This window comes from Malus domestica, chromosome 16 (assembly GCF_042453785.1).
Source record: "Malus domestica chromosome 16, GDT2T_hap1".
NCBI classification, from domain to species: Eukaryota; Viridiplantae; Streptophyta; class Magnoliopsida; order Rosales; family Rosaceae; genus Malus; species Malus domestica.
This window is the reverse complement of record NC_091676.1, coordinates 21,879,362-22,023,540: the sequence shown is the minus strand read 5'-3', so window position 1 is coordinate 22,023,540 and position 144,179 is coordinate 21,879,362. Positions and strand designations below refer to the sequence as shown.

At 38.0% G+C, this 144,179-nt stretch overlaps 7 protein-coding genes across 8 annotated transcripts; 3 read left to right on the top strand and 4 right to left on the bottom strand.

The window, feature by feature from the left end:
* Positions 1-12,601: 12,601 nt before the first annotated feature.
* LOC139193058 (uncharacterized) lies at positions 12,602-15,512 on the bottom strand. Its single transcript, XM_070816015.1, has 6 exons — positions 15,132-15,512; positions 14,628-14,696; positions 14,388-14,534; positions 13,962-14,273; positions 13,503-13,637; positions 12,602-12,913 (listed from the first exon to the last, which is right to left on the bottom strand). The coding sequence occupies exons 1-6, from the start codon at positions 15,510-15,512 to the stop codon at positions 12,602-12,604; spliced, it is 1,356 nt and encodes a 451-aa protein (XP_070672116.1).
* Positions 15,513-29,906: 14,394 nt separating this feature from the next.
* LOC103403594 (plasmodesmata-located protein 2) lies at positions 29,907-31,746 on the top strand. Its single transcript, XM_008342443.4, has 3 exons — positions 29,907-30,929; positions 31,225-31,335; positions 31,470-31,746. The coding sequence occupies exons 1-3, from the start codon at positions 30,146-30,148 to the stop codon at positions 31,475-31,477; spliced, it is 903 nt and encodes a 300-aa protein (XP_008340665.1). The 5' UTR covers positions 29,907-30,145; the 3' UTR covers positions 31,478-31,746.
* Positions 31,747-40,018: 8,272 nt separating this feature from the next.
* Positions 40,019-41,070, top strand: LOC139193057 (uncharacterized). The gene is made up of 2 exons (XM_070816014.1): positions 40,019-40,221; positions 40,374-41,070. The coding sequence occupies exons 1-2, from the start codon at positions 40,019-40,021 to the stop codon at positions 41,068-41,070; spliced, it is 900 nt and encodes a 299-aa protein (XP_070672115.1).
* Positions 41,071-57,708: 16,638 nt separating this feature from the next.
* LOC103403593 (uncharacterized) lies at positions 57,709-59,583 on the bottom strand. Its single transcript, XM_008342442.4, has 3 exons — positions 59,048-59,583; positions 58,624-58,776; positions 57,709-58,413 (listed from the first exon to the last, which is right to left on the bottom strand). Exons 1-3 carry the CDS (start codon positions 59,478-59,480, stop codon positions 57,731-57,733), a joined length of 1,269 nt encoding a protein of 422 aa, XP_008340664.1. The 5' UTR covers positions 59,481-59,583; the 3' UTR covers positions 57,709-57,730.
* Positions 59,584-94,100: 34,517 nt separating this feature from the next.
* LOC103403592 (uncharacterized) lies at positions 94,101-96,901 on the top strand. Of its 2 annotated transcripts, none has more exons than XM_008342440.4 (8): positions 94,101-94,327; positions 94,860-95,260; positions 95,357-95,429; positions 95,525-95,605; positions 95,773-95,836; positions 96,270-96,357; positions 96,461-96,545; positions 96,648-96,901. In XM_008342440.4, exons 1-8 carry the CDS (start codon positions 94,208-94,210, stop codon positions 96,684-96,686), a joined length of 951 nt encoding a protein of 316 aa, XP_008340662.1. In that variant the 5' UTR covers positions 94,101-94,207; the 3' UTR covers positions 96,687-96,901. The 2 variants fall into 2 exon arrangements, with proteins under 2 accessions (XP_008340662.1, XP_008340663.1); XM_008342441.4 differs by having other exon boundaries at positions 94,117-94,327; positions 94,865-95,260.
* Positions 96,902-97,738: 837 nt separating this feature from the next.
* Positions 97,739-111,079, bottom strand: LOC103403591 (pre-mRNA-processing factor 19). Its single transcript, XM_008342438.4, has 18 exons — positions 110,805-111,079; positions 110,589-110,674; positions 110,365-110,436; positions 110,082-110,144; positions 109,441-109,527; positions 106,478-106,622; positions 106,270-106,388; positions 105,953-106,069; positions 105,364-105,459; positions 105,217-105,276; positions 104,671-104,745; positions 100,230-100,334; positions 99,651-99,767; positions 99,501-99,578; positions 99,319-99,412; positions 98,949-99,000; positions 98,327-98,397; positions 97,739-98,228 (listed from the first exon to the last, which is right to left on the bottom strand). Exons 1-18 carry the CDS (start codon positions 110,815-110,817, stop codon positions 98,113-98,115), a joined length of 1,566 nt encoding a protein of 521 aa, XP_008340660.3. The 5' UTR covers positions 110,818-111,079; the 3' UTR covers positions 97,739-98,112.
* Positions 111,080-133,992: 22,913 nt separating this feature from the next.
* Positions 133,993-142,650, bottom strand: LOC114822277 (uncharacterized). The gene is made up of 3 exons (XM_029096604.2): positions 142,149-142,650; positions 141,473-142,036; positions 133,993-134,207 (listed from the first exon to the last, which is right to left on the bottom strand). The coding sequence occupies exons 1-3, from the start codon at positions 142,648-142,650 to the stop codon at positions 133,993-133,995; spliced, it is 1,281 nt and encodes a 426-aa protein (XP_028952437.2).
* Between the last annotated feature and the right edge of the window lie 1,529 nt (positions 142,651-144,179).

Below are 144,179 nucleotides of genomic sequence, written 5' to 3'. Positions count from 1 at the left end.
TGAATAATGAAATTCTGGGGATGGGATTTCACATAGTAGCTTGACTCAATGGTTTTGTATGGCGTGTTGGCTTGGCATGTTGCATTAGCATGGAACCATTGAGCAGCTTTCATGGCATTGATAGGCTTGACATGTTGCATAAGTATAGCTTTAGGAAAAGCTTAAGTTGCTTGACTCAATGCTTTTACATGGCGTGTTGGCTTGGCAAGTTGCATAAGCATTGAAAGATTGAGCATTTTACATGGCATTGATAGGCTTAGCATGTTGCATAAGTATAACTTTAGGAAAAGCTTAAGTTGCTTCACTCAATGGTTTTGCGTGATGTGTTGGCTTGGCATGTTGCATAAGCATTGAACCATTGAGCAGCTTGCATGGCATTGATAGGCTTGGCGTGGGCTTTTATTATAGCCTTGGCATGATTACTACTATAGCTTGTTTAGAAGAAATTCTTCTAGTTACCCTTGCTAATGTAAAAAAATGAATGTACCAAAGATTTTGACAAAATGCTTCTTCATTTCATTAAAATTTGGGGTACATCAATCGTTCCATGGCTTTACAAGGCCTCATAGAGTAAGCAAAATGATCATTGCATAGAAGGCGCTTGTTTCTAAAATAGGCATGAGCTTTTTAGCAGTAATACGGCTTTAGCCATTTTGCATTGACAAGTTCCGTTAGCATACCTTCCTTGACAAAAGTCAAGTAGTAGTAACCACTTCGATAGGCTTCCTTGACCACAAAGATCTTTCCCAATGTGGGGTGAACTTTGAAGCTTTCGAGATTTGCCTCCTTATGTGCTTGGCTATCCTGAAGACGAGATCTCCATCCTTGAAGTTGCATGGCTTGACTGTGCAGTTATAGGCTCTGGTAACGTGTTGGTGATATATGGTTGCTTTCCTAGCTACTTCCACTATTCTTTCCTTGAGTGACTCGAGATCTTTCCACCTCCATTTTACATGAGCTGTGGTACTCCTTGGAGACTTATAATAAACCCACAGAACATCTGGGAGATGCGTGCTCTAACCCGCTAGAGTAATTGTGCACAGTATCGCTTATGATCCTTAGTATTGCCCTACTTGTGGCTTTGGCCTGACCATTTTCCTGGGGTAGTACGACATAAAGTGGCGGTGCTTAATCCTGCAACATTAAGTGTGATACTTACCTATTTGTTTTCCCTGATGAAGTTGGGTACTGCAGCTTCCGTTGCTTTCCTGAGAGGGATTGTTTTCACCTACTTTGTGAAGTACTTAGTGGCTACTAGGATCCATATATGGCATTCGAAAGCTGGATTGATTGTTCCTATCAAATCAAATCCCCAAGTATGAAATGGTCATGGGGTACGTATGTCTTGCAGTAGCGTTGGAGGCTTATGGATTAAGTTTCCATGGACTTGGCATGCATGACATCACTTGACCATGTTGTGTGCGTCTTCCCTCATGGTTGGCCAATAATATCCTAGGCTCATTAGATGCTTGTGTAGATTCTTTCTTCCTTGGTGCTCACTGCATTCTCTAGCATATATTTCTTGTTGCCATTGCTTGACAGTGTTCCGTTGATGGAGAAGGTCAGGTATGGAGATCTCCAGTCATCCGTGATGGAAACTGCAAATACCTTTCTAGGGAAAATGTTTTGCTGCATTTTGGACATTCGATTTGGATGCATGTGGTTACTGTTTCATCTCTAGCCAGTAATACCCTTTCCTTTGTAGTCGACGACAAAGATTTACTACTTGGTTGACTCCGCATGTGGCTTTATGGATTTCATGCAACCGCATTTGTGCTTCTTTTGGTCCAAGGCATCGGGTTAGCACCCATCCGGGTAGGCGCTTGTAGAGTGTCCCAACAACATTGATGTGCTCCTTAAGGTATTTAATGTTAAGCTATTTGCTTGGCTTAAAGTTCTATTTTGACAATTTCCTTCTAGTGTCATCCTCTGACACTTCCTTCGGGAAGACTGCATCAATGGTTGGGGCCTCCCTTCTAATCACAACAATGTTGGGTTATTCTTCAACAAAGGTAAGCTTGAAGCCAAGTATGGCTAGGGCATCTGCATATCTGTTGATTGTGATAGGAATGTGCTCCAACACCACATGCTTGAAGCTTGCTATGATTTTCTAAGCCATAGTGTGGTATAGTGCCAAGGTTATTTCCTTCACTGCGAAGCTTCGCTGGACCTGGCTCAAGACCAAATTCGAGTCCCCTACGACTCGTATCTTCCTTGCACCTATCTCCCTGGCTGTGGAAAGGCCCATGATGAAAGCTTCATACTCGGCTACATTATTTGTGCATGGAAAGCTTAGCTTGAATGATAAGGCAGTAGCTTGGCCCCCTGGATTGACAAGTACAACACCAGCTCTTCCCTTTGTGGTTGTGGAAGAACATCAAAATACATGACCCATGGCTTTTCTTCCACAGCAGTGGCATCTATCTCTGGCAGCTCACCACGGACTTCACTGGAAATAGTGGCCTTCTCTTTTTCGAGAAACAATGCTATTATGTCTATCATAGCTTAGCTTTTGATAGCCTTATGGGTCACACATATAATATCGAATTCGGAAAGTTTAAGCAACCAACAAGCTAAACGGCCATATAGTATAGGTCTAGTGAGTAAGTACTTTACAAGGTCAGATTTTACCATGAAGTGCAACTTGTGGGCTAGGAAATAGTGGCACAACCACTACAATGCTCAAACAAGAGTAGGCAAAGGCGTTCCGTCTTCTCCTTTAGCAGGTTGACCAGTTCTTTCTTTTCCTTGACAGTTAGATAAACTCTAATAGAAATCAATTTTTTGCACAGAGGAATCATCACTTAGGTTTACCTCTTCAAGCTTTTCTACCATTGCAGTGGATCCATCTTACATGTATTTTGGCGCAAACATGATCTTCTGCAGGGATCCATCATCGGCAATAGCTGCAGGCGTGTCTTTAGTTTCTTTGGGAACTTCACTTGCTTGGTGTGCAGTGTCTCTATACTCAGGGCTTTCCCATACAATATGGTTAGACCACCCAACCGGTCATAAACGGTAAACTATGGTATCAACCAAGGCTCACCTAGTGAATACGTTGTTGATTTGTCATTTCAGGTACAATGGTCTTTGATGATTAAGGAAAACCACTTTCGTGCCTTCGTTAGAAAAAATGATGGTATTGTCGTTCTCAAATAAAACCTTATACGATTAGGCAACATAGCTTTGAGGGCCATAGTCCTCGGAAACATGCATGAGAGCTTCAGCAACAGCAATCCTTGCTTCTGGGCCATATACAAGCTGGTCAAAAAGGGATTTGAACTTTAGGTTTTCCTTAGCGCTGTAGTAGACCCTTGCCCTTGGGAAAGGTAATGCTCAGCTGCTTTGGCTTCCATGTCGGGAAGGTTGTGCAAAGTCACAACCATCATTTACTGGTTGAACAATTACCCTTCTAGGGTTATCAAGCTGTATCTTTCCGACATCTCGACGGTGAATACCTCATCATTATGGTTTGGGGAGATATCTATGATGTCTTCACTCCCTTCTTCCCATCATTCAGCTTGGGACCATGGCGTGTCACAACTTTGTGGTTTTGAGTATTTGCACCAAAAAGTCTCTTCCATGCTTCTAAAAGGTTTTTAAATGGCTTATGGTGGCTTGGGATCCTTGATCCACGGGTGGTCAAGGTTCTAAAAGACATTAGTCGGACGGTGGGTTGGGGCCTAGCACCTAGGCAGAGCCTAGGCAGGCGCCTAGATGGATTTAAGTAAATTTATTATATTTTGTGTAAATAAGTGTGTTTATACTTAATATATATATATATATATATATATATAAAGTAAAAAATAGAATGACATATATATATATATATATATATATATTATGAAGTATTGGAACATAATGAAAATATGGGGAACAAACTGAAAATATGGGGAACAAACATATAATGTGTGTTCATTTAAGTATTCAACGAGTCTCTTAACATTTATTGAAAAAAAAGAAATATGCAAAATGAAATTTATCTATTGTCTGTCTATGTGGGTCACAACCTAGATGGGTGCCTATGCGGGTCTGGATGGGTACCTAGGTGGGTGCCTAGGTGGGTCTGGACCTAGGCAGCGCTAGGCGGAGATTTTTAGAACAGTACGGGTGGTAGGCTTCGTCTAGCAATAACATCTTCTTGAGTGACAAAATGGGACATCTTTTCAGAACCCTTGCCTACAGCTGCATTGCAGCTACAGCTAAATCTTCCTGGGAAGTCTTTTCCTTGGGTGTGCAGTCTTTGTCATTGGCTTTCTCCCTTGGCTTTGGGGTTGAGTTTTTCCAACTCATTCACAGATGCAGCAATTTCCTTTTTAGGGTTCACCCAAAGCATGGAAGGCTGCGATGATGTCTGGTACGACATATTCGTCTAGGTTTTCTTGACTTTCCTGGTGATAACCTTCACGTTGAGACTCATCGAGTTGGGAAGCAGCCTCGCCTACATCTGAGGCGTTGCCACTCCTAGTAGTTTTTCTTTTAGATCTAGGAGTCATTGAATGAAGATTGCGACATGTACTGAGCAAAGTACTTTTAGGTCGAAGCAGACTTGGGCTTTGAGAACGTCATTTTGTCTCCATTGGTGTGGATTTGTGATAAGTCCTGGGATATCTCGAAGGAGATAGCTTGTCTTAGGAAATACCCCGGTAACATCAACAGCTCGAAGATCGCATGATTGATCAAGATAATGACTTGCTCAAGTGAAGCGTCATGTGGAAGATAGAAGATTATCAGTTTACATGAAAGAGAAAGGATTTGCATGGTTGCATGGCATTCTGGGTTGCATGATTTGGGCTTTCCTAGGATGATAGCAAGGCTTCTAATGGCTAGAATGTTTAATGGAATGTTGTGGGATTACTAAGGATGCATGAATGGTGATGCTTGAGGCTTGGAGTATGCTTTTGGACTAAATGGAACTCTCTATGTTTATTTCCTGGGAGGTTCTCTCTTCCTGCGTTTCTTCTCTATCTTTTTATGTATTCCTTTCCGCGTTCTAACTTCTTCTGTTAATCTGAATCCCTCTCTATAATGCTTCTCCCTCTTTATGTAAGTGAAGGGTTCTCCTCTAGGCTTCAAAGAAATCTCCCTTTGTGGCTTGGTCTTCCCCTCCTTTCTCATTAAGCCTCATATTATTCATTTTTTAGTGTAAGATAGTTGCATTGTTGAGACTTGCAATTTGCTTATTCCCGAACGCACTTTTACCATGGTGACCTTCCGCTGGCGTTAATTCTGGTAGGGAGCCGCACAGCTTTCGCGTGTTGGTTGTCTGTGGAGGCTGGGAAGGGAAAGTCAGCATTAAATGCCTGACTTGATGGGCTTAACATACATTTAATGAAATAATTTAGTTTAGTTGTAACTAAGGGAGTTGGCTTGTTAGGGAAATGGGTAAACTAGGCTAATTTTCTCTCAATGACTTGATGGGCTTGGATTTTTGGGCCACCAAGCAGCCCAAAGTCTTTTATAACCCTGATTCCACATAGGCCTGATAATCTTCCATAACCATCCACACCACAATTCACTTGACAAGCTCCGAATATGTGACTTAAGCTTAGCATGAATAGTGGCTAAGGAAGCATGGCATGATGAATAGGCATGAGCATGGCGTGAATATCCGGCTTAATCACCGTGGCATGGCATGTTTGTAAATATATTCCTCGTCGATCCCGCACCTTGACATGTGTTTGGGCTTGAATGTAGGCTTTGCATGTTAATTGGGCCTTAAGACTTGGTTGGATTGGTGTATGACATTTTTGGGCCCCAACAATAACTCATAAGCACTTTTAAGATTTTCTTTAAAACACGAATGAAAATACTTTTGTTTGTGAGAAAATGATATCAAAAAAAGATTTTTGAACAAACGGTATTATCTACATTAAGGGGATGAGGGAGTGGACTAAGCCTCATAATGGGCTAGCAATAATGTGGTTCAAATTCATTTTTGGGGAGAATTAATTGTACGACCGTTCACTTACAAGTGAAAAAAAATACCACTAGACTGTAATATGTAGTTACGAAAACGATTTTAGCCTTCCCCAAGTAGGCCCAAAAAAGCCATAAATTTAGTTGGTGGATCGGATGATTTACTTGTAACAAAGGAACCGGAGCATTCTATGATAGAATGTCTATCCTTTTGCATCATAAATTGTCTCCTCCGTATAAGATTCAATACTCACTCAGTTCTCGTCTCCTTCAATGCAAGCATTAAATAGGAGCATTAAATAGGAGCGCGAGTGTTTTGCCATCAAGCAATCAAAGTGCTGATTTTCTTACCCAGCATTCCCGACAATTAATGTTTGCACCATTTTTTCTCAAGGATGATAAACTTTTTGTTTTTATTTATTTTTTGTTTTTTGTCCTATTACAAATCTCGCGCGAGACAATATTGTGGAATCGAGCAAAATCTATCCAAATCAATTGTCGGACAAAAAAAAAATTTAAAAATTTGTGTAATTGAGCAAAGATTAATTTTTTATAGGAACTGGGAATACTAGTTACTATTCTACGTGTTATGATAAGGCTGAACAACATGAATCATTTATTTAACTTCTACGGAAATTAAGGAAAACTAAATTCACAAGTTATACTTTGAGAGTAATAATAATGTCTTGTTACAGGATTTCATATACATAAAAAAAACTACTCACAAGTAAAATGTGTACATGGGGCTCACATTTCACTATAAAACTAATTGGTGATGGAGGATGACACAACTCATTATAAGTTGAACTTTCTGATGTGGAACATTTTCTTCACACACACCTCTCGTGTGATGACATTCACGCTAGAACATGTATAACATATATTAAGTAACTTGGAACACATGTGATTGTTAAGTTTCACACGTGAACTAATATACTCTAACACTATAAAGAGGTTTATATTCTATCATAAAACAAAGGGTAAATTACATAGTAACCCCTCAGGTTTGAGGTCTATTACAACCTCATACAACAACTTTAAAAAATTTCACTTTCATACATCCAATATCATTTTATTTCAAAATAACACCTCCGTTAGATTTTTCATCCATTAGTCTGTTAAATGCTGACGTGGCTGCCACATTTGTGCTGATGTGGCTGCCACGTGGAAAAAATAATAATTTTTTAATTTTTTTAAAAAAAAAAACTAAATCTTCTAAATATTAAAATTAATAAAAAAAATTAAAAAAAAAACTGAAACCTTCCCTCATCCTCCTCTCTTCTCCCCGCAACCCCACATCCCACCCCCACCCCCACCCCCTCACCTCTCTGCAACCCACATGAAAACCCACACCCCACCTTCACCCCCTCACCTCCCCGTAACCCAGATCCCCTTCTTTGTACGACCTACCTGAAAACCCACACGACCTACTACCTCCCCCCCCCCGCGACGACCCACATCAGATCGAGGTCCCCATCCAAACAACAATCCCGACCTTAACCCTAAACTCAAATCGAGGTCCAAACCCTCCATACCTACATCGCAATTCGACTCAATAACCCCAAAACTACGATCCTCGTCGTCAATATCTTTATAAACCAAAAGAGATTGAGGATGAGGGGTTGGGTCGGAATGGGCTCAACGTTCTGGTCGTCTCCGTGGCGGTGAATTTGGGTCCTGCGCTGCATCGCGGCCTGTACCGCATAGCTCTCTCTCTGATCCCTCTGCTCCTCATGGAGGTCCTTCGTCACCACCTGATCTCGCCGTTGACCGGGATTTCTCATCGTCGCCCTGCTGCTCCTGCTCGTTGTCGTCTTCGATGATGAAGATGATGCGGGTGAGGATGACGTCCTTGCAGTTCGGGGGGGGGGGGGATATGGGTTTCACGCCGGAGGGGTGGTAATGGGATATGGGTTAGGTTTCGCGCCCGGGGGGGGCGTGGTAATAGGATCTGGGTTGGGGGGTGGTCGTATGGGGTATGGGTTTCGCGGGGATATGGGATCTGGGTTGTTCTCTGGTACAGGTATGGGGTGTGGGAAGATGGGAGCAGGGAAGAAGAAGGCTGAGGGGGGTTCACGGGGGTGGGGTTTTGTTCAGCTTCTGGGTTTTTATTTTTTTATTTTTTATTTTTTTTTAAATTTAGAAGATTTAGGTTTTTTTTAAAAAAATTAAAAAATTATTATTTTTGTCACGTGGCACACATTTGGCAGCCACATCAGCACAAATGTGGCAGCCACGTCAGCATTTAACAGATTAATGGACGGAAAATCTAACGGATATATTATTTTGAAATAAAATGGTACATGATGTATGAAAGTGAAATGTTTTAAAGACGTTGTATGAGATTGTAATAGACCTCAAACCTGAGGGGTTACTATGTAATTTACCCTAAAACAAATTCCCAATATGATTAAGTGTCTAAACTTGTAATATGCCATTACAAGATATTATCCGATGTGGGGGATTATCTTCGCATCTTCACACCATCTAGATATCAAACTAATTACAATATATATCGTCTCTTCATCCATTTGAGTAAAATCTAATTTTTTTAATCAAATAAAAATAAATATCCTTAAATACATGCCAGTTAAGAACTTTTTCACTTTACTCAATCAATACTCTAAATATATTCCAAAAGAAATTTGAATCGTAAGTGGACCTTTACCATATTGGTCGAAAGGTGTTGAACTCTTTCATGACAGTATGAGTTCAAACTCCATCAGTGGCTAATCTAATATCTAATATAACAAAACCTATCATTTAGCAAAAAAAAAAAAAATTCTGAATTTTTTTTAAAAAAAATTCCTTTTTATGAAAAAGGTATTTGGATGTGTAGCCCCTCCTTCATTTTTTTTTTTAACAAACAAAATTATCTACACTAAGGAAGAGGGAGTAGGTTTGGCCTCACAATGGGTTAGAAATTATCTACACTAAGGAAGAGGGAGTAGGTTTGGCCTCACAATGGGTTAGCAATAATGTGGTTCAAATTCGTTTTTGACGAGAATCGAACCTAAGACCTCTCACTTACAAGTGAAGAGAAATACCACTAGAAAATTGAAAAAAAGGTGAGGGGATGCAACACAAGGACATCTAACATTCAATATAACAAAATCTACCATTTAGCAAAAAAAAAAAATTTCTGACTTTTTTTTTTAAAATTTCCTTTTTATGAAAAAGGTATTTGGATGTGTAGCCCCTCCTTCACTTTTTTTTTTTTGAACAAACGATATTATCTACACTAAGGGAGAGGGAGTAGGCTTAACCTCACAATGAGCTAACAATAATGTGGTTCAAATTTGCTTTTGACGAGAATCGAACCTAAGACCTCTCCCTTACAAGTGAAGAGAAATACCACTAGAAAAATGAAAAAAAATGAGGGGATGCAACACAAGGACATCTAACATCTAATCTAAAAAAATCTATCATTTAGCAAAAAAAATTCCGAATTTAAAAAAAAAATTCCTTTTTATGAAAAAGGTATTTGGATGTGTAGCCCCTCCTTCACTTTTTTTTTTTTTTGAACAAACGATATTATCTATACTGAGGGAGAGGGAGCAGGCTTAGCCTCACAATGAGCTAACAATAATGTGGTTCAAATTCGCTTTTGATGAGAATCGAACCTAAGACCTCTCACTTACAAGTGAAGATAAATACCACTAGAAAAATGAAAAAAAGTGAGGGGATGCAACACAAAGACTTCCCAGAAGGTCACTTTTAAACTCAGATCTTCACTTTATTACTAGATGGACGGTACATAGAACAACAAATATTAATAAGAAAAGTATATAAAGGACTCCACCTTATATGAAAAGAAATTGTGAATCTAATGTCGTTTTTTACTTTTGTTCCAATCTAATCTAGTTTGGAGTGTGATATTCACATACATCTTTTTGCTTCTCATACACTCCTTTTTAATTTCTCTCATTTGATCTTCTTCAATTCATTCGATCCGACGACTGAAAATTAAAAGAATATGTGAGAAGTAAAAAGAGATATGTGAATAACACATCCCATCACGTTTCTCATATAGCCAATTGTATCCAATTTGACCCTCGCATCATTATTGCCTGAAAAAGTATTTTATTTTCAATGGAAATATACTATACCTATTGTGCAATCCAACTTTTTTTTTATTATTATATAAGTAACATTAATGAAAGAGTCAAAACGCATGATTGTTGACACACCCCAACCGAGATCAAGGCATGATGGCCGTCATGTGAGAGTGACGTAGCCATGTGCACAGTGCGGAAGCAATAAATATAAGAAATATACGAATAATTAAAAACCAAATTACTAAAGTGCACTACTAAACAAGAAGTGATAAGAGTTAGTTATAACAGTGAACACTCTTAATCAGAGCATAAAGTCTAGGTGCAGTCCAGTAGGACAAGTACTAGTTATACAGTACCAGGAATGTCCTACTATTATTTAGATAAGTCAGAACTGCCGACGTCCTCAAGCCACAAACAGCAAGCTTACTTAAAACCTGGAGGGGCGCAAAACAGAAAACGTGAGTGGGCAAAAATAAATGTTTTACAAAACTATTTCATTTATCAACATACTAACCCCTCGCTGTAAAACATGTATAATTTTCTCAGAATCAAGATATAAGCATATACATATATACACACACACACACACACACACACACACACACACACACACACACACACATATATATATATATATATATATATATATATATATATATATCTGAAATCATAACAATTCAATTCATGCTTCGCATAATCATATTCATATGTATGCCATGCCAAATTATAACAAAGTAAACAATCCAGGTAAGAATGATTTCATAGAAATATGATATGTTAGCCGGAATCCCTGATATGGTCTGTACGGCTGAATTCATAGCTTAAAAGTCGATTTAGCCAGAGTCACTACAATGACCTATACGGCAATATACTGCACATAAGTCGGAACCACTAAAAAGGGTCTGTACGACAAGATTGGGTGAAATATAATTATGCTCAATTCTATTCTCTCATAATAGCCGGGCGATAAATCGCTAGTCACCTACGAGTCGGAACCATGAATAAGGTCTATACAACAAGACTGTGCACTTAAGTTGGATCCAATATAAGCATATAGTGCGGGAGATGACGTAAATAAATAGGCCTGTACTTTATATCTCTGGCTAAATCACAATCACCCTAGGTGTAGTTTTATGAGCTCAACATTATTCAATCACATATCACATCATCGATGATTCACATAATCAAACATAACTTACCTGAACTTACATGTGCCTCCACAGCACCACATTTATATATATATATATATATATATATATGCAACCATGGAATGCATATTCAGAATATAAAGCATTTGGCATATTATTTCAAAGCATACTTTCCTAAAAATGCATTTCTAGGAAATAAATCGAGTATATAAATATATACTGAAAACAAAAGCCCACTCACTGGTATGTCGAAGGGTCATAGCCCCTGAGTCGCCCGTGGATACGCTCATCCTCGGGATAAGTCTCACCTATATACGAATTAACTATAAAAACGTTATTTTAAAGCACATAGGAAAAACTAGCTAGTAACTTCTCATACATTGCTCAAATTTGGTACATGAATATACCACAATGATCTACACAATCTCAGGATCATCCCCAAATTTTTAGATAAATTTTTCGAGCTCCCACATGCCGGCAAGGGCACGGCAAAATGTGCCCCCACGCGCGGCCCAAACCTAACGGATTCCCTAACCACCATTAGGGAATATTCTATTAAACCTAACAGATTCCGCTAAAATTGACTGACGGCGTCAGCATATTCTGTCCAAACTGACGGAATATGCCGTCATCTTCTCCGGCGAGTCGCCGGTCGCCGGAAAACTGGGTAAAACTTTAAACCCACTATTCTCACTCATTTTCAACCATTTTTCATGAAATTGGTACCAAAATGAAGCTAATAACATGTAGAATCACGTTATACAAGTTTCAAGGCTTAAATTCTACTAGATTTTTCTTGAGAAGGGTCGATAGCTCGGCTTACCTAGAAACATGTCGATCTCAGTCCTCCGACGTCCAAATCCTTCCAACGAAGTACCCCTAGATTCGTGAGGACTTCCTTAAGCTTCCTATGCTCTTGAAATTCCATAAAAATCAACATTTTACGTGAGCATGAATAGTACCTTAAATCGGGGTTATGGTTTCGACATGAAAATGATGGAGTTATTAGTGGGAACGTGTACCCCAAGACTCGTATGGTCCTCACGAACACAATGGTGGTCTTAGAATCCTCGATTCGTCAGGATTCAAAAGGTTTTGGGTTTGAGTCCGTACATGAGGGAAGAGAGAGAGAGTCTGAGAGATAGAGATAGGACACAGGAAGGAAGAGAGAGAAAGTTATGGGTGTGTGTGTGTGGTCCAAAGTCACTTATCATAACTAATAATTTTCTTACTTCCAATTGGATCCAAAATAATAGGGACTTAACACATTGGTCCTCAACCACACATAGCCCCACTGTGACAAACGCTCAAGGGTAAATCTGTCTTTTCACAACCATGATAAATAATTCTCGGGACGGGCTGTGACAATCTCCCTACCTTATAAAATTTCGTCCTCGAAATTACATACAACCAATACATCCATTAATAATCATAAAACAAGCGTGGATGCATTTCTCTTATCCGATCCTCTATCTCTCAAGTAGCTTCTTCCACTGAGTGATTTTTCCATAACACTTTCACCAAACGCACGGTCTTGTTCCTTAGTTCCTTATCCTTCCAATCTAAAAGAGTTACTGGTTCCTTATCATAAGTCAAATCCGGGTTAATTTCCGAAGGTTGAGGAGGAATCACATGTGAAGGATCTGAAACATAATGTCGAAGCATCGAAACATGAAATACATCGTGCACCTTGGACAACTCTGGAGGCAACTCAAGTCTGTAAACAACCTCACCGACTCGCTCGGTGATCATATATGGTCCAATGTACCTAGGACTCAACTTTCCTTTCTTTCCAAATCATTCAATCACCTACATCATACTTCCGATCAGTGGCATGTTTGTCTGCTAAGCTCTTTTGTCGATCTTGGGCCGCTTTCAGGTTAGACTTAATTACCTGAACATTTTGAGTAGTCACATCCACAATCTCAATGCCCACTAAAACTCTTTCGCCAACCTCTGATCAACATAGAGGCGTACGACAAGATTTCCCATAAAGTGCCTCAAAAGGTGCCATACCAATGCTTGAATGATAACTGTTGTTGTAGGCGAACTCCATCAAATCCAAACAATCATGCCAACTATCTCCAAACTGCAGCACTGAAGATCTCAACATATCCTCTAATGTTTGAATGGTCCTATCAGATTGTCCATCTGTCTGAGGATGATATGCCGTACTATAAAGTAATCTCGTACCAAGAGCTTCCTGGAATGCTATCCAGAACTTGGAAGTAAATCTAAGATCCCGATCCGAGATAATATTAACTGGCACACCATGATACTTCACAATCTGTGATATAAATAACTTAGCTAATCGGCTTAGCGAATACTTCTCCCTCACTGGAATAAAATGTGCTGACTTCGTAAGCCAATCAACTACCACCCAAATGCCGTCATATCCATTATGTGTATATGGAAGCTTGTACACAAAATCCATAGTAATATTTTCCCATTTCCACTGTGGAACGGGAAATGGCTGCATTAACCCAAACGGCTTATTCCTTTCAGCTTTAACCTGTTGGCAAATGGCACACCTACTCACATATTCGGCAATTTCTCTTTTCATACCTGGCCAATAATAAAATGGTCTAATGGTATGATACATCTTAGTGCCTCCTGGATGCATTGCATATGCCGAAATATGTGCTTCATCCAAAATTTCTTTCTTTAACTCTGCATTATTCGGCACATACATCTTGCTTTCCTGCATAAGCATGCCATCAGTTTCTCGAATCTCGAAATCTTTCTTTTTGCCTTGGTTCTTTGCTTGAATTATTTCCTGGGTCTCCTCATCAATCATTTGAGCCTCAAGCACACGATTAATTAAAATTGGCCTAACCTGAAAATTAGCAAGCAAGGCTTCTTCTCGATCTTCCACTCCTAACTCCGCTCCAGTGGACCTCAAATCTGCTAAGAGAGGAACATGACAATCATAGATGGCATTAAGTCTGGCTGGAGTTTTTTTACTAAGTGTATCCGCCACTGCATTTGCACAACCAGGATGATACTCAATCGTGCAATCATAGTCACTAAGTAACTTAATCCACCTCTGCTGACGAAGATTAAGATCTCTTTGAGTAAACAGATACTGGATACTCTTATGATCTGTGAAGATCTTACATTTCTCACCATAAAGATAATGTCCCCAAATCTTCAAGGCAAAGATGATAACTGCTAACTCCAAATCATGTGTAGGGTAATTCTTCTCATGAGGTTTCAACTATCTCGAAGCATAAGCAATTACTCTACCATGTTGCATCAATACGCAACCCAAACCATTCAAAGAAGCATCACTATAAACCTCATAATTACCGCTATCATCTGGAAGTGCTAGAACATGAGCATAAGCGAGATAGTACTTCAATTGCTGAAAGCTTTGCTCACATTTATTATCCCACTCAAACTTAACATCCTTTCACGTCAACCTCGTCAATGGCAAAGCAATCACTGAAAAATCCTTAACGAACTGTCTATAATAGCCTGCTAAGCCAAGAAAACTCCGTACCTCGGTGACGGTTCGAGGTTGCTCCCAATTCTCCACGGCTGCCACTTTCTTAGAATCCACTTGAATGCCCTGAGAAGAAACGACATGTCCCAAAAATGCCACTTGATTCAACCAAAATTTACATTTGCTAAACTTAGCATATAGTTGGTGTTCCCTCAAATTGCTCAACACCAACTTCAAATGTCTAGCATGCTCAGCCTTAGACTTAGAGTATACCAGAATATCATCAATGAAGATAATAACAAACCTGTCCAAATATGGCTGGAATACTCGATTCATCAAATCCATAAAAGCTGCTGGTGCATTAGTTAACCCGAATGGCATCACAAGAAACTCATAATGACCATATCGAGTCCTGAATGCGATTTTAGGGACATCTTCGTTTTTAATCTTCAACTGATAGTATCCCGACCTCAAGTCAATCTTAGAAAATACACAGGCACCTCTGAGTTGATCAAATAAATCATCTATACGAGGCAATGGATAACGGTTTTTAATGGTTACCCGATTCAATTGCCTGTAATCGATACACAGCCTCAAAGTTCCATCTTTCTTCCTCACAAATAAAACTAGAGCTCCCCAAGATGAAGTACTTGGCTGAATATAACCTTTATCCACTAACTCTTGCAACTGGATTTTCAATTCCCTTAATTCAACAGGAGCCATTCTATAAGGAGTTAAGGATATGGGATTCACACCTGGAAGCAGATCAATAACAAACTCCACCTCTCTATATGGCGGAAATCCAGGCAAATCCTCAGGAAATACATCCGGATAATATCTAACCACACAAACATCCTCCACACTACTAAGAGCATCATCATTTAACACCACATGAGCCAAATATCCCTGACAGCCTTTTGACAACAATCTCTTTGTTTTCATGGCTGAAATAATACCATGCCTCACCCCACTAGGCTCTCCTACAAATGTAACTTTAGGTAATCCAGGACAATGAAATGTGACTGTCTTCCCATAACAATCTATCTTGGCACGATTATAGCACAACCAATCAGTGCCCAAAATCACATCAAAATCCATAATATCCAACGGCATTAGATTAGCCGGCATAATAATATCCTCTACTATCACTATACATCCTGGATATACCCGATCCACAAAACAGCTATCCCCTCTAGGCATAGAAAATTCTAAATTATATCCTAGAGGTGTAGGATGAGGTTATGTCACTTGAGCAAATGCATGAGAAATAACAGAATGTGTAGCACCACAATCAATCAATACTCTAACAAAATGACCAAGAATATTTAACGTACCCATGATTAAATCTGGATTATTCTGGGCATCTTGCAGTGACATGTTGTGGATATGGCCCTGATTCTGTTGTCGTCCACCACGACCTCTGTTGGCATGAATACCACGTCCCTGTCTCTGCTGACCTAACTGCCTCGAAGATCCTGCACTACTAGCAACAATCTCTCCCTGCTGGGGCTGTCCCCCTTGGTACCACTGAGATCCTCCGGTTGAATATGGCTGATAAGACATAGATCCTTCTTGATACTGAGGGTACCCACTCTGGTACTGAGGATCCTGAGAGTACTACTGCTGTCCTGAGATGTAGGGAGCGGCGTCGCCCTGATAGTGGTAAGCACCTCATCGTCCAGTCTGAGTGTAACCACCAGATTCTGAAGCTTGCTGGGTCGGTGCATGTGGTGGGAAGGAAGACTGCTGAGGTCTCTGCTGACTCTGAGGCCATTGGGCAGCCTGATGACCCATCTGACCATAAGTAAAACATTCATTGCTGCCTCTCCTACACTCCCCAAAATGTCTATTATTACACCTACGACATAAGGGAGCACCGGATCCACCAGAACCACCAAAATCTCTCTGCCTCTGGAACCTCGGACCTTCAGTGAATCTACCACCTCTCCTCTACATATTAGTACTAAATCCTCCGCTAGAAGAGCTGGAATTGCCACCACTCCTCTTAAAGTTCTGGGTCTTGCAGGGTCCCTAAAATGCTTGCCCTTTTCCTTTGTCATCTTTTCTCTGGCCCCCATTCTTTCCTTCCTCATTTTCACTTTCACTAGGCATGTTCTCTGAGGCCTCAATCCTCAGTAGAATCTCATAGAACTCCTGGTAAGAGGCACAGTGAGTCGATATCGCTATAGAATGCCATTTCTTCTTAGTACCCAAACTGAAACGGCGAAGCATCTCTACTGGGTTAGCAGTAACCTCCAGATCATATCTCGACAGATCAATAAACATCTTGTAATACTCATTAGTGGACATCTTTCCTTGCCTCAGGTGAGTAAACTTATGTTTCTTAAGATCGATATATGCAGGAGGAATGAACCTTTTCCGAAACCGTTCCTTAAACACTCCCTAGTCTACAATCTCTTTTGGGGCATCTGGTAAGACTCCTATCTCCACCAGGATGCAGGTTGTTCTCCAAAAAACGAGGTAGTCGTCTCGACCCATCTATCAGAAGAAAGATTCCCCTGACTCTGCATTACCTGAAAGGTCTTCTTCACATGGTTCAACCATTTTTCTACCCCCTCATGACCTTCATTACCCATGAAGTGAGTCAACTTCAGATTATGAACTGTCTTGAGAGGTGTCCTCTAGGGAGTACTGAATGCTGTCTGAATGGCAGAAACAATAGCTTCCCCTAATTGAGCAATATCTGGGAAACTAGACTCTGTTGGTTGACGGGGCTCTCTACGAGGCGACATAGTTCTGCCATAAGACATCATAAGGATTAGAATACTCAAGAATTATACAGGACTGCTAAACCTAGGCTCTGATACCAAACTGACACACCCCGACCAAGATCAAGGCATGCTGGACGTCACGTGAAAGTGACGTAGCCATGTGCATAGTGCAGAAGTAATAAAGATAAGAAATATATGAATAATTAAAAACCAAATTACTAGAGTGCACTACTAAACAGGAAGTGATAGGAGTTAGTTACAACAGTGAACACTCCTAATCAGAGCATAAAGTTTAGGTGTAGTCTAGTAGGACAAGTACTAGTTATACAGTACCAGGAATGTCCTACTATTATTTAGATAAGTTAGAACTACCGACGTCCTCAAGCCACCAACAACAAGCTTACTTAAAACCTGGAGGGGCGCAAAATAGAAAACGTGAGTGGGCAAAAACAAATGTTTTACAAAACCATTTCATTTATCAACATACTAACCCTTTGATGTAAAACATGTATAATTTTCCCAGAATCAAGATATAAGCATATACATATAAATATATATATATATATATATATATATCTGAAATCATAAAAATTCAATTCATACTTCACATAATCATATTCATATGTATGGCATGCCAAATTATAACAAAGTCAACAATCCAGGTAAGAATGATTTCATAGAAATATGATATGTTAGCCGGAACCCCTTATGTGGTTTGTACGGCTGAATTCATAGCTCAAAAGTTGATTTAGCCAGAGTCACTACAATGACCTATACGACAATATACTGCACATAAGTCGAAACCACTAAAAAGGGTCTGTACGACAAGATTGGGTGAAATATAATTATGCTCAATTTTATTCTCTCATAATAGCTGGGCGATAAATCGCTAGTCACCTACGAGTCGGAACCATGAATAAGGTCTGTACAACAAGACTGTGCACTTAAGTTGGATCCAATATGAGCATATAGTGTGGGAAGTGACGTAAATAAATAGGCTTGTACTTTATATCTCTGGCTAAATCACAATCACCCTAGGTGCAGTATTATGAGTTCAACATTATTTAATCACATATCACATCATCGATGATTCACATAATCAAACATAACTTACCTGAACTTATTTGTGCATCCACAGCACCACATTTATATATATATATATATATATATATATATATATATATATATATATATATATATATATATATATATGCAACCATGGAATGCATATTCAGAATATAAAAACATTTGGCATATTCTTTCAAAGCATACTTTCCTAAAAATGCATTTCTGGGAAATAAATCAAGTATATAAATATGTTGATGCACAAAACCGGAGGGGTCTTGGAACAACGTAAATCCGACCGTGAATATGCAAGAAAGTAAAGAACAGAAGATGTATCGTGGTTCACCTCAATGTTTGGGCTACATCCACACTGATGTTGATATTGTTTCTCTGTATGGATGTATGGATTACAAGTGTGAGGGAGTCCTCCAGAGAAAGAGAGACTTTGAGAGTGTTTCTCTGTTTGTGAGGATGAGAGCTTGAGGATTGTGAGGGTGAGGAGGCCCTTTTATAGAATAAGGGCTTCTCACTTATTACATATTTGCCCCTCCATTTATTACATAATTACATTTGAGTCCCTGAGTATTTATACGAGGTCTAAATACGGAGGCCCTAAGTATGGTATAAACAGTAGTCTCCCAAGTCTTCAGTCAAAAGAGTCTTTTGGCTGGAGACTTGAAATTCAGTCCATGTGTAGGCTGAAGTAACTAGATGTCGTCTAGAACTGAATACTCGATATAAGGCGATGCTCAATGTGAAATGATGCTCAACTAGAAGTAGCACATGTTGCGAGGCTGCTCAGCTTGTGGTTTATGTTGCCTTGGTTGGCTCGGCTTGTGGCGTTGAAGGTGAGGGAGTCCCTTTTATAGAATAAGGGCTCGCTCCTCAATACATAAATTATGGGCTAGAGTTGATGCTCACGGCGAAGTGGTTGCTCAGCTGGCAGGGATGCTCTCTAATGAAGGTGAGGAAGTCCCTTTTATAAAATAAGGGCTCGCTCTTCAGTACATGAATAATGGGTTAGGAGTGATGCTCACGGCGATGCAATTGCTCAGCTGGCAGCGATTCTCTCTAATGAAGGTGAGGGGATCCCTTTTATAAAATAAGGGCTTGCTCCTCAATACATAAGTGATGGGATAGAGTCGCCCCGATATTTTTCATGAGGCCCAGTTGTGGAAGCCCAATATATGGTACATAGTGTAGTCCCCCAAGTTTTCAGTCAATAGAGGTTGTTGGCTGGAGACTTCAAATTCAATCCATGTATGGGCCAAAGTGGCGGTTGTTCGGAGGTGGTCTTTGTAGACCATGCACTGAAGCTTTGTAGGTGTAGCTTTTGAAAGCTTTTGAAAGTGAAGCTTTGAAGCTGGAGCTTTTGTAAATGAAGCTTTGAAGTCAGAGCTTCGTAAATGAAGTTTTGGAAGCTGGAGCTTTCGAAGTTGGAGCTCTGTAAATGAAGCTTTCAAAGCTGATTGACATGAATGATGCTCATGAATGTTTATATGAGTGATGCTCATGAATGTTAACATGAGTGATGCTCATGAATGTTGACATGAGTGATGCTCATGAATGTTAACATGAATGATGGTCATGAATATTTATGTATGATTGACATGAGTGATGCTCATGAATGTTTATGTATGGTTGACATGAGTGATGCTCATATATAATTTTGGAGTACTGGACGTACTTTTGATTACCTAGTTGGTGATAATAGCGGCAGGCTGCCGAATAATTTTGGAGTACTGGGCGTACTTTTGATCACCTGGTTGGTGATAAGAGTGGCAGGCTGCCGAATAATTTTTTGTAGTACTGGACGTACTTTTGATCACCTGGTTGGTGATAATAGCGGCAGGCTGCTGAATAATTTTGGAGTACTGGATGTACTTTTGATCACCTAGTGGGTGATAATAGCGGCAGGTTGCCGAATAATTTTGGAGTACTGGGCATACTTTTGATCACCTGGTTGGTGATAAGAGCGGCAGGCTGCCGAATAATTTTTTGTAGTACTGGGCGTACTTTTGATCACTTGGTTGGTGATAATAGCGGCAGGCTGCTAAATAATTTTGGAGTACTAGACTTACTTTTGATCACCTGGTTGGTGATAATAGAGGGTGAACCTTTAAATGGAGGGATGGAGTTTGGAGTTTGAAGCCATATGGCCTGGCTCTTTTGGGCATATGGGCCTTTGACCTCCACATAACATTCCAGCCCATTATTTTGGGGCTCGCGGTTTTTTTTTATTATTATCCTCTGATTGGGTTATACAGATGTCTCCGAAAGATAAGAAAAATAAATTACATCATTTAAAGTAAGGAACCCTTATCTTCCTCCTGGTTCTTCCTGTAGCTTTCTCAAAGAATGGGCGGGGAACATGCATTCCCTTTCATGATGAAAGTTTCATTGTTGGTGGGCATCTTTTTTGGTGGTCGACAAAATGTTGATGCACTGATAATAAAGATAATAAAGTTAACTAGTGACTGGACGTAATTTCTGTTGCTAGTTGCCCACTTGTATACAACCTTATGCCAGAAATCTCATCACGTGTGATCAGACATAAAGTGACTTGTGAATGCCTATTTCAAGAATAATGGGTCCATTTTTCAGAACAATCTCCTTTGCAGATTTGCATGCCTGCTTTATAGCAAACACATATAGCTTTTCCATGTGGGTGGTCGACAAAAGCCATCCAGACTCATCATTTCCGATGGCATCACCGACAGAAACGATTCGAGCGTCATGCAAAAACCTCATCTACAAAATTACAAATAGGTCGCATGGCTTCAAACCCGGTTAGCCTCCATAGATTCCGGCCATGTATTCAAATTCCTCGACTTCCCCACTACGTTAAGCCCACTCTCCACTTCCCAAACCACCCCCGCCGATTTCCGACCGTTTTTGGCCAGCCTTATTCTATAAAAGATTCCACCTGGGTTTTTTACGAGAGGCGAATGAGTGGTCTGATGGGCTTGCTCTGTTTCAGAAAATACACTAAATTCAAGAACTAAAAATTCTCACTGCTTCTCCTTGGCCTAAGGAAACAAGGTTCAAGCTTGTGGAGAAAGACATTTTCTTCGCCGACCCACTTCTTTTCTGCCGCCATCCTCGAACTCGGACTTGACAGGGTCCTTATGACTCGGTCACTAACTTACTGAATCAACCCTCCCGAGTTACCCTTGCACTCAAAGTTTGTTGCTTTCTAGATTTCCAGAGTGAGAAAGAGAGAGAAAGATGAGTGATGGCGTAGACGAAGCGACGTCACGGAATGAGCGTGCCCCTTCCGAGTGAGATGGTGGTGGCATCACCTGCACCGACGATGATGATGTCGATGTCGCCGTCAATGGATCTGCATTCTCCATTGGAGACCATCACGCTCTTCACGCACTTGCTTCCTTTGGAGGCCATTTGATAGCTTTTGGAGAAGTTCCGAGCTCCGATCAACTTCTTGTTGCAGAGAGTAGCAACAAAATCGGGGGTAGATTCGCACCGGCCTAGCCACTTGGTCGGGATCTCGGGCATTCCAGTGTCTTTTGAAGCTTTTGGACTCAGGCCAGATACCGGTGTCGAGAACTCTGATGATAATGTCATTGGATGCTTGGTTCAAATTCTAGGTCACTGACCCGCCCCAATCCCCAAATTGGTATTAAAACCCAGGAACTTGGGGGTACGAGTGGTGTGAAGGTTGTAAACCGTGTCTTTGTAGACGCCAATGGCAGAGTCGGACTGGTGGAGCAGCTCGACGTGGTCAGGATCTAAGGAGGCGGTGAAACCATGGTAGGCATCGATGCAGGTGTAAACGAGGGAATCTGAGTCGGATGAGGGAGACTGGAGGCTTCTTTTCTTTTTTTATTTTGTTAAGTGGCTGATCATATTGATGAGGAAAAATATTGGTGGGAAGGAGAAAAGGGTTTAAGGCAGCAGCAAAGTCTAAAGAAACATTATTACCTTCCTCAGACAAAGAAGTTGAATTGGACTCGGAAATTGGAAACATGGTTAACATCCAAGTTTCTTTGGACTAGGGAAAACTCCGAAGAGAGAAAAAAAAACAAATTCAAGCTAGCTGGATAAGTTGAGAGATGAGACTGAGACTGAGAGAGAGAGAGAGAGAGAGAGATTTCCTGGTTTCTGCAGATCCACGGTGGACAGTGGTGAGGTTTCACGGTGGTGAGATGAAAAAATGAAAGAGAACCGACGTAGCTTTTCGTGTCATTTCCCACAGACGGGGCCAAATGTTGATGCACAAAACCGGAGGGGTCTTGGAACAACTTAAATTCGACCGTGAATTTGCAAGAAAGTAACAAACACAAGATGTATCGTGGTTCACCCCAATGTTTGGGCTACGTCTACACTGATGTTGATATTGTTTCTTTGTATGGATGTATGGATTACAAGTGTAAGGGAGTCCCCCAGAGAAAGAGAGACTTTGAGAGTGTTTCTCTATTTGTGAGGATGAGAGCTTGAGGATTGTGAGGGTGAGGAGGCCCTTTTATAGAATAAGGGCTCCTCACTTACTACATATTTGCCCTTCCATTTATTACATAATTACATAATTACATTTGAGTCCACCGAGTATTTATACAAGGTCTAAATACGGAGGCCCTAAGTATGGTACAAACAAAATATATACTGAAAACAAAAGCCCACTCACTAGTATGTCGAAGGGTCGTAGCCCCCGAGTCGCCTGTGGATACGCTCGTCCTTGGGATAAGTCTCACCTATATGCGAATTAACTATAAAAACGTTATTTTAAAGCACATAGGCAAAACTAGCTAATAACTTCTCATACATTGCTCAAATTGGGTATATGAATATACCACAGTGATCTACACAACCTTAGGATCATCGCTAAATTTTTAGATAAATTTTTCGAGCTTCCACGCGCTGCCACGAGCCGGTAAGGGCACAGCAAAACACGCCCCAACGCGCGGCCCAAACCTGACAGATTCCCTAACCACCGTTAGGGAATATTCCGTTAAACCTAATAGATTCTGCTATTCCGTCCAAACTGACGGAATATGCAGTCATTTTCTCCGGCGAGTCGCCGGTCGCCGGAAAACTGGGTAAAACTTTAAACCCACTATTCTCACTCATTTTCAACCATTTTTCATGAAATTGGTACCAAAATGAAGCTAATAACATGTAGAATCACGTTATACAAGTTTCAAGGCTTAAATTCTACTAGATTTTTCTTGAGAAGGGTCGATAGCTCGACTTACCTAGAAACACGTCGATCTCAGTCCTCCAATGTCCAAATCCTTCCAACGAAGTACCCCTAGATTCGTGAGAACCTCCTTAAGCTTCCTATGCTCTTGAAATTCCATAAAAATCAACATTTTACGTGAGCATGAATAGTACCTCAAATCGGGGTTATGGTTTTAACATGAAAACGATGGAGTTCTTACCTGGAACGTGTACCCCAAGACTCGTATGGTCCTCACAAACACAATGGTGGTCTTAGAATCCTCGATCCATCACGATTCAAAGGGTTTTGGGTTTGAGTCCGTACAGGAGGGAAGAGAGAGAGAGTCTGAGAGATAGAGAAAGGACACGGGAAGGAATAGAGAGAATGTTATGGGTGTGTGTGTGTGGTCCAAAGTCACCAATCACAACTAATAATTTTCTTACTTCCAATTGGGTCCAAAATAATAGGGACTTAACACATTGGTCCTCAACCACACATAGCCCCACGATGTGACAAACGCTCAAGGGTAAATCTGTCTTTTCACAACCATGATAAATAATTCTCGAGACGGGCTGTGACAATTGTGAGTAATGAATGAATGTTCTTAATCAACATAACTATAAAAGCTTTGCATAGCCCACGCCGGCTTGATTGTTGGTCGAGTAGTTTGACGCTCACAATTTCATGCATTTTTTAAAAGTAAAAAAGATAGTGCTAGGGAGATCAAAATTTTTCAATCAAATTTGCAAACCAAATAATGTGGTTGTTGATGATTGAATTATTACTTAAATGTTGATTAACGTGCTTATTTTCTATTGGTGACACATCAATTGGTTTGCAAATTTGGTTTAAAATTATGATCTTTCTAGCATTACTTTTTTTTATTTATTTTAAATATGTACTTAGGCTTGATTTTTAATTTATAAGTGTTGGAAAATTAAGGTCTTATTGCTATATTAATCATATATAAAATTCATAAATTATCATCTAAGTGAATACACAATTTAAAGCATGCATATGATCAACCAAATGTTAAATGAATGTGACATAATGAATTAGAAAAACTTGAAATCGGTTGAGCCAAATGTTAGACATTCAATGTTTAAAACAAGTTTACTTTTCACTATGGTGCTCATGGTTAATCAACGTTTGTCTCCCAAGATTGTAATAGTAGCACTTCAACTCACATGACTCCAATGAACCACGATTGTGTTGAAAACTCTCTCGTATAGGCTCAATGACTCTCTCATATGGACTTAACAACTATGTATTATTATGTGAATAATGAAAAAGTGATTCATGACTACAAGAGGATTTACCTATTTACAAAAGTATATGTCTCTTTTGAAAACATGTGACTATTCTTGAGAGTCAAAAATTAAAACTCTTCATTTGAATTTCATGTCTGGAGAGACATTTTCACTAAAATGCACCACTTTTAATTTTCATTCAATTAATAAATTTAATATAATAGTACTAAAATTAAATTTTAAAACCAAAAAGCACCACTTCTAATTTTCATACTATATGCAGTAATTGTCCTACAGTATAGTTGTCTTTAGCTTTGAACTCGCCTCCTGAAAGGAAGGTGAAACTTATGGCGCGTTTACGTAACCGTAATGAAAATATGAGGAATTGAATTGAGGAGGAGTTGGAATGAGGATAAGTCAGAATCAGATTCCTGTTGAAGCTGTTTACTTAGAGTTCTAGAATCGGAATAGAAATGACACTGATTTCATAAAGTTGTTTACTAATTCAGCAAATCAGAATATAAACCAGTATGATTACTAAAATGCCCTTATCCCAAATCAAATATTTTATATACTTTTTTTTTAATAAAATTTGATATAATATATAATAGTAAGAAAAAAAATTAAATTGCTTTTTTTATTTCATAGACACACAAAAATGCTTTTGTTTATTTATTTTTATATATTTAAGTATTTACTTTAATATTTAAATTTTCTAGCTCAAATTGTAGTTTCTTCTCTTTGGCATATGCATGGAGTTGTGCATAATGTGAATGAGGGCATGATAGAAAGAAAAAATACATTCATGATTCCCTCACCCTCCTAGAATTCAAAATACCTCATCTATTTAGGGAATCCCACTCCTCCAATTTCAGGAATTGCATTCCTTGTTTCGGGTGGGGTCCAATACACTATTGATTCCCCGGTATTTAATAAACACCAGAGTAATCCATAATCAGAATTCAATTCCCATTACCCTTTATGTAAACACGCTCTTAATGTGAATGGCTCTCGGCTCAACACTTTTGGAAGTATAGGTGTTGGGGGAGAATTACGAGATAATAGTGGTGATTGGCTTGGTGGGTTTTCGTTCAAGTTGGGCAAATGGCCAGGTGGTTGTTGCTAAAATTTGGGGGCTTTATTTTGATCTATAGTTTGCAATAACCAAAAGTATTTCAAGCCTTTGTGTGAAGATGGACTCGGTTATAGTAGTTAATTTAATTAATACTGTAACTAATACCAGCTTTCATTCTCTTACCAACATCATTGATAAATGCAGACAATTTATGATACGCATAGCAGATTGCAAGTTGGTTTATGTCAACCGGGAGAGAACGTTGCGGCGGATGACCTTGCTAATTGAGGTTATAATATAAATCTTGAATAGCACTATTTTGAAAATTCATCTGAATGGATTGGAGCTCATGTATATGATTATATAATTAGAGTCTCTAGGACTTGAACTGTTTGTAATAATTTATTAAGTTAGTTTTGTGGTTATCTACCCCCTTAAGTAAAAAAAAAAAAAAAAAAAAAAATTCAACCGTAAGTTGGGTATTCCTTGTTAATTTGACTGGATCCAACATAAAAACAGCAATGCCATAGTGCATGAAATCTTCTTCCATCTTGCAGCTTCAAAAACTAAAAGAGGCCTACAATTCTTTTCATTTGGCAGCTAAATTCCTTTCTTTTAATAAAAAGCCAACTTGTACAGCTATGCGCTCCCCTTGCATGCAATTTTAAATTTCATAAAATCTGCTACAAGACACAGGATAATGTGAACAGCATAAAGAAATTCAAATGTGAGCATGAAAACAATAATATTTCTTATAATAATGTAGATGGGAGCGATCGCATTACTTTAATTACATAATCACCTTTTTGGTATAGCAAAAGATCCATCTTACTTTTTTAACCCGGCTTGAGATAAGTCAAGGTGTGAATTGAAGTATATACTTTTAAGAAAATTGCGGGAGATATCATATTTTTATATCATGTTAGTGTACTATTTTATATAACAAGTGATATATAAGTGTCATATCAACTAATGATTTTATCTCATTAAACATTGGCTGTATGCATCACTTGCTACATGAGATAGTATATCAATTAGTATAAAAATGCGATATCTTTAGCATTTGTCTAATTATATACATACTAAGAAATGGTTAATATTTTAATGTACACTATTTTTTAATTAAATAGTGTCATTTTAGTGGTTTATTAAAATGCCTTGTTTGTCTATTTTTTTTTTTACTAAAATTGGATGTCTTGCTTATTTTGGATTTGACCAATTTTTTAAAGGATAATTTTTCAACAACGAATAAAATAACTAGACAATTCAGCTCATTAAAATCAAACTCAAATCATGCTCGCAAAGTGTATTTCAAATAACGTAATTTCACTATAACACCCTAGGTTTTCATCTAATGATTTAAAATAATGAAAACTAATAAAAATGACTTGAAAACTTTGAATTTTAACGATAATGACAAAATAAAAAGTAAAATGAGTAGTACCATGATTGACTTTTTAGTGTAAAAATATGATTTTTAATTAAAGTGAACAGTACGGGAAGCTTTTCGTTAAAGTTCCCTTTAAAATATGCATGTAAAATACTTGACATGAAAGTTGGAACATTCTTGTGTTATGTTATATTGTTTGGTGTATATTTACGCGTTACATTCAACTTTCAAACAAGTAAAAATTGAGGCAATAGTCATCCTTCAATTATAATAATTTGATATCAAACGCACTATTCACGAAAGTCGAACATATCATATTGACTACTATGTTTTATAATTGTGAATTAGGGATGGACAAAATCGATACTCATTATCACAAAGTACCTATTAAGCAAGAGATTTCCAAGTAAATTGGTTAGAAATATTAATTCTTACCCTCAAAGTCCAGAGTTTGATTCTCTAATTTTGTTAATAGTCCTTGTACAATAATAAAAATTAAACAATTTTTTTTAACAAAAGATATTATTTACACTAAGAGGGTGGGGGAGTGGACTAAACCTGACAATAAGTTAGCAATAATGTGATTCAAATTCGCTTTTGTCATTAATCATATCTAAGATATCTCATTATCACAAAGTACCTATTAAGCAAGAGATTTCCAAGTAAATTGGTTAGAAATATTAATTCTTACCCTCAAAGTCCAGAGTTTGATTCTCTAATTTTGTTAATAGTCCTTGTACAATAATAAAAATTAAACAATTTTTTTTAAACAAAAGATATTATTTACACTAAGAGGGTGGGGGAGTGAATTAAACCTGACAATAAGTTAGCAATAATGTGATTCAAATTCGCTTTTAACAATAATCATATCTAAGATATCTCAATTACAAATGAAGAAAAATACCATATATCTCTTGTTAGATCTAATTATCAAATTCAATAAATCAAACGTAAACCAACAATCATAATTAAACAAGAGTGAAAAATGAGAAAGTACGCATTTATCATTTCTCATGATTTAATACTTTTTGGTAAGTTGTTTCCAAGAGACTTGCCTCCAAATTAACAGAGTCATTTTCCAGATATCATATCGTAGGCAAAACATTAAATAAGAACCATCGATTTCTTGGACCCCACGATCTACTTTATACAAAAAGCCGATGGAAAATTTTTGTTGGATTTTATTTTTGTTATTAAATTCGAAGGATATGTACAAAAAGCAGATGACAATGTTATTAAATTCGAATGTAATCCTACTTCTGCAGTTACTCAAAGGATATGCACTCCTCAGTCAAAGTTGATAGCTTTCTTCCCCCAAAAACCCAAAACCCTCTCTTTAAACAGAACAGGGGATATTTATTCTTCTCTTAGAGATTTTTTTTTTAAATAAACGATATTATCTTTTATATTAAGAGAAGATAATTAGTTTAGTTTCATAATGAACTAGTAATAATATGGTTTAAATTCATATTTGGCTAGAATCGAACCTAAGACCTCTTGCTTATAAATTAGGGAGTTTTAATGAAAAGCCTACGGTACTGTTCACTTTAACGAAAAAACACATTTTTACACTAAAAAGTCAAACATGATACTATTCACTTTACTCTTTATTTTGTCCTTATCATTAAAACTCAAAGTTTTCAAGTTCTTTTTATTAGTTTTCCTTATAAATTAAGAGGAATTTTACTAGAACGTGATATTAAGTGGCGAAGTTATTATTTTAATTTAACCATTTTGTTCTTATTCTCTTCACAAATTTAAATATTCCTTTAAAATAAAGCTAACAAATGTATCATTTCCATAATTTTAATTTAAGATTACTTTTAGTTACGACTCATGAAACTCAAATTTTATTTTACTTTGTCCTCTGTAATAAAAAGTTATCATTTTACTCTCTGAAATTCAAAATTTGCTCCACTTTACTATGTTTTCGTTTCTTATGTCAAATTCGCTCAATTTTTTTTATCATACTTTGTTACCTAAAACTCAAAAGTTGTCATTTTAATTCTTTTAAATTTATACAAAAACCGTCAAATATTATGACATGGATTAAAAATACATATATGAAGAAAAAAAAGCTATTATATTATTATTTTTACCCCTCCACGTCAACAATTTTAACAACCATTTGACAAAAGAAACGAAAATATAGTAGAGTTAAAAAAAATTTAAGTTTCAAAAAATAAAATTGTGACTTTTGAAATAAGTGGTACAGTTTAATTTAGGGAACTTTAACGAAAAGCACCCCGGTACTGTTCACTTTAACGAAAAACCACATTTTTACACTAAAAAGTCAATTCTGGTACTATTCACTTTACCCTTTATTTTGTCCTTATTATTAAAACTCAAAGTTTTCAAGCCCTTGTCATTAGTTTTCCTTTTAATTTAAGGATAACTAATGAAAATTGATTGAAAACTTTGAGTTTTAATGATAAGGACAAAATAAAGGATAAAATAAATAATACCATGATTAACTTTTTAATTTAAAAATATAATTTTTCGTTAAAGTGAACAATTCTAGATGTTTTTCATTAAAGTTTTCTTTAATTTATTTATCTATCAATTATACAATTGTACCTCCTGCACCCTGGTGTAAAAAAAAAAAAAAGTAAAAAATGATGCCCCTGGCCCCTGCCCCCTGCCATGTACTCAGAAGTAGGCCAGCCAAGTAAAACACCACTGCTTCCAATCCAAAAACCAGAAACCCAAAAACCAAACCCCAAAAAAATAAAAACCCAAATTTGTTCTGCAGAATAATCTCAGTTTCAATCACAAAAGCTTCAATCTTTACTCTACCCAGCTGGGTATTTTCCAAAATTATCGAAAACCCATCTCAGAACTCCCAAGAACTGACATGATTTGATCCAAAAAGTGAAAACAGCAAATGGGTTTTCTTTCAAAACCTGTTTCCAATCTCTCCCTCTATCTGCTTCTATTCTTCCTCTTCAGTTTTGAGCTCATCCCAGCTGCTGAATCTGCCACTGACATCACCTCCTTGGTCTACAAGGGCTGTGCAAAGCAGACATTCTCAGATCCAACAGGGGTCTACTCCCAAGCCCTCTCAGCCCTTTTTGGGTCCCTGGTGCAGCAGTCCTCCAAGGCCAAGTTCTTCAAAACCAACACAGGCAGTGGCCAAACCACCATCTCAGGGCTCTTCCAATGCAGAGGTGACCTCAGCAACTCTGACTGCTACACCTGCGTGAGCAAATTGCCCCAGATGTCTGACAACCTCTGTGGGAAAACCATTGCTGCTAGGGTTCAGCTTATTGGATGCTACATGCTCTATGAAATCTCTGGTTTTGCACAAATTTCAGGCATGGAAATGCTGTACAAAACCTGTGGGGGCACAAATGTGGCAGGGTCGGGGTTTGACGAAAGGAGGGACACTGCCTTCAGTGTTTTGGAGAATGGGGTTGTGAGTGGCCATGGATTTTACACCACAAACTATCAGCAGGTTTATGTTTTGGGGCAGTGCCAGGGTGATGTGGGGGACTCAGATTGTGGGGAGTGTATGAAGAGTGGGGTGCAGAGAGCTCAGGTTGAATGTGGGAGTGCAATTTCTGGCCAAATCTATCTACACAAGTGCTTTCTTAGCTATAGTTATTATCCTAATGGGGTTCCCAGGAGATCATCCTCTTCTTCCTCATCATCCTCCTCATCTTCGTCAGGTAAAACGCTAGTAACATCCTGAAATTTCGGTTTTTGGGTCTAAATTTGCTTTCTTTTTTTACAAACTTGTCCAATTTCTTATTAAGTTGTCACAAAGAGCGGCTTCTTTTGTTTTTGTTTGACAGGACGATGTTCTGAAATAGTCTAATTTCGAACTCGATGCAATGAAATAGCTTTTGCTTAAGTTGGATAACTTTGATTTAGTGTTTCCATCTCCAAGAATGGTTTGATTTCTGTATGTGTAATGTATTGGTATTTAATCTGATTTTTTGGAATGTGGTTGATTGATCTTAGGGTCAGGGAATACAGGGAAGACAGTGGCTATAATTTTAGGAGGAGCAGCAGGAGTTGGATTTATAGTCATATTTTTGTTGTTTGCCAGAAATTTGTTGAAGAAGCATGATGGTATGCATTGTATATTACACATCCAAGAACATGGAGATATGCATCTTCTTTCCGCTTTTTTATTTTTTTCAAATCTTAAACTTTCTGATTCCAAATTCTAATCTGCCATTGTTGGATTATGTTATTCTGTGCAGATTACTGATAGAGAGGGACATATGGGTTCTCAGGATTGCAAGCTTGTTTCAAGGTGGAGATACTTAAGGAACAATTTTTTTGTTATTTTTTATCCTTTTTGTTTTTGTTAAATCTTATTTCTACTTTCAATAGAACACAATAGGGTTTTGTGGTGGATAGATTTGTCAAACACAAAGTGAGGAAGGAGGATTAATGTGAGGATGATCCTTTTTTTTTTGTTGGAAAAAAGAAGACAATACTTTGGTATCTTATACACCATAAAATTTGGCCATTAAATATTTTGATTAAAACTTAGTAATTAAGAGTTGACGATTAAAAATTTAAGATATATACGATATACTTGGAGCACAATAAATTCTTCGAGAATGACAAATCACAGAAGAAATAGACAATGGGGGAGTAACAGATTTTGGATTCTTGCTTTATTTATTTATTTTTACATGCTTGTTTGTCCCTGATGGGTCATGTGGGTATGTTCGTCTCTTTATTCTCACTTCTCCGGCAGACCAATGCTTCCTCCAATTTCTTCACCAACTTTTAAGCTTTTTAGAAAAGTATGCTACTTGCATCTTCTCTCTCTATCTTTTATGTCCCTCACAGAGTACAGAGGATTTATTTATTTATTTTCTCAAAATTGTTTTATTCAATTCGACTAGTATATGCTCAGTGCTCACACACCAATTGTGTGTAAATTTTTGTTTTGTTTTAGTTTTAAAATTGAAGGAGAGAGGAAGAGGGTGAGAGGGAACGTGAGAGTGGAATGAGAGGGATAGAGGTTTATTTTTTATAATTTTTTTTTTTTTAAATTAGAGATGTTAAAATCACATGTATGTAAGTTTTAAGCAACAAAAAAACAAAATTTTATTTTGTGAAATTAAGTTATTGCCTTTTAAATTTTTATTACATTATAAAGCTAAATAGTGTTTTCATCCTCATTTGGTTGACAAAGAAGATTATATTAATATGTAGTTTAGATTCAAATTTCATTTTTCATGTTTGTTCTACTGTAATGATATACAACACACACAAAACAGACTACTTACAAATTTCATTTTCCATGTTTGTTTCAAATTTCATTTTTCATGTTTGTTTTAAGAGAGCTGCTAGACCCATCCTACAATCCTATTTCCCCACCCCACCTTATATTCCCACCCCACTCAAAAGGTAAAAAAGAAAAACACTCCTTTTCCAGATATTCCTAAACTATCCCTTACAAAGAAAATTAGCCACCACAACACATCCACCCACTCGCCGGCAAGCAACCCCTTTCTAGATGTTAGCCAACTCTGTCTCTAATTTAATCAAGACTACGAGGATGAGCAACATCCTCAATCGATCTCGTAGTCGCTCTCTGCAATTACAACTCAAGTAGAGGACTAATCGTAGAAGAGGGGTATCAAAACCACGTCAATTAGATGAATTGAGCACAGTTCCACACAGATTGCCGAAACTATAAATGGGTATGAGAGAAAAAGAAAAAGAGTAACGTTTCTTAAGGTAATTGTAATGGGTCTATGGTGTTTGATGAAGATTTTGAATGGATGGGAAGGAATTGACATGAGAGATGAGGAAAACGGTGGTTTCAACTTGCTGGGCTCATCTTTTGTTCCTTCTATTTTCAGAATTTAATACAAAAACAAAAGAATAAAATAGTTAAAGATGGCCTTATAAGTCATTTTGCAAAAGGTTAGAGTTGTCATTAAAAGTATCATTAAAAAGTGGGTGGAGAAATAGTGTTGGTGGGTGGGTATATCATCTCCCTTGTTTTAAATGGGAGAATTTTAACGCAAAATACAGTGGGGGCCGACGATAAGTCTTATCCACTATTTTTTTTATGGAAAATAAAATTAATTAAAGAGAGAAACTTCTAGTACAACTATTTCCAGTACAATCAAATAGAAAAATATTTCTAGCAATAGTGAGTAATGAACTATTCCAACTATAAGTGTCATGTATCGAGTGGCCAACACAAGCAATGACATCGGCAAGAAAATTCGCCTCACAAAAGACATGCGACCACGAGATAAAAGAAAAGGAACTGGCAAGAGATTTGATGTCATCAATGGTTGTCCTCAACCTCCAAGGTGTACTACATTTGTCCAAAATGGCATCAATGATAAGCTTGGAATCTCCTTCAAAACACACATCCTTAAAACCTTTGACCTTTGCAAATCTCAAAGCATCGCGAAGAACAAGAGCTTCAGTAACAGAAACTTATGCTTTCTCCAAGATTGCAGGTGCCAGCCACAATAGGTGAACCGTTAGCATCTCTAATGACAAAACCAGCAGCAGCCTTATGACCCACCACCAAGCCATCAAGACTGATTTTGAGTTTAGGTGAATGAGGTGGCCTCCACTTGATAGTTTGAGATGAATTATGAACATGAGTTACATTCCGGGTACGAAATGATCTTAAGTTTTTATTGGCAAGGTAATATTGTTTGCCAACTGTAGCAGCAACGATAGGGACCCTAGCAGGATGGGCCTTGTAATCACGGAAAATAAGATTATTTATATCATTCCACACTTGCCAACAAATTAGAAGAGCCTTACTTAGATCGAAAAGTTCAATTCATCATTCGCACTTAGCTGGGATAGCCAAGAAATCAAATCTGAACTCGCATTCATGGGGGTTTGGCCAATTGGAGATCCTCCAAACATCCTAAGAGAGCAGCAATTAATAAAAAAAGATGTTAATCTTCTTCAACCCATTACAGAATGGACAAACAAGATTAGTATTCGGAAAGAATCTACACAATCTCTTTCTTGTTTTTAATCTGCCTCGAATGAGAAGCCAACTAAACATTTTTGTCTCTTGTGGTGCGATCTTTGATCCTCAATTTGCAACCAGGTGGCCGATTTAACAGAGAACTCGCCATTAGCAGTAGGACCTCATATAACTTCATCCCGCCTTTCCTACAACAGTAACGAGATACTACAAATTTTTCTTACAGTACCAATATCCAAACAACTCATTAATAAGGTTTTGTTCCAACCATTGTTCTCAATAACATCACTAACCCTCATATTCCATCAAGCCTCAATCTACGTGATTCAAGTAAGAGATAAAATAGAGGGAAAGGAAAACCCAAATTATGGATCCAAAACTGAATGTCCTTGTCATTTCCCACTATCCATCTCATACCTTTTAGAAGAACATCTCTAGAACTCGGCACATCCTTCCAAGCCAGAGACTGGTGTTGCTTTATTTTCGCAGTAAATAGGTTTTCATGTGTTAAATACTTTTGTTTTACAATTTGAACCCACTAATTATCTGTATCGGTGATAATCTTCCATGCTAGCTTTGCCAAGGAGGTATTATTAAAGTGATCAGCTCTACATATCCTACGGCCCCACATTGACTTAGGAGTACAAACATCTTTTCACGCAACATGGGCCAATTTAGTTTCTTTACCCCCAAGAAAAGTTCTACATTCCTTATTCACCGCATCAGTTATGTTATTAGGTATTTAAAACAAGCCATGACATGATTAGGCATATAAGATAAGTTGGACTTAATTAGGGTTAGTCTAACAGTTCTTGAGAGGGTATTTACCTTCCAACATGCAAGCTTCAATTTAACTTTGAGAATAAGCTCTTTGGCGTTAGTGGGTTCATTACAAAAAATTATATTATGGATTCCTAAAAACTTATCAATAGTTGTTTTATGCTGAATTTGTATGATATGAACAATATCATTTCTCAAATTGTTTGTAGCATTCCTAGAAAAATAGAGAGATGATTTATGGAAGTTAACCCTTTTTCCAGAGGCTGAGGAAAACTTATTGAGAGTATCCATGATGCTCCTAGCTGCCTTATATGAAGCTTTGCTAAAATTAGACAATCATCTACATAAACAAGATTAGAAATTCTAAACCCAAAGGGGAAAGAGAGAATACCAAGCTGATTTTTAGCATTACTAGCTAACAGATTGAGTTGTCTAATCATCGGTTCCACGTATAAAATAAAAAAGTAAGGGGACAAAGGATCACCCTGTCTAATTCTACATCACTGATAAAAATAACTATTAGCTTCACCGTTAACAAGTACTGCAAAAGAGGAAGAAGTGATGCACTCTTGATCAGATTGATCCATCTAGAGTGAAAACCAAACTTACTAACCGACTAGATTGAGTTGTCTTATCATACGCTTTTTCAAGGTCCAATTTAGTTTCCATGGAGCCTAACCAACCTTTTTTTATTCTTAAAACCAATGAAAAGTTCATGAGCAATAAGGATATTATCATGAATTGATTTTCCTGTGGCAAAAGCCCCTTGGTTTTTAGAAATGCACTGCTCAAGAAGAGGTTTCAACCTCATAGTCATAATTTTAGTGATAATTCTCGCATTGCATAAACTAATAGGTCTATAATGGTTAACAGTCTCAGAGTTATCTACTTTAGGGATTGAAACAATATTGGTATGATTAATCAGTTTAAGACTCGAACAATCTTCAAAAAAATCTTGAACCAGTTTAAAAACAGAATGTTTAACAGTGTTCCAAAAATTTTGATATAAAAAAAAAATGGCATGCAAACCATCTGGACCAGGAGCTTAAGGCTGCCAATGCTATTAACAGCCGTCCAAACCTCATGTTCAGATACTTCCTTTAACAAATCATTGTTTTTTGAATCAATGTCACAAGGGATTAACAGTATCAAGAAAACTATTTACTTCACTAAGATTGAGAGTATGGGAGGAGGAAAATCTCAATTTAAAATCTTGGACAAAAACCTCTTCCATACCCTCACCCCTATTCCACCAAATAACATTTGCATCTCTTACTCTTTTGCATTTCATTTATTTTCCTTCTAATAGTAGCATGAGTTTGAAATTTTATTTTTATTTTTATCCCCTAACTGTAACCAATTGGCTCTAGCCTTTTGGGCCATATAGTTTCTTCATCCCTTAGATTTTGAATAAGTGTTCTGATATATTCTTTTCCGCCTGAAGAAGTCGAGGGTCAGGGTTATCAACTATTGTTTTAGGTTGAATATCAACGAGGAAATCATATAAGTCTCTTATTTTCATAGTATTGTTTCCAAACACTTGTTTGTTCCAAGCACTAACAATGTGTTTAAAAGTGACAGCACAAGTTCTAAATTGGTCATTAGGGTTGCCATCAAACTGACAAACCCAAGCCCTTTTAACAATCTCTTGAAATTCATGAGGGGTTTATACAACGTCAAACAAATAGGATTGTGATCAGATCCAAAAATAGAGAAATTATGCAAATTAAATTCATGAAATAAATTCAACCACATAGTATTAGCTAGGGCTCCATCCGGCCTTTGAAAGATAATTGTTTGATCCTTACGACAATTAGACCAGGTATACGAGACAGCAGAAACATGTAAAGAAACTAACTTAGCTTAAAATGTCATTTTTATTTACATTGAAGGTTCTCGAATTCTAAACTAACTTTGCTTAAAATGCCATCTTTCTAAAGAGAACATTGCACAAGTGCTATAGGAACTTTTGGGATGTGCTTAAATACCACCCAAAAAAAGAAAATCTTGGTCATTTACCACCTTAACTATTATGTAATTTATGTTAACGATTGCGAAGCTTATTAAGGGTCAGAGGGGGCACATGCCCTCTCAAGTTTGTGGATTAATTAGGAATTAGTCCATTTAAATCGTAGTCGGCTTGATACAATGTGGAATTGGACTACGGAGAATAATAATACACCTACAAACACCACCACAAACTTTATCACTCGCTTCTCATTGAAAACCACCAGGAGACATATATAACACAATAAGATTTAGTTGCAGAGTTGGTTATGGCAACTCATGATGACGAAGAAGAAACAAGGAAACAATCTATATGTTTTAAAGGCAACGACACCGTTTTGAAAAGAAAAAAAAGAGTTTAAAGTTAATCAATGTTTTTTAAATAATAAAAAGACCATTAATCCACCCTACTCCTATACGTTTTATAAATTTGACCTATCAGTTCTATAAATATATGATTTATTTCTTTGTTCACTAGAACAATCTTAACTTAAAGCTACAAGTTAAATATGACACAAATGGTGGGAATGTACGCTAAGCACACAATGTGTGTGTGTTTGTCAAGTGTTTGACAAAATGCCTCACTTAAAAAATAAAATAAAAAATTGACGCTATGCGCCTTTTTTTGTGACACCACAAGGACTTATAATCTCCACTACTTAATTGTGCCCCTAAGTGTGAATGTACTATTTTGTCAAATTTTTTTCAGACAAAATGCCTCACTTAAAAAATAAAATAAAAAACTGACGCTATGCACCTTTTTTTGTGACACCACAAGGACTTATAATCTCCACTGCTTAATTGTGCCCCTAAGTGTGAATATACTATTTTGTCAAATTTTGAAAAAAAATTCATGTAAAAGCCGAAAAACATATCACGTGCAACGCATGTAAGCCAATCTTCAAAATATTTTTGCTCTTCAAGACACATTTAGAGCAACTCCAGCGGGATGAATTGCTGGAGGGACCGTGGGTGGAACAAGGCCGGATCACCCGAGGGAGCAAGGCCAGCGTTGGTTGGAGAGGGAGCCCGAGCAGGCCCGAGCGCCAGGGCTATGAATTCGTGCTAGCCCGAGAGCCTGGGATGGATCTGACGTCAGACGCCTTTTTGGATAATGATGCTTGAAATCTGCCTAGAAGATCACGGGTCCCCTCGCAGAAAAACTGTGGAAATGTTTCCCGAGTCGCATCTGCACCAAAACTCTACCAAATCATGCATGCAGATTCAGGAATCGTATCAGGTCACTAAAAGGAAGAGAAATAAGGTATCCCCAAGACTTACCTTGGCTGTGAACGGTAGAATTTTGCCGGAGTTTTCCCTTGAGTTTGCACCGAATTTCGTGGCATGTCGGTCTCTGTTTGAGTCCATTGTCTGAAATTCTAAGACTCGAGGAGGGGTGAGAGGAAGAAAGGTGGATGTTTGGGTGGCTTAGGTTTCGACAGAAAACAGCGTCGGGGCGCCGTTTGTGTTTTCTGTCCATGTGCTGTTGATCAAGAGAGAGGTGAGGGAAGTAGAGAGAGTGCAAGAGAAAGATGGTAGCTCAGAAACTGGCCGGATTTGGCGAGATGTGATAGTGGTGTGCCTCCGGGGTTTCTGTGCAAAACAGAGAGGGGATAGTTACAGAGGTTAGAGGAGTGAGAGAAGGGAGAGAGTTAGTGAGAGAGATAATAACAAATAAAATTATTTTGTATTATTTTATAAATAAATAAATACTATTATTTTATAGCCAATTGACAGGGCTATTCAATGTAGGGGTGGAAATGCAAATAGCGATTACTATTCATTAAAAGCCATTACTGTTCACTGAGTGGATAACATAGTGGATAGCCCTAGGGGGCCTCCACCATGTTGGAACTGCTTTTAGAGTAAGAATTTCATCGACTACAACCTCATGGGCAAATATCTTTACTTCGTCGAAGATGTTGAAAATGCTGGTGGGTAGAGAATGCCCACAATACTTTGGCAGAAGTTTTCAATGTCCATGCAAAGTGAAATGGAATTTGGAGATGCAGGAGATGGTATTATCAAAATGGGTGATGTAAATTTCAAAGTGCAGTTAATGCATTAGTTCGGAGTTGCTCTATAAATAAAGCACTCCGTATGCTTTCAAAAGATATAGAGAGAATATACAGAAGGAAAGAAAGATCAATAATATCATCTCTTCCTCCATCTTTTATTTGTTATCCTCTTGTGCTATCGTTTCAGTGTGACATTTTACACCTACCTCGCTCCATTCACTAAAAGGTTATCTTTCTAACTTTGACATAAATATAACACGTTATCAGCACGACTCTCTAAATATAACTATTCCTCATTTCTCTTCGCCAAAAGAAATCATTTCTCTTCACTGAACGAAAAAAAAAAAATGTTTCCTCTAAGGTTTTTACTGTTCATCTTCTTCATCTGCCTCAACTGCGCGATATACCCTAGCGACGAACTGTTTGCTCCATGCCTGCTTCTAGTTCTCAACCTAATGGTTACATACATCTTTGATTTCTTGTTTGATATAGATATTGATTACTAACTCAGTATTTATTTTTATTGCAATCTAAGATGGTGCGGTACAATCGCCCATCTTGAACTGCAAATTTCATCTTACTGCGATCCAAGATGGTGCGGTATCATCGCCTATCTTGGATTACAGATTTAATTTTACTGCAAATTTTAGGTGGAGCGGTATAATCGCCCGCCCTACCCTGCATATTTAATTTGCCTGCAGTTTAATTTCATTGTAATTTTAGGTGGTGCGGTATAATCGCCCACACTGCTATGCGTATTTAAATTTTCCTGCTACTTGAGTGGTGCAGAATAATCGCCCATTCTATATTACATTATTTCAATGAGAATGGTGCGGTACAATTGCCCTCCTCATTCATCATGAAAATCTCGAGCCTAAAGTTTTGAGTACTTATCATTTTGGCCTGAAGATCAAAATGAAAAATTTGTAAGAACCAGAAGTTCTAACACTATATTCCTTCAAGAATACATATTATTGCAAGTTCTTACATATCTCATTTTCTTTCAGAAAAGAAAATGACGAACTTGGCAAAGCTTGATTATGCTGCCCTGGACATTACCGAGAAGAATTATCTTACCTGGGTACTGGATACCAAGATTCATCTGGAAGTAGGGAATCTTGGAGATACCATCAGGGAAGAGAGCAACTCATCCTCTCAAGAGCAGGCGAAGGCTATGATTTTTATTCGTCGCCATCTTGATGAGGCACTAAAGAGCGAGTACTTAACGGTTGAAGAACTTTTTGGAATGCATTGAGAAGCATATACAATTACCAAACAACGGTGATTCTTCCAAGAGCTCGCTATGAATGGACTCACCTAAGGATCCAGGATTTCAAGTCAGTGGCAGAGTATAATTTTGCGTTGTTCAGAATTACCTCTCAGCTGAAGCTCTGTGGGGATACTATTACTGAGGAAAGTTTGATGAAAAAGACTTTCAGCACATTTCATGCCTCTAACGTGCTCCTACAGCAGCAATATAGAGCACGAGGCTTCACTGAATACAACCAGCTGATATCTGTGCTTATGGTAGCTGAACAGAACAATGAGCTCCTGATGAAAAACCATCATTCCCAACCTACTGGATCTGCACCATTCCCAGAAGTGAATGCTGCTTCCCTCGAAGTGAACGCCACATCCTCTGGTAGCGATAATCATAAACGAGGACGTAGCCACAAGCGAGGTGGGTGGAACAAGAAAGGCAAGAACCATGGCGGTCAGTTTCACAACCAGGTTCCAAGGCATAATTCAGGCCCAAGCTTTAAACATATGAATCGCCACAAAGGTAAAGCTCACATGAACAATGCTCCTAGGAACTCTGAAGGAGCCTGCCATAGGTGTGGTGGCAATGGGCATTGGGCGCGTACTTTTCGTACCCCAAAACATCTGGTGGATCTGTATCAAGCCTCCCTCAAAGAGAAGGGTGTCGAGACCAATTTTCTCGACCAGGCTAAACCAATGGATATACCTGATCAAGTGTATAACTTATCAGGACAGTTGAACACAACCCACCTAGATGTTTCAGACTTCATTATGGAAAAGGGGAATGAAGTATACCGGTCAGACTGAATCGTTTATGTTTGATGTACTTTTATTATGTTGAACTTGTAGTTTAAAACTGGCATTTCAGATTCAATAAAAATGGCATGTAAATTTCCTGTTATAACTTGCTTCTAGCTCTGATTCCCTTACTCAGAGAGCATGGATAAAAACTATGGTCATTCTCAAAACATGAGAAATGGCGGAGACATTTGTCTTGTAGACTGCGCAACAACGCATACAATACTTCGAGATCGAAAGTATTTCTCAAGCTTGATGCTTACAAAAGTAAAGGTAACAACAATATCAGGCCAATTAGATGTGATTGAAGGCTCAGGGAAAGCCCAGATTATGTTACCAAATGGAACAATATTGTCCATACAGAATGTGTTGTACGCTACTTGATCTACTCGAAACTTTTTGAGTTTCAAAGACATACGTTTAAATGGATACCACATTGAAACGAAAAGTGTAGAAAATGTGGAGTATCTATGCATTACCTCCAATGATACCCAGAAACGTATATTGGAGAAATTGCGTGGTTTGTCGAGTGGATTGTATTATACATACATAAAGACAGTTGAATCACATACTGTCATGAACCAGAAGTTCATTGATTCAAAAGTTTACATGCTTTGGCATGACCGTCTAGATCACCCAGGATCTACCATGATACGTAGGATTATTACCAACTCTAATGGACATCCATTATTGAGCAGACATATTGCTATTTCAAATGATAACCCTTGCAATGCTTGTTCTCAAGGGAAGTTGGTAATCAGACCATCACAACTAAAGGTTGATGTTGAATCCCCATCACTTCTACAAAGAATTCAAGGGGATATTTGTGGACCTATTCAACCATCTTGTGGACCATTTTGATATTTTATGGTTTTGGTTGATGCATCTACCCGATGGTCACATGTTTGTCTCTTGTCTACTCGGAATGTAGCTTTTGCAAGACTTCTTGCTTGGATAACTAAGTTAAGAGCACAGTTCCTAGATTATCCTATTAAGTCAATCCGACTTGATAACGCTGATGAATTTACGTCTCAAACCTTATGATTATTGCATGACATTGGGCATCGATGTTGAACACCCCGTTCCTCATGTCCATACTCAAAATGGTCTAGTAGAAGCATTGATCAAACAACTTCAGTTAATAGCTCGCACTCTGCTTATGAAAACAAAATTGCCAGTTTCTACATGGGGACATGCCATCTTACATACTGCATCATTTGTTTGATTGAGACCTATAGCCAACCACCAATACTCCTCAGTACAACTTGTGTTTGGGCATCAACCAAACATTTCACATTTACGAGTTTTTTGTTGTGCTGTTTATGTGCCTATTGCACCCTCGCAACGCACTAAAATGGGACTTCAGCGTAGACTGGGAATTTATGTGGGTTTTGATTCACCATCTATCATTAGATATTTAGAACCCTTGACATGTGATATGTTTACAGCTCGTTTTGCTGATTGTCACTTTGATGATTGTCACTTTGATGAGACAGTCTTCCCGTCATTAGGGGAAGAAAATACCGTTCCAAAAGAATGGAAAGAGCTGACATGGGTTGTTCCCACATTGTCTCATTTTGATCCACATAGCACTCATTGTGAAAATGAAGTGAAAAAAATCGTTCATCTTCAAAACATTGCCAATCAAATGCCAGATGCATTTAATGATGTTATGAAAGTGACAAAATCACATATACTAGCTGCAAATGCACTTGCAAAGATTGATGTCCCTGTTGGACAAAATAAAATGGCAGCGAATGTTTCATCTGGTGCACGCCTGAAGCGTGGTAGACCACCAGGTTTAAAAGATTCAACCATTCGAAAAAGAAAGACAATGGCATAACTGAATCCAAATGAAATCATTCAGGAAGAGAGAATGAATAACAAATCCACAATTCATGATTCTGGACTTCCAGAAGAAGAAAATGTCCTTGATGAGACACATGTCCCTGAAGAGACAGCAGTACATAAGAGCAAAGAAATCTACATAAATTATGCATGTACTAATGAATTGTGGGGATCTGAATGAAATAATCATTGACGATATGTTTGCATTCGCAGTAGCCACTGAAATCATATTAAGTGATGATATTAAGCCCCGCTCTGTTGATGAATGTAAACAGAGACAAGATTGGCCTAAGTGGAAAGATGCAATCCAGGCATAATTAAATTCCTTGGAAAGGCGAAATGTTTTTGGACCAGTAGTCCAAACCCCGCCTGGTGTAAACCCCGTGGGTTACAAATGGGTATTCACAAGGAAACGCAATGAGAAAAACGAGATTGCAAGATATAAAGCACGACTTGTTGCACAAGGTTTTTCACAAAGACCTGGAATTGATTGTGAAGAGACATACTCTTCTATAATGGACACAATTACGTTCCGTTACTTAATAAGTTTAGTGGTTTCAGAAAAACTTGGCATGCGACTTATGGATGTCATCATTGCGTATCTATATGGAAAATTAGATATTGACATATATATGAAAGTCCCAGAAGGACTTAAGTCGCCTGAAACAACTAACAAATCACGAGGTATGCTCTCGATCAAATTAAGGCGATCATTGTATGGGCTAAAACAATTTGGACGAATGTGGTATAATCGTCTTAGTGAGTATTTGATCAAAGAAGGGTATATCAACAATGTCATTTACCCTTGTGTGTTCATTAAGAAATCCAACTCTAGATTTGCTATAGTGGTATTATATGTCGATGATATGAACCTAGTTGGAACTCCTGAAGAGTTACATAAAATTGCTAAATATCTAAAAAGCGAATTTGAAATGAAAGACATTGGAGAAACAAAATTTTGTCTCAGCCTGCAGATCGAGAATTGTGCTAGTGGAATTTTGGTCCACCAATCAGCTTATATTGAAAAAATCCTGAAGCGATTTGGCATGGACAAAGCTTATCCACTCAGCACGCCAATCGTCGTTTGTTCTCGGACATTAAGAAAGGTCCATTCCTTCCAAAAGAAGATGATGAAATGGTCCCTGGTCCAGAAGTACCGTATCTGAGTACAGTAGGTGTTTTGTTGTATTTAGCACAATGTACTAGACCAGATATAGCCTTTTCAGTCAACTTGTTAGCAAGGTATAGCTCTGCTCCAACAATTCGTCATTGGAAGGGTGTCAAAGATGTATTGCGATAACTTCGTGGGACAACAGACATGGGTATCTTCTACTCAAAGAACTCCACAAATGACCAGGTCCTTGTTGGATATGCAGATACTGGTTTTCTCTTTGATCCGCATAAAGCCCGCTCACAAACTGGATATGTGTTCAAGAATGGAGATACAACAATCTCATGGCGCTCAATAAAGCAAACATTAGTTGCTACATCTTCAAATCATACAAAAATACTTGCTTTATATGAAGCAAGTCGTGAATGTTCTTGGTTAAGATCAATGATTCATTATATTCGGAATTCATGTGGTCTACCTTCAAAGACAGACATTCCAACTGTCATTCATGAAGATAATGCAGCCTGTGTTGCCCAAATGAAGGAAGAATTCATTAAGGGCAATAAGATTAAACACATATCTCCAAAGTTTTTCAATGCACATGAGCTCTAGAAGGCTAAAGTTATAGAAGTCAGACAAATTTGTTCTAATGAAAATCTAGCATATTTGTTCACCAAATCTCTACCAAAATGCACATTTCAGAAGTTAGTGCAAATTATCGGATTACGTCGACTTAGCAAACAACTAAATTTGGAGAATGCGGAATTAGGGGGAGATACATATCAGGGGGAGCATCCATAATACATGCATGTTGTACTCTTTTTCCTTCGATTAGGATTTTTCCCATTGGGTTTTTCCTATTAAGGTTTTGACGAGGCAACATAAGCATACTTAACACTATATCAACAATCCAGGTAAAGTTGTACTCTTTTTTCTTTGCTATGGTTTTTTCCCATTAGGTTTTTCCAAGCAAGGTTTTAATAAGGCAACTGATGTTAATATGTGGGCATCCAAGGGGGATTGTTGAAAATGCTGGTGGGTAGTGAATGCCCACAGTACTTTGGCATAAGTTTTCAATGTCCATGCAAAGTGAAATGGAATTTGGAGATGCAGGATATGGTATTGTCAAAATGGGTGATGTAAATTTCAAAGTGCAGTTAATGCATTAGTTCGGAGTTGCTCTATAAATAGAGCACTCTATATGCTTTCAAAAGATATAGAGAGAATATATAGAAGGAAAGAAAGATCAATAATATCATCTCTTCCTCCATATTTTATTTGTTATCCTCTTGTGCTATCATTTCAGTGTGACATTTTACACCTGCCTCTCTCCATTCACTAAAAGGTTATCTCTCTAACTTTGATATAAATATAACAGAAGAAAAGTTGTAGTGAACATAATATTCACAAACAATCAAGCCCTTGAAATGATTTGGATCTCTATTTCTCTTGAATGGTTCGGATTCTTCGGACACAAAAATTTGATAAGGATCTCAACTAGTGGAGAGTAACTTATATGACATAGGTTTACTGTCACAGTGACATCTCGTGCTAATAATACAAAGATATGTGGAAAAAAATAAAACTAATACATATTTTGTATCATTAGTATGGGACGACATGTGATGATGTACATGTGTCAAGCAAGTTCTTGTAGTGAAGGGGCGCTTAAAGCATTGTCTCGTAGAAAAAGGAAGTGTTCTACCTCCTAGCTATATATAAACCATAAAAAATACTGATTTTTCTCTTTGGATGACACATGAAAGCATCGCAATCCTAGCAATCTACCATTGACACTTGGTAGACACTCATACGGAAAGTAAATATGAAGCTATACATATGTTATTGATTTTTGACAAGCAAAGAGAGGGCAGAAAAGGAGAAAAATCCAAAGACCCACATGACATAGTACTAAAATTCGCAGAAGATTGCGATCAAGGATGACGTTTACATGTGAAGATACTTTAGTGAGGAAGAGGATTCTCCGGATTTACTTTGTGGGGATCATAAGGATTCCCACATTCTAGTCGTTTATCGTATATTATGCGGTCAGTTTTCGTTATGTATTATTTGTCTTTAATTTTAAATAAATAAAAGTTAAATGATTTCTGACCGTACAATGCATGATGAATGGTTAAGATGTGAGGATCTCTAAGATCCCCACAATTTGAATCCATATGAGATCCAAATCCCTTTGGTGAAGGCAAAAGGGCCCCAACGAGAAGGCGGATTGGATTTCAGATGGGAAATCTTGGATGCATGACTCATCTTGTTTTGGATTTCAGATGCTAATAGTAATAGTACAGTATGGTAAAAGCTTGGCTAGTGGGATTGTGGGAGTGACCATGAAAGAACGGGTGGTAATTTTCGACACGACACAGAAATAAAATTTTGAATTCAAAATGAAGTTAATAGATAAAGCTAGGTCAACACAAATAATAAACAAGTCGAGTCCATATCAAGAAAAATAACTCGACTTTAATGTACAAAATTAAAGTGATTGGACTTGCATTTCACAGAGAAAGTGATTTATCTTTGATTTTCTTGGTAAGACATTATATGAAAACCTTACTGAATTATATCAACCTTTTCTTTCTTTGTTTTGTGAGAAGAAGCTTCGTACACTCCTCATAAAATAAAAGCTACTTGATCATGATTTTAACAAGGTGAGTCTGTGTAATGTCATCTAAAACGATGAATTAACCATATTGATAGTTAGGAATTAATCCCAACTCAATTGCCATGATCCTATATGAAAGTTTGCACCTAAATTTGCATGACTAGTGACTAAAGATTATGAATATGATTAAACAAATGAATTAAACTCTAAACAAGTAGCTGTTGAGCTTAATTTTCTGCTTAAATACTTATTTAGTTTTATGTCAAATACTCAACACACGGCATTCACACATGTAGGTCAAATGGGAGGCTTCTACCTGGGTGGTGACTGGTTAAGATGAATTTCTATCCCCTAATATATCATTGATATTATGATCACCAACAAACTATATAGACATGTTATAGATACATTATCCACATAATCTCCTTTCACATAAGAGTCCTGAATACATATGAATGTCTCCCGAATGTTTGAATAAGCCCCCCACCCCACTCCCCTAAAAAATAAAATAAAATAAAAACCCTTCAGCCCACTCGAGGGCATTTTTAGTTTAGGGGTGGAGTTCACTTGGGGGTGGGGGGGGGGGGGTCTTTTTAGGAGTGCAAGTGATCTCAAGTGTTTGATATAATACATGCTAGGCATATTTTGATAAGTTGCGTCTACAACATCAACAAATTCTATCGAGATTACTCATCAGATTGTTTCGATTTATGTTGATATATGTTGACATTTACGCAACATGTTTTCGCTGACGACAACAAACCCACCAAATGTTGTAGAAATGTCTCAGTGAATCTCTTCGTGTTCTATTTCTATCTAAAAAACTTACACCTTTAACACAAAGGCCACCCAAAGTTCAAATCTAAATCTGTCACTGCCTAAATGTGCATAAGCGCTCAAGAAAATAAAAGGCAAAAAGACGAAAAAACAAAAGCCAATAATCTATGGACACTCAAAGTCACACTCCACGCTGTCAGACAAGTCATGAAGTATTTAATGATGGGAAGAGATCTGGTCTGGATCCTCCCCCTCCTCCTTTCAAAATTACGAAAACAATTTGAGAACTTGCAGGAGTGTGAAATGGGAAGTTTAATTAGGGTTAATGAGTTTGTCCAGGACTCAGGAAAGCAAGCAAAGTTACCAAATTCTGAAACATGTAATTACTAATTATTCATTTATCTACACCTTGGAGTACTTCTGTAGAGATTGATTTTACTTGGTAATTCTTATGTTTTAAGCACATAAATTTCGTGCTTGTTTCACTAGAAAGCACAAAAAAGTGCTTCTACAATCTCAATACACAATTTAAATTATTGCTTTTCTTCTTTTTTTCGGTAACAAGTTCTTGCTTTTCAAACTTTCTAAAACACTCCTAAAACGAAGAACCCTATATCATAAGAGCAACTCTACCCATGGAGCCCTCTCCCTGGCAATCCACTATTGAATTCACCCTATTGAACAGTAACTGCCTTTAATGAATAGTAACTACCCTTAATGAACAGTAATTGTCATTTGCATCTCCACCCTTGGAGTCCTCCCCCTGACAATAGGCAATAAAATATTAGTTTTTTTGTTTGTTTAAATAATACAAAATAAAATTATTTGTAATTTTGGATAAGATTTTTTAAATCGTTCTCGTTGCGCCACGTGTCATTTTATAAAAAAAACAATTATTTAGCGATGGATTTCGATAAGATTTTTATCCAATGTTATCGTGCCACGTGTCGTTATCTGTTGAGAATCTTTGACGATAGATTTCGATCAAATTTTAACTCGTTCAAAATTGCGCGACATATCATTATCCGAAAAGATAATTATTGTAGATCGATTTCGATAAGATTTTTATCCAATACGATCGTGCCACGTGTCATTATCCTTTCAGAATCTTTGAGGATAGATTTCGATCAGATTTTTAACGAATGACGACATGCCACGTGGCCTTATCTAAAATCCAATCCTTTCTGAATCATTCATATAATCCACCATCCATCCTCACAAATCTCACACCAATTTTCTCAACATCTCTATCTCATTATTCATAGTTTCTGCTTCTTCTTCACCATCCATCCTTACAATGTCTTCTTCTTCATCAAGGATGATGTGGGAAATCGATCAGTAAGAGGAAGAATTGTTTAACAAATCTGAAGGAATGTTCAACCTTCAGATAGCCGAAAATGAGATGGAAGAGGATGAGGAGCGTACAAGGAGAGATGACGAAACAAGAATGGCCAGAGCCTCACATTCCCGTCGAGTCATCCAGACTGTTGCTTAGATATGCATGCCCAGCCGTTCAAGAAACCTTGATAGAAGCAGGCAACGACGGGGTGAAGAGCTGTTGGACGATTACTTTGTCCATAATAGTGCATTTCCTGATACGTACTTCAGACGCCGTTTTAGAATGGAACGACATTTGTTCAACAAAATCATGACTGATGTTTGCAACCATAATTCTTACTTTGTGCAAAAGAAGGATGCTTGTGGTGTTATGGGTCTCCTGCCTGAGCAAAAAATCACTATTGCGTTGTGGATGCTTGCGTATAGAGCATCTGCAGACCAAGTGGATGAGATAACGAGGATGGGAAAATCAACCATTCTTGAGGCCCTGATGAGGTTTTGCGGAGCAGTCGAATCTTTGTACACCGCAGAGTACCTCCGAAAACCTACTCACATGGACTTGCAAAAGCTTCTGAAGAAGGGCAAGATGCGAGGTTTTCCTGGGATGATAAGAAGCATCGATTGTATGCACTGGACGTGGAAAAATTGTCCAAGTGCATGGCAAGGCGCATATGGAGACAGAAAATGAGCAAAATCTATCATTTTGGAGGCAGTGGCATCTTTTGATACATGGATATGGCACGCCTTTTTCAGGGTTCTGGGGGCTCAAAATGATCTCAACGTCCTTGCCTAATCCCCAGTGTTCAACGACGTCTTGCAAGGAAAGGCACCAAAAGTCACGTACATCGTTGACGGACGTAGGTACGACGGGCCATACTACCTAACTGACGGCATTTACCCACGGTGGGAAAAATTTGTCAAAACAGTGCCACGTCCGCGAAGTGCAAAGGAAAAACACTTTGCAAGCTGTCAAGAATGGTGCAGGAAGGATGTGGAGCGTTGTTTTGGTATCCTTCAAGCTCGTTGGGCGATCGTCAGGGGTGCTGCCAGAATGTTCGATGTAGAGTCACTTCGATCCATCATGATGACGTGCGTCATTCTTCACAACATGATTGTGGAAGATGAGTTCGATTATGATGCGATTGATGAATATGAGCCAGAGCCAGACATGATGAACAATTCAAGAACACGGATATATTGTGCGCATGATGCCACCGAAGAACCCGTGCAACACGAGCCATTAGAAAGGGATGGACGTTACAATGAAAGGGTCATTCAATGATATACTGCACTTTAAAGGTCATCTATGCACAATGATCGGAAAATTGACTTGATAGAGCACCAGTGGGCATTGAAACAAGCTGAAGATACTTAAGTTTATTTAGTATGTTTGTTTGTATTTGGTGTGTTTATTTAATTTTATTTGGTGTGTTTTTTGTAGTGAGTTTGTTATTATTTGGTATGTTTATGTAATTTTATTTGATTATGTAATTCCATTTGGTGAGTTTTTTAGTTTTATTTGGTGTGTTTTATAATTTCATTATACGTGAACAATTTGATGAATAAAGATTCTATTATTAGGATAAATATATTACGAAATTAAATAAATGTACTCTCACTTTAAATAAAGTACTAACTTCAATAAATTGGAAACAACATAAATAATAAAGTACAACCCAAAGTGATTGGAAAACTATGGGCTCCGATTACAAAAAGTACCCTATTCATCATCACTTAACCAATCTGTGGTGCTAGGATCATCTTGTCTTGTTGTGCTAGGACCATCTTGTCTTGATCTCGCTTCTCTTGCACGCCTCCTTTGCACCACATCCGCCTTCTCCGACTGCCAAAAATATTTAGAATTTTGAGACATCCCTTCTAAACGCGTGTTCATAATGTCACGATCTCGTTGCGCAATTCTTTCTTCTCTAAGCAACTCCATTTCTTGCCTAAGTAGCTCTCTTTCCCTCTGTTCAGCTTGAAATGCTTGTTGAATAGCTGCAGCTTTTGCCTCATCTCTATCCTTTTCAACCTCATATATCGCCAATTCCCGCGCCAACGTCAATTCACCTTGACGAGCAAGTTCTTGCATGTACTTTCCATAATCATTCTTGGAAGCACTCCCTTTCCTCTTTGAAGCCTTCTTACCTTGAGACCTAATTGGATAACGGGTCGACCCCGACGCTTGTTCAGGAATGGGCGTTTCAGTCACTTCTTCTCCATCTTCTTCATCAACATGGGAGCCATGATCGGGTGTAGAGTGTGGAGGGGTGCTGTGTAGAGGGGTGTTGTTCATGCATACTTCTGGACCAACAGGCACAACTTTGAATTTAGGACAATCTTTAACAATATTCCAACATTCCCACCGGTTGAATGATTAGTTTCTTGATTTGATTTTGGCAGCATACCATGCTTGTGCTTGAAGTTGCTACAAATGAATAATAATGAAATTATTAGGTAACAAATAAATAATACAAACAAATAATAATAATGAAATTATTAGGTAACAAATAAATAATACAAACAAATAATAATAATGAAATTAGGTCACAAATAAATAATACAAACAAATAATAATAATGAAATTATTAGGTAACAAATAAATAATAAAAACAAATAATAATAATGAAATTAGGTCACAAATAAATAATACAAACAAATAATAATAATGAAATTATTAGGTAACAAATAAATAATACAAACAAATAATAATAATGAAATTATTAGGTAACAAATAAATAATACAAACAAATAATAATAATGAAATTAGGTCACAAATAAATAATACAAACAAATAATAATAATGAAATTAGGTAACAAATAAATAATACAAACAAATAATTATAATCAAATTAGGTAACAAAATAATAATACAAACAAATAATTATAATATATTCTTACCTCATCCGCATAATTTGCCCCACTTCGAACATTACTACTAGCTTGTGTCAAGGCATCTCTCCACATACTAAAGGAATGGCTAAGTATTTTCCAACGACTGGACATCGATTCTTTGGTTCTTTTCCCACCCATTTGCTCAAGAAATTTGGTATGAATTAAACTCCACATTTCTCACAACTGCATCTCATTACCCGTAAGGGAATTATGAGTAACTTCAACCCAGCTAGTGCACAACGCAACATCTTTCAGAAGCCACCAATTCGTACCTGCAGCAATAGTCATTTTGTGGAAAAAAAATTAGATTGAAACTTTGAGAGAAAGATAGGAATTTGATTGAAAGTAGTTGAGAAAATATGAAATTGTGGTGTAAGGTAGATGGAGAAGAAGTGGTATTTATAGAAAAGTAAAAACAATTTTTTACAAATTTTTTTCAGATTTTTTACAATTTTTTTTTAAATTTTTATTCAAATAATTAATCCCTGCCGTTAGATTTTAAAAAATTTGAATTCAATACTCCAGATTGTGCCATGTGTCACAACGGTAATTTTTCTTAATTTTAAAACTATTTTTTTTAATTTATAAAGCAGATTAATATCAACTGTTGATCTCAGATCGAACGGTTGATATAAAATCAGCTTTTTTTTTTATTACCGTTGCACATCAGACGACTCGTATTAAAGAGCCGTTGGGATCGAACGGACCGTGGGAAGCCACGTGGCTTCCCAACGGTCATTGGGTTTTCTGAGGCGCGCGGGCCCGTGCCCTGAAATCCAGTCGAGCGACGCGCCCCCACTCGCGAGTGAGGGGCACGCGCCTAACATAAAAAATAAAAAATAAAAAGGCCGGACCCAGGCCTTACGTCAGCCTGACGTCACAGGCCTCAAGCAGCAGGCCTGTCAATTTTCCACGGGCCTGCAACTCGGGCTCCCACCCTCACTCGAGTCCTCCAACGCTGGACCTCCTCCCACCGGCCCTCGGGCCCTTTCCTGGAGCCTGTCCCCCAAGCAACCACCATGGGTGGAGTTGCTCTAAGACAGAGCTTCCTATATATGAAGAAATAGGTGAAAAGATTACGAATTTGATACAAAAGTACCAGATAAAAGTATCACGACTTACCATGCAACAAATTAAGGGAGGTTAATTATTTTAATATTCCTTTACCCTTGCTATATTTTTGGTCCCTCTCGACTCTTTCATGGTGAATATTTTAGCTGCCAGTTCCGCTACTGTAATGTGTTATAGGCTTCTTAAACGTCGTCGTTCTGATATACAAGACGAAGCCTGCACTTTGAACCCTCAATCCTCGATTCCTCGGTGGTCTCTTCCCATTGAAGCCTACGACACCCAACTAATACAACCACGAAGAGGCTATCGCAGACTACCTCTTTCTGTTTCCAAATGACATGTCAAGTAGATCACGAAAGAATCTAGGAGTACCACATTATCAGGGTTGGCATTTCTCTGCACGTTGAGAACTGAAATGTAGGCACATAAAGCATACTGGTTCTTGCACCAGCTACCATAGTCTTTACACTTTTAGAGGAAGAGGAGTAACACTAACAAAAGAGCTTCATGTGTTTCCTCAACAGACAATCCCCGCATTTAAAACTCCTATACTTGATGGAAGTTTTGGCAGTAATTGAAGCTTGCCACAATTAATCAATTGAGAAAGTTGATAGATGCTTTCCGATATGCTCAGAAAACAATTTCCACTTAAATCTAAATGCTGCAGTGAGCATAAGCAGCCAAGATCATCAGGTATTGCAGACAGATTGCAATCACTTAGATTTAATATCCCCCAAAGAGCATACTGATGGAAACAAGCAACAACTGAAGAGCAAGCACCGCTAATCAGGCTACTTATAGCCTCATACCGTGACTTCGGGCGAGATTGAGCCGTCTACAATCATCAATTATGGCTATGCATCATTGCTTAAGACACCCTTCTTTTGAATATCTTAGGCATTTATTTCCTTCTTTATGTTGTTCATATGATGAGACTTGTTTTAAGTGTGAAATATGTGTATTAGCCAAAAGCCATTGTACTGTTTTTCCCTTGAGTGATAATAAGGCTATTCAGCCATTTGATTTGGTACATGGTCCTGCTAAGATTACTTCAAATGGGTTTCGTTGGTTTATCACATTTTTTACGATTGCACATGTTTAACTTGGGTCTTTCTGATGAAGCATAGAAGTGATATGACATCTATTGTACAAGAATTTATTGCAATGGTATCTAGCTACTTAGTTTTAGACCAAAGTCAAAGTGCTCCAGTCTGATAACGGAGAGAGATATTTGAATACTACCCTGAGCTTTTTCTTTCATGAACAATGTATTATTCATTAGACGACTACTCCGTTTACAAACCAACAAAATGGTGCGTTTGAGTGGAAAAATCTTCATTTACTTGAAGTTGCTCGCGCTTTGCTCTTGGGAATGTCGGTGCCTAATTACCTTTGGGGACATGCAGTTTTAGCTGTGTGTTATTTGACCAACCGGACTCCCAGCCAAGTCCATGATTTCCGTACTCCTTTTGAAGTTTTACAAGAACACATCTCACCAGTTGCTGTCTCCAAACTTCCTCTCATGGTGTTTGGATGTGTTTTATATGTATATATTTATTCCCATCGATGGAGTAAGCTTGATCCATGTGCTATTCGATGTGTGTTTATTGGTTATTCGAATACCCAAAAAGGTTACAAGTGCTATCATTCTCCTACTCAAAAGATTTATGTTTCCATGGATGTCACGTTCTATGAAGAGGTCCTGTATTTTGCCTCCTCTTCTCTTGTCTTTCCACTTACTTTAGGGGGAGAGGGTGAGAGGTTGAGTGAAGTGTTAAGTCAAAGAGAATAAGAGTACAGTAAATTATAGTGATATTGTAAGTCTGCTCGAGCCGACTGGTCACTCTTCTTCCACCGACCAGTCGCCATGTACCGGTGAAGAAGTAACATGCTCTGATAATGAAATTGTGCCTGACAATGTTGACGGAGACTTAAGCAGTAGTATTCCAACCCCCCCTCTCCCCTACCCATTGTCTCAATCAACTAGTGAAGAAGAAAGTGAAACAAATGAGGTAGTTTATACTAATTTTTTTATATCTACTTATGAGTTGCCCTCACGAGTTAATCGTGGCAAACCTAAAGTACATTATTCTCCTGATATACATGCAAAGTCCAAATATCTCATTAGTAATCATGTATCAACTCATCATCTTTCTCACATTAGTCATATGTATATCAATTACTATTGTATTTGTACTGACTAAGTTACAAGATGCCTTATCTGACACTAAATGGGTGGAAGCCATGGACATTGAGATGAAGGCTCTAAACAAGAATTCCACCTAGAATTTGGTGCCCTTGCCAAGTGGAAGGAAGACGGTTGGTATCGATGGGTGCTTACCTTAAAGCATAAAGCACATGGTTCAATCGATCGCTACAAAGCTCGATTAGTAGCGAAGGGTTATACACAAACGCATGGAGTGGACTACCAAGAGACCATTGGTCCAATTGCTAAGCTTAATACTGTTCATGTCCTTTTATATCTTGATGCTAACTGGATTGGCCCTTGTGGTAGTTTGATGTTAAAAATACTTTCTGCATGGTGATCTCAAAGAAGAAGTGTATATAGATTTACCCCTTGGTACTTCTATTGGTTCTCATAAGGGTGTTGTTGTGTGCAAGTTACGAACAGTTTTGTATGGTTTGAAGCAACCTCCTAGAGCATGGTTTGGGAGGTTTACTGCGTCCATGAGAAAGTTTTATTAAAGTCACTTGGATCATACCTTATTTTTGAAACACCAGAAAGGTAAAGTGATGATATTGATCATATATGTTGATGACATGATAGTGACAGGTGATGGTCATGAAGAGATTAGTTCTTTACAGGAATATCTTGTTTCTGAGTTTAAGATGAAAGAGTTGGAAAGTTGTATTTTCTGGGGATTGAAGTTGCTTGATCCAACCATAGTATATGTCTCTCACAACGAAAGTATGTTTTGGACCTGTTAGCCGAAACTGGTATGGTAGACTATAAACTTCTTGACACTTCTATGTAACAAAATCATAAATTGGGATTAGATTCTGATTAGGTTCCTAAAGGAGCGTTATCGGCGACTTGTAGGAAGATTAATCTATTTATCTCATACGCGTCCAAATATAGCCTATGTTGTAAGTGTTGTGAGTTGGTTTATGCATTTGCCTAGTGAGACTCATATGGATGTTGTTGTCCATATTCTCAGGTATCTTAAATCGGCTCTTGGTAGAGGTTTAATGTTTGCCAAGAATGGTCATTTGAATGTTGAAGGATACATAGATGCGGATTGTGCTGGTTCAGTGACAAATCAACGCTCTACTTTTGGCTACTTTACTTTTGTTGGTGGTGATCTCATCACTTGAAAAAGTAAGAAACAAAAGGTTGGCTGAATTCCGTGGAATGGTGCATGAGGTATGTGAGTTACTTTGGTTATGTAAATTATTGAATGGAATGGGATTCAAATCCAAGAAGGCCATGGGTTTACACTGTGATAATAAATCTGCAATTGAAATTGCTCAGAATCATGTGCAACATAACAATACAAAACATGTGGAGGTTGATAATGCTAGAGTTATTGCTTTTCCTTTTGTATCGTCTGAAGAACAGTTAGCCGACATGCTCACTACAACTGCCTCTATTAGTGCTTTCTCCAACTCATTCGACAAATTGAGTATGCGAGATATCTTTGCTCCAACTTGAGGGGGACTGTAGCGATTGTTCTACATAGAGATAGCGATTTTATTTGATTAGCATGATATTAGGGATTGTATTTGTTTCCTTGTGTAGTTGATTTACTTGTATAAGACCCCTTGTAAACCTATATATACATTCATTTCCGAGAGGAATAATACACAATATTTGCCCATATACAATTTGACTCGAACATTGTCATATCAAACTCTATAATATCAATCCTTAAACATACATGTTTGGTTGGTGCCACGGGACGGGCTGGTCAACTGGAAGAGGCAGAAAGTGCTGCACTCACAGTCTGACAATGCCGTAAGGATTGTGAAGAACCGGGAAAGCCAATAAGGATTGTGAAGAATTTGAGGATCTGCAGGGATTGCCATGAGGCCCTTAAGGTTTTTTTCTGGAGAGTGTTGGAGAGGGAGATTATTGTGAGGGATTTAAACAGATACCATAGATTTGTAAATGGTAGTTGTACTTGTGGCGATATATGGTAGCCTGGTTAGGCATTTTATGTAACTATTTGAACATGAAACACGGATCACAATGTCTGAACTGCCTCCTTTTACTTCTGTGCATCCTTGTCAATTTTCATACCCAAAAAATCCAATTATACTGGAAACTAAGTATATCATGACAATTCAAGAACCGCACTTGACAAAATTACCATTCATAAACTAGAATTTAACAACAACAAAAAGAAGTGGAGGCAAGGGGACCAACGGAGAAGAGCAAGAGCCTCCGTGAGCGGCTGAACCAGGGCGGAAGTTAGGGTTTTTGTTTTTACTTGAAGGCGGGGGGAGGGGGAGGGGAACCGAGGATGCTGGCCTGCTGCAACTCCAACTCGTTCAACTGCTGCTCCCGATCCATGGCTATGATGCTGCAACTCCAACTCGTTCAACCGAAGATCCTTCCCCGTGCTCTTCGCCAGGACAAAAACACCACCCCCTATCCCATCACCCCTGATTTGTTATGCTAACCTCCATTTTTCTACGGACCAAGACACAAAAACACCCCATACCCCACCATCCCCATCTCACATGTTCCTAATCCGACTTCCCCACACAAGACCCTCTCCCTTCAAAGTCATCCCCAATAGGCTTGCGTACAACCCAAGAAATCTTTTAGCCATTTTTGAAGTTCATACACAATATTTACAGAGTGGGGTGCAAACTCAAATCCTGCATATTTTCTCTTCGTCATGGCATTTTTGAATCCATACATTGAATCTGGTGAGTTATCCCATGTTTAACACCAGGCAAGGCCAAAGTAACGACAAACTGATGAATTGAATCCGGAGGTAAAACTGTGAAGAAATTTAGGTAGGTATAAACTTGTCATGAAATTAATCAACAAGTATAAAACCTCTCTTTATATATTCAAAACAGGAGAATGGTAAGTTTAGTACATTTTCCAATTCAAATGATTTGGATATCAGAGTCTCCATGATCACATCCCTGTTGCAATCCCCACCCGTAACCACAAAACCTCTGCACACGACCAGAGAAGAATTGCACACCCACGGAACTGAAACTGTAAAACCCAAGCCAGAATCTTTCCCTCCCACTACCACGTCCTTGTATGCCTGGCAAACCCTCGAGACGTACTTTCCCATTGGCAAAGTTTGCTGCAGAACGGATGGTGCAGAACCATCAGGGTTCAAGATATCAGAATCTGAATGAAGGTTCACCACAACTGTGCCATGATCCGGGTGAAGCCGGCTGCTGAGGGCTTTTAGAAATGGGGAATGTGGATCCCATAACTTGCGTGGGAATATGTCTTCCCCATCATAAGCATCAATGAAGACCATATCATACTGAATGGTGGTGTTGAGAATGAAATCCTCGGCATCGGATTCATGGAGGAACAGCCTCTCGTGGATGCCTTTCCACATAACGGTATCCATGGTATTGGGTGGCACGGCACGCTTGCCTGATGGAGTCATAATTGAGAAAGCCGGAAATCCCATGGCTCGAACTGAGGCTGAGATGACGAGAGGGTCGATTTCAACAACATCAACAATAGCACCTGAAAAGGAGCAGAACATTCTAGGTTAGGTTCAATACCCAATTATTCAGCTCAGGACTTCTGATAGGATGGCCAAAAACAGATTGGATTCGGAGATCACCAAGAATCAGTATTTGTAAAACAATTTACAAAAAAGGCACATCCTTCATTCCTTCAATTTCCCACAACCATTCACGCTGCCATTAACAGAGAACTAGCAATGCAACCTACCTTGAATTTTACTAGCCAAAAACAACGGTAAGCTTCCGCCACCCTGACCAATGCACAATATACGAATATTTTCGGTCCCAGTCACCGCGTTCATGAGATTGTAATTACAAGATGCTATAGTGGCCAACCCAGCTGCTATCATACTCTTAAGATCTGAAAAAGCAGAATCCATCACACAACAGCTTTAATCTTTTAGAAAAATGAAAGTAACCAAATGTAATGCAATCACTAGTCATACACTCAGAAACACTAGATATAGAAGTTCAATCACCAAACACCATGATTCAAATTTGATTCAACAGTATGCAAATGCTAATTAGAAATTCAATTGGGCATTAAATTAACACAGAACCCACATCAAATTTGATAAAATTTGTAATTAAATGTTGATAGAAATTGAATTGGGAAAAAGGTTTTTGCTTACAAGGAACAGCCAAGCAATGAGGCTGCTGCATTAAGGCGATCGATTCTGGTTCCGATCGCCGATAAGCAGCCAAAACCTTAACGGTGCTCTGGCGGGTGTCATCGTTAAAGCGGAGAGCGCGCCATTGATATCCGAACACTCTGAATCTCTCGTTGTTCTGACGGCACTCCTGTATCTCTTCGTACCTTTGCTGCAGCCATCTCTCTGTCGACGCCCAATGGAGCTCACTGGGTTTTGAGGAAGGATAGGCGATGACTGAGACAACGCCATTGCCTTTGTCGGATGTGGAGCGGAGGACGGTGTGGCCTTCGGATTCTTCCCCCCACCACTCCGAGGCGTAAGACCAGTCGCCTTCGTCCTCGATACGACGTCGTACTGCGGTTGAGAGCTTCCGGAGGTTCAGTCCCCAGCTCAATCCAGGTCTGCGCCACATGGCCGTACCCCGCAGGACGTGAAAAACCCTAACCGGGCCTTTTGCTGGTTTTCTAACGACTCGGGGCTTTAGAGAATCGATGACTAATCTAAACAAATGACAAAATAATATTTCGTTTTTTTAAATTAAAATCTTGTTAGATAACTAAAAAATAAAAATTCAAACTAAATTTTGAAAAGTCAAAGAATTTTTTTTTAATTTTTTTAAAGCTTAAAAATAAAAGTAGTTATCAAACAAGATTTCATAAAAAAAAAAGCAAAAATCAAAATGATGATCAAATGTCATCTAAATTTAAAATAAAAAAATTGATCTAAATGCACCATATGTAGGGAGAGGATCCTCCTCCTTCCTCTTCTTTCTCTGCACTTTTTTGCCCTCCGGAGTCGGCGTCGTGGGCTCCCCGAAGTTAGTTATCGGCAACGTCATAGTAGTCGTCATCGATTGTGTGGTTTTGAAGTTTTCCGATAACTATTTTTACAGAATCAGTTCAATCAATCTTTGACCATTTTTGCTGAATCAGTTCAACCTGTCTTTGACTATTTTTGCAGAATCAGTTATATCAGTCATCAGCCATTTTTGTAAAATCAGTTCAACCTGTTCTCGACCATTTTTGTAGAATCAGTTCAATCAGTCCTCGATCATTTTTGCAAAATCAGTTCAACCAGTCATCAACCATTTTTGTAGAATCAGTTCAATCCGTCGTTGACTATTTTTGCAGAATCAGTTCAATTAGTCCTTGGCCATTTTTTGCAAAATCAGTTCAACCCGTTCTCGACCATTTTTGCAGAATCAGTTCAATCAGTCTTCGACTATTTTTGCATAATCAATTCAACCCATTCTCGACTATTTTTTGAATCTAAGTAATAATGCCAATTAGCAGAGTCCTGATGCTTCCTTGTACATCTTTGATTTTTCAATTATTATAATTTCAATCAGAGCAATAAAGATGCTCAAGTTTATCTAGTGCATATTTGTTTTGGTACACGTTTGTCTTGGTGGTCTAGATTCTGGATCGGGAGGCTAAAGTTTACCTAGTCGATTGATGCTTGCATAATTAGTGCTTAGTTAAGTTTACTTTGTCGCTGGTTGGTCCTTGGATAAGTTGGTCTTTGTTTTTAGTACTAGCTTGGTTCGTTTTATTTCTAGACATCTTAATTTGATCTTAGTTGTACTCTATCAATGAACGTGTTGGCGATTATTAAGTAATATCAATTTTCTTTCACAATATGCGTATTAAGGGCTTAACAAACTACACTGGTAAGCTAAAACTTTTAAGCAATGCAAGATTCATCATATTTTTCATAAAATATATCTCATTTCATTACACAAAACTCAGATTCATAATACTTACATGCAATTAAAGGATTCGATTCAAAACTGATATTTGACTAGAGTCACCATTCAATAAGAAAACCTCCAACTGGACATGAGGAGAGGTCGGTGATGAACATTTTGCTACCTTGGGCACACTGAAATGCTTGAAGCCTTGGTTGGCTCCCATACGTCAAATATGCGTGACATTGCCACGAATATGATTAGAAATTAAATGTGGGTTTGATCTTAATCACTTGATTCACTTCAAGTACCATCTCATTATTGTAAATATAAAAACTATTAAAAAAAGTGTGGATGTCAGACAAAAGGAGATATAGCTCCTGCTAGAAAATGGTTAAAAACCTGCCTCAACAATTCCTTTTCAAAAAAGTGAGGGACGAGCTCTCTCTCTCTCTCTCTCTCTCTCTCTCTCTCTCTCTCTCTCTCTCTCTCTCTCTCTCTCTCTCTCTCTCTCTCTCTCTCTCTCTCTCTCTCTCTCTCTCTCTCTATAGAACCTTTCCTCTTTGGCCTTCAGGGAAAAAAAAAATCCTAGCCGCCGTTTCTTGCTAGGGTTTGGAGTTGGCGCCAACCCGACTCCCACCTCTTTCTAACCTTCCTTCCCTCTTTCTCTTCCTTCTCCATTCTCTGCATATTCTATTTTCTCCCCATCTTTCCCCATCTTTCCCCCTCCTTCCTTTCCCATCCATCTACACTCTTTGCATTTTCTCTCTTCCTCCTCATTTCTTTCATCCTTCCCCATCCTTCCACTTCAAAAGTTTTTTAATTTCTACACTTTTTCTTTTTTGGTCTTTGTTTTGGCTTCCCTTGAGCTTTATTCTTTGAACTTTGTCTCAATTCCCATGAGCTGGTCTCAGATCTGAACCTTCATGTCCCTCTCTTGCTCTGATGCTACTGTACGTCGCCCATCCTCTACTACCAGCCTCTACTACTTGGTCCGTGTGCTTCTTCTCGGGTGTTGGGTGGTTGTTAAAGTACTTTTAGCACTGTTGGGTAGGATTATGGAAGCGCTAACTGCACGGGTGGCTCGCTCACCCCCATTTTCCGTTGATCATGTTGTTCCATTGGTTTGTTCTCTTGGTGGTGATGGTGGCCTTGCGATGGAGGCGTGTAATACCCCGTATTTAAAAAAAAGTTGGTTATATATAAATATATATATATATATATATATATGGGTGTATGTTGGGTAATTATTTTTACGTAATAATTTTATTTGATTTATTTTTATGCAAGAACCTATTCTCGGTATGTAAAATAGTTTCAATGTAAAATCCTTTTTTCCTACAAATTATTTAAAAAACTAGCTATTTCATGTTCATAGGTAATTAGGAATATTTTTAGTTTGAATTGGAGAAGGGGATTATGATGAGTTTGGCTAGATTTTTCTCACAAAGGCTAAGTGGCGTTTTGGCAACCATTAGAGAATAAAGGGGAGGGGTTAGTCACTACTCTAAATAGGTTGAGGTGAAGAGTTTGTAGCATTAGGAGTTAATGATTTGGTGATTACTCACCACTCTAAATGTGAAGGTGGAAGTCTACTTAAGGGTGAGTTGGCAAGTTTGTATTCATTAGGAATCTAATAGCTAAATGTTTGGTGATGATTCATCCCTCCAAAGTTCGAAGAGGTGGGATTCATATTCCTTAGAGATGAACGTGGCCTTGGATGCTTGTATCCACCTTGCATGATATTGATTAACTTCACACATGTCTCTTTGCCATTTGAACATATATTAGAGCTAAGGTTTTGCTTAATATTTGTTGTTTGTCTATTGGGCCACATTTCATTGTTAATGATGAGAATAACATTTGTTGCCTTGTGATTGGAACACATTTCATGGTGATGATTAGGTTAACATTTGGTGTGTTTCTATTGGAACACATTTCATGTTTAATGATTAGCACAACACTTGCTTTCTTTCCATTGGCACACTTGTGGAAATTCTTTGGAGAAGAAGATGTCATGCAATCTACATAAAGGAAGGAGAAAAGAAACAACGGAAGGACATAGAGGAAAGAGGAAGAAGAAACGAGAGAGGAAGAAGAAGAAGAAAAAAGAAAAGAAAAAGAACAACTCCAATAAAAAGCCATCCTCCCTTTCATATTATCCAATTACCTTTCTTTTACATATTGTTAAGGCTTTAAGCCATCTTTCATTGTATTTGTAAGTCCCTCATATATAGTGAAATACAATGAAAGCAAACCCCAGTGGATGTAGTCAATTTGGCGAACCACTTAAATCTTGTGTGTTAATGTATTTACATTTTGAGATCTTTTCCATGAGAAGCACTTCCACCAAACTATCGGCAATCTCTATTTATCTCTCTTGAGGATGATGTACAAAGAGTGTGAGACAAATCCCAAAAAAATACATGAGCCTTACCCAACAAATCTCTCAATCAAACTACTATCATTTTCATCTATCAAAAGAAAGATATCCAAGACTAGAAATTCCTCCAGCCTATTTAACAGATAAAAACACCATCATCCATATATTTTATTATAATACTTCCTTCATGAGAGTTGTTCATTTGTCTCTCTACCATGATATATCAAAATTTCAGAAACATCCAATAGTGTGATCATCCATTATGTTTGAAATACCAACTCATGTCTCTAATCCCGCAGAAAACTGGACAGCCATGTTATGAGCACCAAAACCCCATTTTTCGTAACTCGAATCGAAACATTTCCTTCACAAAAGTTGTTTCTTATCATCTCCTCTATAACATATCCAAAAACCACGACAATCGAATATATGTGCTGACTTGTATCCCAGTTCGAACAGCTGATAGTTTCAGCTATATTAAAGAAGTAGAAGTGGTGGGCTAAAATAAAAATAAAATATGATGTTTGGAAAGGGAAAAGCTAGAGACATAATTTCATGCCTTGTGGCATTCGAGACATATATTTCACTCTAACAATTAATTTCTCTAACATGGATGTCTATTCTTTTCTAATAAAAACAGGTTGCCCGACCAAGATGGACGAGACGATGAACAAATATACAAGGAGTGGTCAACGAGCAACATTTTATATGATGTGTTTGTACCATACTTGACCAATCCCGAAACTACTGAGCACTGGTCAACGTTATACTGTCAAGGACCCAGAAGAGTTTCCCTCCAATCAGGAGGCCAATCACAGTGCGACACGTGTCGACATCAGAAGCCAATCACAGCGCGACACATGTCAACATCAGAAGCCAATCACAACACAACACATGTCAATGTTAGAACAAAGATAAAAACTCTTCTATAAAAAGAGATCATTATCCCACAATATTTCCTAATGTCATTTGTACTAAATCATTCACTAGTACTCACTAAAGGAGAGCTTGAATTTATGTACTTGTGTAAACCCTTCACAATTAATGAGAACTCCTCTACTCCGTAGACGTAGCCAATTTGGGTGAACCACGTACATCTTGTGTTTGCTTCCATGTCTCTATCCATTTACATACTCATCCACACTAGTGATCGGAGCAATCTAGCGAAGGTCACAAACTTGACACTTTCTGTTGTACCAAAGTCCTCACTGATTTTGTGCATCAATATTTGGCGCCGTCTGTGGGAACGACACTTATTCCCACTCTCTTCAGCTTTGTTAAGCTGGTTTCCACCATTCGTACACTCTCTTTTAACCAGGCATCCCTTTCTAACATGGGGAGCGAAGGAAGCCACAACATACAAAATGACACCCCTCTTGCACCTGGTTCGAAGCAACGAAATAAGGAACAAAAGAAGTTTGCTCTTCAGGCTAAAGTCGATGAGCTGGAAGCTCAAAACAACAAGATAGCGATGAAGAATGAGATTCTCCAAGAGCAATATGAGAAGGTCTTCAAGATGCTCCACGATGCTAGATATACTAAAACACACGAGCTCATCACCCCTGTGGAAGTCCACCATCAACTAGGTGCCCCCCAACACGGAGGGTCATTTGCCCTCGACATGGGTATTCTTATTGAGGAGCGAGCTACTCATCGAAATGGCGACCAATATGAGACTTCTCTCAACCCAGCTGCTTCGACCCGAAGCAAGAGGAGTGGAGGAAAGCTCATCCTTACAGAAAGAGTGGAATGATCGAAAATTATCTTTCACGACTGTCGAGACTTCCTAAAGCAACGTCGAGACAATCCCATCCAGGTACGCTCGAAGATCAATGACCCAAGGGTCTCTGAAAGACTCGATCCCCTCCTATGTCCCTGGCTGGCTACCAATTTGAGGAATGGGCAACAAGTTCTAGAGAAACACGAAGGTATATGGGACTCAGAGATGTTCCGACAGACATACCTTGGAAGTCAGTACGGCGAGTCCAGGGAAAAATCACATGCTTTTGATCAAACCTTTCTACTTCCAAGAGGAGATGGAGATTTACGAAAGAAAGCTCTAGTGGTACATGACTCCACTCAGGACCCTTTTGTCCTACAACTCCTTAGGGAAGTAAACAAGTTGAAGGCTGAACAACAAGCTGAGATACCTGATTGGAACCAACCTAGGCCTGGCCCTCTTATAAGGAGGATCATTGACACCCCCTCCAAGTAAAGACAAAGTAGAAGCTTGGCTTACAACTCTATACTAGAAAAGAGGACCCGATTGAGCACCTTAACCTCTTTGAGTCCACCATGGCATACCAGATGCATACCGACGAAGAGTGATGTCTTCTCTTCCCCTCCACTCTCTCTGGCAGAGCTCTAAACTGGTATTGCCATCTTCCACCTGAGACGGTAGACTCATTTGAGGAATTGAGGAAACTGTTTGTTTCTCAACACATTTTCCAGACCGATCGCTTGGACTCTGCAGATGACTTGTACACTATTCGCCAGAAGCCAGACGAGTCATTACGTATGTATGTTAGCCGCTTCAGCCATGAGTACTCCCATTGTACCGAGGTAGACGACAAGATTGCCCTCAAAGCCTTTATGGTAGGCCTACGTGACTGTTTCTTTAAGTACATGATCAATGCCAACACTTGGAAGACTTACTCTGAGGTGATGGTGCAGGCTTATAACCATGCCTCCGCCGAGGCAAGGACATATCAAGGGAAACCCCCAACAACCATCCCTTATCAGCAAGTGGACAATGGAAGCCAGACCCACCCAAATGAGAAGACCTCAACCTTCCAAACGACAACAGTGCCTCCCCCTGCCTTACTTAATACTTTGCCAAGTCAACAGACATATCAATCTCAGGGCAAAAGGAAAGATTTTCATCCTCACCAGTCTCATGTTAGTAAAAGGAGTAAGAGACACTATCGCGATAACCAAGGATATTGCCACGATAATGCCCGTCCCCAGGCAGTCAACACAGTGGGTCAAACACGTGTCAGGACAGGCCCTACCTCGAGGTATGAGCCATACACACCTTTGAACATCACATGCGTGGCCATTTACCTCAGCATAGCACACCTGATACTGAAGCCAATGCCGATGCAGTCGGGTTACAAGCCCATGAAGAACACGGGCACGTTTTGTTGTTACAATGAGCATAACGGCCATGACGGCGAGAAGTGTATCACCCTTCGTGATCATATTGAAGCTTTGGCACGTGAAGGAAAAATTGATCAATTCCTCATTCACCCTTCAAGGGGTAACCATAACCAACGCCAGGTGAATGTGATATATGCCATAAGTTGTGGCACACCCATATCTAAGTCTTCTAACATGGCCATGAAAAATAGTGAACGAGCTTTAAGGTCTGGCCACTAAGTGTTTCACATGGAAGACATCAGGGGAGGCAAGTATCAAAAGCCTAACTAGGATCCAATATGTTTCTACCCTGAGGAAGAAAGAGGTATCATCTACCTTCAAAACTACCCACTGATCCTGGAAGCTCATATAGCCAACTTTGAAGTACGACGAATCCTGGTAGACACGGAGGTTTCGGTTAATATCATGTTTTGTTGAAGCTTTCAGGGCACTTAATGTAATTGAACACTTGCTCGATCGCTCGATTTCTCCTCTGATAAGCTTCTCCGATGATATCGTGCAACCTTTAGGGAGCATACATTTACCATTCACCATTGGTATAGGCCCTTACACAGCTACCATTACCACTAACTTCTTGGTAGTTGATTGCCCAACAGCATACAATGTCATCTTTGAACGCATAGACATTAATGATTTCAAGGCCATGGTATCCACACATATGTTGTTGATGAAATTTCCAACCCCCTATGGCAATGGTTACATCAGAGGAGATCAACTTAGTGCACGGTCATATTACAACACTTCGGTCAAGCAACAATACCTGCCTGTGCCCAAGGAAACCTTTTCTATACATGACTAAGTCATAAAGACCAACCCGAACGAAGCCAACTTGGATTTTCAAGGTGGCAACAGTCAACCTGACGATCCTCGAAATGACTCTTTCACCCAGCAAGCATAACCCACTGAAGAGCTGGAGAAGGTTTCTATATCAAAAGATTATCCAGATCGCAAGGTGAAGATTGGCACCACCTTGTCACCACCCATTCGGTTGGCATTGATATCTTTTTTGCAAGAGAACATTGAGGTCTTTGCCTGGTCATACGAGGACATGCCAAGCATCTCTCCCGATATCATATTTCATCGCTTGTCTATTGACCCTAAGACCAAGCCAATGAGACAGAAGCGAAGATCTTATGACGCTGAATGATACGAAGCAATGAAGGCAGAAATTGAAAAACTTAAAGGCATAGGCTTCGCCCGTGAAGTCAATTACCCAACATGGGTAGCAAATGTGGTCCTTGTTAAGAAAAATCCGACCAAAGAAAGTATCTTGCTCTAAAAGGTCTTGTGGAGAATGTGTGTCGACTACACCGACCTAAACAAAGGATGCCCGAATGATAGCTTTCCTCTTCCTCTCATTGACAGACTTATAGACTCTATGGCAAGGTGTGAACTCCTGAGCTTCATGGATGCTTACTTAGGATACAACCAAATCCTCATGAACCCTCCGGACCAAGAACACACAGCCTTCACTACTGGTAGGGGACTATATTGCTATAAAGTCATGCCCTTCGGCCTAAAGATTGCAGGAGCGACTTATCAAAGACTAGTCAATTCAATGTTCGCTGAACAGATTGGGAAGAGCATGGAAATTTATGTTGATGATATGCTAGTCAAGAGCAAACATTCTGACCAATACATCGCTAACCTATCTGAAACTTTCACCATTCTGAAGAGGTATCAAATGAGGTTGAACCCTAACAAATATGCCTTCGGCGTAGGCTCTGGCAAATTCTTAGGCTTCATGATAAGCCAACAAGGCATTGAGGCTAATCCCAAGAAGATCAAAACAACCCTCGACATGAAGGAACCGGTAACTTCAAAAGACATCTAAAGCCTTACTGGCAAGGTGGTAGCCTAAACTAGGTTCATCTCTAAGGCCACAGACATATGTGCTCATTTCTTCAAAGCACTTAAGGGAAGTAAGAGGTACATTACATGGATTGATGAACGTGTCGAGGCATTCAAGAACCTCAAAGACTACATGAGTAAAGCCCATCTGCTCTCCAAACCTGAGGTTGGTGACACTCTCATTATCTATCTGTCGGTATCGGCTTCAGCAGTAAGTTCTGTTCTCATTCGAAATGATGGTAATGTCGAACGGCCTGTCTACTACGCTAGCAAGGTCTTATAAGATGCAGAGACACAATACTCCAACATTGAGAAATTGGCTCTAGCATTGGTCATGTCTGCTTGAAAACTTCGCCCTTACTTCCAAGCACACTCCATCATCGTGCTTACCAATCATCCTCTTCGATAGATACTCCAAAGTCCTGACACTTCGGGACGAATGATAAAATGGGCGATAACATTGGGTGAGTTTGACATCTCCTACCAACCAAAGCCAGCTGATAAGGGCCAAGCAGTGGCGGACTTCATCGCCAACTTCACATATCATGTTGACATTGTTTCTACGCCTAAAGAATTGGTTTCATTACCCTCGGAAGCCCAGAAAATAGAACCAACAGCCCTAGCATGAAGTCTATATGTTGATGGCTCGTCCAACCAACAGGGTTGTGGAGCAGAACTAGTCCTTACAACCCCTGACAAAGTGGCGATGAAGTATGCTCTTCGTTTCAAATTCAAGGCGTCGAACAATGAGGCCGAATATGAAGCCCTTATAGCAGGCTTACGTTTGGCCAAACACCTTGAGGTTAAACGAATTGATATCTTCAGTGACTCCCAATTGATGGTTAACCAGGTCACCAACAACTTTGACGCTAAGGATAGCTCTATGGCAGCATATCTGGCACAAACACAATTGTTGCTCAAGCACTTCCACTACCAGATCACCCAAATTCCTCGAGCGGCAAACAATCATGCAGATGCTTTGGCTCGCCTCACCTCAGTGGTGGAAGACAAGATTGGAAGAAAAATTCAAGTCAAATTATTGGCAGCACTAAGAACCATGGCTGCGGAAGTGTTCAACTTACAACAAGGGGATAGTTGGATTACCCCGATTTATGGATTCCTTGCTCATGGCACCCTTCCAAATGGCAAAGTCCAAGCTAAGCAGATTCGATACAAGGTTACCCGTTACTTAATCATTAATGACCAACTCTACAAGCGGGGTTTTAACTTACCATACCTAAGATGCCTTATGCCCACAGAGGCAGAAACTGTCCTTCGGGAAATACATGAAGGAGTCTGTAGAGAGCATGTTGGATCTCGATCCCTAGCACACAAGGGTTTTCGCCAAGGATATTACTGGCCAACACTCCACCAAGATGCCATCAGAATATCTCGCTCATGTGATAAGTGTCAACGCTACGCAACTATTCCTTACTCCCCTCCCAAGCCACTCACTCCTATGATCAGCCCTTGGCCCTTCGCCTAATGGTGACTTGATTTGATATGCTTGCAGGGAATGGCAAGGTTCGGTATGCAATCGTTGCAGTTTACTACTTCACAAAGTGGGCTGAAGTAGAACCCTTGGCAACCATTACTGAGGAAAAAATAGAAGACTTCGTATGGAAGAACATCCTTTGCAGATTCGACATTCCTAATGCGATAGTCACTGACAACGGGCGACAGTTCGACAACAATAAGTTTATGATGTTCTGCTCTAAGTTCAACATCAACTTATGTTTTGCCTCTCCAGCTTATCCCCAGTTTAATGGACAAGTCGAAACGATCAACAAAATAAACAAGCAAACTTTGAAAACCAGCTTGGACAAGGCTAAAGGTTGTTGGCCAGAATTTGTACCCCAAGTTCTTTGGTCATACCGCACTTCGTATCGTACATCAACAGGAGAAACCCCATTCTTACTTGCCTTTGGTATAGAGGCAGTTGTCCTAGTTAAGCTTGAGCAAGCAACATTCCGAGTCCAAAACTACGTGTAAAGCGAAAATGACAAATAACTTACCCTCAACTTAGATCTAGTCGAGGAACACAAAAACCAGGCTCACTTGAGGAATGTCGCCTACAAGCAGCGCATCTCCAACTATTATGACTTAAGGGTCAAACCTCGTTCTTTCAAAGTGGGTGACTGGGTATTGAAGAAAAGATTACTCTACGATAGAGCCCTGAGTGATGGAACACTTAGTCCAAACTGGGATGGACCGTTTGAAGTTATTGGCATCAGTCGCCCTGGCTCCTACAAGCTTAGAAACTCCGATGGCAAGACCCTTAGCCATCCATGGAACACTGATCACTTGAAGTACTATTACAAGTAAACTCACATTGTATAAGTGTTAAGCTTCAGCCGTTCGGCATCCTATGTAACGAAGACTATTTGGCATGAATTCAATACAGAGGTGGTTTAGACAACTCGGTCATAATCATCTTACATTCCTAGCAATGAAACACTCGGGTTCAAAGCTTCAACATGAACGCTTCCAACATGAAACAAAGTCTAAGTATATGTCAACAAGACTATACAAATAAACGAACAGCTTAACAGTATATTCGTTCAATCATACATTCCAACACATTCATACATAAGCCAACTATGCTTCAAAAGGGTTCAACATACTTTGTGTCATTCGACACTTGCTACAATGTGCCTCGACACCTTGCCCTTATTCTCACCAACCAGGTGATGAAATGTGAAGAAAGAACTTATCTTAATGCCACCAACCAGGTGATGAAATGTACAACCCGTACTCTAATATTATTTGGCAACTTGCCACTCATGCCACCAACCAGGTGATGAAATGTACAACACGTACTCTCCTTCATGCCACCAACCAGGTGATGAAATGTACAACCCGTACTCTAATATCATTTGGCAATTTGCCATTCATGCCACCAACCAGGTGAAGAAGAAACTCATCCTCATGCCACCAACCAGGTGATGAAATATGATGAAAGGTGATGAAGGAACTCACCTCCGTACCACCAACCAAGTAATGAAAGTAACTCACCATTCATTCCACCTACCAGAAGACGAGTGGTACAACTTGTACATGTGAACTCCTAGCATTCACAAATAATCAAAGACCCTCAAGCTTGACAACTCAACTAGGGGAACACTTATGCCTAACAAGAGTTATAGTCACCAACAAAGTCTTATTGCAAGCCAACAACAACTTCAATGCATGGCATATGAAGATCAAGCTATTCAACCCTCTTGCATCTGCTTCAGACATTTCTCCTCTGTAACAATGCAAACACAACAACTCGTAGAAAGTTTCACACACTCTTGATCAAGACAGTGTGAAGCAAAACCAATTTATGGTGCCAACATGAGCTTCATCAATGGAGGGCAACCACAATTCTCAAAAGCTTCACACACTCTTGATTAAGACAGTGTGAAGCAAAACCAATTTATGGTGCCAATAAGAGCTTCATCAAAGGAGTTCAACCACAATTCTCAAAAGCTTCACACACTCTTGATCAAGATAATGTGAAGCAAAACCAATTTATGGTGCCAATAAGAGCTTCATCAATGGAGGGCAACCACAATTCTCAAAAGCTTCATACACTCTTGATCAAGATAGTGTGAAGCAAAACCAATTTATGGTGCCAACAAGAGCTTCATCAATGGAGGGCAACCACAATTCTCAAAAGCTTCACACACTCTTGATCAAGACAGTGTGAAGTAAAACCAATTTATGGTGCCAACAAGAGCTTCATCAAAAGAGTTCAACCACAATTCTCAAAAGCTTCACACATTCTTGATCAAGACAGTGTGAAGCAAAACCAATTTATGGTGCCAACAAGAGCTTCATCAATGGAGGGCAACCACAATTCTCAAAAGCTTCACACACTCTTGATCAAGAGAGTGTGAAGCAAAACCAATTTATGATGCCAACAAAAGCTTCATCAATGAAGGATAACTACAACCCGTAGAAAGCTTCACACACTCTTGATCAAGACTGTTCGAAGCAAATACAATTTATATGGTTCATCTAAACTTTCGACTACTACAAGGTGTGGCTTGCATCACAATCTCTTGCTCAACAGTGTGGAAGCAAAATTTGTATATGTTGTCCCTCCCACATTTTCAAATTTCTAATTTTCCCCAAAAAAACAAATATTGGGAAATTCAACAAATTTCTAGTTTTCCCAAAAAAAAAAGGAAATTGGGAAATTCAACAAAGCTTCATCAATGGATGACAACTACAAATTCTCAAAAGCTTCACACTATCTTGATAAAGATAGTGTGAAGCAAAATCAATTCATGGTACCCAACAAAAGCTTCAACTCCAAAGCTTCACCTACAAAGCTTCAACTCCAAAGCTTTACCTATAAAAGCTTCACCCACAAAACCCACAAAAGTTTGACCCACAAAAGCTTCACCTACAAAAGCACAAAAGATTCACCCACAAAAGCTTGACCCACAAAAGTTTCACCTACAAAAGCTTTACATACAAAAGCTTCACACACTCTTGATCAAGATAGTGTGAAGCAAAATCAATTCATGGTACCCAACAAAGCTTCAACCTCAAAGCTTCACCTACAAAGCTTAAATATATATATATATTCGGAAATTCAAAAATTCAAAAATTCAGAAATTCGAAAATTTGGAAATTTAGAAATTCGAAAATTAAAAAAAAAATCAAAAAAAAAAACAAAAAAAAGTTGCCTAGGCCTCCTTTTCTTTAGGCCTAACAACTTTCATAACAAATATATATGAAGGAGGAGTTTTGGGCTATCACTTAGAAAGGAAAATGATTTTGTTGCTTTAGAAACTTGGCTACTAGCAAGACACCTTTTTCGTCAACTCCCTCGACCATAGACTTGAGGGACTCCTACCATATGCTACTGCACCTTGATACTCAGAAGTCTCACGACCACTCAGTGACTTGGATTTTTCAAGTCTCCAACCAAGAAGTTTTCCTCACATGGGAAATTAAGGGAACACTACCTTAACCTACATGCTTCACTCACAAAGCTTTAACAAAAGAAAAAATTCAAAGAATTTAGTGAAGAAGGCTTTGGTGTATTTAACACAATACGTTTAAATGAAGCAAAGCTTATTTATTAATATCTCCAATAAGTTACAAATATGTACATATACATGAGTCAAAATAAACAAACAAAAGGGAGCCTTCATAAAGGTTGCTTAGGAGAAATCTCAGCAGTCGGCAGAGCTCCAGAAAGAGAAGGCACCGGAAGGTGATCATTCGGAGCCTCAGTATTAGACAAAACCCCAGAAGGAGGAGGGATCGGAGGTTGATCATTTGAAGCTTCATTACGCGGTACAGCCCTAGAAGACGAAGACAATAAATGTCTTTGGAACAAACCCACAAACCTCTGATGATCAAGTAAAATCTGACCATCAGATTCTTGCATCTGATCAAGCTTCCTCTTCATGTTTGTAGCATAGTCATGTGCGAGCTTGTGCAACTGTTTATTCTCATGCTTGAGCCCTCTAATCTCCTGTTTGAGACTTATCACTTCAGTCGTCAATGATTCAACTTGGCGGTTTTGAGCAAATAGGAGTTGGGCCATAATAGACACAAAACCTGCACACTGAACACTGAGAGCCAGAGCAGCCAACTCATCAGAACGTTTGGAAAGTAGTTTGTTATCTTTGGGAGTGAGAAGGTTCATGGCCACCACCGCAACAGTTATATCATTCTTCATCACATAGTCCTCAACGGTAAGAGGACCTGTAGGGGATAAGAAGGATGAGCGCCATATGTTGTCTTGAGGAGGCATGGCTGCCTCTTCACCAAAGTTCAAGTTAAAACGACGGTCGAATGGGCCAGACATTTTCAGAAATGATGAAGGAGAAATGAGGTCCAATAAATCTCTGAAGTATGAAAATAAAGGGAAAATTCCTACAAGCAATAACTCTCTGACCGTACTTCTTGCACACAATTGGTGCCCTTATAAAAAAAAGGGCGGCAGGGCCATTTGTTCAAAAATCGAAGAGGCACCACTCTCCGAATTTCGAGAAGCAAATTTTCCTGAGTAAAATATGTCGACAATCCCTACACGCAACATCAGCTCCTCGGGTACCACATATAACTTTGCCAAAGATCTCTAACAAAGTTTAGACACATAAATTTTGAAGGTCCAGCTACCCTACCATTACCCACAAGGGTAAAGGAACAGCATCACTGCTTGATAACTGGAAAGTCCCTGTGTGTGTCAACCTTCGTGCTTCGTGGCAAGGCAGACTAGCAAAAATGCCCAACCTTTACTCATATTAGAGAAAACACTCCCAACAAGATTTCTTGCTCAAAAATCGAAGAGGCGCCGCTCTCTGAATCTCGAGAGCCAGACTCCCAACAGGATTACTTGCTCAAAAATCGAAAAGGCACCGCCCTCCGAATCTCTTGAGCCAGACTCCCACCAGGATTACTTTCTAAAAAATCAAAAAGTCACCGCTCTCCAAATCTCAAGAGCCAAACTCACAACAGGATTGCTTTCTCAAAAATTGAAGAGGCACCGTTTTTCGAATTTCGAGAGCCAGATCCCCGACAGTATTGCTTGTTCGAAAACCGAAGGGGCACCACTCTCCGAACTTCGAGAACCAGATTTCCTTGGATAAAGCTTATTTGTAATCTTCAATCGCAACATCAGTTTTCCAGATACCACATACCACTTTTTCAAAGTGCTTTGACAAAGTTAAAACACGTGAATCTTGTAGCTCCCACTACATTGCTATGACCGAGAAGGGTAAAGGAACAACATTACTACTCGCTGTTGGGACAATTCCTATATATGTCGACCTTCATCCTCCATAGCCAGGCAAACCTGTAAATAAAAAAAAATGCTCAACTTTTCTTCACATCCGAGAAGGTACTCTTAATAGAGTCTCTCGAAATACTCAGCTTATTGCCCCCCCCCCCCCGACAATACCTCTGTAAACAAGCCACACCAGAGCCAGAGTATCTCATATCATCAGGGTTAAAAGCAAAAGTATCCCATATCATGTTTTTTCCCTGTCTTTTCCTTTGGCCTTATTCTTACCTGCAAGACAAGGAGAAAGAGAGCAATCAGTTAGCACTTGGAATCAAGCTTCCAATCAGGAACTGACTACCTGGAACTCCTTGCCTAATTACTTACCTGGCATTGCTCTCGAGTACTCATCTTCAACATCTTATACTTTCAGAAAAGATACCACATCTGCCTGAGGAACAGATAGGGCAAGTGAGAAGGACCCAAGGAAGCATGTGGAGACAAGCGCAACAGAACACGTGCCGATTCATCTATTACTTTGTCAACATCAAAAGTATCTCATATCATCAAGGTCGAACGAACTCTTGATTTGATGGACTTGTTTTGACCCTCAAATTCTTGAGTCGACTTTATACTCTAGAGGAAACCAAAAAACCTTCCAGCCCAGTTCAAGAATAAGTATAGGGAAAGTTACTTCTTCAAAAGCAAAAGTATCTCATATCATTTCTTCTCCTTTTTCTTCTCTTTATCCTTCATGTTGCCTGCAAGATAGGGAGAATGAGAACAATTAGCCGGAACTCGAAATCAAACTTCTGATTTGGGGTTAATTGCTATGAGCTTTGATTGCTTACCTTGTCTGTCACCTCTTTCGGCGGATCTCCTAGCTCAGCGACTTGGGAGACTCCTACTACATGGTTTGTATCGCGCTTGACCAAGCCTGAAACTACAAGTAAGCTTCAAGTGAAATTGATACATTACCTTATGCATCTTAACCGGTTAAGGATACCACCCTTGGATGAAGGAAAAGTACTTTCAGAGAAGATGCCACATCTACCTATGAGACAGATAAGGCAAGTGAAAACGATACCACACTTTAGTACTTAGAAGTTTCGTGATTACTCAGCGGCTTGGATCTTGCAAGTCCTCAATAGAGGAGCTTCCCTCACTCGGGAACTTAGGGGAGCACTGTTTGTACCATACTTGACAAATCTTGAAACTACTGAGCACTGGTCAACGTTATACCGTCAAGGACCCAGAAGAGTATCCTTACAATTAGGAGGCCAATCACAGTGTGACACGTGTCGACATCAGAAGCCAAACACAGCGTGACACATGTCAACATCAGAAGCCAATCACAACACGACATATGTCAATGTCAGAACAAAGCTAGAAACTCTTCTATAAAAGGAGATCATTCTCCCACAATATTTCCTAATGTCATTTGTACTAAATCATTCACTAGTACTCACTAAAGGAGAGCTTGAATCTATGTACTTGTGTAAACCTTTCACAATTAATGAGAACTTCCTCTACTCCGCAGACGTAGCCAATTTGGGTGAACCACGTACATCTTATGTTTGCTTCCCTGTCTCTATCCATTTACTTACTTATCCACACTAGTGACCGGAGCAATCTAGCGAAGGTCACAAACTTGACACTTTCTGTTATACCAAAGTCTTCACTGATTTTGTGCATCAACATGATGGATTATAGATTATTATTTTGTTAATATTATGATTATATTACTCTTGTTACTAATCAATTTGATTTATGTTGAAGTTGTTGGCTTGTTGGATAAAGTGTGAGTATTGATATCTATGTGAACATGACATATACATATGCATTGCAAAGCAAGAAAAAGAGTTGTGTTGTGTCAAGTGCTCACTTGTGTAAAGTGTTTAAGTTGGGAGGATATTCAAGGGCTAAAGTTTGCCTTGAATATAAAATAATGAACCGTGTATATGTCAGGCGTAGGGTGCAGGGCTTGAGTATACAATTGTTTGATTAAAAATAATGAAATCTTGTATATGTCAGGCGTAGGGTGCAGGGCTTGAGTATACATTTGGGCGTTGGGGGAAGTGCCTGTTTAATAAAGTGAAAACTGAGAGTTTAATTATAAAAATTGGGTTAAGGGATGAACGGGAGTTAACTCATATTCTAACGTACTCGGAGCAAAGTGGTATAAGTATGGTATGGGATGTGCAGGCTTGGGTGCCTTAGGCATGTGTTGACGGGATTAGAAGGGAGTGAGTACATTCACACATCTCATTGCATACATTTTATGTATTTTCAAGAGCTACTCATTTCAATTATTATTTTAGTTGGTATTTTTGTTATGAATTAATTATGTATACTAATATTTGTTACAATTTAATTATTATTTTGTTAGTAGTTTTTGTTGTGAATTAATTTGTGCATTATTGTTATTCCGATGCGTATTCAATAAATTTTAATTATTTCATTTTATTTTCCACCATATCTTGGTTATAGAATTTATTTCTATAGCTAAGATATGTGTCACAGCATGTCCCTGGATTTATTGTATTATATTTTCAATGATGTGAATTGACGAGAATACCCCTGAGGAATGTATTGAATCGTTGGAATTGGGCAGATATTCGATTTGTTTTGTTGCCCTAGTTTATTTTGGTCAAGCTTAGACCTAAATAATTTATGATTTGTATGGTGTAATGTTGTTGATGATGTGTGAGTGTGAGGACCGCACACACACCCAAAAAGTACCCTTCTCTCTCTCTTCCATCCCGTGCTCTCTCTCCCTCGGACTCACTCTCTCTCTCTCTGATCCCCTCACGTACGGACAAGCTTCATGATAGGAGCATATTTGTGCGACTTAGTTAGCTTGTTTTCTTGCATTTTCATAGTTAGTTTGTGTTTATTATAGTGTTTTAAGTTATTTTCGTGTGTTTGTAGATCCATATGACAAAGTTGGCAAGAAAATGCAATATGGAGCATTTTGAGGCAGTTTTGGGCACCAAATGGATAGTTTATGAATGGAGCAAGATGGATGGACGAATTTGAAGTTCCAGAGGCTAGGAATGTGCTGAAAAGATGAAGAAAATAAATCCAAGACAAAGAAGATAAGGAATCAGCTCAAAAGAATGAACATTATCCAAAACCTTTTCCAACCTTATCTTATCTAAACTAACCTTATCTTATCCTATCCCAATCTTATCATGCCTTAAATCCAGCTGCAAGGGGGACTCCTTATCACATTAGAATGCCTAATATTTGATTCTAGAAGCCTTGAAATAATGCAAATAACTTAATCCTTCTTCCCTCTAGAAATCTGACGAATTTCCTACTCCTTTTCATCCTTGGAATCTGATGAGAATTGTCCTCGTCCTTTGTTGATTTGGAGTCCTAATTCAACCCTTTTTGCTGTGCCTTTTCTCCTTATAAATACATATTTTCTGCCACAATTCAAACCACTACCCTCTACCATCAAATCACCACACCATCCACCATAATTTCGTGCACCACACATACAAGAGCCAAAACATAAGAAAATACATACTTGTGCGCAAATTTGCAAGGAAGGAAGGAGATGAGACCCTTGGAGTCGTGCCCTGCCATTCAAGCTTTGATTGCTGGACGTTTCTAGGTGTATTCTATCCTTAGTTTTAGTTCAATGTTTGTTTTAATTTGGTTTTATGTTTTCAAAGACATGAGGAACTAATTTCTTTTTAGTTAGAGGTGAATTCAAAGCCATGGACATATGTTTAATATGAATTGATTCTTTTCAGTTTTTGTTTCACAATACATGAATGTGATTTACTTATCTGTTTGATTGATAACTTATTCTTGTATGTTGGTTGAAGGTCGACACTTAATTCACATGCTCGAATCTGATGCTAAATTGTAAAGGACTTTCACCTAATCGTTAGGAACTTATAATTAAAAGTAGTGAAGATTGCTAGTCACAATCGTGTTAAGTAGATTCTTGGTTGGAGTATCATGTAATTCATAGTTACAATAACCTTGTCAATGCTTATGATTTCCATGGAACTTAACGATCTTTGAATGTATCTCGATCATGCTGTTCATATAGGGAACTTGATGAGAATAATTTGGTTGCGATACGTTGTCCATTCAATTCAATGAATTTAGGGAAATCTGAGAGTTAATTAGTGCATTCACGATTAATTTGGGGCATTGTCGTTCATGGTTTAAAGAAACAATACTGAAAATCGATTTATGTTGCATATGTTCATATGTGGAGAATGACCCTCTAACTAGCCTATTTCACCATTCAATTCACCCAATTTCATATCTAGTTTGCTTTAGTTTACAATTTGTTTAATTTAATTAATTTCGTCCAAATCAATCTCCTCTTCAATTAAGTGTTTTAGATTAGTTAAAAAGGTGTTTCAATCTGTCCAAATTAGTGTTTTGAGTCTCATTAGTGTTAAATTTGTCCAAATAGTCCTTAGAACCTGTTTTGAGTCTTTTTAAGTTAGTTTTGCTGTTTTGAGTCAGTTTTGAGTTCTAAAAGTCTAGTCTTGTATTTTTAAGTCTAGTTTAGTGTTTTAGAGTTTAATTTAAGTAGATTAGCAGCCCTAGTTAATTCCCGGTTTAGAACGATCCCTACTTGCTTAATACTACAATTGTTATCAATAGGGTTTAATTTGCGTGTTGGATTATTTCACATCACTTCTAGTATCCATTTCAGGCACATATCGACATTAAAAATGTAATATTCTTGTTCCTTGCAAGCTCCTGAGTACAACTGTACTATTTTTAGAACGTGAAACCTTGAAAAACCCGAGAAACCATAAACTCCGATTTGGTGCACTGTTCATGCACACGTAAATGTGAAGGTTTCAGGTGATTTGAAGCTTGTAGGAAGCTTTAGAACATCCCTACGAAGCTCGAAGAAGAAAAACCAAGCAATTTGGACGTCGGGATCGTTAGTTTCAAGCTTGGCCGGTTTTCTCAAAATTCTTCGGCGAGATTCGGTGAGATTTAGGTCTTAAAACAGGTATGGGAATGTTCTACAAGTTGAGAGCTTTAATTTGGCACTAATTTCATGAAATTTGGATGAAAATCGACCGAGATATCAAGGTTTTAAGTTTTACCCAGTCTCCGGCGCCAGCAACGGTTGTCGGAGGTTCGAGGTTAGGGATGACGGAATATTCCGTCAACTTTGACAGAATATTCCAACGACATTAGTTAACTTTAACGGAATATTCCATGAAATATTCCTAATGGCATCACTGTTGCCGTTGGTGTGCCAAGCACGTGCTCGCGCGTGGGCGGCGCGTTTGGCCGTGCCTTGGCCAGCGTATGGGTGGTCGGAAATTTTTTCTAAAAATATGGGGATGTTCGTGGAGTTGTGTAGATCACATTGGTATTTTCAAACACCCCATTTGAGCATTGTTTGAGAAGTTATTAGCTAGTTTTGTCTATGTGCTTTAAATAACGTTTTTATAGTTAATTCGCATATAGGTGAGACTTATCCCGAGGATGAGCGCGTTCAAGGGCGACTCAGGGGCTACGACCCTTCGACATACCAGTAAGTGGGCTTTTGGTTTTCAGTATATATTTATATACTTGTTATTTTCCCAGAATCATATGTTTAAATGAGATTATGCCTTGAATGCCATGCATATGAATTTATATTTTGTATATGAATTGGTAGATGATGCATTATATATAGTTGTGGTACTGTGGACGCTCAGGTAAGCTCAGGTGAGTTATGTTTGGTTATGTGAATTATCGATGATGTGATATGTGATTGAATAACATTGACCTCATAAAACTGCACCTAGGGTGATTGTGATTTAGTCAGAGATATGGCACATACCTGTTTATAATGTCACCTCCCACACCAGATGCTCATATTGGATCCAATTTAGGTGCACAGTCTTGTCGTACAGACCTTTACTATGGTTCCGACTCATAGGTGACTAGCGATTTATCGCCCAGCTATTATCTGAAAATAGTATTAAGCATAATTATATTACTCCCAGTATTGTCGTACAGACCTTTTCATTTGGTTCTGACTCTTGGGCAGTATAGTGCCGTATAGGTCATCATAGTGACTCCGGCTAGATTGACTTTTGAGTTATGAATTCAGCCATACAGACTACCACAGGGGTTCCAGCTAATATTTCATATTTTTATGAAGTTATTCTCACCTGAATTACTTACTCTGTTATATCTTGGCATGGCATACATATGAATATTATTATGTGAAGCATGATTTGAATTGATATATTTACATATATATTTATGTATATGCTTATATTCTGATTCTAGGAAAAATTATACATGTTTTACAGCGAGGGGTTAGAAATGTTGATAAATGAATTGGTTTTGTAAAACATTTGTTTTTGCCCATTCACGTTTTCTGTTTTACGCCCCTCCAGGTTTTAGGTAAGCTTGTTGTTGGTGGCCTTGAGGACGTCGGCGGTTCTGACATAATAAAATAATTATAGGACATCTTATGGTACTGTATAACTAGTACTTGTCCTACTGGACTGCACCTAGACTTGTTATGCTCTGATTAGGAGTATTTACTTTTGTATCTTACTCCTAACACTTCCTGTTTACTAGTGCACTCTAATAGTTTCGGTTTTTAATTATTCATATATTTCTTATCCTTATTGCTTCCACATTGTGCACATGGCTACGTCACCCTCTCGTGACGGCCAGCATACCTTGATCTCGGTCGGGGTGTGTCAATATGACTCACACCCTAGCTCGTGGATAGTCTTTATTCGCGGGTCAGGGCGTGACAAGGCGCATTTGGTGGCTGCTGGTTTCCATTCCAATCTTAGGATTTTTTTTGTTGTTGTTCAGTTGATCACTTTTGGCCCTATCTACTATATTTTCTTTTTTACTGTTGGGCTTGTATTTAGGTGGTGGGTTGTCTTTTGGGCTGCCTTTTCTTTATACTTGCCTTTTTATTTAATGGAAGCATTTTAGTTTGATTAAAAAAAAAACAATTCCTTTTCGAGGGGCATGAATAGCCAAAACACAAGCACAATTTCACTCTTCGTGGGTTCATGATATCTCAACAATTACCCAATTTATTTTTCTAATGACAGTCAGTTTATCTACATATTGATTTCTATGTTTTTAAATTTTAAAAGAAATGGTTATTAGATATAAAGGGTATTTTGGTAACTTACACTCCAAAAAAGAAAGTCCATGAGGTTTAGGCCTGGCAATTCCTGACACGACCCGATAACCCGACATGACACGACACGAAATTAACAGGTGTTCGGGTCAACACGATAACGAAACGGGTCGTTATCGGGTAACCCGATAAGCACCTGTTAAGATAACGGGTTTGTTCGGGTATACACGTGGGTAACACGATACACGATAAGCAGAATATTAATTTAATAATTTATAACCCTAAAAAAATACTATAATAATTATATATATATTAATTTAACAATTTTATACCCCTAAAAACTATAATAATTATATATATATATATATATATATTAAATTAACTATAATAATTATACCCAAAATATTAACTATAATAATTATATATATATATATATATATATTAAATTTTATACCCCTAAAAACTATAATAATTATACATACAAAATAAATAGATTTAAATCTACTTAATAAATAAATATATATATATATACACACACACACACCATTGAACTTCATGGGATACGAATTATACGAAACTAATTTCAACGACCCAACCGTCAAACATGTTTGTATATACTTCGAGATCGCATACGCCAAAAATTGCAAAAAACAAACATTCAGAGAGCAAGTAACGGGACAAAACTTTTCGACGGTTATAAACGAAAAATCACGATTTAACGGTCATTTTAACTCCGATTTTGATGATTTTTTACAACCACACTCCTTGACCCTATATGAATACAATGATTGAATTCGATCTTCAATTTAAAATATTTACACTAGTGGATACCACAAAATCTTATGTTATACTTAATAAAAGTATGAATAAACTCTTAAGTATTAGTGAATCTATTGTTTTGATGGGATACTCATTCTACGAAACTAGTTTCAATGATCCAACCGTCAAACATGTTTATATATACTTCGAGATCACATACGCCAAAAATTGAAAAAAACAAACATTCAGAGATCAAGTAATTGGACAAAAGTTTTCGACGGTTATAAACGAAAAATCACGATTTAACGGTTATTTTAACTCCGATTTTGATGATTTTTTACAACTACACTCCTTGACCCTATATGAATACAAGTAATGAATTCGATCTTCAATTTAAAATATTTACACTAGTGGATACCACAAAATCTTATGTTATACTTAATAAAAGTATGAATAAACTATTAAGTAATAGTGAATCTATTGTTTTGATGGGATACTCATTCTACGAAACTAGTTTCAAAGATCTAACCGTCAAACATGTTTGTATATACTTCGAGATCGCATACGTCAAAAATTACAAAAAACAAACATTCAGAGATCAATTAACGGGACAAAACTTTTCGACGGTTATAAAAAGAAAAATCACGATTTAACGGTCATTTTAACTCTGATTTTGATGATTTTTTGCAGCTACACTCCTTGACCTTATATGAATACAATTATTGAATTCGATCTTCAATTTAAAATATTTATACTAGTGGATACCACAAAATCTTATATTATACTTAATAAAAGTATGAATAAACTATTAAGTATTAGTGAATCTATTGTTTTGATGGGATACTCATTCTACGAAACTAGTTTCAATGATCCAACCGTCAAACATGTTTATATATACTTCGAGATCGCATACGTCAAAAATTGCAAAAAACAAACATTCAGAGATCAAGTAACGGGACAAAACATTTCGACGGTTATAAACGAAAAATCACGATTTAACGGTCATTTTAACTCCAATTTTGATGATTTTTTACAACTACACTCCTTGACCCTATATGAATACAATGATTAAATTCGATCTTCAATTTAAAATATTTACACTAGTGGATACCACAAAATCTTATGTTATACTTAATAAAAGTATGAATAAACTCTTAAGTATTAGTGAATCTATTGTTTTGATGGGATACTCATTCTACGAAACTAGTTTCAATGATCCAACCGTCAAACATGTTTTTATATATTTTGAGATCGCATACGCCAAAAATTGCAAAAAACAAACATTCAGAGAGCAAGTAATGGGACAAAACTTTTCGACGGTTATAAACGAAAAATCACGATTTAATGGTTAACTTAACTCCGATTTTGATGATTTTTTACAACTACACTCCTTGACCTTATATGAATACAATGATTGAATTCGATCTTCAATTTAAAATATTTACACTAGTGGATACCACAAAATCTTATGTTATACTTAATAAAAGTATGAATAAACTATTAAGTATTAGTGAATCTATTGTTTTGATGGGATACTCATTCTACGAAACTAGTTTCAAAGATCCAACCGTCAAACATGTTTGTATATACTTCGAGATCGCATACGTCAAAAATTACAAAAAACAAACATTCAGAGATCAATTAACGGGACAAAACTTTTCGACAGTTATAAAAAAAAAACCACGATTTAACAGTCATTTGAACTCTGATTTTGATGATTTTTTGCAGCTACACTCCTTGACCTTATATGAATACAATGATTGAATTCGATCTTCAATTTAAAATATTTACACTAGTGGAAACCACAAAATCTTATATTATACTTAATAAAAGTATGAATAAACTATTACGTATTAGTGAATCTATTGTTTTGATGGGATACTCATTCTACGAAACTATTTTCAAAGATCCAACCGTCAAACATGTTTGTATATACTTCAAGATCGCATACGTCAAAAATTACAAAAAACAAACATTCAGAGATCAAGTAACGGGACAAAACTTTTCAACGGTTATAAACGAAAAATCACGATTTAACGGTCATTTTAAGTCCGATTTTGATGTTTTTTTACAACCACACTCCTTGACCCTATATGAATACAATGATTGAATTCGATCTTCAATTTAAAATATTTACACGAGTGGATACCACAAAATCTTATATTATACTTAATAAAAGTATGAATAAACTATTAAGTATTAGTGAATCTATTGTTTTGATGGGATACTCATTCTACGAAACTAGTTTCAATGATCCAACCGTCAAACATGTTTATATATACTTCGAGATTGCATACACCAAAAATTGCAAAAAACAAACATTCAGAGATGAAGTAACGGGACAAAACTTTTCGACGGTTATAAACGAAAAATCACGATTTAACGGTCATTTTAACTCCGATTTTGATGATTTTTTACAATTACACTCCTTGACCCTATATGAATACAATGATTGAATTCGATCTTCAATTTAAAATATTTACACTATTGGAAACCACAAAATCTTATTTTATACTTAATAAAATTATGAATAAACTCTTAAGTATTAGTGAATCTATTGTTTTGATGGGATACTCATTCTACGAAACTATTTTCAATGATCCAACCGTCAAACATGTTTGTATATATTTCGAGATCGCATACGCCAAAAATTGCAAAAAACAAACATTCAGAGAGCACGTAACGGGACAAAACTTTTCGACGGTTATAAACGAAAAATCACGATTTAACGGTTAATTTAACTCCGATTTTGATGATTTTTTACAACTACACTCCTTGACCTTATATGAATACAATGATTGAATTCGATCTTCAATTTAAAATATTTACACTAGTGGATACCACAAAATCTTATGTTTATACTTAATAAAAGTATGGTATAGTACTATTGTTTTATTTTTTTTCATAATTATTTTGGTAAACTTCTCATAATTTGAATGATTTTTAATGTTTGGTTTTTCTATGCTTAGTTTATGCAGAAGATAGTTATGACGTGGAAAACCTTACTGAAAACATCATCAACATAACTCTTGAAGGCAATAGATCAAGCCAAAGTTCCAATGCAATTTCATGATGATCGATGTAAATCGAGGATTTTGTAAATTGAGGTTTAAACTTTTGAGAAAGATTTCACAACCTTGAAAACAAAAACTGTTTCATTTTGCATATCCTTGCACATTTAAAATTTGTAATAGATTAGTAGTGTATGTATTATTTTTTTATTAGGCTCTTATTTTCGAGTGTAGATGTAGTACTTAAACGACAAATGTGTTTTAATGTTTTGAAGTAATATTTATGTGGCAATGTGTGGTATGTGCAAATTTAAGAAAAAAAAAATATTTTTCTTAACGGGTCATAACGGGTCGGGTCACTTTACCCGTTGGGTAAAGTGACACGACCTGTTAAGGACCCGTTAAGATAACGGGTGTGACACGACACGACCCGTTAAGATAACAGGTGTTACACGAAAACGACACGAACACGACTGACATGACCCGTTTGCCAGGCCTAATGAGGTTATCTTCTACATGTATTGATTTTTGTCTCTTCTTGAAATGTTTAAAAAGTATTGTCTCAACATACAATTAAGTATTAAAAGTATGATGTATGTGTAATTTTTCCTTGAAAATAACCTTGTATTGGGAGGAACAAATTTTAGATTACAAAAGAATACACAATGATAGAATTTTAATATCTTGTATATGTCAATTTTCTTCTTAATAGAAAAGTGAAATTTAAATATAGAATTTAAGTTATCTAAAGTCATTAATATATAAATAAGAGGATAATAGCTAAGAAATGTGCTAGTGGTGGTGGTCGTGACAGCAATGATGACTTGACTCAACTTAACCTACTTGATTCAGTGGTGGTGACTTGACTCAGCTTAACCTACTTGATTCAATGGTGGTGACTTGACTTAGCTTGACCTTTTGCAAACTATTCCACCTAAAAACAATATTTCCCTTTAAATGAAAGCGGCTATATTGATCATCTTCTCCTTTGGAATAGTTATTTCTTTGAAGAGTTGCTCCATAACTGAAACCAATTAAGAAAATTTTCTATGTATTCACCAACCTCAAAAAGAGGATCCTCAAGATCAAGTTGACGAGTTTTGCTTAAGGCAAATCCTCCAACGCATTCACCATCAATAAAAGATTGGGTTTGCAACCACCATAGACGATCTTTGGTGTGCCACAAATAGCAATCCTCTCACAATCAGTCTTGAAGAAAGGTTTATACCTCCCATGATCGATTTTTATTAGAACAAGGAAAATTCCTGCTCTGATACCAATTAACATAGCATAAGCATAAAAGTAGTGGCGAAGCCACGTGAGGGGGAGGAGTGGCGGCCGCCACTCCCCTCGCCGGAAATGAAGCCCAGGAGCGAGTACCCGCCCCTCCTCTCGCCGGAAATGAAGCCATGTTTTTTGCTGCAGCTGCACAAACGCTGCGCGTGCAGTGGCGAAGCTGTTAAGGCCCGGGAGGGGTCCGCCCCTTCTTTCACAGGAAAACATGCCCAGAAATCATGGTTTGCTGCCCCATAGCACCTCTGGTTTCGCCGGATTGCAACTCACAATTGCTACAACTGCAGCAGTTCTTCATGGCTGCGCAGGGAAGGGAAAACTTGAAAAAAAAAATTAATATTAAAATAAGTGAAACGGTGTGTTTGGGCATTTGGGCTTAATTTGAAAAACAAATATTAAAATATGATGGGAGGACCACCTGTCCCCATTACCTCTCGGCTTCCTCCCCTAAAGTTTTCCTTTTTTTTATGCATGTATGTATGGATGGACCTGTTGGGCAATGCCATTGGAATGGCTAAAGAGCACTTTTAGTTACATCTGCCATAAAAATTTACATCTTTCTAAGTTCTCGAAGTGCTTTTTGTCAGATTATTCTTCAGGAAGTCTTTCACGAAGAAGCATTTAGATATTGAATAAACTAATGAATGCACTTTTAGGCTTTTAGCGTAAACACACTTATAAATGAGCATAACTACTTTTTTACATAGTTCAATCACCAACAAGTCGTATATCGCTAGACTTATGTTGACAAATTAAATCCAAATCAAACGTTTAAAAAAGAATCAACTTAATCAATGATCTAAATTTAAATTATGACAACACATTTTTTTTGTGGTTTGTTAACCCATTTTTCTCTTCTCTTTTCTTTTATTTATTTATTATTTTTGTATGTATTTTTTTTTTCTCTTTTTAAAACCGCAGCGTATTTATCTTAAACTCTCACATTATCTATAAATGTTGTATTAATTTTTTTTAAAATAATGTAAATATCGTGTAATGCTTATTTTACAATAAAAGACATTTAAATCCATCTAGGTTCCTACCTAAATCTCGCCTAAGCGCCTAATTGGTAGGCCCCAGTCCGCTGCCTGACTAGCGCCTAATGTTTTTTAGAATCTAATTCTTACCAATTTAAGCTTCTTACATGCCTTTGATCTTACCGCTTACAACCGATTTGATGGATAGACTGTTTTCTATTATGAATATTGATTCAAAACTTTGCCCTCTCCAATGTGAAGGCAACCGTTTCGATTGAACCTTGCACTCTTTTGAATTTAGCCCCTCCCCTCGGCAAATCATGGCTTCGCCACTGCATAAAAGGGTTACAAACTTATGCCTTCGAAGAACCAAGTTTCCTGGAATCCACCAGAGATTGGAATAGAACTGAAATGTCGTTTGATTGTTTCTAAATTGATGCATTACATTGGGAGCCAAATGGCTTAAATAAAATTAAACACAACCTTACAAAGGCTCAAGGGTCTTTGGAAAAAAAACGACATAAATTTGGACAAAAAGTTGAAAAGTCTGAAATTTGAAACAAACTGTATTTTGCGGTTTATGAAGTCTAAATGACCTTAGATGGTTAAAATCCATCATACATCATAGCAAAGCAATGAGTTTAAATCTGGACATCACGCTCTTTTTGGAGAGGTGTCATGGACCTAAAACGGGGTTTGGACCCCAAATCTCTAAATTTCTGATGTGGCCTTGTGTGTTCATTCAATCTATTTCTCAAGTAACCCAAAAATCTCAACAAAATATTTTTCTTCCTTATAACGTTGTATTGATATTTGAGTGGAGTTTTTTCTCATGCATCCTAACACACCCTGACCCGGAATGTCTACTAGAACTCCGAATCGAGCTGTGTTGGCCGACACATGGAAGGTGACGAAGTCATAAAGTATGGTGATGTGGAAAATGTGAATAAATTTAAACCTAAAAGTGCCTAAAGACAAGAGTGTGCTGTGAGCGGGAATGAACCCATTTCACACGCGACGTCAGAGGATAAGTAAAGTACAGTAGTGTGGGTAAGGGTCATACCCTCAGAGGTAGCCACCTATACTAAGATTTGCCAAGAATCCTTGTCGATACGAACTTTTAGCAGCTAAAACCTAGAGGGGCGAAAAAAAACAGAAAAAGTGAATGGGCAAAAATAAAGCTTTTTGAAACCATTTCTCTTTCCAAAAATATAATAACCCCTCACTGTAAAACCCGTATAATTTCCCAGAAATTAATAATACATATGTATATAGAAATTAGGCTTAAGAGCAATGAAAACCAAAGTATGTACCATGTCAAGTATCTCAGTAATAAATATGTAAGCCAAGTGTTGTGAATCAATATAAAATGATATGTTAGCTGGAGTCACCTAACGTGACTTGTACGACTGAACCTATAGCTCATCTACCAATTCCTACACACGAGTCGGAACCACTTAATGTGGTCTGTACAACAGGCTGGGTGTAAATAGATACGCTTAAGTGCTATGATCGCGTGAAGGTTGTGCAAAGAATCGCAAGTCACCTACGAGTCGGAACCACCTAATGTGGTCTGTAAGACAGGCTGGCACCTGCCTTGGATCCAAGGTGAGCGTGTGGTGTAAGAGGTGAACAATTACGTGAAGGTTAGGCCCTAGCCTCGGGCAGAGCACTAACACCGAGGTGCAGGATAATGAGCACTAAATGCATCTAAACATAACCATACACACCGCAATCACTATCATCAATATGCACTCACCTAAAACTTACCTGGGCGTCCGCAACGTCATGCAATAATATGCATATCTATACTAATGCATATACTAAAATGTAATGTAATTGACATGGCATTTAAAAACGTAAATCCATTTAAAAGAATTTCTGGGAAAATGGAAAACATATATACGTATATATAGAAAACCAAAAGCACACTCACCTGGAGTCTGCGCTACAACTCCCTAGCACAAGCATCGAGGCATCACGAACGATTGGCGCCTAGAACAATTATCAAACCACATCTCAAAATTCTTATCAATATAACATGCAACTTAACAGATCCCCCAATGACGTTCTAGAATGATTTGTAACCCATTGATCAAAAGTCAACCATTGGTCAATGGTCAACCGGGGGGGGTCCACAACCCTACATAACTCGATTCGGAAGATCTACTACTCAGATTTATGATCCGTATTCCAAAGATCCACATTATGCTTCTATAATAACAGACTAAAATTTCATTATGATCCAACGGTTTGATCTTTGCCAATTGCAAATTCAAGTGTCGGTCAACGTTTTATTTTATGAACTTACAAGTCTAATTCAGAAAGATCCATACGTCGGATTCCCAATCCGTAAGTTCCTATGGTCTTCAAATATTATGTACTATAATGTATTAAAGTTTGGTGATGATCCAACGGTCGGATCATCGATTACTATTCTAATCAAGTGGCGGACCTTAAAGCTACTTCGCCGGATTTTGCAGATTTTGTAGATTTCCTGAGCAATCTTTAGAGCTCCAAATCTCACTTGTTTCTCAACCAAATTTGAATCATAATATACCAAATTGAAGCTAGATATGTATATAACAAAATTATAACTGCTTGGAGTCCAAATGGTCGCTGGAGATGGCCAAAAAATGGCCTAAAAGATGGCTATCCGTGGGAAAACAGGGAAATTCGCCAGAATTTCTGGGCAACCTTTCAACGTCCATAACTTTGTCAATACTCAACGGAATCAAGTGATTCGAAAATGAAAATCATAGTTTTCGATGAGATGAAGAGATTGATACCTTGGACGATTGCTATCTCATCGGGATGTGATTGGAAAATGACTCGAAAGTGGCGGAGGTCGCCGGAAACTGGGCAAACTTTAAATTGTTATAACGTTCTCATTTCTTCACCAAATTAAATGATCCAAACATGAAAATTTATCTAATCGACGAGAGGAATCAATTTATACCTGTTTAGAGTTCAAAATATGGCTGGAAGTTATCTGAATCACGCCTAGAAGTCTCGGCCCAAAACCTTGTTCTTTGAACTCGTGTTTCAAGTTTATTTTCAATGAAACAAAACTCAAAATTGGGTTTATGGTAGTGAAGACATGCAGATAATGGTGGTTTTGATTTTTGATGTTCAACAAGCTGAAAGATTTGGTGATGATGGTGGCTTGTTTCACTGGAGAAAGGAAGAGCCAAGAGAGAGAGTTAAGAGAGTAGAGAGGAGCTACGAAAGAAAGAAGAAAAAGAAAGAGAGAGAGTGTTCCAGAAAAGTGGGGGTGGCCCCACGTGGCACTCATCCAACGGTCCGACAAAATACCACATGTTCAATTAATTATCAATTTACCCAAAATATCCTCGACGTTTAAAAGTTCGTAGAATCTTCGTTATAACTCCAAATTACATTATGTTTATGCCCACATGTTCGTAGTGACGAGTACTACGAGAATACGCCAAGAAAATAAACCTTACATGACATGACAAAATGGTCCACAAAAGTCAATATCTTTGCCTCGAAGGGCATTTTTGTAAATTCACATTTAAAAATGATAAAAATCATAATTTTTAGGGATGGGTGGTTACACATCCTTTCTTGTCAATTATAAAGCGCTTACTATTCTTTGCAGTAATTCACACCAATCTTGTCTTACATCAAAATCACTTGTTGATTTTGAGAGAAAGTGGAAGGTTACAACATTTGAGGCATTTTTTGGCTTATATAGTCGGATAGTCAGAGAAATCTTTCGTGTCCTTCCTTTCACACTAGGGGAGAACAGATTTTTCAGTGTAACCATTACACGAGGTGGTATACCACGTGTCCTTATATAAATGGTGGGTTATGTGTGTTAAAAAGTTAATAACTTAAAAATTAAAATTTTCTACCACTTACATAAAAACACGTGGTGTACCATCTGTGTTCCTGTCACAACTAAAAATTTCTCTTAGAGGAGGGAGTGGCTATGGAAGGGATGAGAAAGAAATGGTGATTTTGCCTTTTGGTCTACACCAACTAAGCCACAATGTTAAAATTTCTAAAATTTCGTAAGGATGACATTTGCGTATTTGTACAAAGGCACGTCGCTTAGCCACTTGTTACTTGACGTTTGCAATGGCACATCAAATAACGTATTCAAGGGAACTATTATTTCTCTTTAATTGAGCTGAGGCTATATGAGGAAAATGTCATGTTAGTTAAAGAATTTTTCTCATTGAATCTTGTTTATATGCATCATTTGCCACATCATGTGGTACACAAATGGCAAAAGTAGTACAAAAATGTGGTCTCACTACCTTTATTCTTTATTAAACAAAAGGCCAATTACACACTTAAGGGAAATGACTTACTTACAAGTTCATATAAGATCATTCCTTTTATTGATGTGGAACTCATTCTCAACACACTTTATCATATGTGTCGAATTTCAAGTCAAACACGTGAACAACACAAACAGAGTGACATGAAGTACGTGTGGTCGTTTAACTTTATAACAACTGATGAGTCCATATTATACCATATATTTTACCCTAATCTTATTATTAATTTATTGGTTATTTTGGTAGAACTTTGATACTTTGTTATATATTTTCAATGTAGGATATTCAACTTCCTCTGGAGCAAAAAGTAACCAAACGGATGAATTTTGGAGTGATTCCAATTGGAGGATGTTCGTGAGTCTTTCAAGATGATTGTTCGAAATTCCAAATTTTTCTACCAAGCCATTTGACCGTGGTGAAGAAATAAAGGCCCAGCGCGCAGCTTTTCCAGATTGACGTTTCTGGATGTTTTAGGTATTTTGAAGGTCAAGATGACATATTTTGAGGAAGATTCCTTATGAGGATTTGTAGGGGACGTCTCCAGCTTTCAAAAGAGACATTTTAGGACCAAATCGGAGTTGATTTGGTCAGTCAAAAGACTGATTTTCTAAGAAGTCCGAATTTCAGTTCAAATAGGAAACCTTTTATTTTCTGTTTTATTTTGTTTCCTAGTTTCATTCTAAGACCTTTTAGGGTTTTATTTTGTATTAGTATAAATAAGATATTTAGCCATTAGGGTTAAAAGGGGCGGGGGGAGAGAACGTACATGGAGAATTTAGCTAGGCTTTGATGCTTTGTATTTTCAAGGTGTTTTCTATCCTTTTTCTATTTCTATTAAATTCTTTGTGTTTTATGGTTGTTCGTAACTAATTTACATTTGCTAGGGCGATGCCTTGAGCCTTAACATGAATATGTAGTTTTTATTTAATCGTTTATAATACTATACATGCATACTTTGAATTATTAATCATTGTGCTTTAAACTGTCTCTATATCTTAATGCTTAGCTACCATTAGGATGTTTAGATAAGTAATCGGATGCAATTCAATCGGAATACCACATGTGAATTGAGTATTGCTTCTTGTGATTGATAGTTGTAATTTCACCTAGGATGAATACCACGTCCTAGGGATTGCATGGTTTTTCAAAGGGTTTTCACAAAGTGTAATGAGTCATTCATGTTTATATTTGATCTGAATACCACAAATATATTGCATGTTTGATATACGTTCTAGCTTGAATACCACAAGTAGAATATGTATTAGGAAAACCTAACCTTCAAAGTTGCATGGATAATTCATAAGTAATTAGAAAAATAGCATAGGATTGTTAAGGGGACGGTGGAATCCTAGGCTTTTACAATTTGGTTTTCAAAACTATTTTCTTTTGTTTTCTTTTCTTTGCCAATTTATTTAATTTTTTTTAATTAAATTCGTTTTTATTATTTTTAAATTCAAAATCAAGCTCTTCCCAACTTTGTTTTCAAAAAATAAATTAAGAATTAGTTTAAATACAAATTATTCATTCAATCTCTACAGAAAACGACTTTGTTCTCTTTCAAGTATTTTTAAGTATTTTTATTCCTACTTTTACAGGTGGGAAAAATGCCTATCAACAATCTCTGGCTCTAGTAATATAAAAAAATTTGAAGTTAACTAATTAGCAATATAATAAGTAAAGGAAGGAAGGAATAGAATCCAAGTCACATTGCGGCATTGCCCCACCTCTGATTGCCGTCCTTGCCACCGACGCCACGCGTCCATCTTTTTCCTCCATCACAAAATAATGAAAATCGAAACCCCAAAAGAAAAATGTGAGAGAAAAAAAGGGCCGAGATTCAAACGCCCGCACGTCTGCTTCCTCACGGCAACAATCACACAATGTTTACATTGAGAGACAAAGTTACACAGAAGCTCTCACGTTTCTTTGCCGATGCACCCAACTCGCCGTCTTCTTCTTCTCTTCCTTCCCCACTCGACGACAACGATCATCCTCCTGAGGTAATTTCCTGATCCAATTTTTTATCTTTTTCGTTTTTGTTTATGTGTTTCGTTGGATTTAATGATTAAGCTTGATGGGTGTGCTTGAATTGTTGTTGTGATCCTTGTTCAAGAATTTTGAGATCTGGGTTTCTTAGATAACGTAATTTCGGAGTTGGGTTTTTTGGGTAAATTGGTTCTGCTTATAGTTCAGAACTTGAGATCTCATGAAGCGAATTATATTGATACAATTCAAATTTAACTGCCAAAACAACAGAGTTGGAATCATTCAGTTATTGCAGTTATTCTGATGGTAATCTGCCCAGAAACTTGGGGAGCTGAGTTTTATGGCCTTTTTGTCTTTGTTTTTACCATGAAGTTATTCAATTGCAGCTTACTCGGGCAGAAGTTTAGCTCCATTTTATAAGTTTGTGCCCTTGTTGGTCCGAAAAATTTATCTTGACCGTGCATGCTTAAATTTACAGTTTTGTTCAGTTGATTTCTTCTTTCATTGTGTATAGTGATTTATCACATTAGGTCTTTCAATGTGTAGGCCAGGCTGTATTCTACAGGGGGTAAATATTTGCCTTCATACTTTTCCTGTCCATCGGTAGGCTTTGGTGGATCCACTTCAAACAAGCATCAATCAACAATTGTTAGTAACGGCAACTTTGAATCCCAAGATGAAACCGTTCATAGATATGTAGAATGTCGTTCCCCACCAGGTGAGAACAAGGAAACAGAAAACAATTGTGAAAACGATGACGACCATGCTTCTGGAGGGAGCACCAGCGGTTCTGAGGTATTTGAAGTAGCAGCTGACCAGCAGAGTCTACAGAAGCAACTACCGCTTCTCATGGATGACTCGGTCTTTATTTCCTCAGACCTGCATGAATTCTTACTGTCATCACTTCCTAATATAGTGAAAGGGTGCCAATGGATTTTGCTGTATAGGTAAGCTTCTTGAGGAGTATTCCCTGCATTAGAAGTACTCTGCTATTGTTGCATTTGGATTTCAATTCAGTATCAATTCTTTTGAATGAAGGGCAGTACGGCGAAACATGGTATATCACTCCGCACACTTATCCGCAAAAGCTCTGAGCTTTCTGGTCCTTGTTTGCTGGTATGTTAATGAATATGCCAATGACATTTGAAAATTGATGAATTGATTCGTTTGTAGTCATGTGAAGATAATGTGGACTGTCTTTAAAATTCTAGATTGCTGGAGATAGGCAAGGTGCTGTATTTGGTGGACTTCTAGAGGGGCCCTTGAAACCTACGTCAAAGAGAAAATATCAAGTAAACATGCTTTTACCTTAATCAACGTATGTTTACTTTTTGTTTTTTTTATTGATGTTAATGAATATTCGGAAGTTCTCTTGACTATGGTTATTTAAATATCTGAACTTTCTCTTTCTTTATCAGTCCAATATAAGCACATTCTTATGCCTGCCTTTTGGTTATAGGGAACAAACCAAACATTTGTATTCACGACCATATATGGAGAACCAAGGCTGTTTAGGCCAACAGGTAAGCATTTTCTTCTATTTATTTGTGCTATTTATTTGTGGATGCATGTTTCCTTTTGGAGGATCTGGCAGTCGAATATGGGTGATGTGTAATTTGGGTATAGAGAAGAGATAACTGGTGATGGGCATGCCAAGAACACTGAACACTTGCGTATGTTGCAGAGCTTAAGATAGAGATGCTAAATGATACCTCAGTGGCTGACCTTGCTGCATTGCATGTCAATTCGTTCTTCATATGGACTGGCTTTTTGACATATTTTCTCACAACATATAAAATTGGTACCTTAAATTTGAATGGTAATCGAACAATATGTAACTAAACAGCCTTGTTGATGATTGAAAAGCCATAGATAGATATTCCAAATTTTGTTTTACCTTTTTTCCATTAAGAGAGAAAAAGCCAATGCTGATCCCGGTCTAATTTGTGTGCATAGGAGCCAACCGGTATTATTACATGTGTTTGAATGACTTGCTAGCTCTTGGGGGAGGTGGTAACTATGCTCTATGCCTAGATGGAGATTTGTAAGTTACTCTTACAATGTTATGCTTTGAACATTTTCCCCCTAGTCCGATGGGAAAGTACTTGCAGATTCTTGTCATAATTGTATACTTTTGTTTGAAAAAGGTTAAGCGGAACAAGCGGATCATGTGAAACATTTGGGAACTTATGCTTGGCGCATAACGGAGAATTTGAGTTGAAGAATGTTGAGGTAATCTATTTGAGCAACCCCTTGGGCTTTAAGCTTGACTGCATACTTGCGTATGTTCCTTGCTTGACTGCGTACTCACGTATGTTTCGTTCATATATGCAGCTTTGGGGTTTTACACACGTGTCACGGTACCTTACATGATACAAGACGAAGACGATGTTATGCATTTGTATCTTTGTATCCGTTGGTGATCACATTCTTTATTCTTGTTATAGTTTGCACCATTCAACACAGGAGAGGTTTGATTAACGTGGGATGAAATACTTTTGGAAAGCAATTAAATTTGAAGCTGTAGTTTGGGGTTAAAATTCAATTTGTGCAACAATCAATGTCTTAAAGATCTAATTTTCCCTTAATTATGTAGTTGTACGCATGTAGTTATTGTTTCAGTAGTGAAATACAACACTACGGACAGTTCTACATTTGATCTTTGGGAGGTTTTTACTCGTGGTGGGAGAGAGCAACAATGTGGAGAATTAGATAATTGGTTCCTGGACTTTTGGCACTGTTCTAAAAATCTCCGTCTAGCGCGAGGCTTAGGTGCTATGGAGCTGATTACTGTCCCGATTAATTTATAGGCATTTGAAAAATAAGAAGGGGTCCGTTTAGGTCGCTACTCGTACTTAGACAGAAAATAGATAACTATCATCGTTATGTATCCCACTACAAACTTCCGTTATTATGTATCTCATTGCAATTATGTATCTTTTATAGTATAAGTAGACATTTATTTATAATTTACATATTAAGTTTAATTAAAATTAAAATAAAAACCACCTAGAACCGTCATAGGTGCTAGGGCCTTGCCTGCCGTCCGACTAGCGTCTTGTAAAACCTTACTTTTAGGCAACACCGTTTAGGGGTTTAACAGACAAGTAAGGTACTTAAGTTCTAAAACGTTGCTCTCTGTTATGACAAGTTTAAAGATCAATGCTCATGCATTCTTAGTTTGAAGCTCAAAGCTCCAATTGGACTACAGTTGAGAGACTAATGCTCTAATCATCTTGAAAAAAAAACGTGGAAATAGTTGTTCCAGGGACATTGTTTAGTTGGTTCTGAATTAAATCCCTAAAACTTAACAAAACATGCACCATCTCTCATAGCTGTTTGCTTTAGTAAAAAAAATACTGGGATGTGATATCCACACACCGCAAAATATTTAGCTCAAGAAATAAATCTAAACTAGTATGAAATTTCAAAAACCAATATTTCTATAAAATAATAGTAAAGAAAAGATGAAATACCAATATGTTCCATTCTTTTTTCAAGTCTTCATCACCAAAGAAGTTAAGACGAGAGATTTTAAGGCAACATATGAAAATAGTACAACGAAAAGTATGACATGCCAAGATATTCAAAAATCACTTCGGCATTCCTCTATTTTTTTTCCTCGAATATGTTTAACGCTCAGCTGATACTGCACATGGAAACACAAAACTACAGAAATACATTCCGAATGGTAGATTTGCTACAAAGCCGCCAACAAGATGCATTCAAGTAAATGTCGAAATTATCGCTGATTCAGCCAACGGCAGCTACCCAGAGCAAACTGCAGATTATCACCACTTCAGGACTCCATTGCACCATCTACGCCGGGCAGGCCAAAAATGCGAAGGTTTCGGTCCATAGATCCTACTGCAATATAATTTGCATCTGGTCCAAACTTCACACTTGTTGCTTTACCTAAAACGAAACAAGAAAATAATGAGCATCACAGACTAACCCCAAGTCAAGGCCACATGGTCTACAACCAAATTTACAGGCAAGTGAAGATAGATAACCTGTGCCAGACATGTCAGGGAAAGTCTTTATAGTGTTCCATTCACTTTTGACGCTAGCTGTTTGGATGATTCTGCAAAAACACAAGGTCGGTAATCAGTGCTCAAAAGTTTCTTGAAAGCAATACTGACGGAATATTTGTCAAAACTCTGTAGGGCTGACAAAATATACAATGTCATTTCTCACACATTCATTCATGGCAAACTGTGGATACTTGGGGACAACTTCAGCAGTTGACTATTATTATGGGGGATTTCAGTTTTGCTCGGACCACCACACAATGTCCAGTGATTTCATTTCAGTTGACTATAATCTACGCAAGTGATTTCATTTCATTATCTTCATGAATCGAGAAATAGGGGAGGGAGAAGGCAACAGGACACCTTGAGTATTCCATAATTGTCCTTGGAATATTACATTGTATGTTATATCCATCATTAGACGATTGCAACTTGTATACAGCCTCCACAAATACGTTCAGCTTCATGACATTATTAACATAAAAATGAAAATGCATTCTGGTACACCAGATTAGAAAAATGAAAATACAGCATTTTGCTTATATACACTTTTTTTTTTCTTCTGGGTGTCCAATCAGACAAGGTTTAATTTTCAAAAACTGACCTTATATCAGAGCCTGCAGCAGCAAGGTAATTTCCACTGTAGTCAAATTCAACTGCAAGGATCAAAAATAGAGCTTTTCATTATACTCCATTCTACTTTCAAAGACTTCTATCTAGATGTTAAAATTCATTCAAGTACGAATCCTTTTCCAATTTATTATAACTAATTAGAGATTACATAACAATGGAAAATAGTACGCTGGAAGAGAAAGTAAATAGGGTAAACTGGATGGAAATATGACTCAAAATCATCTCTCATCTACCAAAAAAGCCATTTAACTGACTTTGCAAAGTACCGGTATTGGCACTGAAATGCTTGTCATTTTTTTTCCCTAGAAAGAAATCATGAAAATGCTTGGAGATATACATACCACAGTTTGTTGGTTCAACATCGTAGGGAGTAAATTTCTTGAAGTTCCTCAATTTTCGTAGATCCCACAACTTAATGCCATCACTAGCTGCAGTCTGTTAAATTCAAATGTAAAATAAGAACATGGTATTATCTAATTCTATCTACTTCATGTTTTTCTTAGTAAAAAGGTTCAAAACCTACCGCAAGAAAGTAACCATTCTCAGAGAAGGCGATTGCAGTTATTGCGCCAACATGTCCCTCAAATGTTGCAACATTTGACTGTCAATTAGCAAAAGTAATGAATGTAAGATCAGAAGAACTGAAAAGAGAAGGAAATAAAAACCCACATACCTGACCCTTTACATCCCAAATTTTCACAAGAGCCTCTGAGGTGCCAGTTCCAAGAATGAGACCATCAGGATGAAATGCAACGGATGTATAGCCTTCCGAAGCAGAAGCATCCTCAACCTAGAGAGCCAAATAAACTTCCATTATACCAATATCATCATGGAACATAAAGGTAAATCGAAGTTAAAATAGCTGTTTTAAACCCCCGCCATCCTCTCCAAAAGATTAAAAACTCATTCTTAAATGCCACAACCCTGCAACCCCCTCCCCTCCTTCCTCCAAAAACCAAAGTTTAAAATATCTTTTAAATGAAGAAGATTTTTACGAACTCAATAAATATAGAAGCACATATGCACCTATATACATGCATCTATTTAAACAGTTTACAGAAACTTTCAACACGATCAATCAGAAATATTTTCCATACAAAATGCAACGAGATTGTTATTAAACACAGTGAAATTCAAGTTCATGCATTTGTAATGTACTGTCGTGTACTAGAAAATGCCTTGAAAGGAATATTACTTGATATAGTATATAGTATATGGCATGTGCACATACACATCAGAGAGCGAGATAGACCTGTGTTAGACATAACCCAGAGGCAATATTGTAAAAGCACCATGTACTATCAAGAGAAGCAGTCACAAAGTAGTCCCCAGTGGCATGCACAGTAACAGCTTGCACCTGAAAATTTTGAGACATGCTACATAAATTCAAATAGAGAGCACATAACTACTACAACAACAACAACAACAAAGCCTTTTCCCACTAAGTGGGGTCGGCTATATGAATCCTAGAACGCCATTACGCTCATTTGTGTCATGTCCTCCGTTAGATCCAAGTACTCAAGTCTTTTCTTAGAGTCTCTTCCAAAGTTTTCCTAGGTCTTCCTCTACTCCTTCGGCCCCGAACCTCTGTCCCGTAGTCACATTTTCGAACCGGAGCGTCAGTAGGCCTTCTTTGCACATGTCCAAACCACCGGAACCGATTTTCTCTCATATTTCCTTCAATTTTGTCTACTCCTACTTTACCTCGGATATCCTAATTCCCAATCTTATCCTTTCTCGTGTGCCCATACATCCCACGAAGCATCCTCATCTCCGCTACACCCATTTTGTGTACGTTGATGCTTCACCGCCCAACATTCTGTGCCATACAACATCGCTGGCCTTATTGCCATCCTATAAAATTTTCCCTTGAGCTTCAGTGGCCTACGACGGTCACACAACACGCCGGATGCACTCTTACACTTCATCCATCCAGCTTGTATTCTATGGTTGAGATCTCCATCTAATTCTCCGTTCTCTTGCAAGATAGATCCTAGGTAGCGAAAACGGTCACTTTTTGTGATCTTCGCTAGATTGCTCCGGTCATTAGTGTGGATAAGTATATAAATGGATAGAGATAGGAAAGCAAACACAAGATGTACGTGGTTCACCCAGATTGGCTACGTCCACGGAATAGAGGAGTTCTCATTAATTGTGAAGGGTTTACACAAGTACATAGGTTCAAGCTCTCCTTTAGTGAGTACAAGTGAATGATTTAGTACAAATGACATTAGGAAATATTGTGGGAGAATGATCTCGTAGCCACGAAACTTCTAAGTACCGGAGTGTGGTATCGTCTTGACTTGCCTTATCTGTCTCATAAGTAGATGTGGCATCTTCTCTGGAAGTACTCTTCCTCCATCCAGGGGTGGTATCTGTAACTGGTGGAGATGCACAAGGTAATGTATCAATTTCACTTGAAGCTTACTTGTAGTTTCATGCTTGGTCAAGCGAGATACAAACCATGTAGTAGGAGTCCCCCAAGTCGCCGAGCTGGGGGATCTGCTGAAAGAGGTGACAGACAAGGTAAGCAATCAGAGCTCCGGCTGATTGTTCATATTCTCCCTATCTTGCAGGCAGCATGAAGGATAAAGAGAAGAAAAATGAGGAGAGATGATATGGGATACTTTTGCTTTTGAAGAAGTAACTTTCCACAGGCTTATTCTTGAACTGGGCTGGAGGGTTTTCTGGTTTTCTCCAGAGTATAAGGCCGACTGAAGAATTTGAGGGTCAAAACAAGTCCATCAAATCTAGAGTACGTTCGACCCTGCTGATATGGGATACTTTTGCTTTTGATAGAGTAGTGGATGTATCGGCACGTGTGCTGTTACGCTTGTCTCCACATGCTTCCTTGTATCCTTCTCACTTGCCCTATCTGTTCCTCAGGCAGATGCGATATCTTCCCTGGAAGCATAAGATGTTGAAGATGAGTACTCGAGAGCAATGCCAGGTAAGTAATCAGGTAAGGGGTTCCAAGCAGTCAGTTCCTGGCTGGAAGCTTGATTCCAAGTGCTGACTGATTGCTCTCTTTCTCCTTGTCTTGCAGGTAAGAACAAGGCCAAAGGAAAAGACAGGGAAATAGCATGATATGGGATACTCTTGCTTTTAACCCTGATGATATGAGATATTCTTGCTCTAGTATAGCTTGTTTACAGAGGTATTATCGGGAGGAAAGAAAGCTGAATATTTCGAAAGGTTTTGTTGGAAGTGCCCTCTCAGATAAGAGAAAGGGTTGAGCATTTTTGCAGGTCTGCCTGTCCGTTAGGGATGGAAGTCGACATATATAGGAGTCTCCCTAACATCAAGTAATAATGCTATTCCTTTACCCTGCTTGGTTATAGCACGGTAGTGGGAGCTGCCAGCTTCACATGTTTTAACTCTGTCAGAGCACTTTGAAAAAGTGGTTTGTGGTATCTGGAAAGCTGATGTTGCGTGTGAAGATTACAGACCTGTCGGGGGTCTGGCTCTCGAGATTCGGAGAACGATGCCTCTTCGATTTTTGAGAAAGCAATCCTGCTGGGGGTCTGGCTCTCGAGATTCGGAGAGCGGTGTCTCTTCAATTTTTGAGAAAGTAATCATGTTGGGAGTCTGGCTCTCGAGATTCGGAGGGCGGTGCCTCTTCGATTTTGGAGCAAGCAATCTTGTTGGGAGTGTTTTCTCGAATGTGAGTAAAGGTTGGGCATGTTTGCTAGTCTACCTTGCCACGAAGCACAAAGGTTGACACACAGGGACTTTCCAATTATCCAGCAATGGTACTGTTCCTTTACCCTCTCTTCGATTTTTGAGAAAGTAATCATGTTGGGAGTCTGGCTCTCGAGATTCGGAGGGCGGTGCCTCTTCGATTTTGGAGCAAGCAATCTTGTTAGGAGTGTTTTCTCGAATGTGAGTAAAGGTTGGGCATGTTTGCTAGTCTACCTTGCCACGAAGCATAGAGGTTGACACACCGGGACTTTCCAATTATCCAGCAGTGGTACTGTTCCTTTACCCTTGTGGGTAATAATATGGTAGCTAGACCTTCAAAATTTATGTGTCTAAACTTTGTTAGTGTTGTTTCTTTGCAATTCTTTTACCCTTCTTGGTCAGAGCGATGTAGTGGGAGCTGCAAGCTTCACGTGTCTCAACTTTGTCAGAGAACTTTGGCAAAGTTATCTATGGTACCCATGAGCTACTGTTGCGTGTGGGAAGTGGGTGATTGAACAGTACGATTCATGTGCTTTCTACTTCGCCAGAAATCTTCAACAGAATGCCCATAATTTCCGCAAAGCTGAGTGTGCGTGTGACAGGTGCTGACAAGGCTGGAAAAGTAGGTGCCTCTTCGATTTCTGAAATCGGCCCTCGTGGTCTCTGAGCAGCCCAGCTTTTGAGAAAGCAAACACCTCTTCGATTTCTGAGATCGACCCTCGTGGTCTCTGAGCAGCCCAGCTTTTGAGAAAGCAAACGCCTCTTCGATTTCTGAGCAGGCGCCTCTTCGATTTCTGAAGCTTCGTCGAGTGCAGATTTTTATAGGGGCTGACATTAAGTTCCAAAGCACACTTGAATATCCACCAGTAGAAGCTCCATTCTTGCACTTCTAAGATCTTGATTTGTCCGACCTCTTCTCTCTTCAACACCTTTGAAAATGTCTGGCCCCTCCGACCGTCATTTTGACTTGAACCTTGTTGAAGAGGCAGCCCCGCCTTCTCCAGACAACATATGGCGCCCATCCTTCGTCTCCCCTACTGGTCCTCTTACCGTTGGGGATTCCGTGATGAAGAATGATATGACCGCTGCGGTAGTGGCCAGGAACCTTCTCACTCCCAAAGATAACAGACTACTTTCCAAACGATCTGATGAGTTGTCTGTTAAGGATTCTCTGGCTCTCAGTGTTCAGTGTGCAGGTTCTGTGTCTAATATGGCCCAACGCCTATTTGCTCGAACCCGCCAAGTTGAATCATTGGCGGCTGAAGTGATGAGTCTCAAACAGGAGATTAGAGGGCTCAAGCATGAGAATAAACAGTTGCACCGGCTCGCACATGACTATGCTACAAACATGAAGAGGAAGCTTGACCAGATGAAGGAATCTGATGGTCAGGTTTTACTTGATCATCAAAGATTTGTGGGTTTGTTCCAAAGGCATTTATTGCCTTCGTCTTCTGGGGCTGTACCGCGTAATGAGGCTCCAAATGATCAATCTCTGATGCCTCCTCCTTCTAGGGTTTTGTCCAGTACTGAGGCTCCGAATGATCCCCCTCCGGTGCCTTCTCTTTCTGGGGCTCTACCGACTGCTGAGACTTCTCCTAAGCAACCTTTGTGAAGGCTCCCTCTTGTTTGTTTATTTTGACTCAAGTATATGTACATATTTGTAACTTATCGGGGATATCAATAAATAAGCTTTCCTTCATTTCAACGTTACATTGGTATAACATTTTGGTTACCAGACATCCTATAACATCAACTATGGATTCCCGAATCCTGAATACAAAGAAACATTACAGAAGTGGACGCAAAAAGTAGACCTGGGGATTGAAGTACATTAATTACAGTCACATTGCTAAAACAGATTAAGTCAAATAGATAAGTGTGTCCGCAGGAGAAACACAGAGGAAGATTCACTGCGGTCCATTTTTGGATTTGCTGCTCATTACATATTTTGTCCACCTAAAAGGGCTTTAACTTTGAACAAATTTTGGAGAACTCAAGTCCAAACCATTTACCTCAGCAGTATGGTCCTTCAAAATGTGCCTACAGTTATAGTTCCCATCATCAGAGCCTTGCCATATGCGAACTGTCTGCAACATTAAAGGGGAAAAATGATGATACAACATCAAAAGATGGAGTACACTACGTTGAATATCTGATTGGTTACACCCTTACAACCTATGCAATAACATCTAAATTGCATGCATGTAAAGTTCTTTATTGACTCCAATTTATCCTCTTTTTTTCCTGATCTCCTTTTTGTGTTGGGTCAGGGAGGTTGATCACCACCCCCAGTTGCATAAAAAGTAACTTCAGAATATAAATTTAAATCCGTGTAGATCCACATAGATGTACATAAAAAGTCCCAAGGTTAAACTTGTAACTGTGAGGTAGGCAGAGTTTAGCAGTGGCCAAGTTAATAATGAATGACAAACAAAGCTAATGACAACTCCAGTAAATAGAGAAGATAAAATAGTAATGAAGAAATAAATAGATCAATGGAGGTATTAAAATTGTCCATGCCAAAGAAACAAGAAGAAAACAAATTTATTGCGGCTTACCTTGTCTGCTGACCCACTTATGAACATATCATCCCGACCTACAAATTTCACGCTTGTAACCTACCAAAGAAAAACATACACAAACTTTAATATGCATTCATGGAAAGAAATCAAGTAAATACTTGCTACAGAATTAATAGTTGAAACCTTCTTTGAATGACCACTAAGAGTAGATATTATTTGCCCTGATGGCTGATCAAAGATTACAGCATTTGTATCAACCCCTCCAGTTGCAATGAGATTCTGCGAGAATAAAGCCAAAAAGTAATACTTGATCAGCAAAATGGAAACATAACTGAGTTCAATGACATAAGGATTTATGACTTTGTCCTTAATCCATAATCCCGTATATACCATGAAGACAAAAGATCAGTGTAAAGTGTGGATTAAGGTAGGAAAAGCATGCAAAAGATCTAAATTCTCATCAAATACCATTACGCAAAAGAACACTAAAACAAGAGAGCTTCAAGGCTCAATAAATTCTAGATTTGTTCCTTCTAAATTCGTTTTCTTCATTTCAAGACATTTGGTTTAGGATCATCCCTAAACCTAAAACTGTAGATATATGAACATTAAAGATCAAAATGCACTTCTAATAGTACAAAGGCAGTATTGAAGAGCAAAATTATGCAACATCCAGTACAAACCTAAGAGTCTTTCACTGGAGTCAAATACCTATATGGAAGTGATGCTTAAACAAAACGATATAATAACAGAGGTAAACACAATCTCATACCTTGTTAGACTGAATATCAATCGATAAAATTCCTGGTTTGCTTGTTCTATGAAGAGGATGACTAGATATCAGAGTATACCTCTCCAACGCATCAACTGGAGCTAATGTTGGGGATATCTGAACACCAAAGCAACAAATAGATAAAAACAATAACTATCAGAACTTATCAAATAAATTCTGTGAAAACAGCTGAACTTTACTAGCAGCTTTTCTCAAGAAAAGATTATGTAAACTACACATGGAAAGTAAACTGTTAAAACTTTGGCATGTGACATCAGACAAATCAGAGAATGCAACACAGCATAAATAAACAGTACCTGCCGCATCTTCCGCTGCTGTGAAAGAGTTACATTACATTCGGTCATTTTCTCTAGGATACTGGCAGATATTCCAGGTCGTATATTGCTCGCACCAGGTCCCTGCTGGTCATCAGCAACTAGAAGAAAAAAAAAAGAGCTCAAATTAATTAGCAAATTAATTTATGAAAATATGGTATATTCTCGGAGAAGCATACAGAGAAAGAACCTGGCGTTCCATTGCTATGGACAGAAGCATTTGCTGCAACTACTGATTGTGCTGCGGGAATTTGTCTCTCAGCTTGAGCAAGTAATGACCTTGCTTCGTCCCTTTCTTTTTTGAGTCTTGCAATAACACGGCATGCAGCATCATGCTGCCAAAATACAGATTACCAAATTAGGTCATTCAACCAAGTCAAATTCCATTTCAGTTCACTAAAATAAGAAAATGAGTATCAAAATGCAAAACACATGTGTTTGTACCATACTTAGGGTCTCCGTATTTAGATCTCGTATAAATACATAGGGGACTCAAATGTAATTATGTAATAAATGAAGGGGTAAACATGTAATAAGTGAGGAGCCCTTATTCTATAAAAGGACTCCTCACTCTCCTCATTAAAGGAGGTCAAGTTTAGGCCATGGGAAGAGAGCACGGAGAAAATAGGCTAGAGAGCACACTGACTCTAGCCTCCTTGTATATTCATCATTCCGAGTGAAACAATATCAACATCAGTGTGGACGTAGCCCAAACATTGGGGTGAACCACGATACATCTTGTGTTCTTTACTTTCTTGCAGATTCATGGTCGGATTTACGTTATTCCAAGACCCCTCCGGTTTTGTACATCAACATTTGACACTGTCTGTGGGAATCGAAAGACTATGTCGGTTCTCTTTCATTTTTTTCATCTCACCACAATCTCCACCTTGAATCTGCAAAACCCAAGAAACCAAAATCCCTCTCTCTGTGGCCAAATTCTCCAAGCAGCCCAGACACAAACCAACACAAACCTTCAGAGACTCCTCCCTCTCTCTCTATCTCTCTCCTTCTCTCTCAAAAAAGCGTGGCGTTCGAAGTGACACTGAGAAAATTATTGGGTTTCTAGAGAAATATATAGAAACAGAGATATATATATATATATATATATAGGCAGATGGATACATGTGTTTTGGTGGATAAGGACGCAGATTCCGTCTTGAAGCTCTGACTTTCATTCGGGTCCAAAACTGACAACAAGCTCGTCATCACACCATTCCTAGTCAAGGATGATGAACCCTCTCCTCACGCACAGATGCACATACCAGCACCGTCGCCAGCCATCTCCTCCGCCCAAATCCACCATCATGGGTCGCGTCCGCACAAAAACAGTGAAGAAATCCTCCCACCAGGTGATCGAGCGCTACTACTCGCGCATGACCCTGGACTTCCACACCAACCAGAAGATCTTCCCAAATTCCAATTGTTCAAATCTTTCTTCCCCATGAAAACACCCAACCTCCTCCTTATCTCTTTGTCTCCGAGATCAATCAAAAGAATAGGCAAAGCCTAGATCCAACGGCGGAGGACGAATCCCAGGCTGTCAGCCTTCGCATCCAGCAATTGTCCCTGCACCTGACTCCTGATTACACCTAGTGGGGAGTCAAGGATGATGAACCTAGTGGTTTGAACCGGAGCAGTGGGAGATCGAGCACCACGTCCGGGACCCAGTTGGCTTCTGATAGCCTGCGCTTCCGACAGATCCGAAGAGTCCCCAACGACTTCGTCTCAGGGCCGACGGCTTCTGATTGGACGATCGGGTACGATTCCACTGCTGATGAACCTTCTGGAGTGCGGTGATTTTTCGCGGGAAGAAGGACGCGTCAACGGCTCTGTACTCGCTCTGTTCAATCAAAGAGAACACAATTAGAGCCTTACAATCAGAAATCATGAAGCTGCCGGTGGAATTGATGGCGGACTTCGGTTCGAACATGGTGGACAAGTCGGCGTACGTGTTGAGCGTCCTCGTATCGGTATCGGAGGCCCGCGCGGCGTTGCTGGAGGAAGGCGGGATTTCGGTGCTGGTGGAGATCATAGAGGTGGGGTCGCAGCGGGAGAAGGAGATATCGGTTGCGATATTGTTGCAGATTTGCGAGAACAGTGGTGTCCACCATAACTATGCCTTCTGATGCCTTCCCACTGTGGGAGTTTGAGTCAGATATCTTGTTGTCTGGTCTCAGAAGCTCTGACCAAAACTGTATTGATTGGTTTCAAACAGAATGAGCAGGGTAACACCACCAACAACGAAAATGGTGAGAACGTGCTCGAGTTGGAGGACCCCATACTCAAGAAACCAGGGGCGCAGTGGAAAAAGAAAAAGAGAAAGGATGTCTAGAGTGGGAAACAAAAACAAAAGCAAAAGCAGAAAAGAGAAAGGAAAAAGCAAACATAATTACGGTGGTGATGGCATGATTGCACAGAAGGGAATTATGGGCGTGACCCATTGAGCAGGCCCTGCCCCCCGCAACTGCCAGCTGCACATGTTATCCCACTATCCGACCATCTGCCATACCCACCTTCTGCAACAGCTTTTTTGAATGATGTGATTTACTTTTCTTATCTTTTGGAGACGTCTATATAACCACACCAAAGGGTAATCATAAATAAAGAAAAAAGGTAGCATGCCAAAAAAAAAATGTAATTATGTAATAATTAGGGTCTCCGTAAAGAAAGAAGGTATCATACTTAGGGCCTCCGTATTTATATCTCGTATAAATACTGGGGGGACTCAAATGTAACTATGTAATAAATGAAGGGGTAAACATGTAATAAGTGAGGAGCTCTTATTCTATAAAAAGACTCCTCACTCTCCTCATTAAGGGAGGTCAAGTTTAGGCCATGGGAAGAGAGCACAGAGAAAATAGGCTAGAGAGCACACTGCCTCTAACCTCCTTGTATATTCATCATTCAGAGTGAAACAATATCAACATCAGTGTGGACGTAGCCCAAACATTGGGGTGAACCACGATACATCTTGTGTTCTTTGCTTTCTTGCAAATTCACGGTCGGATTTACGTTGTTCCAAGACCCCTCCGGTTTTATGCATCAACAACATGTAAGCTATATATGTAGTTTGAATGAAATGAATAAAACAAAAGAAGAAACTCATAAGAATTATATGTAGTTAGAATATACATTTCCTAGTTACATTACCTGATACAAAGCATGACTCAACTCTTGCCTTGCTGTATGTAGTTGTTTCTCCATTGCAAAGTTGGCTAGCATCAAACTGTCCCATTCCTATAGGTAAGCAAGGGAAAAAACCACTTTGTTAACACTACATATAAAATATACTCACAACAATTAAACAACTTAAAATAAAATAAAATGGTATATCAATCTAAAGAAATTACGCACTATCCAAAAATGTTCTTATTCTCAAGGAAGATTCATAATCAACTTGATATAGAGCCTGAACTGCTATCATGAACAGAATGAATAATAGCTATGTTATGTTGGTAACATAGTAGGAGTCCATTGACGGGGTGATGCTAATGGACTCATCAAAATCTGAATACAAATGCTGAGAATGCTAATGGATCCCTTTTATCATCGGATGCTCTTGGTTGGCTATATAACACATGTATAATAAAGATGGTTTCTCGTTAAATAATTCATAGAACATGACATATTAAGGGCAATCAAAGTTGCATACTGAATGCAACAATTGTTGTAGAGTATAAAGCACAGGTTAATATACAGGATATACGACAACATTCAAAGCTACAATTGTAAGTTCAAACAAAAAAAAGAATAAACTGAATAAAATAAATGAGTATAATCAGAAGACATACAAGCTGGAACATTCCGAGCATTCCAGGAATACTAGCAGCTTGTGCAGGTCGGGGCCTCACTATCTGCATAGGAAGCCATAGAACAAATCAACATAAGAAATTATAGTAATTACAAGACGCCAACTAGCTTATCACAACTCATTGAGACCAATGACTAAGAGGTAATTTTCCATATACCCATAATCGCGTGCACATAAATACGCTTATATAAAGATATAGAAAAATATACCAAAAATTGTACCAGTAATGAAATAAATTAAGTAAATATATTGAAATTCAGTACCTTCCCCGTTTGAACTGGAACGATATCATCAGCGGTAAGTGGTTCACCGGTTACCGGGCATTTCCCATATTCCTAGTGGAATAATTCAACAAGTACAACAACTTAGTCTTCTATCATATGTAGCAATGAAATTGCAACTTAATCAACAAAATTAAGATATCATACATATTGCTAAAACCCAAAGAAAAACCTAGAATGAAGAGAGGAAGAGAGAAGGAACGCACCGAGATATGTCGCTCGATTAAACGCTTCTCGAAGAGCAACCCGGACTTCTTGGAGACCACAGGCTCTTCCGGCACCTCGCCGGATACTGTACAGGCAAAGAGGAAGACAAGGAAGAAAATGAGAGATCAGTTAAAACGAGGCCCTATAGCAACGAATGCTCTAGAGAGGGAGAGATAGATAGATAGATAGAGAAAGAGAGAGAGAGAGAGGCTTACGTGCGCAGTTCATGGTGGCAGAGACCTAGGGTTTTGGTCGGACGGCGGAGCTGCTAGTGACTCGGCCAAGTGAAGAGGGAAGCGCTGTTTCACTGAGCAAGAAGAAGAGAGGGAGAAAGAAACGGAAAGAGGTCGATGGGTTGGATTGTATGATTTCGGGGGACGATCGACAATCAGGCCCACCTTATTTGGGCTTTCTAATAATCTGGCCCAGAAAGTAGATGGACCCGGGCCCATCAATTGCATCGTGATAGATTCTCGTTTACTTAGTGGATGAGGGGATTCAAGTATCGAGATAGAAGAATTTAAAATGCGTTGCATGTTTGGTACAAAATAAAAAACGATTGATTTACAAATGATTTTTTTCAATTAGTCATCTGCAAATTGTCTTTTTCAATTGTCGATTGTATAAAAAAATCACTTGGGAAACGTGCGGTAAGGTTACTTATTAACATCTTAGCGCAGAAGTCGAGGGTTTCAATCGACTTGATACCAACCTTCATGCATGATTTCTTCGTGAAAATGACAGATTCTCATTGTTTTTCATAGGGGAGATATCCATGAGCTATACATATGTTTCGTCATAGAGGATTTCCTTTAATTGCATTGTGTTTCTCGCTTAAGTCATTTTGTCACACTTCTATTTATTTGACTATTTATTTGAGAGGTTAACTAGTTTGTATCAAAATTGTCAAAACATATGGAAAAATTGTTAGAAAGACTTAAGTAAGAAACTTAACACAATTGGAGTCACCAAGAAGAAAGCCTTTGGCTTTGGAGTCAGTGGTAATCCTTTTTTACCCCTTCATTCTCTTTCCTTTCCACTTTTCAGTAGTGGTCACTTTCTTACTTTGTTGAAGAAAGCATTTATGGTTAAGGTTGTGGTCACTCCCTCTTTCCGACAACGAAGGAAGAACGACTTAGATTGTGAGCGTTCTTGGTAATTCCAGTTTGGGGTTTCAACTTGCTTATTTGTTCAATTAGATTTTTTTTCAATTTGATTTGAATTTGTTTTGAAACGCATTTCATGCTTAGAGCATCTTCAGTGGAGTCCATATATAAGGACATCGTATAAAATGAGTATGAAAGTAATATAGGGACAAAATGAATCTCCAATGGATCGGAAAGTGAGTCCTTAAAGTATAGGGACTCGCCAGATACTTGGTGTATGTACCCACATATAGGGATAGGCGTGGGTCCCAGTCACTTAAAATTGTAAAAACCTCAAATTTAGGGATTCTACTATAAAGACTCTCCCGTTGGAGGCAATATTCCTTTAGTGACACAAAGATTCCCTTTAAGTCCTTAAATGAGTACTCAAAGGTGATGGTGGGAATCCTTAAATATGGACTCCCATTGGAGATGCTCTCATTGATGTGGGTTTTATGTGGCTATTTCCTCTCTAGTCTCAGTCAAGGTATAAATATTTTCTATGTTGAGTCCCAAGTTTAGCTAATTTTGGTAAATGGTTAGTTTCTAGGTTTAATTTGGTTTTCTTTTGGCTGATAACCTTGTTTGGTGCGATTTGGTGTTCTAAATGCTTTTTGTTTAGGAATCGGTTACCCATTGGTTCCAATTTGCAGGTTGAAATTTCACAAGGCTTTCAAGGAGGGCTTCTCGCAGTTCAAACTTCAGTGTTATTAACCTCAAGTCTTCAAACGACAATTTCCTTGTTATTGGAGGCTTATTTGAAACTGTTGGAAATGTGCCCTAAATCCAATCATGTGATGATACTTTACGGACATTTCACATGTTAAACTAATCTAGTTTTACATATAAAGGGCATACATTATTGTTTGAGCCGTCTCATATAAATGTTATATGCTTAAACAATAAAGTCCAAGGAATTTGTGATTGGGAGAATGTAATCTAATGAAGTTAGATTCTTGAGACCATTCTTTCGTAGACACATCCTAAACGTTCCTGATCATAGGATTGCCAATTGGGCATTGACAGTCCGTCAAGATCGGTACGTACTATGTCTTCTCTCAGGGAGAGTGATTAGTCTCGAATCATTGGTGTGTGTGACATCAAGACAAGTGCGGTAGGTGCTCAATAGAGAATGAGTTCACTGAACGCGATCAACGAAGAGTTCTCATATTCCATGTCACATGAGAACTCATGGTTGGGATAATGCAAAGTAGTCCTTTGACCTGAGGCATCATAGTTGTCTTGTGGTTAAGACCTTGATCTTTGATTATGTCAAAGTCATCCCACCAGGAGGGTGTCCACGGCATCGTTGGGGTCAAGCCGCTTAGCTATGGAGACAAGTGAATGCGCAACAAGGGATCTCTAACCTTCAAACTGTTTGAGGGAGAATACTCTCTGATATGATTTGAATCTCTGGCCAGAGTATGAATGAGATTTGGGAATGTGTTCCTAATCACATTCAAGGTAATCATATAAGCACAAGACACACATTGGATAGTAGACATGAGAAAATAAACTATCAAACCAAACAATGTGGTCAAGAGTATTAGATTAGAGAAAGACCGTATTGCATTTGTAATCCCAGACTGAATAGGTTCTCCACCTCTTCTGATTAGCTTGGGTAACCATGACATACGGCTAGGTGTCACTCATGGTTTGTGGAAGCCCTAAACGTGTGTAATCACTAAAGGGAGAATTGAAAATAGTTTCAATTCACAATCGATGTAAAATGGTTTTAATCGCCCACTACCTCGCTAAAAGGAACCTAATGGATCGTACACCGTGTAAGGTAGAGATGGACGAAATAAATGAAATGAGTAAGATTAATTGAATGGTTTAATTATTTATGGCAAGGATTAATTAATATGTTAATTAATCAAACGAATAAGTTCGTTAAAGACCACGGGATAGTTTTGGACCTTAAGGCTCAATGGGCTTCGAACGTCAAGCCCATTAACTTAAGTTGTATGACAATTTAATGAATAAAGATTCATTAAAGCCCAAAAGCCCAAAAATCCCTAAATGGCCGGCCATAAGGAATGAATTAGGGTTTTGGTTATTTAGGTCACTTAAAGAAGTGACTATATAAATGACTTTATAGCCAAATATTCATTAAGTGAAATAAGGGTTTATTTTTGGGGAAAATGGGTGAGAATTGTCTCTCCATTTTCTCTCTAAAGAGGCCAACACCTTGGAGGTGATTAGCTAGTCATCTAATCCTCCAAGGTCACTCATTCATCATCCTATCTCTCCTTGGTGTAGAGACTTAGAGGTTCTCAATTTTGGGAACTTGGAGAACCTATTCTTCCATCCAAATCCATGGATCTAAGAAGCAAGGAATGAAGGCCCTATCTCTTTGGGTGATTAGCCTTTGCTTATGCAAAGAGGAATCTACAAAGGTATTAATTTCAACTCACTTATTTTTGAGTTGATTATTGGTTCACCAATCTACTAGGCTTTGAATTTCATGGGTAAATGTTTTGTATTTGAGTGCATGTAAGCATGATTCCGCCTTTAATTGTTAATTGCATGCTATATGATGTTGCTCAAATGAACATGTTTTACAAAATAATTCCTTCAAGTGGTATCAGAGCCTAGGTCTAGTAGTTGGTGAATCCTTTTGGGTTTTGTAGTTCATAGTATGTGATCTAAAAGTTGTAATTGTTACAAGCTTTATTCTTGCTTCTTTGAAAGTAAATTTTGTTGGAAAATTTGCTATCTCAAATGTTGTAGATGTTGTTCATATGAGCATGAATATTGGAGCTAAAATTTGGTGCCATGCTTTTGGGAAAATTCGGCCAAAATCAAAGGGTGAATTTTTGGGTTCTTGTTTGACTTGTTAAAAGTGTTTTAATGTGTTCTTTGGAACCCCTAAGTACCCTAGTTTGGTTAGATGTTATTTCCCTTAAGTAAGAATGGTTTTGGAATGTTTTTGGGTGGAAAAAGTTCATGGAAAAATTTGGGTTTTTCATGGATGTTCTTCATTGTTCTTGATGTTCTTGTCAAGAACAAAAAGGTTTGGTGTTTTGATTCAAAGTTTTGAATTATTTCATAAAGTATATGTGATATGTTTTTAAATGATTTATTATGTATTTAAAGTGTTAAATATTTGTATAAATGATGATTGAAATAATTGTGTTTGAATTATTTCAAAAACATATCTTATCTTACATACACTTGCATGTTTTTGACAAAACTCACAAATCAACACACACACCAACCTTATCCCTCCCTAAAACCAGCCACTCCCTCAAAGGGAGTACTTTTGGGGCTTTTATGCAATTACATAAAGTTTTGATACTTTTGTGTATTTGCACTTTGGCCCAAAAGTTTACGTTTTTACGTTTAGGTCCAAAAACGCTAAAGGACAAATTGTTTTGTTCCTTTAATGATGTTTTTGCATTATTAAAAGTTTGGGTTCTAGTTGTATTTACATGAAGTTGTGACTTTTGTGTATTATACAAAGTGACCCCAAAAGTTTTTGTATTTGCAATATGGCCCAAAAGTTGAGGTTAATTGCAAGATGGCCCAAATAGGATGAGAACAAAATTGTTTTGTCTCTTTAAATGAGAATTGGATTTTCATTTTGTTTAGCTCCATTTAAATCAATTTTATGGATACAAAAACCAAATGAAAATGTTGCATTCAATTAATTAGTTAAAGTGTTAATTAATTAAAGGGTGATTATGAACCTAAGCCTAATATAATTGAGCTATGTGAAAGGCGTTTCAAATTTGTTTGAACCATGGGAATGTGTAGATTAAATTTTGGTTGTAATTTGATTTGATCAAATGTTGTAAAAGGGCTTAAGCTCTTCTTTACTTTAAAGTAATTTGTTATATGCAAATGTTGTAATGAGCATAAGCTCACCTTTACTTTGAAGTACTTCTTTCTTGCTTTATACGATATGCATGAAAATGAAGTAGTTGGGTCCAACGCCCATAAGACAACACGCCTTAATGTGATTAAACGCGTAACTAAAATCAATCTTCATTCCTAGACTGAGGTTCAACACAAGGCTCGTGTTGAATCTAAACAAAGGTTCATAATCATCCTTAGGCCCTAAGGCAACTATGTAGTCCATCAAATGAATGCAAAGTTTATGTTAGTAGTATCATATACTCTTGCTTTAAAAATCGTTTTAAAAGCATAGTGGGAGTATTATGTACAACTAAAACAATGAGATGGACCAATAGTTGTTATAGGACCAAAATAGTTTTAATAGAGATTAAAATGTATGTTTATATGTGATGAGACCTAAAACCCTCAACCAAACCAATATTAAGTTGATAAGCGAGAGATGTTTAGAATATCTCTTCGTGGCCTTCCACCGTGGTGGGATCCAATCGTTTATGACTTGTACACCGGCTTCACCCTATCATGGGGGAGTACACAGTGCATGCTTATACTCAGGAGGAATCCATATACATATGATGAGGTGAGTGTAGGCAACGAGGATAGCTATATATCGTATCATCGTGAGGCTATTCTTGAACCCCTTCACACACTAAGCATGGTGGGAAGAACTTAACTAAGTGCAATGGAACCAATATCATATCATTGTGAGGTTACATTCTCTAGAGGCCAAATAAGATGGGTACTTGCATGAGTTGCAAATGAGTAAGCGTACTCTCTCATTATTATTGTTGCTAGCCATATATCGTATCATCGTGAGGTGGGCTTGGTAATAGTGAGCCTCCCATAACCTACTAGGAGTTTCATCCAAAACTCTCGAATTCCTATGAGGGATATGGAATTTGCCAAAAATAGTGGGTGGTGCTATTTTGATTTAAAGACCCGAATCAAATGGCTTAAAATCAATCAATTTATATTCGTTATGTATTTGTTTACCAATATATTTGCAAACGCTATCCAACACTTGACAAAACCGAATGTTTTAGTTTCCGGACTTAGGTACCACAATCCCAAAGAATGTCTTAAAAGGATTGCATATGTATCTAAGTAGTCTCATCCTCACAATCTTCCTATTGATAATGTATCATTAGAAGAATATGTTAGAAAAGGTCTATCATAAAGAGGACAACACTTTTAATGTCATAATTCTTCAATTACAATTTGTTGTATGAAGAAATAGGAGTTGCTTTGAACAACTCTTAGTCAATGCAAACACTTAGTGCTTGTTTCTTTGTTAAATGAACAAAGAACTTGAGAAGAAAGCACAAAGGCATGAACACTTAAATGTGCCATGATTCTTCATTTACAAATTGTTGTATGAAGAAATGAGAGTTGCCTTGTACAACTCTTGAAGGTTTGTAATTATGTTTAGAACATAATGGTTGGTTGACAAAAATAGTCCATTAACATGGACTTATGATGATTTTGAATCATTGAATGTTGAAGTGATAAACCACTTAAACGAGACGGAAACTAGGCAAGGACTTCACCTTTGTTTCCCTATCCTAATCGTTCACTAAGTTTATTGTAAACTATATAGTGAACAATAACCACATACTCTCCAAAATGTTTGATGTGTATAACACAATTGAAAAAGGTTTCAAGAGAGATAGTGGGAGTTTAGGGACCATGACTAATGTAGTCAAAGGTGAAAGTCAAATAAAGAAGATAAATAACTCCAAGGGAACAAACTTTCTTTATGAAAGGATGGATATTGGAAGGGGTATTTGCAAGAAATGTCTTGCAAGTGTCAAGGACACACCTTTCGAAGGTGTTGTAAATTGTTCTTGAATAGTTCAAAACAGTTGGTTCTTCTACTTGAATGCATGATTCTGTATTAGTGACTATGTTTTACAATCGTTGTAAAAGTGTGGCTAATAAGAAGTAGAAGATAAATGAGAGAAGAGAAAGTACTTCACATTCGAAACGTGAATCAAATGTAGATCTCTGCGAAAGCAGATGGTACTTACTTCCTCATATGAACTACCAAAGAAATTGGAAAAACATAGATTGTCTTTGTATTCCAATTTTAAGGAACTAAATTCAGTCACTATGTGAAATGGATAAATGTTTTGTTTGACAAAACAATGTTCTTTATTAATCAATGATTAGATTATGGTAATCTAATTAATTGTCTCTATAGTAGAGATAATATGGTGGTGTTAACTGTTTAGAAAATAATGATGCTTAAAACCCAAAAGGTTGCAAGGTAGTGACTAATCCCAACTAAAGTTGTGATACCTCTAAAAACATAAGTTATGAGTTGGTGAAAGATGGATGCTTTGGATCGTTAGATCCGGATCCAATACCTTCTTGTTAAAATTGTATAGAGGCAAAATGTTTGAATCTTTATTCTTTTGGAAAGAAGAAAGAATCACAAAGTTGTTGAGATTAATTCACTTAAATGTTAGTGGCACTTGTCCACAAACATAATATTACTCATGTTGAATTACATTCACCGAAGATCACTCTCTGTTGGACTATAGTTTATTTTGAATAAACACAAGTCCGAATACTTTGCAAAATGTTTCAAAGAATTCAAGTAATGTAAGTTGATGAGTAAGACGTCTAAAGTATTTACCTCCTTAGATTTGATCCAAGGAAAGGTAACACTTTAGATGAGTTTCCTTGAAAGATATCAAGGAAAATATCATCATAAGATAATGTATTTCTCCATTAGGAGAAGAACGAACTTGAATAAGATTTAGTTCGTTAGATGTTATCTATTACCCATATATAGGATATATACTTCTAAAAACAATATGATTGTCAATGAGAAGATCTTCCAATATTTTCATGACTCCATAAGATGTAGTTGGAAAAGAAAGACAAATCTTAAGCATGTTAAAGATTTGGGGTTGTGTGCTAACAAGCAATATTTGTTTGATAATAATCTTGTAGGATATCCTTAAAATAACTTTTGGATATCGCTTCTATAAACCAACTAACAAATGTTGTTTTGTTGGATAGTTCATTGTAATTCTACAATGTGATTTGCCTAAAAGCAAATGAACGAGAGATAGAACTCAAAGAATGGGTTCTTTGAGAGACAAGAAAGTAATCAACAAATATAACAACCTAGTTCCTATACCACAAGCTCCAAGGTAGTCGATAAGGATTTAAAAACCGTCTCAGTTGAATGGTTTTGAACTTTATGACTATGTCATAGAGTTGCACCTCTTAATTCGAAAGAAATAAGAATGAAAATCCTTATGACTACATTGAGTGCATATACGATATATACTCAAGGAAATGGTAAAGTACCATTTGACTCGAAATAATGAAACCTTCATAGCTAATTGGTAGCTTAAGGTGACTACAATCAAAGAGAATGGTTAACTTTAAAGGAACCATTTTTGACGTAGTCTTAGTTTCAATTAATTCGAAGATTGTTAGCTACAACTAAATGGTGATTCAATGTTTTGACATAATATGGGTTTCCGAAACCATTATTAAGATAGTCTTGATAATATATGTCTAAAACTATGAATCACAAGACATGAAAGTTGTAGAGATCCATCCATCATGGATCTTAGCAAGTTAGTGGGAGCTATTTGCATTTTATGAGAAAAATGATCAAATCGTTTGATTTCTCATAAAGATGTAAATGAATCTTTTGTTTACTAGTTTTACAAAAGATTAGTGGGAGTTAATCATGTTCCTAAAAATTTAAATATATATGATATATTAATTTTGGAAATGAAAAGAATACTTCTTCGTTAAAGTTATGACTTTAATACATTATATGAAGATAGAATGTATATGGGAGATATAGTCTATATACATGGGATGGAAATCTATAATGATATATTTCATGATATAATTGGATTATATCAATCCCTAATAATAGACAATGGATGCTAGGAAGTTTCTCATATGATGATAAACTTCAATTAGAAGGATGACTCTAGTAAGACTAGCAAGTTGCCCTTCTCAAAGGGAACGTGCCCCTTTGACTCCCAAAGAAATAATGCGTAAATAGAATCCTTTATGCATACGCAGAAAGGTGATTTATGTATTTCATATTGTATGAAAAACATTGATATGAGTTGTACCTAGAACGGTACAAGATGATATCAGTGCAAGCCCAGGATCAGAACCATGGCAACTGTCAAGTGAGTCCTTAAGTATTTAAGAAATACTAAAGGATAAATTCCTCAAAGATCGAGGAAGAATCAAAGTAACGTAATGGAAGCGTAAATGTATTAGATTATGAATCTAATCCATCATTGGATGTTTCTTCATTATGAATGAAGAGATAAACAGATATCTCTTTATTATGACTAAAGAGATATTTGGATGGAAACATTAAAGTAATGACTTTAGTGTGTTCCATTATGAATGCAAGATATATTGCCATATAGAAGTTTACAACAATGTTGTTTGGATGGGAAAGTTCATTTATGAACTCTCTATTCGGTTCCAACCAGAAAGTGTATGACACTAATGGGGCGATAGCTCAAGCCTGGGAATCAAGGTCTCATCAAGATCCGAACACAAATGAGAGACTGAACCACATGATTGAGAATCATGTATAATGGTGACGTTGTTATTCTCAAGGTTGCTTCTGTGGATAACACATATAGATATCCACTGCCTAGGCCTACTATTCAGCCATTTATGAAATGACTACAGAAGAGATATCATCATTGATGATCAAGCTGATTGGCTCTAGTGCAAGTGGGAGATTGTTGGAAATGTGCCCTAAATCCAATCATGTGATGATACTTTACGGACATTTCACATGTTAAACTAATCTAGTTTTACATATAAAGGGCATACATTATTGTTTGAGCCGTCTCATATAAATGTTATATGCTTAAACAATAAAGTCCAAGGAATTTGTGATTGGGAGAATGTAATCTAATGAAGTTAGATTCTTGAGACCATTCTTTCGTAGACACATCCTAAACGTTCCTGATCATAGGATTGCCAATTGGGCATTGACAGTCCGTCAAGATCGGTACGTACTATGTCTTCTCTCAGGGAGAGTGATTAGTCTCAAATCATTGGTGTGTGTGACATCAAGACAAGTGCGGTAGGTGCTCAATAGAGAATGAGTTCACTGAACGCGATCAACGAAGAGTTCTCATATTCCATGTCACATGAGAACTCATGGTTGGGATAATGCAAAGTAGTCCTTTGACCTGAGGCATCATAGTTGTCTTGTGGTTAAGACCTTGATCTTTGATTATGTCAAAGTCATCCCACCAGGAGGGTGTCCACGGCATCGTTGGGGTCAAGCCGCTTAGCTATGGAGACAAGTGAATGCGCAACAAGGGATCTCTAACCTTCAAACTGTTTGAGGGAGAATACTCTCTGATATGATTTGAATCTCTGGCCAGAGTATGAATGAGATTTGGGAATGTGTTCCTAATCACATTCAAGGTAATCATATAAGCACAAGACACACATTGGATAGTAGACATGAGAAAATAAACTATCAAACCAAACAATGTGGTCAAGAGTATTAGATTAGAGAAAGACCGTATTGCATTTGTAATCCCAGACTGAATAGGTTCTCCACCTCTTCTGATTAGCTTGGGTAACCATGACATACGGCTAGGTGTCACTCATGGTTTGTGGAAGCCCTAAACGTGTGTAATCACTAAAGGGAGAATTGAAAATAGTTTCAATTCACAATCGATGTAAAATGGTTTTAATCGCCCACTACCTCGCTAAAAGGAACCTAATGGATCGTACACCGTGTAAGGTAGAGATGGACGAAATAAATGAAATGAGTAAGATTAATTGAATGGTTTAATTATTTATGGCAAGGATTAATTAATATGTTAATTAATCAAACGAATAAGTTCGTTAAAGACCACGGGATAGTTTTGGACCTTAAGGCTCAATGGGCTTCGAACGTCAAGCCCATTAACTTAAGTTGTATGACAATTTAATGAATAAAGATTCATTAAAGCCCAAAAGCCCAAAAATCCCTAAATGGCCGGCCATAAGGAATGAATTAGGGTTTTGGTTATTTAGGTCACTTAAAGAAGTGACTATATAAATGACTTTATAGCCAAATATTCATTAAGTGAAATAAGGGTTTATTTTTGGGGAAAATGGGTGAGAATTGTCTCTCCATTTTCTCTCTAAAGAGGCCAACACCTTGGAGGTGATTAGCTAGTCATCTAATCCTCCAAGGTCACTCATTCATCATCCTATCTCTCCTTGGTGTAGAGACTTAGAGGTTCTCAATTTTGGGAACTTGGAGAACCTATTCTTCCATCCAAATCCATGGATCTAAGAAGCAAGGAATGAAGGCCCTATCTCTTTGGGTGATTAGCCTTTGCTTATGCAAAGAGGAATCTACAAAGGTATTAATTTCAACTCACTTATTTTTGAGTTGATTATTGGTTCACCAATCTACTAGGCTTTGAATTTCATGGGTAAATGTTTTGTATTTGAGTGCATGTAAGCATGATTCCGCCTTTAATTGTTAATTGCATGCTATATGATGTTGCTCAAATGAACATGTTTTACAAAATAATTCCTTCAAGTGGTATCAGAGCCTAGGTCTAGTAGTTGGTGAATCCTTTTGGGTTTTGTAGTTCATAGTATGTGATCTAAAAGTTGTAATTGTTACAAGCTTTATTCTTGCTTCTTTGAAAGTAAATTTTGTTGGAAAATTTGCTATCTCAAATGTTGTAGATGTTGTTCATATGAGCATGAATATTGGAGCTAAAATTTGGTGCCATGCTTTTGGGAAAATTCGGCCAAAATCAAAGGGTGAATTTTTGGGTTCTTGTTTGACTTGTTAAAAGTGTTTTAATGTGTTCTTTGGAACCCCTAAGTACCCTAGTTTGGTTAGATGTTATTTCCCTTAAGTAAGAATGGTTTTGGAATGTTTTTGGGTGGAAAAAGTTCATGGAAAAATTTGGGTTTTTCATGGATGTTCTTCATTGTTCTTGATGTTCTTGTCAAGAACAAAAAGGTTTGGTGTTTTGATTCAAAGTTTTGAATTATTTCATAAAGTATATGTGATATGTTTTTAAATGATTTATTATGTATTTAAAGTGTTAAATATTTGTATAAATGATGATTGAAATAATTGTGTTTGAATTATTTCAAAAACATATCTTATCTTACATACACTTGCATGTTTTTGACAAAACTCACAAATCAACACACACACCAACCTTATCCCTCCCTAAAACCAGCCACTCCCTCAAAGGGAGTACTTTTGGGGCTTTTATGCAATTACATAAAGTTTTGATACTTTTGTGTATTTGCACTTTGGCCCAAAAGTTTACGTTTTTACGTTTAGGTCCAAAAACGCTAAAGGACAAATTGTTTTGTTCCTTTAATGATGTTTTTGCATTATTAAAAGTTTGGGTTCTAGTTGTATTTACATGAAGTTGTGACTTTTGTGTATTATACAAAGTGACCCCAAAAGTTTTTGTATTTGCAATATGGCCCAAAAGTTGAGGTTAATTGCAAGATGGCCCAAATAGGATGAGAACAAAATTGTTTTGTCTCTTTAAATGAGAATTGGATTTTCATTTTGTTTAGCTCCATTTAAATCAATTTTATGGATACAAAAACCAAATGAAAATGTTGCATTCAATTAATTAGTTAAAGTGTTAATTAATTAAAGGGTGATTATGAACCTAAGCCTAATATAATTGAGCTATGTGAAAGGCGTTTCAAATTTGTTTGAACCATGGGAATGTGTAGATTAAATTTTGGTTGTAATTTGATTTGATCAAATGTTGTAAAAGGGCTTAAGCTCTTCTTTACTTTAAAGTAATTTGTTATATGCAAATGTTGTAATGAGCATAAGCTCACCTTTACTTTGAAGTACTTCTTTCTTGCTTTATACGATATGCATGAAAATGAAGTAGTTGGGTCCAACGCCCATAAGACAACACGCCTTAATGTGATTAAACGCGTAACTAAAATCAATCTTCATTCCTAGACTGAGGTTCAACACAAGGCTCGTGTTGAATCTAAACAAAGGTTCATAATCATCCTTAGGCCCTAAGGCAACTATGTAGTCCATCAAATGAATGCAAAGTTTATGTTAGTAGTATCATATACTCTTGCTTTAAAAATCGTTTTAAAAGCATAGTGGGAGTATTATGTACAACTAAAACAATGAGATGGACCAATAGTTGTTATAGGACCAAAATAGTTTTAATAGAGATTAAAATGTATGTTTATATGTGATGAGACCTAAAACCCTCAACCAAACCAATATTAAGTTGATAAGCGAGAGATGTTTAGAATATCTCTTCGTGGCCTTCCACCGTGGTGGGATCCAATCGTTTATGACTTGTACACCGGCTTCACCCTATCATGGGGGAGTACACAGTGCATGCTTATACTCAGGAGGAATCCATATACATATGATGAGGTGAGTGTAGGCAACGAGGATAGCTATATATCGTATCATCGTGAGGCTATTCTTGAACCCCTTCACACACTAAGCATGGTGGGAAGAACTTAACTAAGTGCAATGGAACCAATATCATATCATTGTGAGGTTACATTCTCTAGAGGCCAAATAAGATGGGTACTTGCATGAGTTGCAAATGAGTAAGCGTACTCTCTCATTATTATTGTTGCTAGCCATATATCGTATCATCGTGAGGTGGGCTTGGTAATAGTGAGCCTCCCATAACCTACTAGGAGTTTCATCCAAAACTCTCGAATTCCTATGAGGGATATGGAATTTGCCAAAAATAGTGGGTGGTGCTATTTTGATTTAAAGACCCGAATCAAATGGCTTAAAATCAATCAATTTATATTCGTTATGTATTTGTTTACCAATATATTTGCAAACGCTATCCAACACTTGACAAAACCGAATGTTTTAGTTTCCGGACTTAGGTACCACAATCCCAAAGAATGTCTTAAAAGGATTGCATATGTATCTAAGTAGTCTCATCCTCACAATCTTCCTATTGATAATGTATCATTAGAAGAATATGTTAGAAAAGGTCTATCATAAAGAGGACAACACTTTTAATGTCATAATTCTTCAATTACAATTTGTTGTATGAAGAAATAGGAGTTGCTTTGAACAACTCTTAGTCAATGCAAACACTTAGTGCTTGTTTCTTTGTTAAATGAACAAAGAACTTGAGAAGAAAGCACAAAGGCATGAACACTTAAATGTGCCATGATTCTTCATTTACAAATTGTTGTATGAAGAAATGAGAGTTGCCTTGTACAACTCTTGAAGGTTTGTAATTATGTTTAGAACATAATGGTTGGTTGACAAAAATAGTCCATTAACATGGACTTATGATGATTTTGAATCATTGAATGTTGAAGTGATAAACCACTTAAACGAGACGGAAACTAGGCAAGGACTTCACCTTTGTTTCCCTATCCTAATCGTTCACTAAGTTTATTGTAAACTATATAGTGAACAATAACCACATACTCTCCAAAATGTTTGATGTGTATAACACAATTGAAAAAGGTTTCAAGAGAGATAGTGGGAGTTTAGGGACCATGACTAATGTAGTCAAAGGTGAAAGTCAAATAAAGAAGATAAATAACTCCAAGGGAACAAACTTTCTTTATGAAAGGATGGATATTGGAAGGGGTATTTGCAAGAAATGTCTTGCAAGTGTCAAGGACACACCTTTCGAAGGTGTTGTAAATTGTTCTTGAATAGTTCAAAACAGTTGGTTCTTCTACTTGAATGCATGATTCTGTATTAGTGACTATGTTTTACAATCGTTGTAAAAGTGTGGCTAATAAGAAGTAGAAGATAAATGAGAGAAGAGAAAGTACTTCACATTCGAAACGTGAATCAAATGTAGATCTCTGCGAAAGCAGATGGTACTTACTTCCTCATATGAACTACCAAAGAAATTGGAAAAACATAGATTGTCTTTGTATTCCAATTTTAAGGAACTAAATTCAGTCACTATGTGAAATGGATAAATGTTTTGTTTGACAAAACAATGTTCTTTATTAATCAATGATTAGATTATGGTAATCTAATTAATTGTCTCTATAGTAGAGATAATATGGTGGTGTTAACTGTTTAGAAAATAATGATGCTTAAAACCCAAAAGGTTGCAAGGTAGTGACTAATCCCAACTAAAGTTGTGATACCTCTAAAAACATAAGTTATGAGTTGGTGAAAGATGGATGCTTTGGATCGTTAGATCCGGATCCAATACCTTCTTGTTAAAATTGTATAGAGGCAAAATGTTTGAATCTTTATTCTTTTGGAAAGAAGAAAGAATCACAAAGTTGTTGAGATTAATTCACTTAAATGTTAGTGGCACTTGTCCACAAACATAATATTACTCATGTTGAATTACATTCACCGAAGATCACTCTCTGTTGGACTATAGTTTATTTTGAATAAACACAAGTCCGAATACTTTGCAAAATGTTTCAAAGAATTCAAGTAATGTAAGTTGATGAGTAAGACGTCTAAAGTATTTACCTCCTTAGATTTGATCCAAGGAAAGGTAACACTTTAGATGAGTTTCCTTGAAAGATATCAAGGAAAATATCATCATAAGATAATGTATTTCTCCATTAGGAGAAGAACGAACTTGAATAAGATTTAGTTCGTTAGATGTTATCTATTACCCATATATAGGATATATACTTCTAAAAACAATATGATTGTCAATGAGAAGATCTTCCAATATTTTCATGACTCCATAAGATGTAGTTGGAAAAGAAAGACAAATCTTAAGCATGTTAAAGATTTGGGGTTGTGTGCTAACAAGCAATATTTGTTTGATAATAATCTTGTAGGATATCCTTAAAATAACTTTTGGATATCGCTTCTATAAACCAACTAACAAATGTTGTTTTGTTGGATAGTTCATTGTAATTCTACAATGTGATTTGCCTAAAAGCAAATGAACGAGAGATAGAACTCAAAGAATGGGTTCTTTGAGAGACAAGAAAGTAATCAACAAATATAACAACCTAGTTCCTATACCACAAGCTCCAAGGTAGTCGATAAGGATTTAAAAACCGTCTCAGTTGAATGGTTTTGAACTTTATGACTATGTCATAGAGTTGCACCTCTTAATTCGAAAGAAATAAGAATGAAAATCCTTATGACTACATTGAGTGCATATACGATATATACTCAAGGAAATGGTAAAGTACCATTTGACTCGAAATAATGAAACCTTCATAGCTAATTGGTAGCTTAAGGTGACTACAATCAAAGAGAATGGTTAACTTTAAAGGAACCATTTTTGACGTAGTCTTAGTTTCAATTAATTCGAAGATTGTTAGCTACAACTAAATGGTGATTCAATGTTTTGACATAATATGGGTTTCCGAAACCATTATTAAGATAGTCTTGATAATATATGTCTAAAACTATGAATCACAAGACATGAAAGTTGTAGAGATCCATCCATCATGGATCTTAGCAAGTTAGTGGGAGCTATTTGCATTTTATGAGAAAAATGATCAAATCGTTTGATTTCTCATAAAGATGTAAATGAATCTTTTGTTTACTAGTTTTACAAAAGATTAGTGGGAGTTAATCATGTTCCTAAAAATTTAAATATATATGATATATTAATTTTGGAAATGAAAAGAATACTTCTTCGTTAAAGTTATGACTTTAATACATTATATGAAGATAGAATGTATATGGGAGATATAGTCTATATACATGGGATGGAAATCTATAATGATATATTTCATGATATAATTGGATTATATCAATCCCTAATAATAGACAATGGATGCTAGGAAGTTTCTCATATGATGATAAACTTCAATTAGAAGGATGACTCTAGTAAGACTAGCAAGTTGCCCTTCTCAAAGGGAACGTGCCCCTTTGACTCCCAAAGAAATAATGCGTAAATAGAATCCTTTATGCATACGCAGAAAGGTGATTTATGTATTTCATATTGTATGAAAAACATTGATATGAGTTGTACCTAGAACGGTACAAGATGATATCAGTGCAAGCCCAGGATCAGAACCATGGCAACTGTCAAGTGAGTCCTTAAGTATTTAAGAAATACTAAAGGATAAATTCCTCAAAGATCGAGGAAGAATCAAAGTAACGTAATGGAAGCGTAAATGTATTAGATTATGAATCTAATCCATCATTGGATGTTTCTTCATTATGAATGAAGAGATAAACAGATATCTCTTTATTATGACTAAAGAGATATTTGGATGGAAACATTAAAGTAATGACTTTAGTGTGTTCCATTATGAATGCAAGATATATTGCCATATAGAAGTTTACAACAATGTTGTTTGGATGGGAAAGTTCATTTATGAACTCTCTATTCGGTTCCAACCAGAAAGTGTATGACACTAATGGGGCGATAGCTCAAGCCTGGGAATCAAGGTCTCATCAAGATCCGAACACAAATGAGAGACTGAACCACATGATTGAGAATCATGTATAATGGTGACGTTGTTATTCTCAAGGTTGCTTCTGTGGATAACACATATAGATATCCACTGCCTAGGCCTACTATTCAGCCATTTATGAAATGACTACAGAAGAGATATCATCATTGATGATCAAGCTGATTGGCTCTAGTGCAAGTGGGAGATTGTTGGAAATGTGCCCTAAATCCAATCATGTGATGATACTTTACGGACATTTCACATGTTAAACTAATCTAGTTTTACATATAAAGGGCATACATTATTGTTTGAGCCGTCTCATATAAATGTTATATGCTTAAACAATAAAGTCCAAGGAATTTGTGATTGGGAGAATGTAATCTAATGAAGTTAGATTCTTGAGACCATTCTTTCGTAGACACATCCTAAACGTTCCTGATCATAGGATTGCCAATTGGGCATTGACAGTCCGTCAAGATCGGTACGTACTATGTCTTCTCTCAGGGAGAGTGATTAGTCTCAAATCATTGGTGTGTGTGACATCAAGACAAGTGCGGTAGGTGCTCAATAGAGAATGAGTTCACTGAACGCGATCAACGAAGAGTTCTCATATTCCATGTCACATGAGAACTCATGGTTGGGATAATGCAAAGTAGTCCTTTGACCTGAGGCATCATAGTTGTCTTGTGGTTAAGACCTTGATCTTTGATTATGTCAAAGTCATCCCACCAGGAGGGTGTCCACGGCATCGTTGGGGTCAAGCCGCTTAGCTATGGAGACAAGTGAATGCGCAACAAGGGATCTCTAACCTTCAAACTGTTTGAGGGAGAATACTCTCTGATATGATTTGAATCTCTGGCCAGAGTATGAATGAGATTTGGGAATGTGTTCCTAATCACATTCAAGGTAATCATATAAGCACAAGACACACATTGGATAGTAGACATGAGAAAATAAACTATCAAACCAAACAATGTGGTCAAGAGTATTAGATTAGAGAAAGACCGTATTGCATTTGTAATCCCAGACTGAATAGGTTCTCCACCTCTTCTGATTAGCTTGGGTAACCATGACATACGGCTAGGTGTCACTCATGGTTTGTGGAAGCCCTAAACGTGTGTAATCACTAAAGGGAGAATTGAAAATAGTTTCAATTCACAATCGATGTAAAATGGTTTTAATCGCCCACTACCTCGCTAAAAGGAACCTAATGGATCGTACACCGTGTAAGGTAGAGATGGACGAAATAAATGAAATGAGTAAGATTAATTGAATGGTTTAATTATTTATGGCAAGGATTAATTAATATGTTAATTAATCAAACGAATAAGTTCGTTAAAGACCACGGGATAGTTTTGGACCTTAAGGCTCAATGGGCTTCGAACGTCAAGCCCATTAACTTAAGTTGTATGACAATTTAATGAATAAAGATTCATTAAAGCCCAAAAGCCCAAAAATCCCTAAATGGCCGGCCATAAGGAATGAATTAGGGTTTTGGTTATTTAGGTCACTTAAAGAAGTGACTATATAAATGACTTTATAGCCAAATATTCATTAAGTGAAATAAGGGTTTATTTTTGGGGAAAATGGGTGAGAATTGTCTCTCCATTTTCTCTCTAAAGAGGCCAACACCTTGGAGGTGATTAGCTAGTCATCTAATCCTCCAAGGTCACTCATTCATCATCCTATCTCTCCTTGGTGTAGAGACTTAGAGGTTCTCAATTTTGGGAACTTGGAGAACCTATTCTTCCATCCAAATCCATGGATCTAAGAAGCAAGGAATGAAGGCCCTATCTCTTTGGGTGATTAGCCTTTGCTTATGCAAAGAGGAATCTACAAAGGTATTAATTTCAACTCACTTATTTTTGAGTTGATTATTGGTTCACCAATCTACTAGGCTTTGAATTTCATGGGTAAATGTTTTGTATTTGAGTGCATGTAAGCATGATTCCGCCTTTAATTGTTAATTGCATGCTATATGATGTTGCTCAAATGAACATGTTTTACAAAATAATTCCTTCAGAAACTTCATGGAGTTGAATATCAGAGTGCACAACGACCAAGATTACAAAATAATAAGAATATTATTAAACTAACAAGAATGTCAGAACGGCTACAAAACCCTAAGAGACTACATTGTGAATAACTTGTTCTCAAACTAAATTACAAACTATATTTATAGAGAACTAAATCTAAGAAACCCTAACTCGGATGGGCTAAGCCCAAAATACCAAACATTAAAATAAATCTAAATAATAATATTTTCCAACACATGGATAGTTTGGTATTTAGTACTAACTAGGTTCCAGAAGAATCAAAAACTAATAATGGTGAGAGAGAACCGAAGCACCCAAAGAAATCGAAACCGGAGAGCATGAATGCGTGGCCTGGAGGGCAAGGTAGTCATTTTACGGTAGAAAAGATGGCAAAAAATTAGCTTAACAAACAAATTGAGGGGCATTTTGGTCCGCACACTGCCCTAGAACAGTAACCAGATGTTTGGTTTTTAGTATATATAGAATGTGTTTTTCTTGTTTTGATACATGTGTAGTTATCAATATTTCAAATCGTTTAATTGTTGAAATATTGCTTAATTCCTTTACTCTTCAAACATGGCACTAAAAAAGTGGGTTTTCCGTCATCTCTTTGTGTAGATGGGACGACGGTTTTATGCCAAACTGTAGTTTGGTGATGCTTCGCACGACGGTTTATTTGGAAAACGTCGTCTTGTACATGATTTTTTAGATTTTGATTAGTGGGACAACAGTTTTCTAGAAAGTGTCGTGTGGATGCCTTTGGAAGGATGACCCAAATTTGTCTCGAATCAATATCCGAAGATGACCTCGTCAATATGTGTTACACAAACGACGCATTGAACGAACAATTATTTGTACTTTGTTGATGCACAAAACCGGAGGTCTTGGAACAACATAAATCCGACCATGAATCTGCAAGAAATGTAAATAACACAAGATGTATCGTGATTCACCCCAAGGTTTGGGCTACGTCCACACTGATATTGTATTTCTGAGGGAGAGAAAGCTCTAAATGAGAGTGAGAGCTTTGAGAGGATGAGGGGGGCTTAAGAAATGGCCTCCTTTAATTGTGAGGGTGAGAAGTCCTTCAATAGAATAAGGGCTCCTCACTTATTACATATTTTCCCCTTCCTTTATTACATAATTACATTTAAGTCCCCCGAGTATTTGTACGAGATCTAAATACGGAGGCCCTAAGTATGGTATAAACAGTAGTCCCCCCCCCCAAGTCTTCAGTCAAGAGAGTCTTTTGGCTGGAGACTTGAAATTCAGTCCATGTGTGGGCCGAGGTAACTAGATGTCATCTTGAACTGATCCTCGGTATGCGGCGGTGCCTAATCTGAAATGATGCTCAATTAGAAGTAGCACATGTTGCGAGGCTGCTCGGTTTGTGGCTTATGTTGCCTTGGTTGGCTCGACTTGTGGCGTTGAAGGTGAGGGGGTCCCTTTTATAGAATAAGGGCTCACTCCTTAATACATAAGTGATGGGCTAGAGTTGATGCTTGCAGCGAGGCGGTTGCTCAATAGGCGGCGATACTCTTTAATGGTGGTGAGGGAGTCCCTTTTATAGAATAAGGGCTCTCTCCTCAATACATAAGTGATGGGTTAAGAGTGATGCTCGCGGCGAGGCGGTTGCTCAGTTGGCGGCGTTACTCTCTAATGAAGATGAGGGAGTCCCTTTTATAAAACAAGGGCTCGCTCCTCAGTACATGAATAATGGGTGCTCTCTAATGAAAGTGAGGGAGTCATTTTTATAGAATAAGGGCTCGCTCCTCAGTACATAAATAATGGGCTAAGTCCCCCAAGTATTTTTTATGAGGCCCAGTTGAGGCCCAATATATGGTACATAATGTAGTCCCCCAAGTCTTCAGTCAATAGAGTATGTTGGCTGGAGACTTCAAATTGAATCCATGTATGGGCCAAAGTGGCGGTTGTTCGGAAGCGGTATTTGTATACCCTGCACTGAAGCTTTGTAGGTGAAGCTTTGCAAGTGAAGCTTTGAAGCTGGAGCTCTGTAAATGAAGCTTTTGAAGCTAAAGCTTTTGTAAATGAAGCTTTTGAAGCTAGAGCTCTGTAAATGAAGCTTTTGAAGCTAGAGCTCTGTAAATGAAGCTTTTGAAGCTAGAGCTTTTGGAAATGAAGCTTTTGAAGCTAGAGCTCTGTAAATGAAGCTTTTGAAGCTAGAGTTTTTGTAAATGAAGTTTTTGAAGCTGGAGCTCTGTAAATGAAGCTTTTTGAAGCTAGAGCTTTTGTAAATGAAGTTTTTGAAGCTGATTGACATGAGTGATGCTCATGAATGTTTATATTGATTGATATGAGTGATGCTCATGGATGTTGGCATAAGTGATGTTATGGATGTTGACATGAGTGATGCTCATGAATGTTTATGTATGATTGATATGAGTAATGCTCATGAATGTTTATGTATGATTGACATGAGTAATGCTCATGTATAATTTGGAAGTACTGGACATACTTTTGATCACCTGGTTGGTGGTAATAGCAGCAGGTTGCCGAATAATTTTGGAGTACTGGGCGTACTTTTGATCACCTGGTTAGTGGTAATAGCGACAGGTTGCCGAATAATTGTGGAGTACTGGGCGTACTTTTGATTACCTGGTTGGTGATAATAGAAGGCCTGGCTCTTTTGGGCATATGGGCCTTCGCCGTCCACATGACATTGCAGCCCATTTATTTTGGGCTTTGCAGTTTTTATATTTATTTTATATTTTTTTATTATTACCCTCTGATGGGGTTTATACAGATGTCTCCGAAAGATAAGAAAAATAAATCACATCATATAAAAACAAAAAAAGTAAATCACATCATTCTGGTGGGATGTTTATTCCTTGCTTTTGCTTTCTCTTTTACTTTCTCTTTTGCTTTCTTCTTTTCTTGATCTCCCCGTTCCAATAAAACTCACCCCTCTCTTACTCATCCCTCCTTCCTGGCCCTGCTCCATTTTCTGAGCACATATAATAAGATGTGACTCTTCCTTTTGTCTTTTTGTCTTTTTCTTTTTTCTTTTTCCAGCAGGTGGCAGACATCTTCTTTTCTCTTTCAGTCTTCTTCCAGTCACGATCAAACAGCTGGAAAGTAGGATTGGACATCTTCTTTTGAGCCATTACATGCTTCATCTTCTTCCAGTCACGATCAAACAGCTGGAAAGCTTCGAGAAACTTATCGCGCTCCTGCTTCGTCCAGCTCTCTTTCAACTTGGTAATTGTATACGGTTTCCAGATTTTCTTGCTCTAATCATCCACTGACATCGACGCGGCGTTTGCGGGCACAGACGAAGACGTGCAGGCAGCAGTGGTACTAGTCGCCGCCATAGCTGAAGTAACACCAGTTGTCAGCGGCGGCATATGATTGAGACCTAGAGGGCCCATATTGGTATTCATGGGATCGAATAAGTAGAAACCTTGAGCATTTCCAGAAGTTTCTCTCCAATTCCATGGTGGAACTCCACCTGGTGTAATTGCATCAGCTTTTTTTTGAAAATTGCACGAAAGAATCGACCTTTGAGAGAGTCGGGCTTTTGTACTGCAGATTCTTGCTTCTAGGCGCTTGCCAAAAACACTTGCAGTGCAAGCACTTATGAGGAAAAATCGTCGTGGGACTTTGACAGAGCCTAAATCGAAGACAACCCAGCTTTTGGAGATCGTCGGAGAACCCAGCTTTTTCGATTCCAAGAACAGATTCTTCCTCCAGCTCCAAAGCCTCCAACTTTCAGCTCCCAAAACCCAACTCCACAAATCGACAAGAAAAGATTCAATCTTTGGGAAAGATCCAAAAGCAGAGACCCTTCAAATTCAATGCAGTGCTTCTTCTTCCTCAGGCATGACATCAATGTATAAATACCTTTTACTTTTTTCCCTCCATCTTTGCCCTCACCTGGCAGAAATGACGCTCATTTGATAAGAAAAGTAGGATTGGAGAAAGAGAAAATGAACAAAACGTGGGTTTTGGCCGTCGTTTTGGGAGGATCAGAAGGGCAAATTCGCTTCAGGTGCTTCATAACTTGTGGTACCCTTTTCTTTATCTTCAGTAACAGCAGGGACAAAGCTGAGCAAGTGGCTGGTGGGGAGGCCAGCATATGACTCGTCTATTTGAGACGGAAACCAAAATGTTACGTTTTGAGGCTCAGAAAGTTGCTGGGCTTGAGATTCTGAGTTCGAAGGATTCGAGTCGGGAGCTGAAACTGAGTCGGAGAGACAAGTCTTAGAAAAGACGTTGCTTTTATCTCTGTCGTTTTCTTTTTCTTCAAAACAGAGAGATGGGCTTTTCTCGGTATTTAGAGAGAGAATCTTAGGATTTTTAGAGAGAATGTGGTGTTTTTGGTTTTTGTAGAGGTGAAAGAGATCAGATGCAAGAGAGAGGCAGAAAGAGTTTTGGTCGTCTCTTGGGTTTTGCAAATTCATGGAAAAGGTGAAAAAATGAAAGAGAACCGACACAGCTTTTCATGTCGTTTCCTACAGATGGCACCAAATGTTGATGCACAAAACTAGAGGTCTTGGAACAACGTAAATCCGACCGTGAATTTGCAAGAAATGTAAATAACACAAGATGTATCGTGGTTCACCTCAAGGTTTGGGCTACGTCCACACTGATATTAAATTTCTGAGGGAGAGAGAGCTCTGAATAAGAGTGAGAGCTTTGAGAGGATGAAGGGGGCTTAAGAAATGACCTCTTCTAATTGTGAGGGTGAGGAGTCATTTTATAGAATAAGGGCTCCTCACTTATTACATATTTGCCCCTTCTTTTATTACATAATTACATTTAAGTCCCCCGAGTATTTGTACGAGATCTAAATACGGAAGCCCTAAGTATGGTATAAACATACTTGAAACCCCAATTTTCTTGCTTATTGTTGGGTGGTGGGATGACGGTTTTAGCTAAAAGCCATCGTTTGACACTAAATGAGACATCTCCAGTCATTTAATATAATTAATTGGACGACATTCAAATATATGACGTTTTCGAAACACGAAAGATGACACTTTTCCACCGTCATTTTATACTAGTAATTTTGATTTGATTGATTTTTTTTTAAACTGATAGTGGAAAAAAGCTTTGTTGTCGTTGTTGTAACTGATGGTGGCCTAAAAATTAAAAGATTTTGATCTTCAAACTATATTGCAAAGATAATTATTAAAATAGATGAGAATATTGAAGGAGAATGTCCAAATAAAGACCCAAAATAAAATTAAATAAAAGATTATGTAGTATTGGTCTAATCATCCAAAATATTGGTGAGAAATTCTATAAATGGAAATAGAGGAACCTATTGCTTTGGGGAACCAATTGGCTTGTTGGATGATGAAGATGAGTAAGAAGCACTCCAACAGTTCAAGAATGATGTTGTTACATAGCTAGTATTTTAGATAGTCTGAACGCCAAATGAAGAAATTATTGGGTAAGACGTTGTATACAATAGTCATCACATAATCAACTATCGCATGCATGCACTGGTTACAGATGATCAATTATCAAGAGAAAGAAATTAAAATTTTATTTTATTTTATACAAGAATCGGTCGTATGTAGAAAGCTCTCTAAGACACGTGCATGTTTCATGACACAAATACGTGATATGGAATCCAAATATATACCTGAACACATGCGCACGCTCAAGGAACTACTCCATGCACACTCACGACTTGATTGTTTCGAGTCACACAATCCCAACTTATCATGTGGATAATCATTTCATCCCAATTTATGGTACATAGACTGATACCACTATTGCTAACTGGCTATGGTAGTGGAATCTTAGAATAATTTTCAATACCATGTGAAAAAGAAGTGAGTGTGTTTGAGTGGATATTTAATGCTAGGCTTAGTGAGAGTGGAGGCCCAAGAACACAAAAAGAAAAGGGACAAGTCGATAGCCCAAGAGGAATTAAAAATCATTTTTGCCAAGAAATAGGCAATAGGCCTAAGAGAGAAGTGACACTTAGAAGGGCAGCTCATCCCAACAAAAAGTACTTTTCGAGGACATCACCAAAAGGCAAAGCTTGGACAATCGGGCTAAAAAGTCTATAAAAGCAGCAAGGGCTACCAGAGACAAGGACACTCAACCAATCAATCAAAAGACATCCCACTTTGCTCTCAGACAAGTTAGAAACCAGAAAGCTTTAGTTGTCCAGACTATGCTCTTTTAGTCATAGATTCACCATAGAAAGTCATATTTTGTCAAGTTTTAGAAGCTCTGCTACTTTTCCTCACTGTTGTCGTATCGAATCCCTTTTGTAAACTCATTTTACCTTTCATTCCCCAAAGATTACAACCCTTATAAGACACAAAGAGAAATGGTCGCAAGAAATTGAACCTTGCCTGACAAGGTTATAATCTTACCCGAATCTCTTTTGTTTGTGCTTACATAAAGTAGATATATTGTTTAATGCATCTTTCTTTGTGTTTTAAACCACTTTCAGCTGCTTTTCAAAGTTCATTTGTGATTAATCTAGCTAAACTAATTAACCTTGCTTCTTTAGTGTTAACTGTAATCAAAGAAATAGTTGGAAAGGCCCTGAACTCCCTTTATTTGGACATATAATAGTATGAGTAAAAGTCCTTATTTACAAGGCAAGAAAAGAACCTTATACATACTTAACTCATCTATAACAATCCAGTAAGATCAAGAAGTCCAAGTAACTTGTGGCGCATGTAATCAACGTAGTAAATAACCAAAAAAGAACAATTTGTTATACAAAGATAATAGCGGCACGCTCAAATCCATATTAGTTTTGATTGTGAGCTTCAAGGCCTAACAAAGGCCCCACAAAGGCATCATTCAAACTAATAGCAAACTCATATTGCAGCACACCAAGCAGCAAACCTTGCCTGACAGGCAAGACCCCGGGGAGCTGTGCGAGGGACAGATCTAGCCTGAACATAGTTTTGGCACGCTCGGTGGGATCCATTTTGTGATATTGTATGCCAAGACGAATTGAAGATCAAACGTTTAGGTGGAAGGTTAAATTTGGGCAACCTCTCTGTCCAATAGAAGTAGGCATGACAGATCACCCAGAGGATTTTCATTCACTACACGGCCCTACAATCTTAGAGAGCCCGACCTCTTTTAAGAAGTCGGTTGAAAAAGTCACTAATGAAGATTTGCAAGCCACCATGGTGCAAGTACTGAGAAGTATGGAGAATATCTCTCTAGAGACCAAAGGAGAGGTTAGCAAGCTATGTTCCTTAACAAGAACTCTATAGAGAAAGTTGGAGTTAGAGTACTCTACACCAAAGGATGGTTACACCAGGGAAAGAATCATCGAGCCAAGCCTAAAAAATGAACCAATAATTCCTTTGTTCCGCTTACTTGAAGAAAAGACGAACAAGGGGAAAAGGAAGGAAGAGGCTAAAACTAGTCGGTGAGAAAATGAAGAGTTTCAAGAAACAGGCTTGCCCGATTGTCCACCACCACCAGATGTTAGAAGGCAGGTTAAGTAAGAAGGGATAAAGGTTGGTGCGTCTAACTCAGTGGGAGAAACAAGCGGAAATGGCTTATCCACAACTGGGGGAAGTTTCTTCCTTACAGCCAGACCCATAAAGGGAAGCTTTCTCAAGCGTCGATCACATCCCGAAGTGAGGGACTCACTATCCCTCATACAATAATATGGCTAACCAACAATTCGGGAATGAATTGGCAGAATTGAGAAGGATAGTAGTATAGAATGCAACCGTATGCCCGCCCAATGTTTAAGATAACATATTATAAGCCTTATCCTGAGTACATTGATGAGCATAATCATTTCCCTTTCAATTTCAAGATGTTTGTGTTCCCAACTTTTAATGGAGAAGACTGTAATGTGTCTTTCAGATATCACATCTTCAAATTTTCAAATCACTGTTTGGCGTTCGAGGACAACCCCAACTAAAAATTGGGATTTTTTGGAAGTTCATTGGTAGGCTTGGCTTCCCAATGGTACTCTCTGTTACCCCTCCCCCCCCCCCCCCCAAAAATTCCATTGCCAACTTGAGGGTAGATGGATATGGCCTTTCATGAGTAGTTTTATAGGATGGAACATGAAATGACCATTAATGATCTGGTGAAAGTGAAGTAATATGAAAATGAGTCTACGGAGTATTTTATGATGAGTTTCAAGAAGACCAGGATGAGATGCCAGTTCCCAATCAACCATGCTCAACTCATAGCCATCACCCATAAGGCTCTGAGACTACCCCTGAGGAAGAAGTTCTATGATGTACAGTTTAACGAGCTTCAAGAGCTGGTGATTACGGCCACGAAGTATGAAAAGTTGGCAGAAGAACACAAGTGAAGCACTCATCCAAAGTGCCCCCATTTTATAAAAGCAAAACACCAATACATTAACTGGAGTTTGAAGGTCTAGAGGCGAGAGAAAATTATAATAGCCTAGGGGAAGGGATAAAGTTATGTGCTGCAGAAATGACCACTTCTTTCAAGCTTTTGATAGTGAAGGGATTAGTTCAACCCATCAAAGACCAGAAGATCGCACCTATGAAGCCTCTAAAGTATTAGTCATATGCCTTTGACATAACCAAAGTCGTAGACATTTAAGAGGAACTGGTGAGGGCTCGAATAATCTTGCTCGACAACACCAAAAAGATGCCTAAACTTGAAGAACTTAGAGGGAATAAGTATTGCAAGCTCCACTATACCTTCAACCACTTCATTGCCAATTGTGTGCAATTCAGAGATTAGATCCAAGACCTTATAGTCAAAGGAAAATTATTACTGGCGAAACCCCAGGCCAACATGATGGTTGGCATAGATCCATTCCCAGAAGCCCCAATCAACATGATAAATCTTAATTGGGTTGAAATGGGGAAATGAAAAGTTACCTTGGATGAAAGATGAGAAAGAAAGCAAGCATGTAGGCTTACAAAAGGTGTCAGGAGGTTGCCCGATAAGGCCCAAGCAATTGTTATCAAATGAGTAGTTTTGTATAGCAAATGCCAATGTGAGTGTGAGCTTGAGGTACCATCATCAAGTGCCATCATTAATCGAGAATTGGTCAGAATTAGAGAGATAGAGGAACATAACACCCGCTTGAGTATTCTTCAGACTACAGTGACAATCAAGGAGATTACTAAGAATGTGTTCCAGAGGTTGGGAGGAGATTCAAAGCTTAAGGGTTTGTCTGAAGTGTTTAGAAATTTTGAAGCTTATGAAGAAGTAGAAGATAAAGAAGCGAGGTTGCCACGCTGGGTGGATGTTAAGGCTTCCCAACCAACCAACTATGGTAGCATGAGACAAGAAAGGCTTGAAAGAACCATGAGCTCGTTACCACCAGTTACAAAGGTGAATTCAGCCTAACTAGGCTGAAATTGGTACGTAGTGGGCAAAGACGGAAATGCCTGTTCGAGAAATGGGGGCATCCATGATAAAAAGGGTTCATAGGCAACACAAAGCTTATATGAACTCACTAAGAATGCTTATTGTTTCAGAAGCTTCTGAAAATGTTAAGTTTGAAATGTTTACCCAGGGAAGAGATAGACGACTCAGTTAAAGAAGCAAGAAAAAAAAATAGAGAGGGCTAATAGCAAGGCTAGGCTAAAGGCGTAGGGGATCGTGTTCCTCAAAACCCTCATCTAGGGAAGTACAAAATATTAAGAAGAGCCCAAGAGATCATGGTGATGGTACCTGCACCAGGTTAGAATCCATAGTCTATTTGTTTTGAAACCATTTCTCCTGAAAGAGGGATGCCTCCACTATCACAAGAGGATATTCCATATGGAACTTTAAGGCAGCTGCATGATTTTAACGCCATAGGAGAGGATGAAGTGCCCGAGTTGATGTTAACCAAAGATACTCAAGCATGGATGGATCAGTTTCTGTGCTAGATTGGGGAGAAAAAGGAATGAACACTTGGACCTAGCAACTTTTATGTGAACATGACCTATGTACTGCCAGCCATGTTTTGTGCAGAACCAAATCAACCAGAAGTAATGAAGGATGATTATGTAGCACAAGAGCCAACGATGGCATTTGTAAACATTGAATAAGTTAGTAAGGAATAATCAAGCTTGGAAAACTCACCTGATCCTATGTAAAGAGAACCCCAAGAAGGTTTATTCTGACAAGATGGTGTTTAAAAAGCCAAATCTAGCCTTAACAAACCATCTAAAGCCCATATATGTGACAACTCATCAGGAATGAGTTCCTTTCAAAAGGGTGTTGATAGATGGGGAGGCAGCAGTTAATGTGCTACCACTTAAACAGATAAAGAGCCTTTGCAGAGGTGAAGAAAACCTTATACCTACTGATCTCACATTGTCTAGTTTTTATGGAGTTATCACCAACCAAAACTCATGGGATACTGCCCTTAGAGGTAGACTAGGGATCTAAGAAAATTATATTGGCATTCTTTATGGTAGATAGCAGCTCTATCTATGAGGCGACGCTAGGAGGGGATTGGATACACCAGAGTCTATCTGCACCATCTACCTTGCACAAACAAGTTGTTGTATATCATGAACCTACCATTGCACCACAAGGATTTTGGGAGATAGTGGAGGCCAAGTCACAACCATTTCTCCCCATAGCTAATGTTGCTGATGACAATTTCTACAATCCCAATGTTGGGATCCTACAATGTCTAAGTGCTGATCAGAATGGCCGCCCTACCAAGGTGACGGCCCAAAAGCTCTTAGAACAAAGACTTTGTCTCACCCAGGAAGAATAGGACATGCCTCATATTGTCCATGTCTGCCAACACCAATGATGATAAACCAGAAGAGAAAGGACCAAGTAATAGCAGTCAGGTCCTTAATCAAGAGGTTGTTAGACTATGTGAGAGAATAAAGAGAGATCAAGGAGAGCTCACATCTACCCTGCCCGCCAACACCAATGAGCTCATATTAATTGCTTTAAATTTCAGCATAGTGTAGATGTGGTTGATGTTAATGCAAACTTGTTGCTGGGTGCATGACTCTAGTATAGAATAATCGGCGTTTATTTTCCCCGTTTGCAAGTTGCTATGAACCAATAATTATGACAATTAAAAACGGAGCTAAAATCAACATGCGTAAATAAAGAAAGCAACATATTTTTGGATTTTTCATTTTTTTTTTTTTTTTTTTGTGTTTTTGAAAACTTAGGTATATATATGCATATAGAAATTTAAACTAATAGTAAAATGAAAAATCAAACGAAAAGTAAAATAAGGAATGAGTTTAGAAGAATTAGGTTACCTCCCAATAAGAGCTTTATTTTAAGTCTGTAGCTAGACGTCGCAGAAGTCCGGTGGCTAGATCACTGGTTCCTTCAGAGTTAGAGACTCGCTTGCACCAAATTTCCCTATGCATGGTTTTAGTTGATGTTTGGTAACCTTCAATGAGAAATCTGTGCCCTCAACCTTGATGTCCACATTATCATTCTGAAAAACTTTAGTAACTAGAAAAGGATATTTCCATCGAGACTCTTGTTTCCCTGGAGATGATTTGAAATAGGAACTTAACAACCACACTTTTTTACCAGGCTGTATTTTCTTAACATTTGGGCTGCCTGGCAAATTTTCATGTTTTTTCATAATGTTAATCGGCTGGTCATCATGTAGCACCCTTTGTTGCTGTGGTTTAGAACTTATGCAATCATGAGTCAAATTCAGGGGCTTTATGGACAGATGGTCAGTTGATGATCTGATCATAAACTCGGCACTCGGTAAACCATCTAATGCCTCAACACGCATGCATTCTTGTTTATCACCTGAATGTATGCTTGCTTCAAACAACCTAAAAACAATTGTTTGATCTTCGACCCAAAATGTTAGTGTTCCGACTTCAACATCAATAAGAGTCCGAGCTGCTGCTAGGAATAGGCGGCCTAAAATGATGGGTGTTGTCAAATCCTCATCCATGTCCAACACCATAAAATCAGCTGGTAAATACAAATTGTCAACCTTCATAATAACATCTTCAATGATCCCTCTAGGATAGGTAATTGAACGGTCAGCCAATTGAATAATGTTGGAGGTTGGCTTTAGCTCTCTTTCACCTAAACGTTTAAAAACAGAATAAGGCATTAAGTTTACACTAGCACCTAAATCAATTAAAGCACTTTTAAAATCAGAATTGCCAATAGTACAAGAGATAGTAAAACTCCCTGGATCTTTTTTGTTTTGGGGGCAACTTGTGTAATAGAACTAAGCTACATTGTTCTGTAAGAATCACATTTTCAAACTCAACGAGCTTCTTTTTCTTTGTGCAAACATCCTTAAAAAACTTTCCATAAGATGGAATGTTCTTAATTGCATCAATTAACGGTAGATTAATTTGAACTTTAGCTAAAGTCTTCATAAAATCTGTTAACTGTTGATCTTTAGCTTTAGGTTTCAACCTTTTAGGATAAGGCATAGGAGGCACATAAACCTGTTTTGCAGTTTTTGTGGTATTTTCGGATCTGTCTTGGGACTGCCCAGAATCTGCAGAAATTGCAGAATCTGCAAAAATTGCAGATTTAGTTTGGGGCTGTTCTGTTGCCTGCGAATTTCCAGTAGAATTTTCATGTCCGTTGTCGTAACTTATGCCAGACCGCAAAGTCCGTATAGCATTGCATTCTTCTCGTCCTCTTGGATTAGGTACTGTTTGACTAGGAAATGTACCAGGTGCTCTTTCTGAAACCTGCAACGCAATCTGCTCAATTTGTTTTTCCATATTTTTCATTGATGCATGCAAATTTTGGATTTCTTGACTGGTAGTATTGGCTAATTTTTCAATTGCTATCTCCCATGTAGCCTTAGGTGTAGCAAGTTGCTTATGAATATGTTGTAATGCCCTTCAGGTTGAAAAATGTTTGTGCTACTTACCAAAGGGCAATAAATGCTATTTTCCATGATTTGATCGGGCATAGCATGGAGATATACATTGATGACATTGTGGTGAAGTCTAAATCTGAATATCAGCATTTGGAAGACCTCATACAAGCTTTGTTGAGAATTAGAACCCACAAGTTGAAGATGAATCCTAGAAAATGTGCCTTTGGGGTTAGATCAGGCATCTTTATAGGGTTCCTGATCCATCAAAAAGGTGTAAAAGTGGACAAGAACAATGCTAGGGCTATAATGGAATCATTCCCCCCCCCCAACTAACAAAGTGCAATTGCAAAGGCTGCTTGGGAAGATTAACTTTTTTAGGAGATTCATTGTTAGTCTGGCGGGCAAAATCCAACGTTGAATTTTTTGTTAAGATTAAAGAGTCAAGAAAAATTTGAGTGGGGCCCTCAATACCAAGAGGCCTTTGATAAAATGAAGACTTGCCTAGCCTCTCCTCCAGTGCTCATGCCTCCCCAAAGGGGGAAGCCTTTAAAGTTCTACATCTCAACATCTGAGAAATCAATAGGGAGTTTATTGGCTCAGAATAATGAAGGGGGAAAAGAGCAAGCAATATATTACCTCAGTAGGATCCTCACCGAGGTAGAAATAAGATATACCCCAATTAAGAATCTATGTTTAGCCTTGTATTTCAATGCCAGCAAATTAAGACACTACATGTTGCCTTGCCATATTTATATAATTGCTTAAACTGATATGATCAAGTACATGTTGTCCAAGCCAATGCTGATTGGAAGAATTAGGAAATGGATCCTAGCACTATCCGAGTTCAGTTTTTAGTATGTACCTCATAGGGCAGTAAAGGGACAAGTAATTGCAGACTTCCTAGCAAAGCACCAAGAATCCAAGGAGGAACTTGTCAACATCCCCAGAACTTTGGAAGTGGCTAGCCTCTGGATCCCACCTAGTAAAGCTCATTTGGGCAATGAGGAATTGATTCAGCAAGAAGTAAAAAGAATAACTAACCTATGGATCACTCCATGGAGGTTATATTTCAATGGATCTTGAACATAGCATGTTGCTGGAGCTGGACTTGTCATCATTGATCCAAATGGAATTCAGCATTGCTATTTATTCCTTCTGGATTACAAGGATACTACCGACAACAAGGCAGAATATGAGGCATTGATTATTGGCTTAGAGATTCTAATAGACTTGGGGGCAGCTGAAGTAGAAGTGTATGGTGATTCTGAGTTGGTGATTAATCAATTAGATGGAGAGTACAAGTGCAGACATACCACAATGGCATGGTATTACTTGGCAGCTACTCAATTATTAGATTATTGGGGTAATGAAATAACAATTAACCATATTCCTAGATAAGCAAGTGTGATTGCCAATGAATTGGCACAT

Bases quoted from the DNA above. Each gene is read 5' to 3' on its own strand.
- LOC139193058 (XM_070816015.1), bottom strand. From the start codon at position 15,512: ATGAAAACAAAGAGATTGTTGTCAAAAGGCTGTCAGGGATATTTGGCT. The intron at 14,697-15,131 runs GTAACCATTAAA...GTTTCTTCTCAG, and splicing joins ATTACAGGCAATTGAATCGG to GGCATTCAAGTGGATTCTAA. The intron at 14,274-14,387 runs GTATTGATGCAA...TTTGCCTTGAAG, and splicing joins CTTTGAATGGTTTGGGTTGC to ATTTGGGGACATTATCTTTA.
- LOC103403594 (XM_008342443.4), top strand. From the start codon at position 30,146: ATGGGTTTTCTTTCAAAACCTGTTTCCAATCTCTCCCTCTATCTGCTT. The intron at 30,930-31,224 runs GTAAAACGCTAG...GATTGATCTTAG, and splicing joins ATCCTCCTCATCTTCGTCAG to GGTCAGGGAATACAGGGAAG.
- LOC139193057 (XM_070816014.1), top strand. From the start codon at position 40,019: ATGACGAACTTGGCAAAGCTTGATTATGCTGCCCTGGACATTACCGAG. The intron at 40,222-40,373 runs GTACTTAACGGT...TGCGTTGTTCAG, and splicing joins GATGAGGCACTAAAGAGCGA to AATTACCTCTCAGCTGAAGC.
- LOC103403593 (XM_008342442.4), bottom strand. From the start codon at position 59,480: ATGTGGCGCAGACCTGGATTGAGCTGGGGACTGAACCTCCGGAAGCTC. The intron at 58,777-59,047 runs GTAAGCAAAAAC...CTGCTTTTTCAG, and splicing joins TCATTGCTTGGCTGTTCCTT to ATCTTAAGAGTATGATAGCA. The intron at 58,414-58,623 runs GTAGGTTGCATT...GCTCCTTTTCAG, and splicing joins TTTGGCTAGTAAAATTCAAG to GTGCTATTGTTGATGTTGTT.
- LOC103403592 (XM_008342440.4), top strand. From the start codon at position 94,208: ATGTTTACATTGAGAGACAAAGTTACACAGAAGCTCTCACGTTTCTTT. The intron at 95,261-95,356 runs GTAAGCTTCTTG...AATGAAGGGCAG, and splicing joins CAATGGATTTTGCTGTATAG to TACGGCGAAACATGGTATAT. The intron at 95,837-96,269 runs GTAAGCATTTTC...TTGTGTGCATAG, and splicing joins AAGGCTGTTTAGGCCAACAG to GAGCCAACCGGTATTATTAC.
- LOC103403591 (XM_008342438.4), bottom strand. The intron at 100,335-104,670 runs GTAAATGGTTTG...CAAAATTTTCAG, and splicing joins TGAAGGACCATACTGCTGAG to GTGCAAGCTGTTACTGTGCA. The intron at 99,001-99,318 runs GTATGTATATCT...TGATCCTTGCAG, and splicing joins TGTTGAACCAACAAACTGTG to TTGAATTTGACTACAGTGGA.
- LOC114822277 (XM_029096604.2), bottom strand. From the start codon at position 142,650: ATGGAAAAACAAATTGAGCAGATTGCGTTGCAGGTTTCAGAAAGAGCA. The intron at 142,037-142,148 runs GTAGCTTAGTTC...TAATTGATTTAG, and splicing joins TGTGATTCTTACAGAACAAT to GTGCTAGTGTAAACTTAATG. The intron at 134,208-141,472 runs GTAAAAAAGTGT...TCTCCGACTCAG, and splicing joins TGTTAAGAAAATACAGCCTG to TTTCAGCTCCCGACTCGAAT.